General features: G+C 45.5%; 5 protein-coding genes and 1 long non-coding RNA gene across 15 annotated transcripts; 5 read left to right on the top strand and 1 right to left on the bottom strand.

Annotated features, from left to right (window-relative positions):
* The first annotated feature begins 3,299 nt into the window (after positions 1-3,299).
* On the top strand, positions 3,300-7,582 carry Tmem216 (transmembrane protein 216). The gene is made up of 5 exons (XM_034509463.2): positions 3,300-3,465; positions 4,024-4,125; positions 4,556-4,648; positions 6,270-6,471; positions 7,006-7,582. The coding sequence occupies exons 1-5, from the start codon at positions 3,453-3,455 to the stop codon at positions 7,019-7,021; spliced, it is 426 nt and encodes a 141-aa protein (XP_034365354.1). The 5' UTR covers positions 3,300-3,452; the 3' UTR covers positions 7,022-7,582.
* Positions 7,583-8,002: 420 nt separating this feature from the next.
* LOC143435310 (uncharacterized) lies at positions 8,003-11,475 on the top strand. Its single transcript, XR_013105495.1, has 2 exons — positions 8,003-8,338; positions 9,037-11,475. It is a non-coding gene; the product is annotated as an uncharacterized LOC143435310 (long non-coding RNA).
* Cpsf7 (cleavage and polyadenylation specific factor 7) lies at positions 10,551-33,142 on the bottom strand. 6 transcript variants are annotated; one of them, XM_076917174.1, is made up of 11 exons: positions 32,783-32,822; positions 32,320-32,428; positions 26,711-26,929; positions 26,376-26,452; positions 25,793-25,896; positions 25,094-25,266; positions 22,662-23,076; positions 21,248-21,366; positions 18,427-18,595; positions 17,414-17,581; positions 10,551-12,520 (listed from the first exon to the last, which is right to left on the bottom strand). In XM_076917174.1, exons 4-10 carry the CDS (start codon positions 26,439-26,441, stop codon positions 17,419-17,421), a joined length of 1,209 nt encoding a protein of 402 aa, XP_076773289.1. In that variant the 5' UTR covers positions 26,442-26,452; positions 26,711-26,929; positions 32,320-32,428; positions 32,783-32,822; the 3' UTR covers positions 10,551-12,520; positions 17,414-17,418. The 6 variants fall into 6 exon arrangements, with proteins under 6 accessions (XP_076773289.1, XP_034344817.1, XP_034344824.1 ...); XM_034488926.2 differs by lacking the exons at positions 26,376-26,452; positions 32,783-32,822 and adding an exon at positions 33,060-33,142; XM_034488933.2 differs by lacking the exons at positions 26,376-26,452; positions 32,783-32,822 and adding an exon at positions 33,060-33,142 and having other exon boundaries at positions 25,121-25,266.
* Positions 33,143-33,186: 44 nt separating this feature from the next.
* On the top strand, positions 33,187-52,707 carry Sdhaf2 (succinate dehydrogenase complex assembly factor 2). Of its 2 annotated transcripts, none has more exons than XM_034488979.2 (4): positions 33,187-33,327; positions 39,311-39,528; positions 39,610-39,719; positions 51,215-52,707. In XM_034488979.2, exons 1-4 carry the CDS (start codon positions 33,292-33,294, stop codon positions 51,343-51,345), a joined length of 495 nt encoding a protein of 164 aa, XP_034344870.1. In that variant the 5' UTR covers positions 33,187-33,291; the 3' UTR covers positions 51,346-52,707. The 2 variants fall into 2 exon arrangements, with proteins under 2 accessions (XP_034344870.1, XP_076773314.1); XM_076917199.1 differs by lacking the exon at positions 51,215-52,707 and adding an exon at positions 44,068-44,138.
* Positions 52,708-69,761: 17,054 nt separating this feature from the next.
* Saxo4 (stabilizer of axonemal microtubules 4) lies at positions 69,762-89,582 on the top strand. Of its 4 annotated transcripts, none has more exons than XM_076917193.1 (15): positions 69,762-69,915; positions 70,499-72,447; positions 73,806-73,941; positions 74,320-74,437; positions 74,706-74,859; positions 76,417-76,545; positions 77,301-77,364; positions 77,681-77,793; positions 78,222-78,281; positions 78,388-78,474; positions 78,692-78,805; positions 78,887-78,981; positions 80,936-81,100; positions 81,467-81,545; positions 81,707-81,794. In XM_076917193.1, the coding sequence occupies exons 3-14, from the start codon at positions 73,833-73,835 to the stop codon at positions 81,534-81,536; spliced, it is 1,278 nt and encodes a 425-aa protein (XP_076773308.1). In that variant the 5' UTR covers positions 69,762-69,915; positions 70,499-72,447; positions 73,806-73,832; the 3' UTR covers positions 81,537-81,545; positions 81,707-81,794. The 4 variants fall into 4 exon arrangements, 3 of the variants coding, with proteins under 3 accessions (XP_076773308.1, XP_034376435.1, XP_076773310.1); XR_013105492.1 differs by lacking the exons at positions 69,762-69,915; positions 70,499-72,447; positions 81,707-81,794 and adding exons at positions 72,522-73,317; positions 86,937-86,993; positions 88,038-89,582; XM_034520544.2 differs by lacking the exons at positions 69,762-69,915; positions 70,499-72,447 and adding an exon at positions 72,515-73,317.
* A 7,258-nt stretch (positions 89,583-96,840) lies between these two features.
* On the top strand, positions 96,841-98,928 carry Lrrc10b (leucine rich repeat containing 10B). Its single transcript, XM_034506371.2, has one exon. It carries the CDS (start codon positions 96,971-96,973, stop codon positions 97,847-97,849), a length of 879 nt encoding a protein of 292 aa, XP_034362262.1. The 5' UTR covers positions 96,841-96,970; the 3' UTR covers positions 97,850-98,928.
* The last annotated feature ends 2,034 nt before the right edge of the window (positions 98,929-100,962 follow it).

Raw genomic sequence — 100,962 nt, 5'->3', positions numbered from 1 at the left:
TAAACTGTGTTAAATACATGAAAATAAATAAAATACATTAAATACATAAAAAAATTTAGAGATGTTCACATGAAAAATTCCAGATCTGTCTTTATCAGTGAAATTTCACAAATACTTAAGACATGATACCTACCATGCTTAATCTCTTGCAGAGAATAGAAAAAGCATAACTTTTGCTCATTTTATTTATTTTAAAAAAGACTTATCTTTATTGCTATTCCCCCCACTCTTCCCTTCTCCCTCTCCAGCCCCATTCGCTCAGGCCCAAAGGTTTTTTTTTTTAAATTTATTTATTATATGTAAATATTATATGGGGTGTCTTCAGACATCCCATAAGAAGGCATCAGATTTCATTACAGATGGTTGTGAGCCACCATGTAAACGGTTGCTGGGATTTGAACTCATGATCTCCAGAAAACAGTCAGTGCTCTCAATCGCTGAGATTTCATCAGCCCTGCTATTTTTAATTAGGTGTCTGTGTCTGCATGTGGATGTGAGCTACTTGACTTCAGTCATCTGTAAGAGTAGCAAGGGTTTCTAACTGCCTAGTCATCTCTCCAGCCCTCTTCTTTGTTCATTTTGAAACAGTCAGATCATTGCACCTCATCCTCCTGTGTACTGATGTTACAGGCATGCACTATCCTGCTCAGCAATGCTTCTTCTTCCTTCTCCCTTGCCTCATGCCTTCTTTTTGGCTGAGGATCAAACCCAGGGCATCACATATGCCAAGTAATCACTGTGTCACTGAGCTGCATTCTCAAAGCCTTGCATCATTTTAGGAAGGTAATTTAAACTTGATACCCAAATTGATAATGTCCTTACAAGAAAGTAAAGTTATAGACCAATTTATTTCTTGAACATAATACCCAATAAAACATTTGGAATGAAATTCATCCATAGATACAGAAGAATGAATCAGGCTCACAATATTTAACTGCTCCTTTGGAGAACTTAGATTCCATTCCCAGCACCCGAATAGAAATTCAGAAATATCTGTAACTCCTATTCCAGTGTATCCAATAGTGGGATGTGAAACCATGCCAGGAAGGCTGGTAAAGTAGAGCAGGTAGAGACATGGAGACTCAGTGGGCTTAGGAGACTCCCAGCTCCCTGCCAGACTCCTGACTTATATTTAAATTTTGAAGTTGTTTTAAATCAAAGAAAAAAAGTGTCAGAAATAATCTTCCTCATGGGAGAGTATAACAGTTATTTAATACAAAATTGTCAGCCCTGAAAAGATACATACAAATAACATTATACAGAGTAGGTTATAATTAGAAATATATATGTATATGCATGTACATATATTCCTGTAAGGATAATTAATGAAAAAGAAGCCATGGTGGGACTGAGCCATGAGAGCACTGACTGCTCTTCCAGAGGTCCTAAATTTCAATTCCCAGCAACCACATGGTGGCTCACAACCATCTGTAATGATGTCTGGAGCCCTCTTCTGGCACACGGACACATATGTAGAGAAAACACTGTACATAATAAATAAAAAAAATTTTTTAAAAAGAAAAAAGCCATGAATTTGAAAGAGAGCAAGGAGGGGTGTATATTGGATGGCCTGGAGGGGGGAAAGGGAGAAATGATGTAATTATAGTATAATCTCAAAAAATAATAAAAAGGGGGGAAAAAGAAGTAGATCTTCCTACTAAAAATGATTTAATGAAGAAAAAAAAATCCAAGGCCTTTTGAGTTTTAGTCAATTACAGATGTGGTCAAGTTGACAACCAAGATTAGCCATCATAATGTGTTGGTTTAGCAAGGTCAATGGAGTGGAATAAATTTGCCTTGGGCCCTAAAAGTCCTTGTACTTCTAGCCAATGGTGCATGACCCTGAAAGACCTTGATATTGAATTCTTAGGCAATTAAATAGGTCAACTTACCACAGTGACATTCTGTTCCTCTGTCGAGGTAGGGGCTCAGTTTTATTGTGGCTTACTAAAAAAAAAAAAAAAAGTATATAAAAGTATGGGTATAGATGAAGCTCGGTGAGGAGTGTTTGCCCAGCAGTCCCAGGCTTTGGGTTAGAGCCCCAGAGGCCAGGAGATCAGGCTGCATATTCTGAGGTTCCTGAAGTTTACTGACTCAGGCTGTGTCCACTTTTGGTACCTATGCTGTTGTGGCATCCAGACATGAAACAGCATCATTTTCTTCACCAGCCAGGTGATGTTAAGGCTATAGACTATATAATCTCTGTTGACAATGGGTAAACTTTTCACTGTAGCATGAGAGCTATATGTGTACATAATATCTAAATGTGTAGGCAGGACGATTTAAGACCCATTATTTACAAAAGAAAGCAACTGGCCTACCTCCCTCTCCTCTGAGGCTCAGAGCAGGGGTATGTATAAAGGTAGCACAAATGGGGTGCAGGGACCAGGGTTCTTTCTATCACCTCACCTTGCCCTGGTCCTTGCTAGTAGGAACTTAAAATTCCATTTAAGACCTGCCAGAGCATTGTGACACCCACTTGAAACCCCAGTACTGGACGGGAAGTAGAGTCAGGAGAATTTGAGGCCTGTCTAGCCTACATAGGGAGACCTGTCTGGCTAAACTAAACCGGACCATAATAAGGCAGTGGAAGGCACAAGTAGAAGTGAAGGAGGCAGGAAAGCAGAGGTGGAGGTGGGAGGTATGGAGGAAAGCTTCTACTTAAATTATTCTCCCAGGGTGAGGAATTGCTTTAGGTCTTTGAGAAGCAACAATTACTGCCTTTAGCCACACTCCTACTAGGTAGGGAAATAGCACTTTCATTACAGGTTAGTCGTTCTCTCCATTTATTTGTTGTCTGACTGCTGAGTCTTACTCTTCCACTCTCCTGCCTGCAACAACACGCTCCTGCTTCGAATTACGGCCAGGGTTCATAGCTTAAGCTTGTTGGAAACATCTCTCAATTTCCACCTGGGCATACGTTGTCTCCAACACCCTTGCACTTTTTGGGTCGCAGGAGAATCACGTTATAGCACCAATGTTTTCACTCCTAGAAAGGACATTCTACCTCCAACGGTTTTGGTGTTTCTACAGGATTTCGTTGCGTCAATCGGCCCCAGGTAAACCTTGTTATGCCACCGCAGTGGCATGCGGTGCCTTTTTTTTTTTAAACACATGGCAGTAGAAAAGAGAATGGTGGGCTCAGGGCCGATCCTCCAATTATTCGACACCGGACCACTAAGGTCCAACACCATGACGCAGGGAATGGGGAGTTCAGTTGAGAGGTGCTCGGGTATCCTGGGCTCTCTCGGCCTTCGTATAAAACCTTATCCTCCCCCTAGACCACAGTAAACGGTTGACGGCGGGCGCTGTTCCGTGCACGGAACGGGTTGACCATAGAGTAGCACCAGCAGGCAGAGCGGCCACAAGATCCGGCGGCTCCTTGCCGCGCTTCCGGCAGCGCAGCATAGCTCCGGGCGCTGCAGCGTACGCAGTTTCCATGGGGACGGAACATGGCGCCGCGAGGTGAGACTGTAGAGGTGTGTGTCTCTGCCCTTTATCCCACTGGTACCTGGCAGCCCCTCCATCTCTCTGCTCTTCAGAGCTCGACCTAATCTTCCATTCCTAAAAGTTGGTGTCTTACTCTTCACTTGTCCGAATCGGGCTTGGGTTGCTCTGACCACCCCGAGTGCCTGCATGGATACTCGGATACTGTACCCTTAATAATCCGCGGCTGGCCCTGTTCTGGGATGGCTGAGTTACGAATCCTCCGGCCTTGGACAGAATTAAGCTAGTTTTTGTGCTCGAATTTTCCCTTCAGACGTGACAGGGTTGAATATTTGAAGTGCTTCTCAGCTGTGATTATAGCAGAATTGTCAGAGAAGTCGACCTCAAAGTGATTCCTGAGAAAGGTGGTTAAAGACAGTTCCCTCCACATCAACACTCACTTCATTAGCACACAGAAGTTTCTCCATCATTCACAATAACCTTGTGTTTTCTCCAAATTACACAGAACCATTACACAGAACGGAGTAGAGCTCCAGCTGCCCTGCCCATTCTTTGTGTTGCTTTTTTTTTTTTCAGATAAAAGATTGTCCTCAACCCCTCTGGAAGTCCTGTTCTTTCTGAATGGGTGGTACTATGCTACCTATTTCCTCCTGGAGCTCCTTATTTTCCTGTACAAAGGTAAGGCTTGGCCTAACTGCCTCTGCCCCAGCAGCCCTTTTCCACTTTAGCCTACTCCAAGAACCTTCTATCTTCTGGTCCCTGGAGCATCTCCACTGCAAGGCAGAAGTCTCTCCAACCAATGGCTTTAGAATGATCAAATTGGAAGTCTTTCAGCAAGTCCTGAGTTTGAGAAATGTGGGCTTTTCCATCCCAACTCTTCCCCATCTGTCTTCACTGAAATATTCAGATCTGTGTACCATTATAATTCAGTCATTTGGCAGAGTCAGGACTTGTAGACTTAAAGCCTGCAGCTGTAACAATCTATACCTTGCTAACTGATTCATGAAATGTTAAGACTAGTATCCTTTCCCCTGGGTGTGTGGCAGTCCTTGTGGGAATGTGGGGGCTGTTAGACGGTGTTTGCATACTCTGTCTTTTACACCTGTAGGTCTCCTGCTGCCATACCCAACAGCCAATCTAGTCCTGGATGTGGTGATGCTGCTCCTTTATCTTGGCATTGAAGTAATACGATTGTTTTTTGGTGAGTGTCGTTCAGAAAATATTTCCACTGTTTATGAGACATGCTGGAGCCTGTAACTTGATTAACAAGGCAGAGCATAACCTAGGCTCACTATCAGAGGTTGGATCTGGTAATATATACCATTGCTTCCTTCCTGAGGCTTCAAGCTGCTGCTTCGTATTTTAGGTCAAGATTTACCTGTGTGTTTCTGAGTCAGGCTAGAAGCTAGTTTTGAATTAGACTATTCCTTTCCAGTTGCCTGACTGCTACAAGAGTGCTTGCTTCTTCTCTTTGCTTTGAGAGAGTAAAGCAGTGCATTCCAAAAGAGCTCTAAGATTCCCTCCACTTCTCTAAACAAGGATTTCTCTAGAAGTTTTTAAACACCAGAGACACAGAGCACAATTGCTGATTACTTAGAAGGTATCACCCTAGTGTTAAAATACAAACCCAAGGGAGAAAAATGTTAAGGGACACTAACAATCACTTGAAATAAGTCATTATAGAGGGACAAAAAAACACGAGCATGGTGGCACATGCCTTTAATCCCAGTACTCACAGGCAGAGGCAAGGGGATGGCAGATGGCTATGCATTCAGTTAGACATAATGAGTTCCAGAGCAGACAAGGATGCATAATGAGATCCTAGCTTAAAAAAAAAAAAAAAAAAAAAAAAAAAAGACAAAACTTGCCAATGTGCTCAAACTTAAAAACAAAGCAAAGAAAAACAAGGTGACTTTTTTTTTTTTTTAACATATTGGCAATTGCAAGAAAGATTTATACAGTACAGTATCCATATTTGGCTTTTGGAATGCATATTTTTTAATTAAAATTATTATTTTATGTCTATGGATATTTTGCCTGTATGTGTGCCTGTATACCACATGTATATCTGGTGCCCATAGAAGTCAGAAGGTCTTGGGCTAGACATGGTTTTGGTTTAAAACGGCTTTTAAACCTCCTGCTTTTGCAGGAGGACCCCAGTTTAGTTCCCAGCATCTACATCAGGTAACTCACAACTGCCTGTAACTCCAGCTCCAGGGGATGTCTTCTGGCCTTTGTGGGCACACACAAACATACAAGTGAGAACTAAAAGTTGAAGGAGGAGAAGGAGGAGGGAAGAAACAGGAAGAAGAGGAGGAGGAGGGAGAAGAGGAGGAAGAGGAGGAGGAAGTGGCTGCTGGGAGTTAAACTCGGGACCTCTGGAAGAGCAGTCAGTGCTCTTACTGCTGAGCCAGCTCCCAGGACTTAAGTTTTAAAAATGATATTCCCTGCTAGAGAGATGGCTCAGTGGTTAAGAACAGTGGCTACTTTTCCAGAGAACCAGGGTTTAAGGCCTAGCATCACATGGTGGCTCACAACCCTTTGTATTTCCAGTTTCAGAGAATCTGATGTGTTCTGACCTCCAAAGTCACCAGGCCAGGTGCATATACACAGTGCACATTCATACACAGAAAATAAGGAATAAATTAATAAAATACTTAAATAGGACAAAAATTACTCAGGGTAATTTTTCTGTTCTGTCCATCTGTCACACCAGACACTTCCTGAGGTGATAAAAAATACAGGCTGAGGCCAGGAAAAGCAGCCACTATTTGGAGGTGACTGTGGGGACTCTTTTTTTTTTTTTTTTTTTTTTTAAATAGGTACAAAGGGAAACCTCTGCCAGCGAAAGATGCCCCTTGGCATTAGTGTGGCATTGACTTTCCCATCTGCCATGATGGCTTCCTATTACCTGCTGCTGCAGACCTACGTGCTCCGCCTAGAAGCTATCATGAACAGTATCTTGCTCTTCTTCTGTGGCTCAGAGCTGCTGCTTGAGATACTCACGCTGGCCACCTTCTCCAGGTATTACTGCTGAGGGGGGACTCCCCACCCAGATATGGATGCTTCGCTTTTTGAAGGCCTAGATGTAGAAAACTGGATTTAAGGGGATGTCCATGGGGATGCTTTACTTAGTTGCAGTAGATAGAAAGGTTCTGTGTATATATATGTGTTCTGCATCTGTATATTCACCGTTGTATATACACAAACGTTCAAGTATGTGTGTGCAGACCAGAGGCTGATGATGTTAAGTAAATTCATAACTTTCTACCTTATTATATTGGAGAGTCTTTCACTTGAACCCAGAGCTCTTCAATTTGGTTAGAGCAGCTAGTCAGCTTACCTCAGGAAACCCATTTCTCCTTTTATGGGTGCTGGTCCTGTCTGTATGCCTATGTGAGGGAGTCAGATCCACTGGAACTTGAGTTTCAAGCTGTCATATGATGCTGGGAATTGAACCCAGGTCCTTTGGAAGAGTAGCTAATGCCCTTAACTGCCCTGCCATCTATCCAGCCCTACTCACTGGTCTTTTAACAGTTTCTTTCTTTTTACCTTTAGTATGGACAGGATCTGAAGTACAAGAATTCCAGCTGGTAGTCCATCAGGGTGACAGCACATATTCATCTGGTACTTCAGCCACACTTGTGAACAGTGGTAGGTCGAGCTGACCTGGGAAAGGTTTGTGTGGTTTTTCCTCAGCACAGACGTTTGGGCATTGAGCACCTACCTGAGGCCAGTGGCACCATCTTTAAAGCAGGATCAGCAGCAGCAAATTCTTTCCTTTTGTTGTAAGGAGGGGCAAGGCTGTCCCCATCTTGGTGTTTCTAACAGCTTCCTAACGACCTCAAGTTCTCTTCTGTGGTCATCATGGCCAGAGTTCCCTGTGTGGACCATCTAGTTTTGTTGGGCTTCCAGCGGAACCTGAGCCACAGCACCACATAACACGCACATCTATCCTATATGACCATGGAAAACTGTAAAATGGTGGGCTCTTGGGCTGATTCCAATGTGTGTTCTCCACCCCCAGTCCTGCTCAAAGAGATGGTGATCCAGAACCCATTTAGTAGTTCATAGTAGTAGTTTTCTATTCTGATCATGAAGCAAACACACATTTTTAATAAAGTATTTTCTGGTACAGGGCTGGTTGTTTTTTCTCTGTGATGCCTCTTTAGGTTTTATCTCTTTAGTGTTTTCTGAGGCTGTGTTTAGTGGTAAGCTTTGACACAGACACTCATGGGGTGTCCCACTAATCCTTTGCTCTGATGCCCAAGTTGCAGCCTGCATCCCAAAGGCACTATCATTTTGTTGTCTTCAGTTCTTTGGTAAAAAACTGTAAATGCTCTGTCTCTGCAAGTCTCCTTGTGTCTAAATTCTTTCCAGCATAGTCTAGTGTAATTAGAAATCTACTTCAGGAAGCCCTGAGCTGAGGTCAGTCTCTCTGTCAGGAGGACCCTAGAATGTTTTCCTATGCTGCCTTTTTCTTTCCTTTCCTTTTTTTTTTTTTTTTTTTTTTTTTTTTTTTTTTTTTTTTAAAAGCTTTCTTAAAGCTGTATGGGTCCCACAGCCCAATACATTGTTTTTGTTTTCTTTGTGTCCTTACATCCTAGTTGTCATTGAGACTATGGTGGACAGAACAACCACAAAAAATAAAAGGGTCTAATAGGTACTTCCTTGGTGTTTCCACCTCCTATCTTATGAACACCAATTTTCTGCTTCTCACATTTGCTTTCTCTAGCTCTCCTCTGCTTGGTGGCACAGAATAGAGAGGAACCTACTCTCTGTGACTTCCTGACTTCATTTAGATGTTTATCAATTTCAACTTCTTTCTCAGAAGCACAAATGAACAGAAAGCACTGTGGTGACACACAGCTTTAATCCCAGCACTTGGGAGGTGAGTTCCAGGACAGCCAAGGCTACACTGAGAAACCCTGTCTCAAAAAAACGAAACAGTAACAACAAATGAATAGAAAGCTCAGCTAAGTGGAATTATACTTCCAATTTTTAAAATGCACAGGGGCTTTAGAAACTGTACTCCTCCATTATACAGGCTTAGAGGTGAGGAAGTAAAGGCACCTTTGGAAATATAAGCCTGTCTTACAAGTCAGTCTAAACAAAGTTAAAACCAGCCAGGGCATGGTGGTGTATATATACCCAGATTGCCATTGAGGATGAAGTTTAATGACTGAACTTGCTCATTAGGATAGGGTGACATTTCACCTCAGTTATATGGAGGTTTAGTCCACTGGCTCCCATGTTCTTTATGCTGCTGGAGCTACTTAGTCATACACAAGAGAAACCAAGGCAGTGGCTGGATGTGGTGGTATACCTTAGTCTCAAGCATTTGGAAGGAGAGGTGAGAGGGTTCATAGTTTTGAGACGAGCTTCGGGTCTCAAGACAGCCCCAGAAGCTTTAACACAGACCAAGCATTTTGTTGTCATCATGAAGCAAACATTTTATATAATACATACATGTTTTTATATTTAAGATAGGGATGTGCCTCATGTTTATGGTTAGTCTCAAGTGATCTTGTTTCAAACTCCCAATGGTATATTGTAGGTATACCACTGTATCTGTTTCATCTTTTTCAGTAAAATTATCTGACCTGGAAAGTAAGTGTGGCTACAAGCTATGGGTGTAAGAAGCAAGCTACTTTACCTGGAGGCACCAACATCCCGGGACAGTACATCTTTGGAGGCATAAAAAGTAGATGGCTGGAATGTTAAATAGATGGAGCAAACCCAGCACTTAGCAAACAGCAGGCAACTAAGATGCAAGTGACTACTGATTCCAACATGAAAACACACATCTCAGCAGTAAGGTACTAAACATTCTAGCCCCTCTAAAGGAAATTTTGAGTTTACCTGCTTTTCCTGATATCAATACACACTATCACCTGGACTGCACTTTTTGTCCTATAATTCTACCTTTCACTTAAAAAAAAAAAAAAAAGTTAAAGTGACTTAATTGGGCATGGTGGTATATGCCTATAATTCCAGCACTTTGGTAGGTGAAACAGGAGGCTCAGGAATTCACTGCCAGCCTGGGATATAAAAGACTGTCTTAAAAAACAAAAGGCTGGAAAACAAAACAAAACCAAACCCAACAACAAAGGGCTGGTGTGATGGCTCAGTATATTAAGGTGCCAAGCTTGACCAGAGTTTGATTACCCAGGAGCACAAGGTGGAAAGAGAACAAACTTTGCAAGCTATCCTCTGACCTCCAGACATATGCTTATGTACATGCATGGAGGCAAGCAGACATACAGGCACTAATAAGTACATGTAAAAATGACTATAACAACAACAAAACACCAGGTGATTGTTTTTATGGATGCATTTGGAACTTATGGATGCTGAATCTGATTCCTCCATTCAGGTTTAGACATAAAGGTGAGTTTTAGAGACCAGCTCAGTAACATCCTTGGGTAGTAGTGACATTTCAGTACTTGAATCCCTTGTCATATTTGTTCAAATGATAAATTGGTAAGATGCTACTACTTTGCCAGTGGGTCTTTATCTGTGCTGCTTTAAAAGGAAAGCTCTTCTGGAAATCTCTGAGTACTTCTAACCTTCCTAGTTTCTACTTCTCAAATTTAAATGTCAATTCTGTCCACAAAACATATCCTTAATATGAAGGCAGAACAGCAATTATTCTTATTTTTGATGACAGACTGAGGTCACATTGCTTGTCTATGGTAAAGAAATGGAGGACCTAAGTGTTCTTCCCAAATAGGACACTCCCAGAACTCCACAGGGTAGGAGACACAATCTGCAAGCAAGACTTGGGAACTGTGAGTGGTCAGGATGACTTAGAAGTGCTCCTTAACTCAGACAAAGGACAAACTGTGAGAGGTACAAGTAAAGGTTCACATTGGACTCCTCGGGGGCTCACTATGTCAGCTACAGCTGTGGAGAAACCACTGCCAATCACCAAGTTACACTTAAGAACCTGAGGTTTTCCTATATCACACAGGACCTGTATCAGTTCGTACCCATGCCCAACACCTCAACAAATCTATTCAATGCAGAATCCGTAAACAGCTCACACCCCATTTATTATTTAAAAATATTTTGTTACAAAAGGAAAAAAATACAATGCAGTATAAAAGATTGACATCGTCATCAAGTTTATTACACAATTTCCAACCTATCAGAAAGACAAACAAATCACTGACAACAGGGGGACGGGGCCTTGACCTTTTGAGGATTGAGATTTTTTTTTTCTCCTTTTGCTATGAGGAATAAAACTAAAAATTATGTCACTGAGTAAAAATAAAAGTGGGGAGAAAATAATTCTCTGGGTAAACAGCTTTTCTGATATTTTATATTTTGTTTTTCTGTAACTGTCACTTTACTTTTTTCCCCTACATTTTAAAAAGACACCCTGAGCTGCTTTCAAGAATAAGCGTATCACTTAACACTTGGCCAATTAGGCAGGGTGCCATGTTGGTGGAATAGGGATTGGTTTAGGGGACAGGAAAATAAGCCACAACTTTAGCCTCTGTCTAAAGGGAATGTGTCTCTCCAACCTTGGGAGCACTCCCTCAGTGACTGAAGGGGTCTATCATAAGTGTGCTGGGAAGAGAGAAGGCATCCAATTCAGTCTCCCCTCCCCTGAGTCTGAAGAGTCTCCAATGACCCTATGCCTCACACACCAAGTCCCATCTCACATGTTAAGTCTCTTTTCACATTAGCTCTCAGAGGCCCTGCAGATACATGCAGAAGGAACATCACCCTATGGTACTCTAGGACTGTGGCTACCTCTATCAGGAGCAACCTATCACAATTTGGATGCTTAAAAAAGCAATTCCATTTGCTTGTGCAGAAAATGGTCACCAGGGTGCTGGTCCTTACAACTCTGAGCTGAGTTCACTAAAGTCTGGCTCTAATTCTTCTCTGCTCTTTGTTAAAGGCTGGAAGCACCTCCAGGCAAAGTGACAGGGGAAGTATCAGAGTGAAAGGATTAGAAAAAAAAAAACCCAAAACCCAAAACAAAAAAATCACCCTCGTGACTTTACCTGCCTATTAGTGCTGAGTTATCCCACAGTTAAGTCAAAGTATGTACCTTAGGAATGCAAGCCTATGCTTACATCAAACCTGAAAAAGAGCCCATGTGAGTAGGCTACATACTGCTCAAATTGCTTTCTTCTCCACACTTCTGGTACTTTTATTAACTAGGGGGTTACTGAGGTCCTACGACATCCCTAAGTCCAAAAAGGCAGTCCCCTCCTCTAAAACAAGGAAGAAGCCTTCTTGGGGAAGGATTCCATGTTAAACGGAAAGCCTCAGGGAAAGTAAACACTAAAAGCTGGTCACTTCAACAGACAGACAAGCCTGAAGCAGCAAACGGTGGCATCTGGCTGGCCTAGGCTTCCAGCAAATAGCAACCTCATAGGTTCTGCTTCAGAGGGGCAAGTCTACTGAGGAGTCAGATAGCAAGGAGTCAAAAGGATTCAGCCCTCTAGGAGGCCAGGGAGAGAAACCATCAATATGTGAGGAGAAAACTGAGAACACTTGTCTTGTCACAAGGTAGTTTCTGTTCTCATGGTCCCTCCTCAATCAGCTAAGAAAGTAAAGGAGTTGAACAAAGTGGTATGTTAGCAGGGTTGGACCCTCTTGGCCCCATCAAATCTAGTACTGAGGGCAGAACCCTGGGCATTTTTGGCACACCCAGTCACTTTCCTAAGATCCCACAAAGAGGATTCATTTTCTCTGGGAAGGAAATTTTCTCTCAGTAACCTCACCACTGACTGCTCCTGGGCAATCAGAAACTCAGGTTTCCTTGGACAAAGCACCATTCTCTATGGAGACTATGGGCCAGACATGTTGCTGTCTTCCTGTCTGCCCTCATTCCCTACCCCAGCAAGTCTTTAGGTTCTTCCCCCTGGCAAACAGGAGGTGTGGGACTGGGAGGGCTGCCAAGCCATCTTCAATCCTGTAGGGCAGGGGTTTTGCCTGGAGGAAATTAGGGGTTTGGAAGAAGGGAAAGGGGTGGAGCGGCCTCCGTCCTTTAGTCCTGATCAAGGTGAGGAGATGCAAGTCCATTAAAAACAAATTGCTTCCACCCAGACTCCTGCAATGAAAGCACCAGAAGAGAACACTAGTTAGAGGCCACTCTCTCATCAGTGGGGGCTTATATGAAATAAACTGGCAATTCTTGAAATCACAACCTCAGTCAGAATGTAGGCAGAGAAAGCAAGCTTAGCAAAGTAGAATAATGTGGATTGTCTGGCACAAAGTAATGTGAGAGAGTGCCTATATGAAGCACAGTGAAGACATTAAAAAAACCCAAAATGGTGGCATATTATTTTTAGGTTAAGAGGAAAAAACAGACAATGGAATAAGGTTTCTGAAAGTACTTTGAGAATATTTTAGCTGGGAAAGGTCAGAAACTAATTATTTCAAGAAATGTTGCTTTAAGGAAACAGGTTCAGAAAATCTACTCTGAGGAAGTCATAGCTTACCTTAAGGGCAAGGAGAGAGAAAAAAAAAAAAAAGAAAAGAAAGCAAGAAATGGGAGGGACAATAGCAAAAAAAAAAAAAAAAAAAAAAAACCCAACAAAAAACAACAACAAAAAAACAAAACAAAACAAAAAAAACAACCAACAAAACCAACCAACCAAACAAAAACCAAGTTGTGTATTTAACCAAATCCATCAATCCCCTAGTACCTATGGTCCTAGCAAGAAGCATGCACTCCCACTGCAAACTCCACAATATCTTTTGTTTTCAAGTAGCCATGGTTAAAACAGACTACAAAACCAAAACCCAACTCCCCACCCCCACATACCCCAACCAAAACCCCAGAAATCAAACCAAAACACAGATTCCAAAACTTATTTATGTACACATAAGACACACAGCACAAGAGCTGTTCCAGGCTGTACTAAATAAAATGCAAATGATTAAGACTTTTCCCCATATAATAGTCGGTGGGTGAGGACTCAAAAATACAAGAACACTAAACCCGAATGACTTGGCCAAGAACTAAAAGCAGAGCATGGAAGAAGGAAACAGTAGTAGTTACCATCAAAAACATCTGACAGCCTTACCTAAGCTCTACTAGGTCTTTTGCCACATTGCTAATCTTAAGGTCCCTAGCAACCTGAAACATGTAGATGGCAGTATGTTTTATATCACTTAATGCTATAAAACAGAACCAAAGGTCAAAAGGAAAGAGGAGAATTAAATTCAGGTGTAGACAGTTTACTAAACTGAACCTGGAATTGCAGACATACACAAATGCTTAGCCTTTATAAAAATACCTTTGAAAAGAAGCTTTATAAGCCTGGCGGTGGTGGCACAAACCTTTAATCCCAGCACTTGGGAGACAGAGGCAGGCAGATCTTTGGGAGTTCAAGGCCAGCCTATTCTATAGAGCAAGTTCCAGGACCCAGGACTGTTACATATAGAAACCCTGTCTTGGGGAAGGGGTGGGGGGTGGGGAGAGGGAGAGAAAGAGCCATCCAAAAAGACACACACACATATGCTGTGTACAAGAGATCTGCATGCTGTCTCCTGAGCTGGCACTATTCTTTGCTGCTACTCAGAATCAGAATGATCTTTACCTTGCTGGCTTCTCCAAACATGTGCAAGTATTTGTCTCAGTTTCTATAAAGAGAAACTGAAGCTCTTAGTGCCTTGTTTCCTAACATACAGGCTTCTGTAGCTTAGGCTTGCTTTGAAATCAAGACCCAACCTCCCTACCTTAGTCTTCCAAGTGTTGGGATTACTGGTATGTACCATCACAATTGGCTGAATCTTTAAGCTCAATCACACTTGAACAGAAAGCTCAGTTTTCAATGGATGGGGAGAATATGGATGAAGTGAGGATGATTCTATTTCAAGTAAGAAACACCCTAAAATAATGGGACAATTACAGAGAGTTTAACACACAGACCACTTAGGTACACCCTCAAACTTCAAAGCATACACATGCATATCTTGAAGAAATGGCATTTGTGAAGCGTCCTTACAGAATGAGATGCACAGGACAACTGGTACATCAAGGGAACTGGTGTTGGCAGTAGTGTCTGAATGGATACAGAAGACAAAGATCCATCACTTCAGTTGGCCCTTCAGCCTCAAACCCCAGAGCTGGGGCCCTCTCCTGAGAAATAGAAGAGGATGCTGCTGTTCCATTGAGGCCTCTGCATAAAACATACCTTTCCTGATCAGGGAACACTTATTCACAGCACAGAAATACAATTGTTTTTAAGTGAAGATGCTGTCAATGCTGTTCAGATAGTATGGAGGATTAAGTTCTTTACACAGATCTGTATTATCACTTCCCCAACATGAAACCTTCTTACAACTTAGTAAATGAAGATAGAATTCAGACTACCATGAAAATTAAAGATGATTTTTTTTTCTTCTGTAGAGAGGGAAATCGCTTTAAAGTATCTGTCTGATTCACTTGTACTTGTTATGGGAGACCAGGAAAGAAGTAATAAACTTACCCAAGAGTAAGTTTTCCTTATTTTGCCATAGGCCTGTACCAGTCAAATAGATGTTTTCTGTAACTACCAATTAAGGATAGATGGATCAATGAATCTTGCTGGCAATTTCACTACCAAAAGGTTGTCAAAGGAGCAAAGCCACCAGGAATGGTGATAGTCAGTCATCTATGCTAGTAAAGTACACTGAATAAGGCTCTAGAGACTACAACTGCTGCTTTGTATAGACCAAGTAACAACTCCCCTTCTGGTCATTTTTTTAAAAATTATTATTATTATTCAAGATAGGGTTTTTCAGTGCAGTTGGGTATCCTGGAACTTGCTCTGTAGACCAGAGTAGCCTCTAACTCTGAGATATGCCTGCCTCTGCCTCCTGAGTCTTAGGATTAAAGGTGTCCACCAGCCCAGGCTCTCCCAGGTTACTCTTATCCCAACCAATTCCAAAAACCACATACTACATTATATGAGGTGATTTTTTCTTTTTTGCCGGGGTGGGGTGGGTGGTGGTCCTACTATGTAGTCCTGGCTGACCTTGAACTTGTAATTCTTTTGTCTAAGCCTCCTGAGTACTAGCATTACAAGTGTGATCACAACACCCAGTGCTGGCTGTTTTGGATTTTAAGTAATGCTTCAACTGTAATTTTAAGCAATGCTAACTCAACAGAGAAGTGATGGTGCTCCTTAATGAAGGGATAGATCAAGACACCCACCTTGCCCATCCCCAACAAGGAAGGCCAAAGCCACTTGAGGGTTCCATCTTCATTAGCCTACATTTCCACAAGCTATATATGTTAATGTGGACACCTTTCAAAATGCAATCCATTGCAAAAATCTAGAGACAAACACAGAACCCATTCAGAGCTTAACTGCTGGCTCTACGTGGGTTATCTTACATTTGAGAATTCTGTGAGATAAAAACAGAGAAAGCCTGTTTGTTTTTTTAAAGAGAGAGAGAAATAAGGCACGGAATTTGATGGGTGGGATGATCTGGGGGGAGACAATGGAGGGGAAACCATAATCAGAATACACTGTGTGAAAAATATTAAAAGACTTAAAAAAAATCATGAAGCTAAAAAAAAAAAAAAAAAAAAAGGAACAGAAAAAGGTGTAGATTGAAAGCATTAGTAACTTTTATCATTCCATTTACTTTCTGTAGAAGATGACAAAAACACCCTCAGCTATAAGTCTGTTCTAAATGCCGGGCTGCTTTTAATACCACTTCTTGAGAGGCAATGGCAGAGGATTTTTCTGAGTTCCAGGCCAGCCTGGTATACATAATGAGTTCAGGCCAGCCAGGACCACATAGAGACCCTGTCTCAAAAGACCCAGAGAAGTTGAGGCAGATAATGCTAACAACAATACAGAGGGCAAACACAAAAGTAATGCTTTCTTGTCTGTTAGGAGGCTGTCCCTATGCATAGTTTTACAGACTTTTAAAAAGGTTTGAGTTTACCAAGACCTATGAAAATGCGTAAGAAGTGAGGGTTCCCAGTCTTCCCCATCCAGTCAGCATCCATAGTTAAGAACTACAGAGCCAAAGCTGGAGAGATGGTTCAGTGTTTAAGTACACTGGCTGTTCTTCCAGAGGACCTGGGTTCAATTCTCAGCACTCACATGGTAGCTCACAACTGTCTGTGACTCTTGTTCTAGAGGATCTGATACCCTCACACAGACATACATACAGACAAAATACCAATGTATATAAAGTAAAAGTAAAAAAGAACTACAGAGCCTGCTCAAATATATTACTTTAGAACAATCAATCAGATAACAGACCAGGTAGATCCTTCTAGCCATATTCTGGTCTATTTTATACACCTCCATTCTTTCTTACACCTCAAACAATCCTTGTTAGCAGCTTTCAGTTGGGATTGCAAAATAGTGTGATAAAAACTCAACAGTCACAGGCTTATCCTCCAAGATAGAGATCTTTCTGTGAATGAAAACATAGAAAAGCAGAGCTGAGAGACAGGAAGCCCAAATCCTGCTGAGGCAGTCCCTGAGCCAGAAGAGCTGACCTACCTTTTTAATCATCCACACCAATTCCTCAAAACTCCCACTTTTAATAAAACTTACTAAAACCAAAAATATTTCAACATCTCTAAAGCCGTTAAAGATTTTTTAGAATGGTTTTCTACTCTAAAGTTTTTAATGGATATCAATTCTTGAAGTCAGTAATATTTTATCATGAAAACTAAGGTAACAATCTCTTCTGCCTTGATCAGTTTTCCCTTTTACTTGAAAACTGGGATTTAATTGTAATGATACATTATTATTGATAATGATAGTAACAATGGCTTTCATTTATTAAGAACTTGAGGGAGGAGGGCAGAACATTTCTATTACAAATCTTTTTGTTTTGAGACAGGGTCTTACTTTGTAGTCCAGGCTGCCCTTCAACTCATGGCAATCTTCCTGCATTGGTCTCCCAAGTGCTGGGATTACAGGCATGAGCCACCATACCCAGTTCACATACAATCCACTGGCCAGGAACAGGGCTTCTTTCCCACCTTTCTCAGTGGTGCCGGTCCCGTTCTCTATCCCGGTGTCGCTCATGCTCCCGGTTCCTCTCTTGGAAATAATCATCATGCCGGTCTTCATTATGAAGCAAGTCTCGGTGCCTCCTGCTACTTTCCCGGGACCGGCTGGGTGACCTCTCCCTGGACCGATGTCTTTTCCTGTCAGAAACATCCTTCAGCCTCAACCCCGATGGCCTACACCACATTCTTCCCACATGAGGTTTTGTATCTCTCAATGTTTGCCTAAAATATTCTCTATCATAGGGGCACTGTCAGAGAATTTTAGCCTCTTGAAGCTTCATCTTTTGGGGAGAAATGACTGACAGACCTTTCTAATGTACTGAACAGACTATTTAGAATTTTCCAATTATTATGATTTCACCTTTACAACAGGTCTGTAGCCAAGTACTAGGAATTTTCCCCTTAAGTTCTCAGAAAGTTGCTAACTTCCACTCAAGATGGCCACACAGATGGTTAGCACCAGAACTGAGGTTCAAACCTAAGCCAAATGGTTAAAAACCCCATGTGTCCACCTAGGCCCAGCCTTTCCACTCCCTGACCCATGGTGCTCAAGACTGAACCTAGGGCTTCATGTGCTAAGCAGGAAGTCTGATCACTGAGTTGTGTCCCCAGCTCTTGAAGCCTATGTTCTTTTTAAGAGTCTTTCTCCTAAATGAGACCACTGTCTCTACTGAACGCAGGTGCTAGACATTAGCAATACTTAATTAATGAAAATGTCTCATTAATTTTTTTCTCCTTAAAGATGTGAATGTAAGGGGCTGGAGAGATGGCTCAGCATTTAAGAGTACTGACTGTTCTTCCAGAGGTTCTGAATTCAATTCCCAGCTACCACATGGTGGCTCGCAACCATTTGCAATGGGATCTGATGCCCTCTTCTGGTGTGTCTCAAGACAGCGACAGTATATATGTATATGTATATGTATAATTAATAAATAATTCTTAAAAAAAAAAGATGTAAATCAAGCCTGAAGCAACCAACTCACCTAGAAGAGCTTCCACTGGCACCCACACTGTATGACTTGGCTTCTATGCCATGAAGACAGTCTTTAAGAGAGGAGATGAGGACCCGGCAACGCTCATCATTGGCGACTCGGGACTGTTTGATAACTGCAATGGCTGTGAGTAGTGTCTCAATGGCGTCACTGTAATCCCCTGATAGGATGGAGGGAGAGAAAGGCCAAGGATGAGCAGATGCAGCAACCAAACTGGACCAAAAGGAGAATGTAGGAGGACATAAATTGTCAATGACTAGTTGTTCTAAAGAGCCATAGTAAAATGGACAAAAGAGACATAGCAGGTATGAAACTGAGTAACAGGTATAGTCTAGTATGAAATCTGACATATACTAGTGGCCCTATAATTAGTGCATACTTGTCCAAGGGCCACTTGACAATACTGATGAAAATAAACTGTCCTGGAGCTGGAAAGATAGCTCAGCTGTTAAAATCACTTGTTGCTCTTGTAAAGGATCTGGGTTTGATTTCCAGCACCTACATGGCTCACAACCATTCATATCTCTAGTTTCAGGGAACCAAATGGGCCCCTTGAATCCCAAGAATGTATGTGGTATATATACATATACATAAGCAAAACACACATAAGTCTAAAGAATAAACTATTTAAGCCAACAATTCTAAAACTTTCTGTTCACAGAACTATGTATGTTTAACCATGTTTTAGTAATAGTGTTCATTGTTTTATCTTTGCTAGGCTACATAAACTAAGGAAGAACGGCTTCATAGATCATTAGTTATTAAAACCGATGAGGTAAATCTGTAAGCAAAAAAGGTCATCTATTAAAAGTGTTTAGCACAATGTCAGACACACAGTAGGCCTCAACAAATAACAGAAGTTAAGCTATATAATAAGATAGGTGTCTAAAATATAGAAAGCAAAAAGATAAATATTGCTTTTTTTTTTTCTTCTGTGTGGTACTGGGTGTTGAACTCAGAGCTTTGAGCATAGTCGGCAACTGATTTATCGCCAAGCTACACATCCAGCCCTGAAGTTGATTTTTGTAAGAAACAACCAAAATTATACATATGTTGTGATATGTGTACTCATCCCCAAAACTGGAGGAATACCCACCATTCAGAAGGTACTCTTGGTAGCCCTCACAGAAAATTCTTTTTTTTTTTTTTTCCTTAAACACAGTATTGAGTCTACATACTATTTTTTTCAAGACAGGGTCTTACTGAATAATACAGAGACTCACCTGCTTCTGCCTCCTAAGTGCTGGGATTAAAGGCATTGACACTATATCTGAATCTATACATTAAATTTATAATCAGATACACACATGTATATATAAAATATACATACTCTATTATATGTACTAATATACAGTTTTCAATGACAGGGTAACACATTGAGAAATTTGCTGTTGGGTAGTTTCATCATTGTTGAAACACCACAGAGTGTACTTAAATAAACTCAGGTTTTACTCGATGATATACACAACACACACAAACACATCATATATATATTTCTATGGGACCATTGTGGTATACAAACTGTCTAAAATATCATCTCTCACATACCTACACTTGTACATTAAAAAAAAAAAAAAATCATGCTGCCTTCAATAACTAAACCTTTCATTTCCCAAATGTGCACCTGACTCAACAAGTCCACATAGAGGTCTGCTGAAAATAGTAACTGGGTGGCTTCCTTTATGCAAAGTAGCAAGAACAGAATGGACAGAAACTATGAAGAAAACATGGCACTGTGAAGGACCAGGAACACTGGCATATCAGCTCCATACAGGCAAGGAAGTTCTGTTTTAGAGGCACAGAGAATACATATTATAGTTTCTATGATTGGAATAAGAAAAAGAGAGGGAGATAAAACTCAGGGTGATGGGACTGACACTGGAAAAGAAACAAAAATGCTTTTTTCTAAACTCCTCTGTGTATTATATAACAATGAACATGCATTAATTTTTTAATTTAAGAAGTCGTTATGTTTTTCTGGTCAGGGAAGAGCTGACAAGAACACATACTTTGTTTTTAAACTACTCTGTAGAATCAAATTGAAACCAGGTCAGAAATTATGGAAAACAGGTTAACAGTCAATTCGAACTTACTTCTTTGAGTACTAACAGTCTATATTACATTTAGATCCATGTGGGAAACCCACAGGAAGAAAGTGAGAATGACTTTGACTTGGACCAGAACTCCAAATCCTTCTGTTCTAGTATGCCAGGCCATTGCTCTACCCATTGAGCTACATCCATAAACTTTCTATTCTACATCCTCTTCTTCTATGTCCAGGGCTTGCAGAATCCTAGCTGCTGATTCTGCATGTACTGCTGAGAGTAGGGCAAGTTAGCCAGAAGGGTAATATGCCTTAAGATAACAGCAGACTTGCCTTCAGAGGACAGCCTATCCACAGGCCACCAGCTCTGCCCAGGCTTCTTAGTGTTACAGAGCACCATCTAGTTGAGGTACCACTTCTAAAATCCCAGGGCTTTTAATCCTACTTGGAGTTGGAACTATTGCATAAACACAAAGTCTAAAGATCACTTCTGAGATCAAGATCTCTCTGAGACAGTAATTACATTCTATAATAAATACAAACAGGAAATAGTATCTATTACAGTCAAGGCACTGAGTTATTTTCTACAAAGCAAGTCTCGACATTTGACTGGAGTTTTCCCAAAGCCAAGAAATCAAGTCACATACTGCTTTTGAAGTACACATCTTCTGACCAACAGCACTCCAACTCAACTTCTTAACGTTTTCCAGACGAATATGACAAAGGGGAAAAATTTAAGGCAAAGGCAGTAAAGTAAGACTTAATTACCCGCACTAGCTCCAGACACTGCTTTGGAAATGGCACTGCTGGAAATTGCTCTGTTTCGCTTCATTATCTCTTCAAATTCAGCTTCACTCACTGTAGAAGGTGGAGGGCCTGAATCTCGGCTGCAGAGAGACAATTACACAGCTGACTGCCCACAACCTTTATTACTTTCACCATATTCTATAGTACTATTATTCAATACTTCTCTGGGTATGTCTTAAATGTTCATTCTTTTCTTTAAGGACAGGATTTATATATCATATGTGTTCCTAATTTTGGTTTAACTCAACAGTAGTAATCATTGTAGCATTTGCAGCAGTCATTTATGGCACTGAGTTTAAACAAGCTGCTTAAAAGGAGCTATAAAAGATAAATTTTCGGTCAAGCAGATAAGATGAAAACAGAAAACACTAAATAAAAGACAATGACAGAGCTGGGGGAAATAACTTAGCTCATAAAGTGCTTGCTATGCAAGCATGAGGACCTGAGTTCAAATGCCCAGAATCCACATAAAAATATCAGACACCGTGGAGCATGCTTATAATCCCAGTGCTGGGGAAGTGGAGACAAGTAGATCCCTGGGGCTCACTGGCTAGTCTAGTTTATTTGGGTGAGCTCCAGGTCAATGAAAGACTGTCTCAAGCAAGGTGGACAGCATGTTTGAGAATGACACCAAAGGTTGTCCTTTGGCTTCCACATGCAAGAGTACAAAAGTGTCACAAATGTAGCTGCATACATGTGAGCATTTGCACATATAGGCATGCAAAACAAACCTCTGGGAGACACTAATCCATGTCCCAGGACTCAACATCATAGTGAGATTATAGAGGAAAACTACCAGCATTCAGTGCTCATTCATGGAAAACAAATGTCTAAAACATTCTCTGCTTTTTTGTTTGTTTCTTCTTTTTTGTAAGAAAATTTATTATTTTGCCTTGCATATATGTCTGTGTGAGGATGCCAGGCGCCCTGGAACTAGGAGTTACAGACAGTTGTGAGTGAACAATTGGGTGCTGGAAATTGAATCCCTGTCCTTGGGAAGAACAGTCACTACTCTTAACCACTGAGTCACCTCTCTATCCCTTGTTTTTTTCCGAGACAGGGTTTCCCTGTGTAGCTTTGGCTGTCCTGAAGTCACTCTGAAGACCGGGCTATCCTCAAACTCAAGAGGTTCACCCACTCTGCCTCTTGAGTACTGGAACTATGAACCATCACCACTACCGTCTGACAAAACACTGTCTACTATTGCTTGGTATGGTAGCACATTCCAGGACTTTAATACCTACATTCAGGAAGCAGAGGCAGGTAGATTGGTGAGTTTGAGGCCGGATGGTCTACCTTGGCTCAAAAACAAACAAACAAACAAATGTGTACTCTACTATCCTGGCTCAAAGCTGCAGGGAAAAACAGTTTTTACCTGCCATGGTGGTTATAGGGTGTAGAGGCCTTCATGTAAGTATCTGGTGGAGGCCCCACTGTAGCATTTGGTGGGGGGAAGAAGGCTGGATTGAGGTGAAGGGCTGGTGGGATGGCCCCAGGGGGAGGTACAGCCAGATGAGGAGGTAATCGAGGAGGAGGGGGCATAAGATGCTGGTAGTGAATACCAGGAGGAGGAGGAGGGACACCAAAGCTTGAGGAGAGAGGTGGTGGGGGTGGAATTGGGGGTGGGGGCAGACCCATTAGGGGAAGGGCTGAAGGAGGACGGTTAAAGTAGGGCAACACGCTGGGGGGCTTATCCACACGAGCAGATGAGGGTACAAGATTCTCAGAGGGGGTTGCCCGTCCGTCAGCAGAATCACTAGAATCTCTGGAATGGGCCCGTGGAGGTATTCCTGCAAAGCAAAACAGAGCTAATGTTACGGTCCAGGCAGGCTTTGGATTTAGCAATAGGACCAGCTCATCTCTCAGCAAGTCTGTTATCACATAAAAAGAATACAAGTGAAGCAGCTAAGAGAGAAGAAATGAATCACCTGGTGCCTTTCTGTTGGCCTCAAAAGAAAGATCAGAAGTATTTTAGTTAAGCCAACTCCAGAAAGCAACAGCTCTCTTAAGTCTTGTATGTCAATGAATGCTCTCATTTAGGATCCTCAAAGTGCTTCTGACATATTTAACTCTTGTTTCCTATTTTCAAATAAATATATACGATCCAAACCACCCATAAGAAAATGATGATGTTAAAGCATGCTCACTAATGTTCTGCTGGATTTTACTGCCTTGAAGCCTAAGTTCCCAAGAGTTCAGAGACTCAAGACCACTACGAGTTATACTTATTGTGCTGAAGTCTAGAAACATTCTCTTTGCCATAGAGCTCTAGTCAGGGAACTGAAGAAAGAACAGGAAAAGCAGGAGACAGAGTCATCCTCTATCTATATTTTATTCAAAGAACTAGCTCAGCCTAGTTAAAAGTAGACCCCAACAGATCATGACATTATGGCCTTTAGAAACTTTCAGACAGTAAGATTCTTAGCAAACACAGAGGAGCAGAGTGCTCCTTAAACTAGAACTTACATTTAGGGCCAATGCTCAAGGCAAGCTTATGCTGGGATTAACTAAAGGCATACCATCTTGACTTCTTCACTATCAGATATTGCCAGCCCAATACTGGTCCTGTTCTTTATGTTTCAAACACAACAACCTGTTCCTTTCTCAAGTTGTTATACACCAAACAGGTTTTAAAGCATGTGTAACAACAGTTAACAACTTTCTCAGGTACTGTTCCAATATTGATTTGTGTATTTGGTTACAAGTCCTAGGCTGTCAACACAAAGGACAGTTGTTTCCATTAAAGAGGCTCTATTTCCACAGGAAGGATATACCCCATCAACACAAGGAACTACTGTTTTAGAGCTAAGTACAAAGTAGTGACAGCAGGTATGTGATGAAATGCTTCTGCTACCACCCATTCCCTAGTAGTGAAAGAAAAGGAGGCTGATTGTTTCAGGTAGGCCCTTGCACGGTAGCTGTACCTTGAGAAGTCAGGATAAGTCAAGATTGGTCCTCAGGTTTAGAAATCTGATTTTAGTAATTCACCAGGGAATAATCAGACCCTAGGAGACTGAATTATGCCATCCAAACTGATACACAAACCAAAATAGTAATGTATTAGTTGATAATGACAAATATTTACTGCCAAGCAAACTGAATACCTGTCAGCTGATCAGTGCACCCTCTTCTCAGGAGGAGAGCCTTAGTAGGAGACCAAGGTAGTAAGAGATTGATGAACAGAGTGAGATTAGAGGGAGTCAGATGAACTTAAGGGAACAAGATAACAGAATACTGCAATTTAAAGAAAAACTAATGTGATATACTTGCCAGCCAACTAAGTATTCAATAACTGTAAGCATTTCCTTTTCTCAAGGACAATGGAGAAACAACGCTTAACTTTTATTACCTAATACTTCTCATGGTTGATTTTTGCAGAGTACACCGAATATATACTCATGATAGGATCATAGCCACCTTTGTATACCTTAATTACACTTTAGGATGTCTGCTTTTTGAGAACCACATCTTAGAAAGCAAGCCCATTCATGGTGTGCCCATTTATGGAAGAATACAGAATTGACCAATGATAGGAACTTTAATCATTTTTTTTTAATTCAGATGGGAAAGGGGCCCCAAGAAGTGAACTGAATTGTTCAAAAGGCCAAAAGAAAAAGAGTCAAAAGCAGAACCTACTGACAACCTAAACCTGACTCCCAGCACTGTCCTTTTTACACAAATCTAATTCTTAGGCCCACCCACTAATTGTGCCACCAAACCATAACCAACTTTGCTCCAAATCCTCCATATTAACAGCAACAAGCCCACAACCTTCCCCCACCCATCATACATATGGTCTCCACGTACCCCCTCTTGGGACTCGGACGCACTCACGTTTCCGAGCCTGAGCCTCAAACTGTGATAAGTTCTGCCGGGTGGCCGGCCTCACATCTACTTTTTCTCCATTAAGAACTTTTCCTGGTAAGAGTTCCAGCAATTTGTGGACAGAATTTTCAGAGGCTACCACCACTTCAGCATACCTTAAGGAACAAAGTAAAAAAGGAATAAAACATTTAGACACTGGACAAAGGAAAAAGTATTCTGCTAAATTATTTAAACACCCCTTCACCCCCACTCCCTATCAGTAACAAGAAGGTGCCACCCTATAGATTTCCTGTTTGTCCTTACTTTTTGGAATTTATTTATTTAGGTTTTTCGAGACAGGGTTTCTCTGTGTAGCCCTAGCTGTCCTGGAACTCACTCTGTAGACCAGGCTGGGCTCGAACTTAGAAATCCACCTGCCTCTGCCTCCCAAGTGCTGGGATTAAAGGTGTGCGCCACCACCGCCAGGCACTTTTTGGAATTTTAAAATTAACATTCTTTCCCTTCAACAGATGGATGTTCAATTTTATTCCAGCTAGGTCCCAAATCTTTGGCAGTTTGTCAAAACCAAGGTAGTAAGCTAGGCCAGGGTGGAAGGGGGTTAGAATCCAAGTTCAAATATATAATGGATCTGTCACCCTAATAGTTACAAACTCAAAGGGGCTCCCCAGCTCTAGATCTCACCCTTTAGACTGGCCATTTGCACGGTTCTCTGCAAATTTCAACTCCACCACATCATAGACTCCTATAGAGCGAATAACCTGGATCAGCTGCTGGTCTGTGGTCCACTGGGGCCGGCAAGATGGAAAAGGGAGAAATGTCAAGAGCTACATGCCTGCTACCCACCCACCCAGATGTTCCAACTCCTGTTCCCAAATCTAGGACTCCAGCCACAACCATGACCACCCACAGGAAACCCCAAAGCCCAGCAATATTTTCAATCAGTGCAGGCTTTTCTTGTAGTCCTAAACTCTAAACCCATCTAATCCCACAACCCCCTTTGGGGATTAAGACTAAAATTTATTTTAATTTTAACTGACATATGAGTTTGTTGATCATCATTTCAAACAGATTGCTAGCAACTTTAATTACAGATCTGACAGGCTACAGTTGACCATGCCAGGAATATTCCCATCAGTATATACATTTCCTGATTTGGCACCCCACCACCAGCCCCAAAACATCTCACACCGTAACTTTTACAGAACAGTCAGCACATATCCCAAATACACTACAGCTATCAAGGTCTTTGATCCCCATCACCCACCATTATCACAGGACCATCTAATGACCACCAAGAGTTCAAGGTGTTCACTCTGATATCTCGTCCCATAGATGACCCTGCTAGACATAAAGCCCCAGGGTCAGGGGCAGTAATAAGATGGCAGAAAAGGCAACTACCCACTTAATCAATGCTTTCTTCGGCACCAGTACGTCCTCAGGATAGTTCTCTTTCAGAGATCAATCCAACCTGATCCCAGGAAAAAGAAATCCAACCCCATCAGAGCACAAAACAGTGCAACAGTGGTTTCTGAAAATGCCATCACCTCCCAGTGCTCTCCCTCCAGCCCACCTTTAAGATTTTTGGTTATCCTTGCTCACCCAGGAGAAGCTGCCTACATAGACAGCCGCTCGCCGACTCCGCAGGCCACTGTATGTATACAGAATTGCAGGGGTCTTGTTGTTTGGTTTGGGAGCAGGCTCCTGTCGAACAGGAGGGGGTGGTTCTGTGCTACTGCTTCTGTCATCTGAAGGCTGTGAGGCAGCCGTCAACACATCATCATATAGGTCAATCTGATCTGTATTGTTGAACTCCGAGTCCTAAAAGAGGAGAGATTGATAATGGAATCTTTAAACTTTCAGTTTGTTTTTTTTCTGCTTCATTCTAGCTGATTTGGAACCCTATAGTTAAATGCTTTGTAAAGCAATGTACAAGACCTCCTTGTCCCACCCTAGGAAAAGGGTACAGAAGACTTTTGATTTGAAACTCTTAGTATTACTTAGGAAAATTTCAAGATTTTATGTGTAATGGGCAAGTTAGAGTTTAGCCTCCTGTGAGAAACAAAGAGATAGTAAATAAGTAAACAAACTAATATGAATAATGAGATACATCTCCTGAGATACATGAGATCAGTGATATTAGATCAAAGACCACATCTTAGATATATTAAAATGTGTTTTTAATATCAAGTTATATATTATTATTACATTTAATAAGAGCAGATTTATCTAGTAATATAAAGCAGAGGAAAGAATGCAAAAATGAGTAGGCAACAAAATGAAACAGACAAACAAAAAAAAATAAGACTTGGAGAAATGTCCAAGCTCATAGAATACAACCTCAGCTTTCTTTTTTTTCTTCCCCCTTCCCTTCTCCCTCCCACTCCACCCCAAAGGTTGGTTGGTTATTTATTTATTCATTCATTCATTCATTTATTCATTCATTCATTCATTATATGTAAGTACACTGTAGCTGTCTTAAGACACACCATAAGAGGGCATCATATCTCATTACGAACGGTTGTGAGCCACCATGTGGTTGCTGGGATTTGAATTCATGACCCCTGGAAGAGCAGTCAGTGCTCTTAACCGCTGAGCCATCTCACTAGTCCCAACCTCAGCTTTCTAATAGCTTCAAGTTTCAAGAAACATGAAAAGACAGTAGAGGGCTGGGAATAAAGCTCTGTTGTAGTAGAGTGCTTGCTTTGCACACGCAAGGCTCTGGGTTCAAGCTCCAGTATTTATGTGGTCAGGTATAGTGATTTGCCCTTGTGGTCTGAGAGACAAAAAAGGACTTGAAACTGGGCATAGTGGCACATGTGCCTGTAATCCCAGCATTTGGGAGGTAGAGGAAGGAGATCAGCAGCTGACAGCTAGCTTCATACTGAGTTTGAGACCAGCATGGGTTGTACCAGACTATCTTATAAAAAAACAAAACAAACAACAGAAAGCCAGTGAGATGACTCACTGAAAGTAAGTAGATACTTAGAGAAAGTAAGTAGATAAATACACTTGCTATCAAGCCTGGTGACCTGAGTTCAATCACCAGGACTCACATGGTGGAAGAAAAGTTTTGTCCTGACCTCAACACACATGCCATTTATAAAACAAATAGAAAAATAAATATCAACCATCAAAATTCCGAACAAACACCCCACCTCCCAAAAGACTTGATGACTCTATCCTGTTCAATACTCTAAACCTCAGAAGCCATTCTTAGCTCTCCATATCTATCAGTTTCCCATCCAAACTCAACCAGCTGAAAACTGGTTCAAAATTTTCTTTCAGATGGGAGCAGGAGAGATAGCTCAGTGGCTAAAAACAATGGCTACTTTTCCAGAGGATCTGGGTTTGATTCCAAGAACCACTGGCAGCTTACAAGTAACTGTAACTCCAGTCCCAGGTGATCTGATACCCTCCTCTGGCCTCTGAAGGGAATGCACACACATGATATAGACATACATACAAGCAAAACACCCATAACACATAAAATTAAAAATACAGGGATAGAGATTTTGCCTAGCAAAAGGCAAACCCCAGATTTTGCTGTTAGCAAAGCCTAAACAATCACTGTCATTATCTAGATATTTTTTTAAGTATGTAAAAGGAATGCATGAGAATTTTGCATGCGAATACCTTCTCCAAAGGGTACTGCCTAGTATATGAACATGCTAGAAAAGGTCTCTCTTCATCACTGAGGTATAGTTTTGGTTTTTACTTTTTAAATTTTGAGATAGGGTCTGGCTAAGTTAGCAAGTTATCAAGACTGGCCTTGAACTTGTGATAACTTTTACCTCAGTCTCCTTAGTAGCTGGGGTACAGGATTATACCATCAGGCCCATTAACATTTAAAAAAAAATAGACTTAATCACCTATAGATTTTGTTACAGAGAAAGATCCTGAGACAAACCCCTTAAGGATATTAAGGACAACTAGACTTTATACCTCTCACCAAGGCTTTTTAAATAGAGAAAAAAAGATTTTTCAAATGAAACTTAAAGGTAATAAGGAAATAATAGTATTTTATATACTCAAAGTTGGCAAACTAAGATTCCTTTTATGTAAGATAATCCTTTTCTGTGATTCAAAGATTTATCTAAGAGTTATAAGGCAAAAGTCATCACTGAGATCTGGTTAGTTAAAAAAAAAAAGGTCAGTGAACCAGTATGAAGACTTCAACTTGGGGAGCAAACACATCAGTGGGAACCTTTTCATACCGTTGGTCTAAAGGCAATCAATGGGCTCTTTGAAAAACTTCTGAAAGAACAAAAAAGGATCAATCCTATAGGACCTTGTTTGTGTAGAGTACACTTCAGAAAGAAAACCCAATGCATTTGAATGTTCTACGTTTCAATGGTCTATCCAAGCCATGGAACCTAAAAAACCTAGCAGTAGCCAGACTTGGTGGCATATGTCCTCAATCCCAGTACTTCGGAGGCAAAGGCAGGCAGATTTCTGAGTTTGAGGCCTGTCTCTACAGTGAGTTCCAAGATAACCAGGGCTACAGAGAGAAAGAAACCTTGTCTTACCTGACTGGATTGTAAGAAAGATTAAAGAATAAACAACAACAAACCAAAAACTCTAAACAAGCAAAAACCAAAAACCCATCTATCCCACAAAAGAAGCAAAAATCAAAAACACACCCATATTTTATAGGTGGCAATGCTAAAATTTTTGTTAAGTTTAAATTGAAAATATGTATTCAATATTGAATAAATATTTCAGTAATTTTGTTGTCAAGGATACACACAAAAAGCTATGTTATATCATAAAACTTCCTAGTAGGAGTGATTTTTGCCCTCCAATATGTTTAATCTTCCTACCTTCTAGCTCCTTTTCAGAATCTGACCCAATGAAGTAACTAACTTGGGCATAGTTTTCTCAGTAAAACCATTTTGGTTATTGATTACGTTTTATTTGATTTTTAGAAGGCCGCATCAATTCTGAGCCTCATAACCACATTTCCAGTTCTCAACACCTTTCCCCCATCACTGTTGCCCATTATTCTGTACTGTTACTGTCCATTGTTGTTGTTTTATGTGTGTGTTTTGATATTGTAACCAAGCTGGCCTCCAATTTGTAGCAATCCTGCCTTAGTCTTCAGAGCACTGGGAATGGATGTATATTACCATACCTAGCTAATATCATTTTTACTTTTAGCTACTACAAATGGCACCTATTTTCCAGCACAGGGATTCACTCTATCCCAACACCCCACTAGCTCTGGCAGTAGTAAATCCTACAGGAGTAGTTGAAATCCTTCCTGACATAGAACCAGGCATACTTATAAGGCCTATCTTAGCATGAGAAGGAACAAACAGAAAACTCAAGAGAGTAGCAGTTCTCAGTCACCTTTTTAGTTTGACCCTGTCTAATTGAGCAGTATGAATCCCAGGGCTCCCAATATAACAGCAATAAAGTACTCTGCAAAAGGTTTTTGCAGCACATGCTGCCAGAGTTCAGAAGCAAATACCACAGGGTTCCACATAGTAAATGTGCTAATATTCCTCGGGGACCAAAGTGCTCCTGAGGGAGTTGTATGCAGGGCTAGCTTGGGACAAATCAGTAACTGTCCTCTAAGACATTCAAAAACCCAATTCATATAGGTTAACTTCTATCTAAGCCAACTTTTTAACAACTCTACCCAGACTTTTAAATAATTTAGCAGCTTCCAGATTACACTAAAACCAACTTTGCCAAAAATTAACTTACAGGGATGGGAAACCCCTTTCTCAACTTTTAGAACATAAAACATTCAAAGTCTATACTTGTTTCAATTTTCCCCATATCAAACATTGTCTGCTTGGTATAAATGTCCACAAACTAATTTTTGCTTTAGACCAGAAGGTCCTTTTTTAAAAAAGTTAATTAATAAACAAATTTACTGAGGGCAATAAGGTGTACCTTGACAAAGCCATGTCCACTGGATAAGAATTGTGTCTTATCTATGACCCCCAAGTTATAAACCATTTATTACTTTTTTTCATTTTAGATCAAATATGGCCCATGGTCAGTGACTGTCTATTCTCTGAAGTCAATTAGTTGCAGTGCCAGTCAACAACCCAGATTTAGAACTGGGGGTATCTTTCAGTAATACAGAACTAAGAGAGTCTTGTTAATGAAAAAGCCATAAATTTCAAATGACAAAAGTCTGACCCAAACAAACACATAAAACTCAGGAAAGCAAGACTGGTAGTTAAGAATACTTTCTGCTTGTCTAGAGAAGTCTGGTTACTAGAATTCACACTAGGTGGTTCATAACCAACTGTAACACCAGCTACATTGGACCCCACACTACTAGGCTCCCTGGGCACCTGCAAACCACTCACACGCACAAAATTTAAAATAAAATAATGGGATATACGAGCCTCTTTTGTTGTCTATCAAAGTCAGGCTACAACCTAGGCATTCTAGTCCATTCTTTTCAGGTCCTTACGTGTACCCACTGGAATACACCAATAACAAGAACCAGCTAACTTAAGGATAACTAGAAAGAACCTGGAAGATAAAAGTTTTAAATAGAAACTTTCTGTTGAGCTTCGACCCCAAGATCAAAGATCTCAGCCTCACAGATTACTATTTTAAGGAACATTTAAAATGTAAAAACACAAATTCAAAACTAGGACGGCTGTCTTTTACTTGCCTTTAAACTAGTTTATTCAATGGTTTTTACCTTCCTTCCATTCACACTAAAATGCCCACAGACTTCTCAAGAGGACAGTCAAGCTATTTAAAGTGGAGTGGAGCTGGAACTCCATCTTTAAAGCACTTGGTAGAGTATGTCTTTCAAAGTTATCTCTTATACTGTCTACACTGATGGGAGGGGACCAACAGGGGGAGGGACTAACATTCTGGGGCGGCAAGCCGAGAGAATAGCAAAGTCACAAGTATCAAAATTATCCCTGCAATACTGCAACAAGTGTAATTTTCATTTTTAATTATGGTTAGTCACTTAACTTTGGAATGACCTGGGGAAACAATTCCACAGGCTGATTCATCATTCTATTACACTTGAGTTTTTATTTGCTCTTAAAGCAAACCCTTTAAAATTGAAGCCTGGAGGTTCAAATTAACATAAAGAGGAATGGTCAGTCGTCTCCAAAGCCTCCGCTAGGGGGAAACGCTTCGATACTAAGGGGAATTATTTTGAGCTGAGAAACTACTGCCAGTAGACTGATGGAAGAAAATCCAAAACTGCTAATTCCTCTTACCTGATTGAACTCTTCATCAGCGTATATATCAATCAAATCCACTCCTTCTGACATGGCTCCGGAAATACGCTCTCGAGCCCGGAGAACGGGCAAAGAAAGAAAGATGCCACTACGATATTCAGAAAAGGGTAAAAAATTTTAAGGCACAAGGGTCCCAGGCTGGGAGGAGGGCAAGGGTCAACAACCTCTTGTCTCCTGAGAGGCAGCATCCCGCCAGCCCGGAGCCTGGCCCCACCCGCTCCGCCCCGCCCCCAGCCTCGCGCCGCCCCCAGCTCTCCCAGGCCGCTCGGGCTCGCGGGGCTCGCTGCCCATCACCCGCGGGCCCGACCCGAGATGCGCCGACTCGGCGCCCGTAGCTGCCTATGGCGCCACCGCCAAGTCCAGGCCTCGACTTTTGAGAGGGCCCTCAGGCCGCGCTGTGAAGAACCACCGCGGCAAACGCCGCAAGCTCAGCCCGTCGCACCTGCTAGGCCCAGGGGGCGTCCCAAGCCGGAGCCCCCCGCGGGCCCGGAAGCTCCCGCCGCCTCCACTCCAACGGGGCCCGGTCCTCGCCCTCGGCTAGGCCTGCCCTGCTCCCTCCCACAGCTCCAGGACCTCAGCCCCTCCCTCAGAGGCCCGCGCTTCCCTCCACCCGCCGTCTTCCGCTGCCGCCGCCACCCCAACCGACCCCCTCCCCTCCGCGGCGCCAATCCCGGCCCTCCTTCCGGCCCCGCAGGCCCCCGGCCGCGCGCCCCCGTTACCGGGAATATGGCGGCGGCCGCGGAGAGTCCCGACTAGGCCCGAAGCGCGCGAACCGCTCTCCGCCCCAGGTCCCGCCCCCCCACCGGCGGCGTCACACGCACCGCTACTTCCGCCATACGCTAGGAAGCGTCTTCCGGCTTGGGGTCCAACTCCACTGGTGAAGTCCTCAGCTCGACCGCCCGGAATTCCCGGAAGTGGCCCGGTTGCCAGCTTCCTGTGCTATAGGGAGAAATGGCGGTGGTCACCTTGATCCCGACGCTGGCGCGGGTGAGAGAGCCGAAGTTTTAGGGTTCGGGGCGGGCGGCAGCTAGGACTGTTTCGTCCTCCTCTGTGCCGTGGAGACTGTAGGGAGAGTTCACCTACCCCACAGACCAGGGAAGGTCCCCTCAAGGCGAGGCGCATACCAGCGCTGAACATGCAAGTCATTTTCTGTTCTTTACTGAGCCCACAGTGTGCTCGAGTGAGAATACTGGGTAACATGTGGTTAAGTGGCCAGTCACCGTGCGAGACTCAACGCATATCTCACTTATGTCCCCAGGAACAGTTACCGAACCTCCATTCGAAAGCCTTCTAGCTTTTCTTGAGTGCGGTCTCCCGTCTCCCTTTTTTTAAAAAGCCGGTTTTAATTTGTTACTCAGGCTGGCCTCAAACTCACAATTCTTCTGTCTCATTTTTGTTTTTAAATGTCTGCATGTTTGAGAATTTTCCGGTTTTATTCCAGTAGTGTTGAAAGCTAGTTGGTGTGGTTTATCTTAAACTTATCAAGACATGTTTTGTGCCAACTTGTAATCTCCTGGGCATATTCATCTTGTATGATCTCTTGTGTGAATGGCTGTATATCTCAGATATACTTAAATTAGTATCGTTCTGGTTGTCTAGTATTGATTCCCCCATCTGGATGTTCTTTAAAGTGTGGCATTAAAATCTGTTGTTTTCTCCCCCTTCAGTTCTGTCAGTGTCTCTTTCATATATTTGAGTGCTCTATTAGATCCACATGTATTTATGATTATTATACTTTACTGCTAAGTCCTTAATACTATATAATATTCTTTATCTCAATATCTCATGTGACAATTTTGTTGTTTGTGCTAAGCGCCAAACCCAGAGTCTTGCATGTTCCGCAACCTCATTTTTGTTTCTTCTTTTTTTTTAGATTAAAAATATGTACATATGTTTATGTGCCTTTGTAAGTTTATGCATACTATGTGTGTGGGTGCCCATGAAGGCCAGAGGAGGGTGGAGTGTGTGTGTGTTTGTACAGATACCCACTGAAGTTATATTCGGGAAGGGAGTGACCTTGTATAGCTGGTTCGTTTTAGAGACTTTCCAAAGCCTTTGAGTTGTTTGCTTCCTGAGCTTAAGGAGCATCCCTGTAGGGTGTATTTATTACCTTTCTTTAGAGCATCCTGTGTATTGGATGGGCATGGTAGCATAAGGCAGAAGCAGGAGGGTCTCTGAGTTCAAGACCAACCTGATCTAGATGTCAAGTTTCAGGCCAGCTAGAGCTACATAAGAAGAAGAAGGAGAAAAGGGAAGGAGGAGGCAGAGGAGGAAGAGGATTTTATCTTGGAGGAAATTGCTACATGACACCTGTCATGCATGGAAACCCTGGGTTTGATCTTTGGCGTCACACACAACAGAGTATGGCATTCGTGCCTATACTTCTAGCACTCTGAAGTTGGTGGCAGGAGGATGAGAAGTGTAAGGTCATCCTTGGTTCTTTAGCTGGTTCAGGACCAGCCCATATGCTGCTATGAAGAGATGGGACTTGAGACAAGAGAATCCCTGGAAGTTCACAGGCCAGTTAGACTGGCACACACTGCGAGAACAACAGAGACTGTCTCAAAAAAACATGGAGGGCAAGAACTGACACCTGAGGTGTGCCTCTGACCTCTACACATGCACCCATCTTGCACACATATAGATGTTTTAAAAGTGAATTTTCAAGTGCTTTTTCTTAGAGATGCTGGGCCAGAATGCTTAGGCTGTGTGTGGCTTAGGAGACTGAATTTTCACAGCATGCTGTATTCATTTATTGGAGCTGCCTTACAATAGAAATTTATATTCTCAAAGCTCTGGAGGCCAGGATTCCAGGATGAAGATGGTAGCACAGATGTTTTCTCTAGTGGTCTCACTCTATGACTTGCAGATAGCCACTCTTCCATTGTGCCCTCATGTGGTCTTTCTTTATACCTGCACATTTCTGACTTACTAGACAATTTATGCCTTAGTCTGGACTTCTTAGGTTTGTGATACTTGAGATCTTTTGGGCTTCTTGAATCTGAATGTCCATTTCTTTTCCCAAATTTTGGATGTTTCAGTCATTATTTCTTTTGTTTTTTAAAAAGTTGGTGTGTGTGTGTGTGTGTCTGTCTGTCTGTCTGTCTGTCTGTGTCTCTGTCAATCTGTGTTCTGGGGATAGAACTCAGGTCCCCAGGCTTGGCAGCAAGCACCATTACCCTCCTCTATCAGTTCATAATAAGTAACTCTCCCTAGTGTCACTGTTTCTACAATGCTATAGTTTCTTTGTAAACACTCCTAAGTTGTTCAGTATTTCCTCCCTCCTTCCTTCCCTGTTTTTCAGGTACTGTAGCCCCTCAGCTTTGTACTAGTCCTGCTCTAGCCTCTCAAGTGCTTGGATTACAGGCATGAGGCACTATGCCCAGCTGGTTACTCTGCTTTTTTATTCTCAGTGGCTACTGGACTTGTTAGAGTATGCCGGCTGTGTTAGTGTTGCAAATTGTTTAAAACAAAAACCAGCCAGTCCCTTAGGCAGTGCCAACCCCCATGTTCCAGAACATTAACCATACATTCGACTTTTGCTTGAGCCATGGGGAAGAGGCTCCTAAACAATACTAGATTTTATCTTGCTTTATCTGCTGTGGTCCTCTGCACCAAAACTAAGTAGCTCTCCTGGTCTCCATGGTCCCTAAGCATCTGGAACGGGCTGTGTCCTGTTGTTGCTCTGAGACAAGAGAGACAATACCCAGCTCCACAGGCAGCCTCTAGAAGCAGGAGCTTTAGCTGGATACCCCAGTTCTGTATCCCCAAGGAAAAGCTGGGAGTTGTGGGGGTTTTTGTTTTTTCATTCTGCAGTCAGGCAGGATGGGGACCATGGCAAGTGGATGCTGCTGGTACAAACCATCACCTCTGCCTGCTGCAGCTACAGAAAAGTGCCCTTCCCTGTAGCACTTAGATTCAGCCAAAGCAGAAGCTGTCTGGATGATATTCCAGGAGTCTTACCTTTCCCTCTTGGGTAGAAGCCTGGTACTGAGACATTCTCCCCACCATCTTGTGCGCCGAGGATTTGGGGGAAGATAGGGCTGTGGCATGTGCAATCCACAGCCTTTCCTCTTGGCTTCAGTGCAGCTGGTTTTGCACTAATCTGGAAAGCAGGAGCCACTTTTCCAGACTTCTCACAGAGGGAATGGCTCTGTGAATTGTTGAGTCAGTATCTTCATTTGTTTGTGCTTTCTAAAGCACTTACTAAAGTTGCTGTTGCTGAAGTTACAGATACTTATACTCTCTGTACTCCAACTTGACACAAGCTGGAGTTATCACAGAGAAAGGAGCCTCCCTCAAGGAAATGCCTCCTTGTGACCCAGCTGTAAGCCATTTTCTCAATTAGTGATCAAGGGTAGGCCCATTGTGGGTGGTGCCATCCCTGGCCTGGTAGGTAGTCTTGGGTTCTATAAGAAAGCAAGCTGAGCAAGTCAGGGGGAAGCAAGCCAGTAAGTAACATCCCTCCATAGCCTCTGCATCAGCTCCTGCCTCCAAGTTCCTACCCTGTATGAGTTCCTGTCCTGACTTCCTTTGGTGATGAACAGCAGCGTGGAAGTGTAAGCTGAATAAACCCTTTCCTCCCCAACTTGCTTCTTGGTCATGGTGTTTGTGCAGGAATAGAAACCTTGACTAAGACATCCTCCCTCACACTTTTCTTGTTCTAAGCCTAACTATAAGGTTAATTCTAACTCTAATGTGCATTACTATTGTATTTCTCACATGCTGTGCTTTCTTGGAAGGATTTGGTGGCAAGGAGGATGTGGATCTTCCTATTCTGTCATCTTGCTGACATTACCACCTTATTGTGTGTGTGTGTGTGTGTGTGTGTGTGTGTGTGTGTGTGAGAGAGAGAGAGAGAGAGAGAGAGAGAGAGAGAGAGAGAGAGAGATGCATGTGTGTGAGAGAGAGGGAAGGGAAGGTTGGGAAGTGCTTGCCTATTTTTATATGTGGAAGCCAAAAGTCAGTATCAAGTGTCTTCCTTTATTTTCACTTTATTTCTTGAGGCAGACAGAGTCTCTGTTTTGGCTAGATCTGCTGACCAACAAGCCTCTGGGATCCACCTGTGCTGGGGTTATATATGCATGATGTCATTCCCAGCCATGGGTTTTATGTGGTTCTGGGGACCTGAACTCCAGTCCTCATGCTTGCACAGCAAGCACTTTACCTACTAAGTTATCACCCAGTCCTTTTCTATATATCTTAGAGTTTATATAACCTTCTTAGGTTTGGAGTCTGAAGCTGTCTTTTGCTACTTTGTGGGTTTGTTTTGTTTGTTTGTTTGTTTTTATCTTTCTCTTCCCCTCTTCTACCCGTTCAACCCCCTGACACGAGAAAGGAGAGAAAAAAGGATAAAAAAACAAGTAGATAGATTCCCATGTGAAATCATGGCCTCTTTAAAATGTGTTAGATATATCATTTCTATAGGATGCCATCCTGTCTTGTCATAACCTTGTTCCACTCAGTTAGCAGGCATATGGTGTACTACTGAGAAAACTGATGGTAACGACCTTGTAACCTAGGGTCATCTCTCCTTTAACTCTCATGACACAGTTAGCTCAAGATTAACCCTTTCTTGAAACAGGTTGTTTCATCTTTTCTTTGACCCTGTTGCCCTGCATAGCCTTCTCCCCCTGGCTACCCACCCAGCTTTTTGACCTGCCTAGGGCTTTGGAAAAACCAAAAGTACGTTGCCAGGCAGGGCCTGGATCTGCCTTCCAGCAGTTTCCCTCTTTCCTCCCAGGGGAACATCCCGCTCTCATGCTCAGTCATGCTCTGAGGTCATGCTCTGAGTCTTTTTGTTCTCCCTTTTCTGGTGCTCCTCCGCCTCCCAAGAGCTTCTGCCTCTACCTCCAGTTTTTCCAGTTGTATAGCATTCTCCCATTTTTTTTTTTTTTTTTTTTTTTTTTTTTTGAAACGGAATATATAGGAAGAAGAAAAACCAGAAAATAATCCCCTCTGGGAGCAAAGTGGGTGATATCCCAGTGAAAGAAGCTACAGTAATTTTTTTGGCTGGTGTATTGAAAAGAAATATTCATTCCTTTGTCCCCTGCCATTTTCTCTATGCCATTTGAAATCAAATTTCCCATTCTCCCTAGCCCGTGGTTGGCACCACTCGCAGCCAAGCTTTTGGCTACTTTGTGGGTTCTTTTTTCTTCTACCTTTCTCCATCCCTTTTCTTCCACCCTTTCAACCCCCAACACTAGCTGGGAGAGAAAAGGATAGAGGGGAAGGGGAAAACATTGCTAGGCTACTTCCTGTCAATTAGGGGCATTGAGTTTCTTGGGGCAAGTTTGATCTTTGAAGTCAGAGTACCTAATTTCTTCTTGTTGTTTATTTTTTTCACACAGACTACTTAACAAACAGCAACCAACCCTGCTTCTCAGGGTTCTAGCCTTTATATACCCTCTGAAAAGTCCCCAGAATTCGAAGCATCATACACTTGGAGAAATCATAACTGTTGCAGACAATCTAAAGCAGCCCTGTATCCTACATCTGGGATTAAAGTGAAAACATGTTCCCATATATTTCTGTGTTTTTTCAAAGAAACAAAATTCTCACTACAAGAGTCTTTATGAGATGTAGGTCTTCTCTGGATTTCACAGGCGAGTGGCTAGAATACAACTGCTGGACAGTTTTAAAGGAGTGCAAAAGGAAACAGTGTTTCTGCTGTGATAGTTTCTGGAAAGACTGGTTAACACACATCTGGAATACTTATTCTGTTTTCTGTCTAGAGGGAGGTGTTTCCTAATTTAGGAGCATGTATCTGTGGTGTTTTGATGACTATCCTCTTTAAGCCTTAGATTTATTGGTTTTCGTTTTTTTTTTTTTTTTTTTTTTTTTTTCTGTAAAGGAACCAAAACCAGCAGGACTTAGTGAGATCTAATGCATTTAGCACCTTATGTGTTGATTAAATAACAGTAATAGTAATCATTGTCTTATAAAGATGTTTGTGATTTGTTTGTTTCAGGTACTGTCAAAGCACAGTTTGCTGTCTCCTTTGCTTAGTGTGACATCATTCAGACGCTTCTACAGAGGTGACAGCCCAACAGATTCTCAAAAAGACATGATTGAAATCCCTTTGCCTCCGTGGCAGGAGAGAACTGATGAATCCATAGAAACCAAAAGAGCCCGCTTGCTCTATGAGAGCAGGAAGAGGGGGATGCTGGAGAACTGCATCCTGCTCAGGTAGGAGGGAGGAAGGCTCTGGCTGTCACTATTTCTCTTTGACAAGGCAGTCTTGTCAACCTCATTTTCCTTCTAATTTAGCCTCTTTGCTAAAGAATATCTGCACAACATGACAGAGAAGCAGCTGAACCTCTACGATCGCCTGATTAATGAGCCTAGCAATGACTGGGATATTTACTACTGGGCCACAGGTATGTCACATGAAGAGCTGCATCTTGGGATAGTAGGATAACAAGTCTATTGAGTCTAAAGTAGCATCTTAGCAAGTGTATTCTTCTTTTAAACTGGGACTTTCTGTATAACCCTGGCTGTCCTGGGACTCTATGTAGACCAGGCTACCCCTGAAATCACAAGAATCTGCCTGCCTCTGCCTCCTGAGTATCGGAATTAAAGACCTGTACCACTAAGTTAGGCCCTGTTTTCATCCTTTTTATTCATATAATAGACACCAAACCCAAACACTTCAAATTTTTCCAGAATGTGCAAAATTTGTTTAATCAGTTGTTTATTTTAAATTTTTTTTAAATTAATTTCTTTATTTTGTATTCGTGTCTAAGTGAGCATACATGTGCATGAGTTTTGAGGACAGAGAACAACTTAGAGGGGTTGTTTTTCTCCTTTTCAGTGTGTGGGTCCCAGGGATTGAATGGAGGACATCAGGCCTTGCACCAAAGCCTTTTCTGCTCCGAGTTAAGGTTTTTATGAAGAACTGGAGTCCAGTGTAACTTAGGTGAAAGGAAATGTAGTAGGAAAGCATGTGAAGTCCCAGGGTCAAAGGGAAGGTTGAGGAATAGGTTGGAAACCCAGTTAAGTGTGCTGGGTACACTTGTCCTGCAGGACAAGCCAGTTGAGTTGAGAGACAAGGTGTCAAAGTAAAGATTGGGTTGTTTAGTCTTTTGAGACAGAATCTTACCCTAAAGCCCAAGCTGGCCTTGAATTCACAGGGATCTGCCTGCTTCTGTCTCCCAAGCGCGCCCCCCCCCCCCCCCCCAAAAATGCTGGGATGAGTGGCTAGGCACTTGGTTTGTTTTGAGACAGTGACTCACTGTTTGGGTCAGGCTGGTTTTGAACTCATGATCCTTTTATTCCAGCCTCCTCAGGGCTGGGTTTACAGAGTGTTGGACATACAGAATGTGTTACCATGCTTAGCTAGGATAATCATTTTTTATTCTAAAAGTCAGCTTAATGAAAAGATGGAGGGTTCATCCAAATTTTACCTTGATACTGGGGGCCAGTGAGGGGCCCTTAAAGGGAAAGTTTAAGGAAGTAGGAACAGGAGTCTGCAGATAAATCAAGTGTTTTTGAATTGGAGCCCACAGGCATTATGAAGATTAGCTCTTCAGCTTCCTGAGTTCTCTGTGATTTAAACAGTTTCATGTTAGTGTAGTGTCCATCTTAAGCTGTGTATTAAGACTGCCTTCTCATAACTGGCTGTAACTCCAGCTTCAGAGAAGCCAAAGCCTCTGGCCTTTTATGGACTTGTACACTCATATGCAGAGACACACAGTCAATTTAAAGATAAAGTAAATCTTTTCTTAGAATATAGGAGTCTAGATGCTTATTTGGTTATTTGAAAACCCAGAAAATCTTAAGTATTTACTCTTTGGCCCTTTGTAGAACAAGTTTAATTCTGGCTTTAGTATAAGACATTTGAGATTGACCTTTATTGCTTTTGTCAATACTTTGTTCTTGAGTATTGTTGAATAATATTCCAGTGTGTGGATTATACAATTTATCCATTGACCAGTAAAGGGATTTTAGGGTTTCCAGTTGTAGACAGTTATGACTAAAGCCTCTGTAAACATTTGTGTACCAATTTTGTAAACAGATTTCAGGTCTTCTTTGAATAAATACCCAGAAGAATCATCAGATTCTTGAGTATGTTCACTTTTATGCCACAGTTTATCCATATGGGCCAGACAGTAAATATTTTTGCTACTGCAGGCCATATATATGGTCTCTCATAACTCTATAACTTCATCTGTAGCATGCAATCGACCACAGATAGCGGGTCTACAAAGGACTGTGCCTATATTCCAATAGATGTCGCTCATGGACACTAGATTTGAACTTCATATACTTTCCAATCATGAAGTACTATTCTTTTGACTTTTCCCCCTCAACCATTTAAAGATCATTCTTGCTGGGCATGGTGGCATATACCTTTAATTCCAGTGCTTGGGAAGCAGAGGTAGGCTGATCTCTGAGTTTGAGGCCAGTCTGCTCTACATAGGGAATTCTAGGCCAACTAAGAGACCCTGTCTCAAAATAAAAAATAAAATTCAATTTTCACTTTTAAACCACTACAAAAACAGGCAGCTGGCCATAATTTCTACTTTTTTTAAAATTATTTTTATTTTATGTACAGTGGTGTTTTGTTTGCATATATGTCTATGTGAAGGTGTCAAATCTCCTGGAACTGTAGTTGCAGACGTTAGTGAGCTGCCATGTGGGTCCTCTGGAAGAGCAGCTAGTGTTCTTAACTACTGAGCCTAGCCCCTAGTTTTCACTTATTATACTAAGACTCAGGGAGCACCTCCTGTGTGCTCCTATTTCTATAATATTTTGGGAAAGACAAAACAACAGGGACAATAGATACCAGTGATTGCCAGGGACAAGGTATGAAGGGACACATTGTCATGTCAATGTGACAGTCTTGCTGGTGAGACTTCAAGGGTGTACTATCTGACATTGCTAGAAGATATAATCTAATAGCAAACTTCTTGGTCCTCTGACTGTTAAAACTATTCTGTCCCTTCTTCCTCAGTGATCCCTGAATCTGAGGTGTAGGAGTTGTGTTATAGCTGAATTAGTTGGGACTGGGCTCCACAACTGCATTTTAATCAATTGTGGTTTTCTAATGGTCTCTGTTGCAAAGAGAAATTTTCCCTGGTGAGGGTGAGAACTACTCTTTCTGCGGTATAAGGATGAATATTTAGAATGTAGTTAGGGATTATGCTTGTTTAGTGCAGTGGCGGTTGTAGGTTTTTTCCCAAGATCTCTGGTTTCACTTCCCCTGAGTAGTTGGCTAGGTTTTTAGCACCAAGCATGGTTTCCCTCTTGCTGAGCAGCTCTTCAGTCCAGTTAGAGGACGGTTGGTCATTGCTGAGTTCTGCATGCCATTATTGCACTCTCACAGTTACCTGCCATGTTGGTTGTGGTTCAGAGATGCCATAGATGAGTAGGGGTGTTGATTGCCTCCACCCTTGGGAAGTTTGAATGCTACCTTCTTCACTCCTTGTCTTTGGTGAAGGGACTCTCCAACCCACATTTATTAATATAAGTTATTTGACTTTCAAATCCTGTACTAGCTTTCTATCCCAAAATGAAACTGGAGAGTTTTGATTTGTTAACAATTCAAGAACTTTTTGTCTCCCTGTGTATTGGTATATAATATTTCATAAGTTGTCATTTGGTTTTGATCACATAGGTTGTGAAGTGCTCTTTCCTCATCCATTTTCTGGAAAAATATATGCAGAATTGATGTCATTTCTTCTATAAATATGTGGTACGATTTGCTAATAATGTTATCTGGACTACTGGTTTTCTCTCCTGGATATTTTAAACTATGAAACCAGTATTTTTTTAGTAGATACTGAATGATTATGAGTATTTCCTTTGGGGTGGGATTCAGTCATTTGTCTTTCAGAATATTTGTCATTTCATCTAAGTTGTCAGGTATGTAGATACGGTTTTATTTGCAATGGCTCCTTTCCTGGACCTGTAGTATGCCTCAATCAGTGGCCTGGTGACCTGTCCTCTGGCCTCCACATGCATGCTGTGGCATTTGTGTTCCTTCCCATTATGTACCCACATACTTACTAAGAATAAATAATAAGCCAGGTATATAGGTATAGGTACACATCTCTAACCACAATACTTGGGAGGCAAGGCAGGTAGATCTCTGTGAGTTCGAGGCCAGCTTGGTCTACATAGTAAGTTCTTGAACAGTCAGAACTACATAGTGAGACTCTGTCTCACCATCCTCCCCAAATAAATAGTAAAGTATATCTTTTATATCTATTATTGGTAATTTGTATTTTTTCCTCCCTCATTTTTTTCTTGATCAGTATACCCAGAAGTTGCCATCAATTTCATTTTCTCTTTCAGAGGGCTTGCCTTTTATTTTATTGGTATTTTGTGTTGCTTTCAGTTTTCAGTTCCAGTGGTTTCTGTTTTTCCTCATGTTCTTTGTGTCTCAAGTGTGATTGGCGTTTCCTAGTTGTTTAAAGTAAGAGCTAAAGTTTCATCAGAAACCTTCTTTCCCACCGTAACCATTTGGTCTCTCTAAGCCAATGGTTCTCAATCTTCTTAATGCTGTGACCCTTTAATACAGTTGCTCATGTTGTGGTGACCCTGACCATATAATTACTTAATTGCTACTTCATAACTGTAATTTTGCTACTGTTATGAGTTGTAATATAAATATCTGATGTGACCTACAAGTTGAAATCTCTTCTGTAAGCACTGTTTTAATTTCCTGTTACATATTTTTACATTTTCATTTATGTTTCATTGTCATGACATTTTGCATTTCAGATTATTTTATAATTTTTCTCATGACTCTGTTCAGCCCATGTTTAACTATTTGGTAAGTTGCCAGAATTTAAGTTTGCTTTCGGGCCTGAAGTACAAGTACCTTGGCAGATATTCCATGTAAGACACAGAAAGTGTGTCTTCTGTTCTTCTGGGCAGAGCATTCTGTAAGCGTTGGCTAGGACAAGGTGGTTGATGGTGTTGAGATTTTCATGGTTTTCATTTTCTGAGGGCTTGTTCTGTCAGTTACCGGAAGAGGAACATTGGAATCTGCTATAATTGTGGATTGCCTGAGAATTCAGTAATCCTCTTCCCTTCCCTCGACCTTTGCTTTATATTTTCAAGGGTCAGGTGTTAGGTGCAAAAATGTCTGGGATTTTTATATTTATTATTTATTTACCTATTTATTAATTATTTATTTTTGTGTTTGCAAAGGAGGAGCACCTGCATTCCACAGTGTACATGTGGAAGTCAGAAGATAACTTATGGGAGTTGATTCTTTGCTTTCACCTTGTAGGTTCCAGGGATTGAATTCAGGGTCTAGGGTTTGAGGGCAAGCTCTGTGATTAACTAAGCCAGCTTGCTGGGTCTTCAGTTTTCTTTTAATTAGTTATTGCCTAGTGTGTACCTTTCTGTTCAGATTGTTTTCCTCTTGCTTTGTAAAAAAATTACCAAGTTTTTAAGTTTACTAAACTTGCAGCTACATCAGTTTCTTGGCTCAAAGTTGTGTGGGTCAGAAGCTCCGCCCAGCTCTCACATTCTGATGTCAGTGAGTCAGGTGTTCTGTGTTTCCATCTGGAGACTCAGGGAAGCATCTACTTCTAAGATCGTTGACATATTCTTCTGAGAATTTGTTTTCTTGACATTGGGGGGCTGACTTCCCTAACTGACCTGCCAGCAGTGTCTTTCAGCTTTTGAGGGCCTTGCTCCATAGCTCTCTGCCTCGGGAGCGGCTGTCTTTCCTCGTACTTTACATCTGTCTGACTTCCTCTTCCATTACCAGCTAGAGTACTTATGTTATAAAATCACAAACTGCTTTTGTCTTTATATCTACATTGAGTTTTTCTGTAGACAGAATACATGCTCTTTCATTTTACCCAATCTGACAGTCTCTGTTTTTCACTAATGTGTTTAGATCTTTCACATTTACTGATTCTCAATGTGTTTGCACTCTCCCATTTTTGACTGTTTCTTCCATCTGTTCTTTGTCTCTTTCTCCCTTGTTTGTGTGCATATGTGTGTGTGTGGGGGGGAGGGTATTGCCACTCCTGGCTTATTTATGTCCTTAAAGGTTTTTAATGATTGCCCATGGGTTCACAGTATGTATGGTTATAATTAATCAGAGTCTGCCTGCAGGACACATGAACCTCATGTATAATGTGAGGCCTGGATAACAGGGTGTACCACCCCTGCCCTGCCCTGCCCTGCCCTGCCCTGCCCTGCCCTGCCCTGCCCTGCCCTGCCCTGCCCTGCCCTGCCCTGCCCTGCCCTGCCCTGCCCTGCCCTGCCCTGCCCTGCCCTGCCCTGCCCTGCCCTGCCCTGCCCTCAGCTCTTATACTGCTGCCATTCTTTTTACTTTAAGCCTAAAAAACATTTCTCCTGTTTTACTGTGGGCAGTAAAGGGGGAAAAAATCAACTCTCATTAATTTTGGCCCTTTCTGGAGATGGTTGTTTCTTTATCTAAATCTCTGTTCCTATTCCACCATAATGCCTCTGCAGAACTTTCCTTACTATTAAGTAACTTTCCTTACTATTACTTGTAGCACAAATTGGCTGCTTTGAATTCTCTGCCTTAGGCAGAAAACTGAAAGCTCATCAGTTGGTTTGTTTGTTTTCCAGCGGCTTATGAATGTGTTCTTCTTTGCCAGGCTATCAGCATGTAATTCCAGTTCAGGGACTTCTGGCGTCTACTTGTAGGCTCATGTGGTATACGTACACACACAAGCAAAATACTCACACCGTAAAATAAATAAACAAATCCAAAATTAAAAAGCTATTTTAAAACTTTAAGCGATGAGATTATACTGTGCTGCCCAGGCTGACCCCAAACTCCTAAGCCTCCATCAAGCCTCCTGTCTCAGCCTCCTGAGTAGCTGGAATTACAGACACAGGCCATCATGCCAGTTTAGAAAAGGGTAGTTTGGCTCACAGTTTTGGGGAGTTCAGTCACTAGGTGACAGGCTTCAGTACTGGTAAAGCTGAGGTATGTAGGTGAGGCAGTGCGTGATGCAGCAAGCCCATGATGAGCAATGTTGATTCCAAGGCCAGGAAGCATGTGTCAGGTGTGTTGAGGGGTAGGAAAGGGAGGGACTGGATACTGTTACTTCCTTTAAGAACATATCTCCAATAACTGGAAGACTTTCTCTGTCCCCAAAATTTCCACTACCTTCCAATAGCACCACGCTGGGTATACATTGGGGACATTGTCCTTGCAGGAACAGTCCCCATCCTAACAGTAGCAGTATGCCTAGGCCTTAGTTTTGGTATTTATCCTGTTTGGGGTTCTTAAGATTTTTATGGCTTTGATTATTACTGGAAGATTCTTCAGCCTTCTTCATGTTCCCTTTTCCTTTTGTAATTCGGATTGCACTTTGAACAACTTGTGTCCACAGTTCCTGTCATCTGTTCTCTGTGGTTTTCTCTTTGTAAATCATTTTGGGTCCTTTGTATTTGGCAACATCTCTTGGCCTGTCTTTCATGGATTCTTGAATTGTGTCAGATGTCACAATGAGCCCCTTGAAGTCATTTTGCATTGCTGCTGCTGTGATTTTATTTTTAGCATTTTTATGACATTTAGACTTTCTAGCTCCCTGCTGGAATTCATCTGTTCTTATATTTTGCCTGCTTTTTCCACCAGAGCTTTTGATATTAGTCATAATTACTTTGGGTTCTTACTGGGAGTCCTAACACAAGTTATCCCTGAGTCTGTTTATTTTTTGCTTTCTTGTTGTAATTTCCCTCCTTCTAGGTTTATTTTATTTATCATCATCGTGTGTGTGTGTGTGTGTGTGTGTGTGTGTGTGTGTGTATGCTACATGTGGGTACAGGTGTCAGTGGAGGCCAAAGGCTTGGGACCCCCTGGAGTCCTGGAGGAGTACACGTGGTTGTGAGCCATCTGATACAGGTGCTGGGATCAAACTTGGGTCCTGCGGAACAGCAGTGTATGCTTTTAGCTGCAGAGCCATCTCTCTAGGCCCAACATCACATTTTTTGTTTGTTTGCTTTAAAAAAATTGGAGTATGTGCATGTGTGTGTGTGTGTGTGTGTGAGAGAGAGAGAGAGAGAGAGAGAGAGAGAGAGAGAGAGAGAGAGAGAGAGACAGGCAGGCAGGCAGGCAGGCAGTGTGTGTATCCTATGCAGTGCACCTGTGGAGGTCTGAGTATGAAGTTCTCTTTTACCTTAACATGAGTTTTGGGGATGGAATTCAAACAGCAAACAGCTGTGCGGAGTTTGCTAGGTGCTTCCAGGCATTCTCTTGTCTTGGTGGAGGAACAGGAGCACTGGGATTGCATATGTGTACTTGCATGCCTTCCTATATGTGAGTTCTGGACATTCTCATGCAGGCCTTCATGCTTGCATGTCTAGTGCTTTACTTACTGGGACATTTCCTGAGCCCTTTGTTAGCTTTTTGAGTTGAGTTTTCTTTGTGTATCCTAGGCTGGCTTCAAATGTTTCTCTCTCCCCCTCCCCCTTTTCCCCTTCCATTCCCCTTCCCCCCTCCTTTCTGCCTTTCACCCCATTCCTTTTGAGACAGGGTCTGTTTAGCCCTGGATGTCCTGGAACTCACAAAGATTTGCCTACCTCTACTCCAGAGTTCTGGGATTATAGGCAAGCTCCTCTTGACCTGACGTTGGTTTTAAAGTCTCGATCCTTCTGCCTCAGTTTTGCCAGTGCTGTGATTAATAGGTATGTGCTAACACTCAAGTAAAGAGCTCATACAATGGAATGTGATTTTTTTTTTTTTTTTTTTTTTTTTTTGGCGAGACAGGGTCTCATGCTGCTATGGCTGGCCTGGCATTCACTATGTGGCTAGGGTGGCCTTGAGCCCACAGAGATCTACTTACTTTTATACTAGAATTATAGGCCTACAATCCAAGTGGTACATATCTGTAATGCTGGCACTATTATAGCAAATACTCTGGAAGCTGATAGGCCAACCAGCTTAGAACATCCAGCACAGAAACACTATGGGAAGAGAGACCTAACTCCACAGCCATATTACAGCGTGCCCGGGCTCTCTCTCATACACACACACACACACACACACACACACACACACACATACACACATACACGTACAGTTTTAAAAAGTAAAATAGGGGCTCTTCTTGAAGAAAACCCAAAGCACTCACATGGTTGCTCACAAACAACTCAAATTTCAGTTACTGGAGATCTGATGCTTCCTTTTGGTCTTCACTGGCACCAGTCATGTACATGGTACACATAAATACCTGCAGGCAAAACACTCATACACAAAAATAAATACTAAGAAAAGAATTGTTTTATAGATTTACTTATTCATTTAATGTATATGAGTACATTGTTGTTGTCTTCAGTCACACCAGAAGAGGGCATCAGATCTCATTGCAGATGGTTGTGAGCCACCCTGTGGTTGCTGGGAATTGAGCTCAGGACCTCTGGAAGAGCAGTCAGTGCTCTTAACCACTGAGCCATCTCTCCAGCCCAAGGAAAAAAAAAATTTAAATCCCCCAAATCACAAAACACCCAGAACACTCACTGGGTACTGGGCTCTGGGCAGACAGAATCTGTCAAAGTTCGAAGGGATTCTTTTTAGCATTTTTTAGTCCTCTGGAGACTGTCACCTATATTTTGCTGGTGGGAGGCTTTGCTTGTAATTGGCATCTTGGATAACTATCTCTAGGGTAGAAAGAGAGGTTGAAAGTGATGATCACTGCTGAACTCCTACCACGAGACAAGAGTGGCGTTCTTGCTTTTGTCTTGTAGCCCTGTTGCCTGTCTACTAACATCTCATTCTGCAAATTATGTTCATTCTTTGGGCCTCTCATTTCTTCCCAGAAATTCCCATTGGCTTAAGTTTACAGTAGTTAGTTTTTATCATTTGCAACCGAGGATTTCTAACTGATGAAGAGAAGAAGCGGAGCTTTTGTTTCAGAGAGTTTCTAGCTTAGAATGGGAGGGCTGGAAATGGAGCCCTCAAAACATGAAAGAATAAAAGGAAACGCATTACTGTAGTCTCCCTTTATTTGCAGGGACTTTATTCCAGAATCCTCAGTGGATTCCTAAAACTAGATGATACTGAGCCCATGTAGTCCGTGCTTTTCCCATGTATGTACTCTGCAGTGTTACCTGCTACACAGCACCAGAGTCAACCTGTCTGTCATATCTGTGCCCCAGCATCTTCTTTGCACTCTTCTGCTTTGGGTCTGTTATTGATTAAAAAGAGTATGGTTATCCACCTTTAATCTCAGCACTCAGAAGGCAGAGGCAGGTGGATCTCTGTGAGTTTGAGGCTAGCCTGGTCTACCTAGTGGATTCCAGGATCACCAGAGCTACTTAGTGAGACCCTGTCTCAAAAAATAACTAACCAGTCAGTGATGGCTCACACCTTTAATCTCAGCACTCAGGAGGCAGAGGCAAGCAGATCTCTGAGTTCCAGGACAGCCAGGGTTGCACAGAGAAACTTTGTCTCAAAAACAATCAGCAAACAAAAATGAAAACTGTGGTTACTTAAACATAAGCTTGCAATACTTATACATTCACTGTATTCCCCAAACAGAGGTGTCTAAGTGAGTCATACACGAGTAGCATACACGGTGTGCGTACATGGATAAGGATGAGTCATACGCACGACAGAAAGAGCAAGATGTCTAACATTTTATCAAGCTTTGACAAATTGTTTAAATAAAACTCACTATTTCTGGAATTTTGTATTTTGTTAAACTGTAGAGGACCCAAGGTAAATGATATTGTGGATGGTAAAATCACAGATAAGGGGGAAACTCCTCAGTGTACCCAAAAGACAACTGAGGCCAAATGCAAAACCAAACAGGACAGCCAGGATTGTACAAGTCAAGGGTCATCAGATTTGTTCCTTATGGACCAGATAGTAAATATTTTAATCTTAAGGCCACATGAGCTCTGTTATGATCCCTCAGTTCTGCCATTATAATGCAAAGTAGCCTGGATCTTAATGCAAGCAAATGAGAGCAGCCGTACTAACAAAGCTATTTACAAATATAGACCAATATAGTTTGCCAACCCTGGTATATAGCCTAGAGTATTTGGAGGAAGAACAGAGATGGTCCATGGTCTATTTATCCATTTGTGGTTCTTGGTCATTGTCAAAATTTCAGCTTGCTTTTTGTTTTTGCTTGCTTTTATATTTAAAAAAAGATTTACTTTTTCTTTCTTTTTTTCTTTTGGTTTTTGAGACAGGGTTTCTCTGTGTAGCCCTAGCTGTCCTGGAACTCACTTTGTAAACCAGGCTGGCCTCGAACTCAGAAATCTGCCTGCCTCTGCCTCCCAAGTGCTGGGATTGAAGGCGTGCGCCACCACTGCCCCGCTGATTTACTTTTTCTTTAAAATACTATTTTTATATTGTACCAGTGTGTGTGTGTGTGTGTGTGTGTGTGTGTGTGTGTGTGTGTTCAGAGGATTTCTTGTGGGTTTCTACCATGTGGATTCAGGGATTGAACTCAGGTTATCAGGCATGGTGGCAAGGGTCTATCCATTGAGCCTTTGAACTGGCCCTGAAGGCTTACTTTTTATTTTTATTGATATATATGTAGGTGGCCAGAAGAGGGCATGGGATCTCCTGGAATTGGAGTTAAAGGTAATTGTAAGCAGTCCTATGTAGGTGTTAGGAAGAGATCTCTGATCCTCTTCAAGAGCAACAAGTCATAATAGCTGAGCCATCTGTCCAGACCCAGTTTTTTGTTTGTTTGTTTGTTTGTTTTTTGTTTTTTTGAGATAGGGTTTGACTCTTGCCCAGGCTAGCCTGGAACTCACTCAGGCCCAGACTGGTCTTGAACTTGCAGTAATCTTCCTGCCTTAGCCTCATAGAAGTGCTGAGACTATAGGCAGAGCCCTGTATGCAGCTTCGTAGCTCCATATCTTTTACTTGAACATTGACTGTGCACAATTCTTTTTGTCCACCCTTCTGTTGCAGAAGCAAAACCAGCCCCAGAAATATTTGAAAATGAAGTGATGGAACTACTGAGAGAATTCGCCAAAAACAAAAACAAGGAGCAGAGACTGCGTGCCCCAGATCTGGAATATCTCTTTGAAAAGCCTCATTAAACTGGATGCGACTGCCTGTCACGGTGGTCAGTATATGGATAGAAACTGCTTCTGGCACTGACCTTGGCCTCCTGCTTCTCTTTAGACACTTGAACTTCTCCCAGGACAGACATGTAATGTGTTAGATGACTCATTCTAACCTGTGCTTGTCTGTACAGCAGCACTGTTCAGACCCCTTACCTGGCTGCTATGTGCTGTGCTGCAGGTGTGCCACAAGAGGGCACTATAGGGAAGCCATTCCGCTGCCTCAGCCCCAACAGTACAAAAGACACTGCTGCTGAAGGAAGAGCTGACCCCATCCTCCTCCACTCTGGGCTTTGTTAAGATAAAACTGCCCTCTTCTAACCTAATAGATAGTTCTTTTACCAAAGACTGTCGATCCAAGCTCCTGAAGTGAGCCCATCAAAGGCACAGCAAGCTGAATGAGGGCACCAAAGCAGGAATATTGTGGGCATACTGCTTAAGTCAACATCTTCATCAAATTTTCGCAACATACACGTTTTAAACTGAAAGATAGCTGAATACTGAAGACTATCAAGAGAAGAAAATTGACAGTTCTCCAACCCTCACCATGATCTTCATTTTTGTCTGTTTCTGTGCAACCTATAGTCGTGCTTGTAATGGGGTTTTACAAGCTTATGGTCATAAGTTTTCTGACTTTGTGGCATTGTGGCAAACTTTCCCCTCATTCTGACATCCCTTCAAATTATTTTAGTTGATCAAATAATAATGACACATAAGAAGTAACATATTAACTGTGTGTTACAGGTCATGCTTGTAATCCTAGCTCTTGGAGGACTGAGGTAGGAACAACACTAAGAATTGAGGCCAGCATGGACCACACTGTTAGAATGAAGTAGCTAGGAGGGCTGTGCATTCCTGAAGGTATTCTTTCTGCAGGAGCTCTGTCCTTAGCTGAGAAGAGGCAGTCACTCTGGCTGGTATGTGAAAATGTTGGCTAGAGAGAGCAGGCCAGAACTGAGAGGCTTGGATGGTTAACTACAAGAGCTATAGGAAAACAGGAAAGTTCCTGGCCAGAGAGGGAAGAGGAGAACCAGCCTTCAGTAAACAGACACATAGCATTGGGCCTGTTGATGGACAAGAGATTGCCTTGGAAGGAGTCAATAATATATCCATGATGGAAAAGCCAGGATTTGGGGCTGGAGAGATGGCTCAGCAGTTAAGAGCACTGGCTGGCTGTTCTTCTAGAGGACTTAGGTTCAATTCTGAGCACCCACAAAGCAGCTCACACCTGTCTGTAATTCCAGTTTCAGAGGATCTGACACAGACAGAGATGCAGGCAAAACACCAATGAACATAAAAAAAATCATAAAAAAGTAAATAAAAAGATGAAAGCTGGAATATATTATTATTTGATCTACATCCAAAGCTCATGAACTTTCTGCTAGACAGCATGGCTTCTCTGTTAGCATGTAGTAGCAACCATCACTTCTGGACAATTGAAGGCAAGAATGACAGTTCTAAGACCACTCTGTATTGCTCTATGGTGGGTAGGAGGCCACCAGCTACTTCCCAAAGTGAGGAGATTCCACCCAGAAACACCAGGCCCCCATTGTAGCTCTGGTAAGAAGAACCAATATAGCATGGCAGTTATAAGTTCAAGTGTTTGCTTTATTGCTTAGCTGCTAGATAAACTTATTGGCGTTGGTTTCTAACTAAGGAGGATAATCACTTAAGTCTCAAGATTGCTAAAAGCTGTAATAGGGAACACTGGAGGTCATCTAGCACCTGCGATAGCATAGGAAGACAGGAGCCTTTGTTCAAAGCCTCACCCTGAGACTTGAGCCTGTCTTCTAACAGATTGCCTATCATCAGCTGCACATATACATGCAGGGCAGTCTCATCTGAAAGGCAGAAGGCTGAGCCTATTAAAATAACCACAGAGTGCCTTACTAGAATGCAAAGTGGAAGGAAAAAAAACCTACCCTGGTGACAAGTCCTTTGATGGAAAAGTTTAGCACTCACTTAAGCAAGGGATAGGAATGAGACCTATGGAGTAAAAGCAGGAGCTTACAGAGATGCTAGAACTTTGGGCTTCTGATGTCCTAGGGGTGGTGGGGGTGCTAATCAGACATGGTTTATATATAGAAGCATCTGGACTGTAAGGAGTGCACAGGAATTGCGTAGTACCTTTCCCATTTATCCTAGGCATGTTATACAACAAACCCCAGAAGCCAAGTATGCACCTCAGTTCTGATCCCTTCTTACCCTCATTTCATCTTATTTCACATAGTGTTCAGCTTGCACCTGGGAATGGCATGCTTCTAAAGGAATTGTTTTCCTTCCAGGCTGCTGGCTTGTGTCATCTTTGAAAGTGAAGGATTTTGCTAACTTCAGCTGCTCAGTGTCAAGCCCAAGGGTGCTATGTAAACAGTTTTTTCTTTTATTAGACATTAAGTAAAACTAGGCCGGCCACAATGCATTTCCAAAAAAATTAATAAACATATCGCCAAGGCCAGCAGCTTCCCAGGACCCACGAGAAGCAGCAACTAGACTCATTGTTCTTGGTTTGACATGTTGCTGCTCAGTGACCTCATTCAGAGCCTGTGCTGGGCACATGAGCGTCTGACCTACCCTGTGAGTCCCCTCATACAGGCTCCTCCAGACACATCAAACCAGGTCAAGGCTGCTTCCTTCCCCTCAGTTCTTCATTGTTGAGGTTGCACCTAGGCTTCTCATGACAACTGAGTGTCTCTTGTGGCTGCCATTAGAGAGGTACCTCTTAATGGCTCGGAGCACATCCAGCCAGTTTATTCAGCTTCAGCTAAGGTGACGGTGGCATAACCTGGCTTACATTTTTAAGCATCAGTGGGGAAGGAGTCTCCTGAGATAGTTGAGCTTCACATTTATCTTTCTATGCTTCTGTCACTTTGAGGCTAGACAGGGAGAGGAAAGCTTTGCAATAAGTAAGCCCAAAGCCAGGTATGGTGGCACCTGCCTGTAAGTCTAGCACTCAGGAGACTGAGATAGCTACAAGTTCAAGGTTAGCCTGAGGGTTCATAGTTAATACCAGCCTAACTAAAGTTATGGAGTAAAACCCTGTCAAAAAATGAGGTGAAGAAAAACTGAAAAAAGACACTAGATGTCAACATCTGGCCTGCACATTCATGAATGCATACCCATTCACATGGACAAAAACACATGTGCATGTACACTGAGCACACCAGTTCGTACACAGAACTAAGCCAAGCAGCCTTATGTGATAAGCAGCTCAGTGAAACTGGGAAGATGTAAGTCCCGTTAGTGCAGCCCATCATTTGTAAGATACTGAACTTTTTGCCCTTCAACTGGACACTTGGTGAGTCTGTTCAGATGCCAGCCAAGCACCTGGTGACACCTGAGTTCTCTAGCAAGCTCTCTGGGGATGAACTGTGTCAGCATTTTTCCTGTCTAGTAAAGCAGTGTGGGTTGAGCACTCTGGTTTTGAGAAACAAACATCTAGTTATGCCTGGTGGATGGACCTGTCTTCCTTTCTACTCAGACTGAGGGAAGAGAATTGCTGGAGTGTAAGTGGGGAAGGGGGGCGGGGAGGGTCATAGGCCAGCCTGGGCAACACAGATCCTGTTTCAAAAGAGGAACTTTTAAAAAGCCATCCATTGATAGAAATGTAGATATCTAAGCTGTGAAAGACAGTATCAGTCTTGAAGAGTGGAGATGTGCAGAGAAGACTTCTGACCCACAATAATGAGACATTAAAGCTAGGTCCTGGGCTGCACTTGAGTTTAGAGTGAAATGTGAGCTAGCCACATCATTTTATGTAACTAGCCAGCACAGCATGTGATTCTTTGTTTTTGTTGGTGGTATTTATTTATTTAAAATGTGGTCTCATGTAGCCCAGGCTGGCCTTGAGCTTGCTATAACCTAACACTGCCCCCCCCCCCCCATCCTCCTTCCTTTACCTCTCACAGGTTGAAACTACAAGTGTGTACTACAAAGCTAGTGTGATGGCTCGGCTGGGAAGGGTGCTTTCTACCAAGCTGTAGACCCTGAGGTCAATCTCTGGGATCCACAGGTAGAAGGAGAGAACTGACTCCTCTAGGTCGTCCTCTGACCTCAATGTGCATACTATAGCACTCACAAAATACAAGGGTGTGCTACACACCCAGCTTGTCAGTGTTTAATAAGGATATTCACCTATGGAGTTGGAGAGAGAGCTCAGTGCCTACTGCTCTTGTGTTTGGTTTCCAGCACCTGTGTTGGGCAGATCATAACTTCCTATAACTCAGCTCCAGAGGAATCCAACCTCTGGCTTCTGTGCGCATCTGCACTCACACACACATATCCCACACAGACCCATAATTAAATGGAATAAAAATCAAGATCAAGAAGAATGGCTCAGTAGTTAAGAGCAATTGCAGAGGTCCTAAAGTCAGCTTCCGGTACTCATCAGGCAGCTCATAACCACCTGTAACTAGCTCCAGGGCATCTGACTTCCTCATCTGATGTAAGAGAGTACCTGCACAAGTGTGCACTCGAGCACACATGCACACACACACACACACACACACACCAAGATTTGGTTTTAAACCAAAAACAAAACAAAAAAACCCAAAAGGAGCCTATTGTACCCAGGAACACACAGGGAAAAGAACAAAGCTGTTAAGAGCAGAAATTGGGGGAGGGGGAGAGAAGGGTGTGGCTCAGTGGTTGAGCACTTGCCTTAGTGTGCATGGAATCTTGGGTTCAATCCCCAGCCCTGCAACAAATCTATAAAGCTGAGAGCAGTTCTTCGGAAGCTCATGCTCAGAGTCCTAGAATGGCCACTGATCAGTCAGGTGACCCTGGCCACATTTCTTCTCGAGCTTCTCCTTGTCTGTGGCTGTGAAGCTGAACCTACCCTTGTGCAAGGGTAAGGACTAAAGGAAGGAATGCATAGGAAGTGCTCACCATAGCACTTGGTACCCCAGTGACACAATGGTAGCCACGGTAAACGATTAAATCTGATCATGTGCCAGATTGCTAAGGGTTTTATGTGGATTTCGTATTTAATCCTTGTTTACCATTTCCCCCTATTGGTAGGAAATAAAGGTTTGTAGGATGGGTTGCTTGCTCAGAGTCATAGGCAGGAAGTGACAGGACTAGGATCCGAAAGGGAGCGATGGCCCCGAGCTACCATGCGCCACACTGCAGCAGGGCATAAGCTCCTTTCTCCTTTTTATCTCACCTCTTCATGGCACTTGCTGCAGTCTCTGGGAAGGCTGATGACTCAGCCGTAGCTGCCGCGTTATGGAACCGCGTTAGTCACTTGTAAAGGAATGCCTGGCACTTTTGTTTGTTTGTTTTTTGTTTGTTTGTTTTTTGTTTTTTCAAGACAGGGTTTCTCTGTGTAGCCCTGGCTGGCTGTCCTGGAACTCAATCTGTAGACCAGGCTGGCCTCGAACTCAGAAATCCGCCTGCCTCTGCCTCCCAAGTGCTGGGATTAAAGGCGTGCGCCACCACTGCCCAGCTTCCTGGCACTATTAAAAGGAGGCAAGATTTTTTTTTGAGGGGGGGAGGCTATTGTTTTTTAAAGGTACAGTCCACAGCTGGCTGACTCTTGCTTCCGGGCTGTGGAAGCAGAGCACCAGAGCAGAAGGATATGGAGGGCCAATACCTCATCTCACAGTGATCAGGCAGTAGAGAGAAACAGGAAAGAACAAGATGCATCCTGGGTATGTCCCCAGGACCTATTTCCTCTTACTAGGCCCCACCTCTTTTCACTACAAATGCCACCATAAGGAATGGGGTCAGAATCCTCAGGAGCCAGTTACTGCCCCAAACCCATCAGCTGGCAATGCTGTCCCCCAAGTGTATGAGCCTGTGAGGGACATTTTATATTCAAACTGTAATGAGTATCCTGGAGAGTTGATTTTCACAGAGAGATGGCCACAGCTTTAGCCACTACAGACTTAGTTTCTTAAACCCTCCAAGTAAGACACACGCAGCCAAGCTCTCCCTGACAGTTTGAGCTCAGACTTCCTTTGGGCTTAGGGAGAGGGGAGCAGGAGGGAAGGATTAGTATTCCCCTTGCTTTGAATGTTTCCTCCTCTCCTGAGTAACAGAGACTAAGTCTGGATCTTACAGGGTTGTCCTGTCACTGGCTGGCTGTTTCCTCAGAGTAGGGAAGGGGGTTGGATGAGTGTTGTCAGAAGCATGTAGGGACCTCATCCTAGGGTCCCCAGATTGGCTTTCACCCCATCACAGCTCCTGCTCCAAGGCTGTTGCTGAAAAGCCAGCACTGGTCCTAAGGCTGGAGAGCCTAAGGCTAGCCCTCTTTTGAGCCAGACCCATTGTCCTGACCCTTGCTGCCCCAGGCTACCATCTCTCAGCAGTCATGCTGTGGGATGGTTTAGTGGGTAGTGAATTAGATTCCGTGTCTCCTGTCTAAGTAGAAACAGCATGAGGGAGGCTCAGGAACGTAATTGGAAGGATATACTGTAATGGTTTTCACTAGACACTGGGGGTGGAGGAGAATGTGCTTACTCTTTCCTTGAGGCACTCACTGTTTTCCTCTCTGCTTTATTTCATTGATTGCCAAGCAGTGTGCTAGACTCAGTACCAGACATACAGAAAAATCAATGAATGAATTACAGCTCACACCGCAGGGACCACTGAAGGACAGCTGAGTAAAAGGCATGCAAGGCCTCATCTGTGTGTCTCGACCACTGACCCGCAAAGGCAGTGGCAAGACAGAAGCTAGCCTTGGGTGGAGGTCTGCCTTTGCAGTAGCTATGCAGGCCACAGGACAGTTAAGGTTATACATAGAATTTCCTTGTTCTGAATTCTACTCACCAACTGGGATTGCCAGACAGACTCTGACCCCTGGCAGCCTTCTCCTTTGCTGTGCAGCTGTGATGACATCAGCCGTAGGCCTGAGATTGGCCCCTGGGTTGTCAGTGGTCACTCTAGTTTGCATGATTCTGCTGACATCCGTCAACCTGCCCAGACTACATGTGTGGAGAGTGATGTACTTATGTCTAAGCCATCCCCAGTGTCAATGTGAGTCTAGTAAAGACAAGAAGAATTAGGCTGAGCAGCTAAGCACAGTCACGGCTCTTGAAGAGGATATGAGTTGGGTTCCCAGCACCCACATGGCAACTCACAGCTGTCTGTAACTCCAGTTCCAGGGGATCCAATATCTTCCTCTCCCCTCCGCAGGAACCGTACACACACGGTACATAGACATACATGCAGGCAAGACACTCATGCACATAAAAATAAGGAAATCTTAAAAAAAAAAACCACACAACAGAATTAGCCACATCCATCATTGCTATTCATAGACTCTGGTTTATTAGTTTATCCCACCAAATTTTGGGGTAATTTGTTATGTACCATTCTAGCCACCGTTGCTAATTGATATAGATGGTAAGTTGGGCTCCCCATGTAGCTTTGCTTACAGGGAGAAAAGTCATTCGCCAGTGTGAATGAGAATATTGCCTGTTGAAATAGAGAACTTCCCACTTCAATTTTTTTGGTTTTTTGGTTTTTTTGGTTTTTTTTTTTTAAGGATTTATTTTATTATTTTATGTATGTGAGTACACTGTAGCTGTCTTCAGAACAGGGCATGGGATCCCATCACAGATGGTTATGAGCCACCATGTGGTTGCTGGGAATTGAACTCAGGACCTCTGGAAGAGCAGTCAGTGCTCTTAACCACTGAGCCATCTCTCCAGCCACCTCAATTTTTGTTAAACTTATAAAGTGTGTGTGGGGGGGGGCAGGTAAGTTAGTTCTTTCTCTTCACCATCTTTCTCTCCACCATGAGGATTCTGGGCATTGAACTCTGAAGGCTCAAGATATTGTTGGAGCAAGTACCTTTCTCCACTGAGCTATTTTGGCAGCCCTCAATTTTTTTTTTTTAAAAAGTACTTAGTACCTACAACTCTAGTAACTTAGTACATCAGTCTTGCCTGAACACATACAATTTCTCCTTTGTTGTTCAAACAGCAACTAATACTATTGAATATTTACTCCAACCAGACATTGAGCTAGCAGTGGGGACAGTATGCTGCTCCTAGGGACAGCTTGCTCTGCCACCCTACTTCCTTATAGCCAAGGACTAGTATGGCAAAGGAAGACACCCCACCCACCTATCCAGAGAGGCAAGCTGGGCCAATAGGAAGAGAGAGGGAGTCCAGGAGCCCAGCAGTGGCTGTTCCCACCCCTACCTCCCACCCCCAAGCAGATGGCCAAGTCTTTGGTGGTTGAGTGGCTGGACAAAGAGAAGGCATACAGCATGAGATGAGACTACTGCGTATCACCAGACCCTATGTTCAGCTCAAAGTCCAACATAGGGGTTGGAGCAAAGGGTCCCCCCTCCTATGGCTTAAAAGGGGCTACACAGAGCAGACAGGCAGCCTATATTCTTTCAAACTGTGAGTGTGAAAGAAACACCTTTCCTGAGATAACCTGGCAATTTGGCTCAATAGTCACTTCCTTGTCATTGTTTGCTGCAGTCTGACTGACACATCCTAGGACAGTTGGCTCATGGTGTGTCACCAGCCCAGCTTAGTTGGACAGACTCATCGTGTGTCACCAGTGCAACTAGGGACAGTGGACTCATGGTGTGTCACTAGCTTTCTACCTCATTACTCTAGGATAGCATCTCTTCCCAAACATCTCTTTTCAAGTGCACAGTGACCTCTACACACTTAAACCGAGTGGACCTCAGGCATCTGTTACCATTGCTTCTGTCCAGGAGGAGAAAGCTCTGTCCTTAGCTTTATGATCTGTCATTTTCTTGGGATTCCTGCTGCTTCTCCAGTCACACCTTTGCCTCTATGAATCACATCCAGATCATGGAACAGGATGCTCCTCATGATGCTAATCCCCTTTCTCAGGATGCTCCTCATGATGCTAATCCCCTTTCTCAGGATGCTCCTCATGATGCTAATCCCCTTTCTCAGGATGCTGTCAGTAATGACCTCATTCGCGCCAGGGTTTCCTGACCACCTACATGGGAGTGATTCTCCTTCAAACTGTACTTATGAGTTCTAGCCTGCTACTGTGGCACCTCTACCATGCCTGGAAGGCCTTAAAGGCTCAACTGAAGGGAGGAGTGAGAGTGAAGGAAAGGAAAAAAGAAGGAAGAGATGGGAGGGGAAACCCTTAAGATGACCTCCAAGAGTTCCTTACAGTTGGGATGGTTTGGATGATTATTCCCCAAAGCCCACAAGCTAAAGTGATGTTAGTATCTGATACTGACTAAGTTACTGGGAAGAGTTGCAATCAGTGGAAGGTAGAGCCTTGGAGGAGGTAGGACATTAGGTCACTGGGATACTATACCTCAGCCCTGTTCTCCCTTTTGCTTCCTGGCTCCTGTGAGGTGTGTGTCACCACATGCTGTCCACCTTGAACCTTGCTACGTATCCAGGAGCAATAGGGCCAAATGACCATGGACTGAACCCTATAATATCATTAGCCAAATAAACCTTTCCTTCTTCTAGGTTGTATATCGCAGGCATTGCAACAAGATAGAAAACTGAGTAAGACAGAAGTTGTATGTCCTATCTCTTCTTTAAGCCTTGCTAGGTTCAAGCTGGCTTTAGCTCTATAGCTCAGGCAGGCCTTGAATTTGCAATCCACATGCTTCCACTTCTGGAATAGTTGATATTGCAGACCCATGTCACTGGCTTGCTGTATATCTCCATCTTAAACCAATCCCTCTCAGCTTCTGTGCTTCAGCTTCTAAGTTGCACCCAAAACCTCAGTGCTTCTTACCACAGGGCCTTTGCACAGGCTCTTTCCTCTCTTCCCTGCTTCATCCCTTTCCTCCTTCAGTTCAGAGTTCAGGTGCCAGTTCTTCGAAAACACCTTCCTTATCTCTCAGGTTTAAATCTATCTAATGATTCTCTATCAGAAGCCTGTGTCCCCATTTGGATTTTAAACATCACAAGACAAGGGCTAGATCTGTTTTGTTGTGTTGTTGTTTGGTTTTGTTTCCTTTCATTATACAGAGCCAGGTTCATCACCTGGCACACAAAGGTATTCTAAGTTATTTAAGAAATCCCCAGTTGAGTGAGTGAAATGACTCAGCAGGCAAGGCTGCATGCTGCCAAGCCTGACTGGAGCTCTATTCCCAGGTCCCACATGGTAGGAGAGAGCTGATTTCCACAAAGTATCATCTGACTTCTATACATGTAAGGTGGCACATGCACCTACATACATACACGAATGTTAATTCATTGGTTGGTTACAATTAAATGACTAGGGGCTGGAGGACTGGCTAAGAGCACTCGTTCTTGCAGGGGTGCCCAGTTTGATTCCTGGCACCCACATGGCAGCTTACCATCACCTGTAACTCATTCTATGGGGATGTGACACCCTTTTCTGGACTCCGTGGGCAAGAGGCTTCCACTTGATGTGTCAGTACACGTGCATGCAATATGCTCACAGTTTTAAAAGACAAAAGAATGAACTGCTAGAGGGCTGTAGCTCAGGTCATAGAGTGTGTTCCTGGTGTACCAGAGGTCATAGGCTTTGCCTCCAATACTGCATAAATAGGGCATGCTGGCACATGCGTATCATCCCAGGGCTAGGGACCTGAGTCAGGCAGGTTTCTAGCTGGAGGCCAGCCTGGGCTACAGAATGAGACTATTGTCTAAAACAAACAAACAAACAAAAGTCTACAGATAGGGGAGTCTGATTTGAACCCCAAAGTAAATTTCACAGCAGTGAGAGTCAAGAGTCTCTCTGATGTTGTTGGGATGAGGAACCTGACCCTTCTCTAGTTACAGGGGTTCAGTGTGGGCAGTAGCTCACTGCCTTCCACTTCCATAGGGAGAAGGGCTTTAATGAGACCTGTCTCTCTCGCCAAGTGAAGAGCTACATACTTGACTGTCTCCCTGGCCTCTGAAGATCCGTGATGCTAAAAGAAGAGTTCCAGGTGTGCTTCAGGAAACAGATGCTACCCCATAAGGCCTGGGAGCCACTAGGCTCTGCAGCTGACCCTGCTTAGGGTGGGCAGGATGCTTCTCAGGTGGACAGAAATGGCTGGCTAGCCTAATCACAGGAACACACACACACGTGTACTCCCAGCCTCAACTGGATGCTTCTCCAGCTTTCCAAGAAGACATGCCCTTGGTCTGTCTCCAGAAGGAAGGGGCTGAGTACTGAGGCCTCCCATCTGTACTGTCCCTGTACTGTCCCTGGGTTGTCTTAGTAAAATCACCAGCCAGGGCCCTATGTACAGAGAAGGTTCAAAAGATTTCAGTTGTTTGCTCTCACACAAGTATCAGTTTGCCACCAAAGGGAATAAAATGGTGGTCAGTGTCCAGAATTTTTTGTTTCAGTGACATGTGTGCAGGAATAGTTTCCAGAAAACCAGAGAGCCCCTTCCCTATAACAGGCCCCTGTGCAGCTTTTCGGGAGGCTCTGGAGATGGGATCCTGAGTCACATGACCTACTGCCTGGTCAGTGTCAGGAGGACAGCAGAGCAGTGCCTCCTCCCCTAGTTTGGTTAGTCAACACCTCAGCCTGAGTCTGAGACCATAAAGCTGAGAAGTGCTTGCCATGTGTGAAGTGTGCCGCTAATAAATCTCACTCATATCTCATACAGAAATGCAGGAGCACTTATCATCCCCACTTAAGCTGAGGAGCAGAGGCAATGAGATGTCGTGCAGCTTGCCCACAGTGTCTCTCTGGTTTGTCTACATCGCTCCTAAAACAGCAGGGAGCCGTCTCCCATTGGGTGCACCATACTGCTGTTTGGGGCCTGCTGCCTGCCTCCTGCCAACTCTCTTTTCTGAGGCTACTGCTCAGACCTCAGCCTCTACTGGGTGCTGCAGCTCCCAGGCGAGGTCCCATTGGACCCCGACACTCTCTCCTTGATCCTTCTGGTAGCTGGTAGTACACAAGATCCCACTTCTTAAATATGGTCTTCATTTCTCCAAAAAAAAAAAAAAAAAAACCCAAAACAAAACCCCCACAAATACAGCTGGAGAGTGACCTGTTGTGACTGCCAGGAACCATTGGGGAGCTCTGTGCAAGGAGAGACTGTGCCTCTTGGAAGGGGTGCCCCAGACAGGAGAGGGATTGCAAGTGCAGGCGTTTGCACAGGCAAAGGCAAGTACTTGGAAGGTTCAGCGTGTGTTTGGAGAGGGCTGCGGTGTTTATGGTGGGGAGAGAACAGAGGGCGTCTGGTGCGTAAGCAATAGGTTGGGGCTTCAAGGGAGAATGGCAGATTATATATGGCATGCTAAAACTGCACTCAATTCTAAAGTGAAACAGTGCTTTTAGGTTCTCATTATTAGGATGAAACAGCTGAGATTATTAACTTATAAATACAAGGAAGCTGTTTGGGTCACGATTTCAGAGGTTCTGGTTTAGGTAAATCCACTGCTTTGGTCTCTGATGGGGATGTCAGCCAGCTAAGGCAGGAAATGTGTGGCAGAGAACTGCTCACTTGGTGGCCAGGAAGCAAAAGTCCCCTCCAAGAACATGCTTCCAATGACCTAAGGACCTCTGGTGAGGCTCCACCTCTTAAAGGGCCTTGGCACCTCCTAATAGCACCACTGTGGAGAGAGACCAATGCTTTAATACACTAGCGTTTGAGAGACATTTAACATGCAAAGTATACCAATACAGTGTTTAAAAGTTATGATGCTTAATCACAGACTGATAATTCAGTGGTAGAGTGCTAGCCTAGCATGCCCGTAAGGCTCTGGGCTCCATCCCTAGCACCATAAAATAAAAGCAAGTAAGTTAAAATTATGGTGTTTGGGCCAGGATATGTCATAATGGGTAAAAATGCTTATTGGGAAAGCTTGATAACTTGAATTCAAGTCCTCAGAGCCTGTGTGAAACTGGGTTCGGTGAGGGTATATCTGAAGCCTCAGAATGCCTATAGCAAAATGGGAGGTGGAGACAGGAAAGTCCCCTAGAAACTCTCCAGCCAGGAGCCTGGAGTGTGAAGTACTCATGCACAGTGAGAAAGACTCTGCCTCAAACAAGGCCAGTGTGAAGGGCTGACACCTGAAGCTGTCATCTGAGGGGTTTGATCTCTATACACATGCTGTGGCCCACAGGCATCCTCACATACAAACATACACATGGTGACACCGCAATCACTCAGTCAGCCAATCAATATTGAAGATAACAATGCATAAAAGTCAGGCTGGGCTGAGTTGTGTACAGTGACACCTGAACTTGGCGGCCCCTAGCAGCACATATCTGCTTCTTGCTTGTGTCACGTGTCATTGAGGGCTGATTGTGGGTTTGGAAGACATCTTAATTACCCTCACCCTGGTCTTCCCCCAGACAGAGCACTGCATGTGCTCATGTGGGAACACTGCAGGTGACAGATGGGGATGTTCTAGTGGGTTCAGGCTGTGTTTTAGTCCGTGATAGTCTGCCGCTATCACAGAGTACCACAGACTAAAGTCAGTTAGAAACAGAAGTTTATTTAGTTTACATTTCTGAAGACTGGGAAGCCCAGAGTAGGGCGCAACATCTGGTGATGACCTTTAAACTCGTCATCCAGTGAGAGAGGGACAAGTCAAATACCTGCTAGATAGAAAGGGCTTCTGCTCAGGGATCCCTACCTCTTCATGTAAAGCCACCAATGCTGACTCTCATTGGTCCAACCTCCCTGACATCATCGAACTCCATCTCATTTGCTCCTATCTGCTAGGTCCCACATTTATTCTCCACCCTTGAGGGGACCCTTGTGCACTTCACCAGGAGTGGCAGACTGTAGCTCCTACTATAGCACCAGCCAATCAACTACAAGACAGTCTGGGAATGTACTGCTCATCTTATTTCCTGCGTCCTGTCAGTGTGGTCCGCTTGTGCTCAGTGTTTGAACACTGCTTTTTCTGGACCCTCCACGCCACTCTGAACCATTTCTCCATGATTCCACCATGAAGTCAAGGAAATGGGCTTAGGGAGGGGAGGCCTGGATGAGTCCAGATCAGATCCCTGGACTCCACCAGACCCTCCTCCCTCCAACCCCTTCCCTGAGTGTCTGTCTTGCTGGTGGCTGTGGAGAATCTCCCTTGCTGAGGGAGGTTAAGACTGGTTCCTGCTTGCTCTTCCATCTTGTTGCATCTTCTGAGGGAGTCATAAATTTTTAAGTCTTGTGCAGGATCAACCTGGAGGAGACAATGAGAGAACAGAACAGGCAGAGCTAGAACAGCCATCAAATCAGTGCCGAATCATCCTTCTAGGAAATGTTCATGGAAGCTGAAGAGGGAAGCAGAGTTAAGATGGGAGTGCAAATGAGGAGAGAGCCACTACCCATCCTGGGAGTCAGTGTCTTTAAGAAGAAGGGAGCTGGGGAGAGATTGCATTTAACCTAGAAGTCTCATGCCAATTCAGTTCCCAGTGATGTCACTTCGTTCGTGTGTGTGTGTGTGTGTGTGTGTGTGTGTGTACACATCTGCAGTTGCGAGTGGAATTCAGAGGACAGCCGTAACTGTCATTGCTTAGACACTGTCCATCATGTTCATTTTAAATTGTTTTTATGTGTGTGTGTGTATGTGTGTTGTGTGTGCCTGTGTGTGAAGGCCAGGGGTCAATGCCAGGTTTCTTCCTCAGTCACTATCCACTTGTGTTTTTTAGATGGAGTTTCTCTCACTGAACTTGAAACTCACAGATCAGCTAGACTGAGTGGCCTGTGAGCCACAGGGATCCATCCTCTTCTTTTCTCCTTCAAGGCTGGGATTATAGGCATGGGCTGCTGTCCCCAGTCTTCGTGTGTCTTCTGGGAGACAAGCTCAGGTCGTCCTGCTTGCATGGTGAGCACTTTACTGACTGAACTGTTTGCATAGTCAGCCTTGTGATTTGAGACAGAGTGTCTCACTCCCTTGAAATTTGCCTAGTAGACTGGGCTAGCTGACTAGCAAGCTCCCAGCATCCTCTTATCTCTGCCTTACAAGTAGTTTTCAGGCACATGTCACTACACTTGGCTTTTTTCTAAATATGTATCTATCATGTGAGAGAGAAGGGGAAGGAGAGAGAGAGAAAGAGAAAGAAAGAGGGGGAGAGAGGGAGAGAGATAGAGAGAGAGGTTACTTCTTATGTAACAGATTCTTCTGAGATTGAAGCATACCATCCTGCAGGGAAGATCCCTCATCAGGATGATTAAAGGACTCAAAATAGCTTTAGGAAGTCCCCAAAACTGACCCGATTCACTAGGCCTCTCTCTCTCTGACAGCTATAAAAGCTGAGAGTTCCTCTCAGACAAGCCAAGCTGCAAAGAAGACTCTCAGATGAGCCGAGTTGCCAACAGGACTCAGAGCAGACCAAGTTCCTGGAAGAAGCAGAAAGTAGCCAAGCTGCCTGGAAGAGGTTAGACCAATGGAGGCACTTGGAAAGGACACCCTTCAACTTGTTGAGCTGCCTGCCTACAGCCTGCATACTGGGCTCCAGGTTCCCAGCTTTTATGAGCTGTCACTCATGCTGGGGTGGGCCTTAGTGATTGCAACTGTCTTTGAGTCATTTCTGCTCCTCCAAACAAGCCCTCACTCACACGCCTGTAAGTAACCCCAGTAAAGCTCATTGGCTCACCAAGCTGAACTTGGGTGGTAGATGCCTATCTGGTACTTTGGTCTGCCATGGGCTACCTCTCCAGGGCGTGTCCACACCTCCCCCACCAGAAAAAGTTTGGTTCCACACTACTACATGTCTGTGGTGCCCATGGAGGTCAGATGGTATCAGATCTTCCTGAAGTGGAATAGAGACGGTTGTGAACCATCATGTGAGTACTGGGTCCTCTGCAAGAGCAACAGGCACTGAGCCATCTCTTCAGTCCTCCCCTCCTTTTAAAAAATGTGGGTTCTGGGAATAGACCTGGGGTTCTTCATGCTTGCCTGGCAAACATGCTACTGATTGTCCTGTCACCTCAGGCTCGCTCAGCACTTTTGAAAGGTTGGTCCTGTTCTGGCATTCCTGCCTCACTGAGGCTTACTGGTCCTAGTGCAGAGAAACTAAAGATGGAGCCCTGTCTGCTGGCATCTCTGGAAATGACCAGTCTATTCAAACAGTCACATCGTCTGACACTCCCTGGAGTCCATCATGAGGGCACTATTCAGACTTTACTTCACTCTCTGGCTCTATCATCTCTCTTTTCTCCAGACCAGGAAGCGGACACCTCCCACTGTCCTGATTAGGACAAGTCTCCTTGGCTAGTCTGTGACAGATGCAAAAACGTGTCCCTGAGCCTCCAAAGCTAGGGCTCTTAGAATCTATATTTATTTTCCTTTTGAGTTAAGGTTTCATGTAGCCTACTTGAACTATGTAGCAGAGAATGACCTTGAACTTCTAAGATCCTCCTGCCTCAACCTCCTGGGTGCTATGATCACAGGTGTGTGCCGCTGTGTACTGGCATCACCAGTTTTATACAGTGCTGGGGATCGAACTCAGGGCCCCATGAATGCTAAGCAAGCACTTTAGCAACTGAGCTACGTCCATATCCCCCTGCTTCCCACGTTCGATGGTTTTCTTTTGTGAATTGTTTTCCCAGGGCATTTGAAGGTCTGAGAGACAGGAAATGAATTTAGGCCAGTTATAATGGCACACACTTTTTAAAAATTGCTTATTTTTATTTTATGTACATTAACATTTTGCCTGCATGTACTTCTACATGAGAATGTCAGATCTCCTGGAACAGGAGACACAGACAGTTGTGAGCTTCCTCGTAGGTGCTGGGAATGAAACCTGGGCCCTCTGGAAGATCAGCCAGTGATTTCAACTGCCAAGCCCTCTCTCCAGCTCCTTGCATGCACTTTTAATTCCAGACTCGGGAGGCAGAGGCAAGTGAATCTCTGAGTTCCAGGACAGCCTGGTCTACAAAATCAAGTTCCAGAATAGCCAGGACTACACAGAGAAACTGTCTTAAAAAACTACTTGAAATCCAACCAAACAACCAGCCCTACAAGCAAACAAAAGGACTGAAAAAGCATGTCATCAAAAGTAAGATTTTTAAGAGTTTGGAGAACTCCTGACACAGTCCACAAGGTGCTTTTAAAGTGGTTAGCAGCATGGCCTTAGGGGCAGTCGTACTTGCTTCTGACAGTGGCTGCTTCCTTTACAAGCTGTGTGACCCCGGATAAATCAGGCAGTCTCTCTGTGCCTCAGTTTTTTCATGCATGAAATGGAGGCTCTGATCCTTCCCACTTGCATGTAGTAAGGTGTAGATGTACTAACATGTAGGAAATGATGAGGATGGTGTCTGGTACCGAGCAAATCCCGAGTCAGTCAGCCTGTGAGGCTCTTGCTTGAATACCCCTGTTGGATGGTACCCTTCCATTAGGCCGGGATCTACTGGCCCGTCTCTTCTTGAGAGCTATGCACTCTGAGACCAGCCATAAAAATGCACCAACCAAGGTCAAACCACACATGCTTGATGGTGTGACATCTTACATGCTCCATTTAACCCTCTTAGGGGGACCTGCAGCTGAGAGCATAAATATCTGAACCGAGTCAGAGCTGGAAAAAGGAAGGATGTTGCCCTCCTGCCTGAGGCAGCCATTACTTTGCAAAGCCATTAAGTTGAACCAAGTGGTGTCAGAGTTCACCGCTGCAGCCCCAGCACTCTGCAGGGAAGGGAATGGATTCCCCGTTAAAGCTGCATTCTGATCCAAGTCCCACCTCTTCCTGCCTGTGAGACTCCAGTTGGCCTCTCCATTTGTAAAATGAGCTTATTAGCAATGATTTCTAATTGCTGGTAAGGCCAGAGTAAAAATTGATGAGATGCAGCAGGGAGAGAACTGAAAGTGTGACTCAGTTGACAAAGTACTTGCCTAGCATACATACACAAAGTCCTGGGTTCAAATCCCCAGCACTGTATAAACCGAGTACTATAGCCCATGCCTGTGATCTCAGCACTTGGAAGGTGGAGACCGCAGAGTCACAAATTCAAGGCCATCAGAGGCTATGTTGCAAAATAAACTTGAAGCCCTGTCTCAAAAGTAAAAACAAGGAGATGATCCCTAGGTTTGTGCCCAGCATGGTGGTAGCAGTTAATGAATAGCAGCAATTATGGGAAGAAAGTGGGATGATGTAGGTCCTGGATTTTCAACCTCGATTGAAAGGATTGGTTGTTAGCATCTCTGTAGACGTGGAGACACTTGGTGAGAGGGCCAAGTTACACAATTTGCTACAAGGAACTTTATCCATGTAGGCATCCCTTAGGCTTCAGCCCCTCATGGGATCCAGGCCTGTCCAGTTTGTTCAGAAGAGTGGCTGTGTAGAGGTACATAGACGAAACAGGCACTAGCCATCGTCCACTCTGCCGACTCATCCAAAGAATCCCAGTTCTAGGAACATCTTCACTTGCAGTTCTGCATTACAGCCATTAGATGTCGCCACACAACAAAAAAACAAGGTCTGCAGCAACCTGGGGCTGCCAGCCCTAAGCGGTGGCCACTTTTGTCAGCTCCAGCAGTCCAAGATTCTCTAAAAGGCCATCTAGAACTTCCCTCCCATATCGCTTCCCCGTACAGGATTCAGCCACACAGAATCGGTTCCAGAACCTAGGCTGAAGACCGCTCACCAGTTGCTGTTCCTTTCCGGGTGGGGCATCCTCTTCCCCTTCTGCCTGTGCAGATCGCCAGACATGGCCATCAGGTATTTCACTTCACCAAAGACCTTGATCCTGTGAGTCAGATATGTCATCTCAGCTTGCAGACACAGAAAGAGGCTCAGAGAAGTCCTACAGAAGGGATTTTGAGCTCAGTCTAGAAGAGAACTCTCTTTCAGCCCATCATCAGACCTTGTCTGAGATCCCGTGGAATTCCTGTCTTTAACTGTTTGGCCCAACCCTTTGCCTAGTGAGCTGGGAGATGGCTCAGTAGGTAAAGCCCTTACCTCACAAGCAGGGAGGCCTGAGTTTGGATACTTAGAACAACACATATAAAGCTATGTGTGAAGGAATGGACTTTTAATTCCAGCCATGGCAGGATGGGAGACAGAGCCAGGCAGATTCCTAGAAGCTCAGGGACCAGATAGCATGACTTATGTGGCAAAGTTTTAGGCCAATGAGAGACTGGGTCTCAAAAATATGTGGAAAGAGCCTACAACAGTTAATGTTCATTGTTAACTTGACAGGACATAGAATTTACTGGAAGATGGGCTACAGGATATGCTTATGGGAGGATTATTTTGTTTCGTTTTGTTTTTTGATACAAGCTTCCCCCACCTCTCTCTGCAGGCCTGGCTGTCCTGGAAATAGATATATAGATAGGGCTTCAAACTTACAGAAGTCTCCCTCCCTCTCTGCCCCTGGATCAACTGATGTGGGAAGATCTATTAAAATTAAGGACGGAACTATTCCCTGACCAGGGAGGGTAACTTGGACCGTATAAAATGGAGAAAGTTACCTGAACAGTAGAATGTATTCACTTGCTGTCTTAGAGGGCATAGGATTTCCTGGAGCTGGAATTACAGATGACTGTGAGTCACCTGAAATGACATTTTCTTCAAGAGCGGAAAGTGCCTTTAACCACTAAGCCACCTTTCCGGGCTCCGCCGTCTGCTTTCTGCTTTCTGGTCTCATTTATGCAATGAGACCAGCTACTTCAGGCTTCTATTACTTTGACTTCTCTGCCATGCTGGACTATACCCTTGGACTGTTAGCTTGAATAAGCCTTTTGTCCCTTAAGTTGCTTTTTTTCAGAGTATTTTTTTCACAGCAACAGGAAAAGAAACTGAGACAGTGCCTTAGTTCATACACTAAGGCTGCTCTCTGACATTCACATGCATACACACACACACACACACACACACACACACACACACACACACATCACCAGTGATGGTTTGAATATGCTTAGCCTAGGGAATGGTACTATTAGGAGGTGTGGCCTTGAAGGAGTAGGTGTGTCACGGTGTGTGTGGGCTTTAAGACCCTCATCCTAGCTGCCTGGAATCCAGCCTTCTCCTATCAGCCTTCAGATGAAGATGTAGAACTCTCAGCTCTGCCTGCACCATGCCTGCCTGGACACTGCCATGCTCCTGCCTTGATGATAATGGACTGAACTTCTGTACCTGTAAGCCAGCCCCAGTTAAGTATTGTCCTTATAAGACTTGCCTTGGTCATGGTGTCTGTTCACAGCAGTAAAACCCTAACTAAGACCCCCATCTCTTTCCAGAGTTTTCTCCTAACTTAGTACATGGCCTTTAATTACTGGTGCTTGGCTAAGCGGTTCATGGCAGCCGTCATTGTCTTCATTTTCCAGGAGGGGCTGTTAAGAGACACATGCCCTGTACCAAGTCTCCTATGTACTCAGAGGCAGAGCTCAGGCTGTGACCTCTACTCCAGAAGGCCTAGAAGAACACAGCTCTCTGCCTTTGCGCTTTGCCCTGAGTGGGCCCCACCAGTCTCAATCTTTTCGTGCTTCATGTATGGAGTACCCATAAGCCTCTTTGTTGGCAAGCTGGAGGCAAGGCTGAGTGCATTCAGCCCTCTGGCCTGGTAGCCCCTGACCTCTGAACAGAGTCATGACTTAGGAGGGGAAGAACCCAGTGGGTCTCAGTTTGTCATGAAGCCCTCCTAGACCATGATAACTTCTGAATCTGGAGTATAATGTGCTCATGATCCCTGGTGCTAGTATGGTTAGTGTGGGATATAGTAGGATTTATTTTATGTGCCTGGCTTATATATGTGCATATGTCCTAGGTAGCACAGCCCCTTTCCCTCAGTGTTCTTTTTCTTATAGGCCACTTGTCCCAGAAGAGAAACTCACATACTTGTGATAGCTAAAGGCTAGAAGTCTACAGGCTGACTGTTAAACCCTGTTGTGTTAAAAATTAAATTATTTAGCTGGGTGGTAGTGGTATTTAGTCCCAAAAACTTGGGAGGCAGAGGCAAGTGACTTTGAGGCCAGCCTGGTCTATAGAGCAAGTTATACAGCTAGGGCCACACAGAGCAATCCTGTTTCAAAAAACCAAACCAAAACATTATTTAAGGTTCTCATTTGGGACACTGTATTTGTGAGTAACCATAATGGTGGAACTGGCAGGTACTGAGCAGAGTTCCTCTCCACCCCTGGAGATCCAACTGTCACAATGTTTACAACACTGAAAACCAACCTGAGGCTTTCACGCTGTTACTGAAGTCTCTGTAGAGCTGGCCAGGAACATTTAGATCACAGCTTGCAAGTAAGTACCAATGTTACCAGTGCTGCCCATTCCTTTCAGCAGGTGTTGAATCTGTACTTTCTGTCAGAAGTCACACACTTAAGACGAGAAGTGATGGGGTAACAAGGAAAGACAGCTCATCAGAGTCAGCAGGCCTGCTTGGAGGCTCGATTTTAACCACTGCCGTGGTTATTGGCCATTTACCAAGAGCCCCCCAAGCTCATGGGGGAGTCTGGGACATTATAAGAGATAATGTGTGTGAAAGGGCTTAGCACAGATTTAGCTGGAGCCGAGCATAGTAAACATTAATTTACCAAGAGGCATAAGAGTAGGATCAGGATCCACCCACCTGGAATCTCAACTGTTTTGTTTCTTTTGGGGGAGGGCAGTGTTTTGTTTCCTTTTTGTGTTTTTTTGAGTTCTCTGGCCAGTCCAGCTCCTTTGCCTATCTAAGCTTCTTGGTCCCCAGCAAAGAGAGGATAATAATAGCTACCTGGAAGAGCCACCAGGAGGATGGGGATAAACGATGTAAAGTATCCACAGTGAGAAGTGGATACTTTGTAAATGGGAGAGATGACAGGATAATCTTTTATTTCACATCAGTTAGACAAGCAACTCTTTGTGGTCTTGTGCAGGCAGCGTGGGCCAGAGCCATGGAGGCAGGGGCAAATTTGTGCTATGCCTGGCCTTCCCTTCCTGGACAGGTCAGCCCCTCAGTGGGCCATGGCTTGAGAAGGACTTCAGAGGCTTGGGACGCTGTTGCTAGGTGCTGGTTGCTAAGCAACACTCTGTTTCTTCTAGTTTGGCCGTCTCCACCTCAGGAGGGCCAGCTTCTCTTGAGCAGCTCCAGCCTCTTGTGGCCTCTGCCGACCTCAGAGCTAGCTGCAGAGGGTAGGTGAGGGTGGGGCCTGCTGTCTAGGGCCACAGGAGAGCACAGTCAACTTCCAGAGGGAGGTGGGTGGGGAAAGAACTGAGTAAGAGATAGGGTTGGGGTGGGGCATGTCTCGCAGGAGAGAAATCTCAGGCAGGCGGTCATCTGGTCATGTACTCTCTAAGAAGCACATATAGGAGGTCAGACCAGAGGACTAGGAGTCAGATACCCCAAGTCTGAATGTCCACTCTGTCCCTTGTTAAGAGCTTCAGTTAATTTCTTGGCATCAAAGTTTCTTGGCTCTAAAATGCAGGCATTGGAGAGCTGGTAAGAGACATGCCAGTGTGAGAATTGAAGATGGTTTTTTGTTTGGCTTGGGATGCAGTCTCCAGAAATGGGAACAGGGGCCTAAGAGGATGACTCGGGTCTATGAGGGGAGACTGACTGTCACTGCTGGGGTTGAAGTCTCGGATCAGGATTCTTAAGGATCTCCTGGGTTTCTTCTCAGGCCCGTGGGGCCCTGCCTCACAGCATCATGATGGGGAAACTCCCTCTTGGGGTTGTCTCTCCTTATGTGAAGATGAGTTCGGGAGGATGTTCTGACCCTCTGAAGTTTTATGCCACCAGCTACTGCACAGCCTATGGTGAGGACTCCTCTATGTGGGTGCTCTCTTCAGGACCCTGGATGGGAAGAGGGACCAGGAGAGGCACACCCTCTAGGTCAATCCTAGCAGAGTGGCTCTATTTTCTGATCCCAAGGGTTCACACTATCAAGCTGGCCTTGTCTGGCAGTGTGTCCTGTCACAGCAGTGTGTCTACCACATGGTTTCTGCGACCCCATGCCATTGGCTCTGTTTTCTGGCATCCTAGTCCTCCAAGGGCCAGGCCTACACAGCTCCATCACCTAGGTTGTTAGGTGTTCCCCTGGCTTAGTGGCCCTGGTGGGTGCTGGCTCTTTTTGGGAAGCTACCCCTCACCCTTCTGATGATCTTTGGTCCTATTTCCTTCTTGCTGCTTGTCAGGTCGAGAGGAGTTCAAGCCCCGCATGGGGAACCATGTAGGCACGGGCTACAAATCCAACTACCGGCCTCTGGTCTCCTACCAACCACACCTGGACACCCTGGACAATCCTGCCATGGGGTACTTTTTCCATTACTCTGTGCCTCCCTCCTCTGCCCTGCTGGATCTTAAATACTAGAGATGTCATTGCCCCAGGCTCCAAAGCAAGGCTGAATGGCTCTGGGTATGCTGCCTAGTTTGGGCCCCAGGGCCAAGAAAGACTCTTGAAACATTTGGGAGAGGGATGGGAGAGATGGAAGCTTCTGGGAATAAGTAATGCAGCCCTCAGCCCCAGAACAAAGAAGGTGGCCTCTGGAGGTCCCATCTCTTTGTTCCTCTCACTCCTTAGGGAACAAATCCGTGACACTTCCAAGTCTGTGACCAGTCAGAGCTACTCTCCCCTAGAAGTGCCTGATGGCAAGCAACCCCTGCCCTGGAACCTGCACCAGACAAACTCCGGCTATGGGCGAGAGAAGCTCAACACTGGACCACTTTCCAAGGAGGTCAGTGCTGGGCCCATGCTAGAAAGGAGTGAGCCCCAGGATGTGTGCAGGAAGACAGGATGGGTTCCTTCTAGCAAGCGGGAATAGCATCCCCACCCATTGCACAGAGATGAGAAGACGTAGCATGGGAGAGCCAAAGTGTAGAGTGAGGGGCCAGTCCCCACTGTGGTCCTATCTTCATCCCCGCTATTCTGTCATGCCCCTCTTCCTGTCTCCACCCTCACCCCTACTCCATCCTCACAGATACCAGGATCCTAGTCATACAATCAAACCCTTTGCCACCACCTTCACTGCCTTGAGGTCACTGTCACAGTCACCCTGACCTCTTCGTTTCTGTCATCATTATTACCACCATTCAAATCACCACCATGGTCATGAGGACGGTAGCTGTTCATCCAAGCAATCTACTCTGAATATGTTTTTAAATCTGGAGGGAGTGTGCTCAGTGGGTAACATGCTGGCTGAACATTCCTGAGGCTCTGAGTTCCATCCCCCAGTGCTTCACGAATCAGGCATAGTGGTCTATGTGTAATCCCAGCACTGGGGAGAGGGAAGCAGCAAGATAAAAAGTTCAAAGTTATCCTTAGCTACACGTCGAGTTTAAGGCCAGCCTGGGCCACATGAGATCCAATCTCAATTTAAATAATGACAATGATGATAGCAGGAGATGTGGTTCAAAGGTTAAGAGTGTTTGCTGCTCTTCCAGAGGATGTGAGTTCAGTCCCTGGAACTCCAGATCCTGGGCATCTGATGCCCTCATCTGGTCTTTGTAAGCACCTATCTACACATAGCATAGGCAAGCTCAGATACTTAAGATACTAACATCTTTTTTCTGCATTTTTGGTTTCTTTCTTTCTTCCTTCCTTTCTTTCTCTCTCTCTTTCTTTATCTCTCTCTCTCTCTCTCTCTCTTTCTTTCTTTTTGAGACAGGGTTTCTCTGTGTCGTCCTGTCTGTCCATGAAGTAGCTATACAGCTATGTAGACTAGGCTGGCCTTGAACTCACAGAGGTCTGCCTGCTTCTGTCTCTCAAGTGCTGGGACTAAAGGTGTGTGCCAGCACAGCCTGGCTAATAATTCTTTTTAAATAAAAAATAAAATTTAAAAATGTGGAAGGGCTGAGAGCAGAGGGAAAGAAAGTATGAGAGAAGGAGGGATGGAGCAGAAGCCCAAAGGCTGGAAAAGAAGTTAACATAAAAACACTGGGCAGGGTTCAAGACACTACCATTCCTCTAGCCACAGCTACCTAAGGGATGTGTGTTCCAAGCAGTGTCAGCTATGAGTTCAAAGGCCCTGGGGCAGGAGTTTCTGATTGAGGGGCCCAGCAAGGGGTTAAGTGCCTGCAGCACTGAGGACCCAAAGTCCCCAAGGACTGCTGTCAGGGTATGAGAGTCCCTGTGAGCAAGGTGTTGCAAACTGTGATACAGGAGGGGCCCCGCTAATGTCACTGTAACAGCCACACGGACTGCTGCGAAGGTCCGCTGTAGGTGTGGAGGATGGAATGTGACTGGCCCTCGCTTGCTCTCCTGCCAGGATGGTTACATGTTTTCTCTCCTCCAGGTCAGGAAGGTCCACTTCGACACCCAGGACCACGGGCCTCAGACAATCACCGGACTGGAACCCAAGGAGGTTCCCCTGATCCACCAGCAGCAGGGCAAGGGCTCTACGGAGTGGGAGAACTCTCACTATGTAAGTGAATTATCTGCTAGGGCTGAGGAGGGGGCACACCCACCACCTCCTCCTGCAGAGGTTGGTGATTGCTCTCTCAGGGGCTACTGCATACGGACTCAGACCCTGAAACAATGCAGAGAGCAAGGCATTTTCTTTTTTCTTTTCTCTTTCTTTCTTTTTTTCTTTCTTCCCTTCTTCCTTCCTTCTTTTCTTCCTTCCTTCCTTCCTTCCTTCTAAAGATTTTATTTTATTATTTATATGAGTACACTGTTGCTGTCTTCAGACACTCCAAAAGAGGACATCGGATCGATCCTATTACAGATGGTTGTGAGCCACCATGTGGTTGCTGGGAATTGAACTCGGGACTTCTGGAAGAGCAGTCAGTGCTCTTAACCGCTGAGCTATCTCTCCGAGCAAGGCATTTCCAATTTGATAGTTCTCAAACTGCATCAAAGTGGCCGCCACACTATGCCCTGTCCCATGACCAAGCTGATATGTTTTTTTTCTATTAATTTACCTTCTTCATTGTGAACCCCTCACTTTTGTCTGGGTTCCTCAGGGTCATTTCCAGGAACTCAGTGTGCTGTGTGATTTGGAATTATCATGAAGGCATTTGGAGAGACTGCCATGCCTCATCAGGCATCTTGGATGCCTGTTGGGGTGCTCTGATAGTCTCCTCCTAGCACACATCCAAAGGGCTACCACCACCACACAGAATGCCTACGCTCCACCCCGGCCCACTGCATTCTATTGTTCTGCCTTATATGTTCCAGGGCCCACGTTTCATGACTTCTGAGTACAATTCCAAGTATATCAAGGAGTCTCCGAACCACCCAGGTAGGCCCTCCCAATTTCACCTCCCTTCTCCAGCCCCTAGGAGACTCCAGGGCTGGAGCTGGTGCAGTTCTCAGAAGCTACCATGGGAAGAAAGGAGGATTTACAACTGGGTGGCTTGAGGGAGTTGTGTCCCTGGGCTGATTTCAGTGCTCTGTCCTGCTGTTGTAGCAGGGTCACTTGGGTCTGAGTGCAGATACTTCTGCCTGTCAGTCCCTATCCTTCCTTCTGCTTTCCTTGCCTGGCCCCTGGAGTCCATTCCTCTCCTGTGGGACACTGAAGTGGTCCCACGAAGCACAGAGGGCTGTGGCTTTTGCAGATCTCTTGCTTAAGAAGACAATTGGTTCCAAAGAAGAGACTGGCTTCACAGAAGAGTCTACCAAGAATCCCATTGTCTTCCAGCCACCCTCACAGGCATTTCCTGGGGACCCTGTAAGTGTGGGCTCAGGACCATCAACATTCTCAAGACTAGGGAGAGAGGGGTGGGGTTCTGTAGTTACTTTTAAAGCTTTGGACACAAAGCCTTCCAGTCAAGTATGGAATGAAAGGGCAAGAGAACACCACTGCTGTGCTTAAGAGTCCCACTTTATAGATGACAATATTGAGGTCCAAGTAGGTGAAGGGCCAAGGCCAAGGATGCTCAAGGCTCAGATGGGAAACTTCCCTATTGGCTCCCATTCTGGACCAGGGGTTTGTCATTCCACCCAAACTCTACCTATTCCTCCGTTACCCCAGTCACATCTGTCAGTATAGAACCCTTCTGCACACTTAACACAGTGGAGACTGGATTAAGTGGGTGTGGAAGCCACTGAGGGGAAAGGGAGGCTAGGCTGATTTTTCCACTGTGCATCCCTCTCCAGGTCCTCCATCCAGGACGGAGCATCACCAAGTCAGACTACCTCCCTATAAGTCACCCTCAGGTAAGCTGTGTGCTGCTGGGGGCAGGCCAGGGCCACCTATGGGAACAGTTGTACATGGTTTGGAATTGTGAAGGAGTGGTACCCACAACTTCTTTGCTCCCTCCAGGGAAGTGACTTCCTCCCTGTGCTGGCCAGAGGCTCTGATCGGGACACTGGATACAGCCGAGTGAATGAAAGGCCCTTGAACCCCAGAGTGAGTGGCAGAGGCCCAGCAGGGAAGAAGGAGAAGAGGCAGAGATAGATGAAGGGTGTTGCAGATGGAGCATAAAGCTGGGGCCTGGGATGAAGCTCTGCGCTTTGAAGCAAGGGATAATTTGGCCAGGGGTGGGAGGGCCTCTCTCTGTCCTTTCTCCATCATATGACCTCAGCCAGCCTCACAGCCTCTCGACCTGCAACTCTGCTCCTTACAGATGCCTACTCCAAGCGCACAGCCTGCCAGCATGAGCCACAGGGCCTACCAGCCTCCCCAGCGGATGCAACAGACAAATGTTGCCCTGCTTGGCAGGGAGTCTGTGGGGAACAAGGTAAGGCTGCTGCATCCGTCCCAGTCCCTAACTATGCTCCTGAGTCCTGACCTTTCATCCCCCTGTCCTCATCTTGTGCAGGAGCCCACAGGGTTCACTCTTAACAACCCCAGCTACGTTCGGAGTTCCTATGAACAGGACAGAGATCAACGGTACCTGACCACCTACAACCAAGGGTGAGGCTCCCTTCCTGGCTGAAAGCTGAGACCCATTTGACTGACTGAAAACTGAGACAGAGCAAGTAATGAGGATACAAGCTCTGGGAGGAAAACCTCCCAGTGAATTCTTCCAGACACAGACTGTCAGCTGAGTATCATGTGCTGCCCCTTCACTGGGAGAACAGACTTCAGGGGGCATGTGGAAGTTGCATGGAAGGGAAAGCAGACGGTGATGGGGTGTTATGAGGCCAGCTGTCCTGTGGCAGACACGCTAGACAACAGTGTAAGGCACACAGCTCTGATCTGAGTCAGCCTGAGGGTCACACCCCAGGCCCATTAGTCACTGGTTAAAAAGCTGTTCCCAAGGTGACATAAAGGTTCATGGAGGCTCCTTGCTCAGGAGTAACAGATTCTGGCAGCTCAAGGGGAGCTCTCACAAGACAGGCAGAGCGGGGCCAGGCTGGTGAGCTTGGGAAGGGTAGATGAATGTGGAGTTCTGCAGCAGCAAAACCATCAGTTTTTAAGGTACTGCATCCATCACATGCCAGGTGGGCTCAGTGCTCCCTCAGCAGGTAAGCTATGGGCCATATCTGAGGCCTGGAGGAGGGCTTCTGGCAGGAGGTAGCCCAAGAGCCACAGAGACAGCTTCTGAAACCAGGGCTGGGTGGGAAGGGCATGTAGGAGCAGCAGAGAGGATGTGTAATACCTTTGTTTTTTGTTTTTTTTTTGTTTTTTGTTTTTTTTAATTTATTTTGAGACAGTCTTGCTGGCCTGGAACTTTCTCTGTAGATTAGACTGGCCTAGAGCTTGTGGCAAAAGCTCCTTTCGTTTCTGCCTCCCAAGTGCTGAGATTACATGTGAATTAGCCCACTCCAACAGGAAGTGGATTTGGGGTGAGGGGGACAGAATCCTAGAGCTGGAAAGCCAGGCTCCCTCCCAGCATACTTCTGATCTGTCCACACACACACACACCACCTCCAATCCTGAGTATTCCACCTTCCTCTGGCTTGTCAGTCTTCCCTCCTCCTACCCAGTTCTAAGGCATTCCTGCTTTTCACTGAATCCTGCCTGACTGAGGGCAGACACTGACTTAGGCCCTGGAGGACAAGTCTTGGGTTCACATCAGGTGTGGAGAGAGGGAGAGGAGGAGCAGGAGAGCTGGGACCAGGGTGTTGATGTAAGAAGATGGCATTGGAGTCAAGACTTCAGAGTGTGTGGCTGAGGACCAGCCAGCCATAGACGGTGGCTTCTGGGCCACACTCTTAGGGCTTAGCTGGGGAACTCAGTAACTGCTCTCTTTCCACAAGGGTAATAGAGGAGCATCCTGGGTGTTGGCAGACAAAATCTCTCTCTCTTTAAGTGACTGCTCCCCTTTTGAGGTCCCAGTAGACCCTCCTCAAACCATAGGCTTTCTGCAGGTCCTTACCCTGCTCACACACCCTGCCTCCATTACCTGTGAGACATTTCTGCAGTTCTCAGACACCCTGCTTCTTGCTGGAGATCCTGAAACCCCCAGGGGTTGTAATCACTGATTTCCAAATGAACCTATAGGCATCCTGTTGTTCTGTCTTCATAAGCCAGAATGGCTTATTTTGTGTCTCAGAACCCGGCCTAAGGCTCAGTTCTTTAAGTGGATGGAAGGGAAATCAGAGGCTTAGAGGAGACTGATAGAGCAGGGCTCTTATCTGGGTGCTGGCAGGGCCACAGGTGGGAACACCACAGACCCTGTCTTTTGCTCGCCATACCATCTCAGCTTTGGAGTTGGGTAGAGGCACTCAGCTCCAGGAACAGGGACAGGCTTCCTGAGTGAGTGTCCTAGGTGGACAGGGGCTCAGGTGTGACAGACAGAGGAGACACATGGGCAGAGGTGAGGAGACTGAAGAGCTCCGAGGCCCAAGATTATTGGTAGCCAAGGGAGGGATGAGCCTCAGAAAGGGATGAGCTGTAGCTAAGGGCCTTTGTACCATACTAGGTACTTTGAGAACATCCCCAAGGGACTGGATCGAGAAGGCTGGACTCGAGGTGGCATCCAGCCCCAGAAAGCAGGAGCCTATGCCCTCAGTGAACCGGTTACTCACATGGACTCCACCCCAAATCCCGCGGAGACCCTGAGGCACCTGCATCCCCATGTGGGAAGGTAGCATGCCCCCTCAGCTCTGCCCCTGCCACTCCTCCCTCACTTTATAGCCCTCCTACCTGGCCAGATTCATTCCCTCAGCCTTATCCTTTCACTGCATGCCTTACCTCCACCATGGTGACAGGGACTGTGGGGAATGGATTTAAAGATGAATGAGCTGTGGGCCCATCCTTCTTGCGACTCCTGCTCAGTTCTTCAAAACCTCCACTTGGACAGTAAAGGCTCCAGTTGGCAGACAGAGAATGTCTGTGGCTTGGCTGTCCTTGTGTGGGCCTGGCTAGCTCTTGAGATCTGGGGGAGGGAGGTAGAGGAAAGAGGCCCAGGCCTGGTCACCCCTCCTTCTATCAGTTTTCTTTCTTCCTGCAGAACCTTGACTTCAGTTGACCCCTTCTATCGAGACACGCCTCATAGCAGCCGCTACCCAGCTTCCAGCTGAGTCTGAGGGGTAAGAGGCCAGGACGACCTCCTGCACCCATTCCCTTCCCAAGCCCTGGGTTAAGTAAGGCTTGAGGGATGGGAGTCAGGAGGCCTTTTGTTTCCGCTGAAGAGTGTTCAGAGCTACCCCAGGGCTCTCCCTCAGATCTTATCTTTGTCCCTTCCTCCCAGGTTTGCCATGATGGGACAAGGTCCTTCCCTTACGCTCCCCAAGATTCCCTCGGTTACTTTACTAAGGAAATAAAGAACACTGAACCAGCACAGTATTCAGTCCATGTTGGGCAGGGTGGTGCTGGGGAAGGGTTGGGCTAGAGTGTGTCTAGGTAGAGGGTTCAGGGCCAGAACTCAGAGCATCTGTATCACAGCAGCTCAGCCGACAAGGTCCGTCACACTGTTTCCTGCCCTGTTGAGATATGCCCCTCAGCTTGTGCTGTCTGGGATAGTAATCAGTTAGGTCAGGCTGGAGGTTTCATACAAATGGGAGCGTGGATTAAAGCAAGACTTTTGGGTCCCACTGATAGCCTCAAAAGAGCGAGATCTATAGGGATAGGCCAGGGAGAATGCCAGAGACTTGGGGGAGCGGGATCTGTGAGAGATGGGCAGGCTAGACACCAGCACAGGATAGAGGCCTGATGACAAGGCTGGCTTTCCCTCCACCCAAGCAGCCAGAGGAAGACAACATCTTTTGTGAGAATGCGAACAAGTTGTCGGTTAGAGGGATGCCTCACTGAGCACAGTGCCCAGCGAGCAACTGTGTGGGAAGATGGGGTAGCTGGGCACTGCTGCTTCTCATCTGCAAGGCAAAATGTAGCCTGGCTCTCCTCACCTGCTGTCACTCAGCTAGGTATTTGTTCTGTGCACAACTGTGCAGCTGTATATGTGGCTCTATTAGCAACAGCCCCTTATTTTATACCTCAGGAGCCTACTTCCTAATGAAGCATGTGAACTGCTAGGGCTCCCAGAGGGCAGCCAGATGGCAGAGCTGACCTTGGGGATGTACCCTCAAAGTTGAGCCTGGTGATGAAGTTATAACAAGACACTGTTTGGACCCAGGCTTGTCTGTGGGTTACTGACTCACATCTAATGCTTGAGGCCATAGACCAGCATGTCCTCACACACAACTATCTACTACCCCTGTGTCCATTTGTACTTCTCAGTTGGTGTCCATGTTGCAGTTTTGCTGGCCCTGGAATGCAGTTGTACGTGGTAAAGTCCTGTGTAGTAGGCCTGGGGGCTGTCCACAGCCTGGCAGGGGCTCCATGTGGGCTGTGGGAGGCTCCAGCTGGTCCCAGGGTTGGAGGAGGGGAGTCAGGGACACAGAGTCTCTAGGCTCTAAACCCAATCAGATGCAAGGCCCAGTGACAGCCTCACAGGCTGTGCGTGGGGACCTGCTGGTCCATGGCCTCCAACATTAGGGATGAGTCACCAAACCAGAAACCGACCTGGATCCCAAAAATGTCATGTTATAACTTCGTAGTGGGCTGAGGGCATCCACACAGTTACTAGTCCTTCCCTGCTAACACACACACACACACACACACACACACACACGGGGGAGGAGAGAGATAGCACAAAACAATATCACATGAAGGCAGTTAAAAAGGACACAGAGCCCTGAAGACACCCATACACAAACACAGGGCACATTTGTGCTAACAAAATATAACCTTAGTTACATACTTGGGCACAATAGCACATATTTGGGGAGCACTAGAAAAGCAGAAAAAGGAGGATCAGGAACTTAAAAACCATCCTCAGCTACATGGGCCAGCCTGGACTACATGAGACTTTGTTTCAAGAAAACTAGAAAGCAAGAAAGCAAGAAGGAAGGAAGGAAGGAAGGAAGGAAGGAAGGAACAAAGAAACAAAGAAGGAAGGAAGCAATAACATGAACACACCTGGAACACAAGAAGAACATGTACACAATACATGGATGTTCACATGAGCATCTAAGATACTCATACATGTAGATACATGCACATGTAGACATGGGGATGAACAAAGACACAGATACACAGACACATGAAAATAGTTGTATAAGGGTGTATAAGGATCAGGGGAGATGGCTCAGCCTGTAAAGTGTGTGTTGAAAGTAAGCATGAAAACTTGAGTTTGGATCGCCAATACCCATGGACAAAAGCTGGGCATGGTAGTACGTGTCTTTGATCTTAGTTCTGGGAAAGGAGAGACAGGAGATCTCAGGAGCTCCTGGAGATAGTCTGGCTGAATTCATGAGCTTCTAAGTCACTAAACAATGACTCTACCTTAAAAAATAAGTTGGAAAACAATTGAAGACTTTCAAGGTAAAACTCTAGTACACGCACACCACGTATACACACACACACACACACACACATACCATGCAGCACATCACATACATATACACAGACATACACACAAATGGATGTGTATATAACAACTTGTATAGCAAGCACACACACACACACCACACATATGTGCACACACACCACACATCACACACACACATACACACAAATGGATGTGTATATAACAACTTGCATAGTAAACACACACACACCCACAGGGACACATACACGCACATGTGCACACGTCCACATACATGCACACACCCACATACATTCACCACCCCGAGCCCCATTTCATTTCTTGAGTGTTTTCCCATGAGACTCACTTCACAGCTCACATTTCTCACCTGTCCAGTCTCTCTACCTGGCCCCAACAGGGGACCTGGTGTCTGTGTCACAGACACTGGAGTCTGATAACACCCTTTTTCCATTGTGTCTCCTTACTCTGTTCCCTGCACACCAGTTTTCAGAACATGTGTGGGGGGTTGCCCAGTGATTCTTGATCAGGGGCTGTGGACTCTGTCGCTGAGGAGGGGGGAGGAAGTTCTGTTTGCTCCTTGGATTTCTGTTCCTACCTACAGTGGGGGCTACGCCTGCCTCCAGGTAGATGATCCATGGGTCCTAGTTTGGGTCCTCTGCCCCAGCCCAAGGAATAGTGTGAGGACAAGATAGCTCAGGACCCTGGGGGCAGGAAGAGTGCCTAGAAAGGTCAAGGCTGAGCCATGGTGATGGTTGGAGGGTCTCTGCTTGGTAGACCCGAGAAGTCTCAGGTCACACAGCCATAAGAGATGTGAGTTAAGCCTGTTGGTAAGGGGTAGAGTTGGGACCCTTCAATGGCAGCTATGGCCCAGAGGGAAGACTCAACCCCAAGCCAAGCTTGCTTCCTTGGAGACCTTTGCAGTGGGCCTAAAGGGAGCCGAAGTATAGGAGGATAGTGGGGGATGGGTTGAGCCTGGGCCATGGCTATGGAGAAAGGGCCTTCTATAGGTATGCCCTGCAGAAGACAGGCTGCTCAGATCTGAAGACTGTGCTCATGGGCCCTCTATATTCACCTCCTGGCTGACAAGCCTCAACAAGGGCACACACAGCATCTCTCTTGTTCACAGTTGGTCCACCAGAGCCCAGCACAGTACTGTCCAGAATGTCTAGAAGAACATGATAAATATAGGTAGATGGATAGATGGGTGGGTGGGTGGATGGACAGGTAAATGAATGGGTGGGATAATACTGTGTGCCTAGGGAAGTACCTGACGTGGGTTTCTGGGTGTCCCCTGCCCTAACAACAAACATGGTGTTGGTCAGCAGGCATCTTGCATCTGTGTAGCAGACAGCTGAGGCTCTGTGGTGCAGCCTCCTGCCTCGCCACCTTGTGTGGCCCTCAGGACAGCTGCTGTGTTCTTTTTAGTTGCACTACCCCTTCAACCTCCTCTTACCTTCAGCCAACCTCTGACCCTAGTAGCTTTCCTATTGGGGTGAAGGGACCCTAGATTCCAACTTGGTGGGTGAGCATTCAGTCTGTACAGCCTGGCAGGGAGGCTGCCCCTCAGCAGGTCTGGGGCCCTCACTGGTTCCCAGGGTCACACTCTGCCAGACCTTTGTGGCAGCTGACTACCAGAATGCTTCCTTCCTCAAGCTGCAGATATCTTAGAAAAGGTTCTAGGAGTGCCATTGCTCCTGATTAACCTTTATTAAGCTCCCACAGCTTGCCAGGTGTGGAGAATATTCTGGGGGCTTTCCCCTCTGCAGCTAGAGCACAGAGCGTCTCCCTGTGGGGGCATGTTGAGGACACATGTAGGCAGGATGGTGACGGCATTGGGGTGGGGGTGCAGTGCAGGGCAGAGAGGGAGTGAAGTTGGGTCAGGCTGAACCTTTGACGCACAGGGACATGTGTGAGGCTGCTGCTTGTCTTAGCAGTATGGCAGCTGATGTTGACAGGTACCATCTGGCCTGGAGCACGTGATGACACAGAACCAACAGCTCATGGGCTTGACAGCTGGCCAGCTGGGAAAACAAGGCTCTCAGGAGAGTGATGGGGTGGAGGGTGTTGTTTAAAGGCATCTGTCTGTGAGAACTGGAGGCCCTGGGTGGGTTGGGGGCTGAGGATGGTGGGCATGATACACACAGGCAGATGGAGTACATAAAACTTCTCTGATTTCTTCTCTGGCCATCTGGAGAGCCACCCATTCACCAGGAACTGTTCCCCAAACAACCACACAAGCAGAAGGGAGGAATGCGATCAGGGGCCACCCACTGGGGGGTTTCTTTTAAAGGGTCAGGGTACTCCTGGCTTCCTGCAGGTGCTGCTCCAAACAGATCTGCCAAGAGAAGTCTTTAAAGGACACATGTTCTTCGCCAACTTCCCAAAGACCTTTGGGATAACCAAGTCAACTTGAGCCAGAGAGAAGAAACCACCTGCTCAAAGTCATGTCGCTTAGTGAACACATACTCTCTCTGGCCCTTGTTATCAGATTACTTAATTAGGTGGGGACCTGTGATGGGTAGGAGCATAGAGGCTTCTCATTTGCAACTAGTGACAGTAAGGAGATTTATTTTCTGCTAAAGGGAGTGGATGTGAGTGTGTTTGAGTGAGTGAGGTGTTTGTGTGTGTTTGGGTGAGGTCCTAGGGAAACAGCCAAGTCAGAGAGGCATCTGCCCATTCAACCTAAGCTTGAATGATGCCCAGCTGTTTTCAAGGAAGACACTGGGAGCTCCAGTCAATGTCCAGTGAGAGTGTGTAGACCCTAGGCATGCAGTCTTACTACAGAGTCCTTTCCCAATGGGTCCTGGCATGGTAGGCAGGAGACTCATACCAACAACCCAGGGCAAATCCTGGGACCCCAGAAGCAGGAGCTGGTAGTCCAGGGCTCCTTGACTCACAGAGGAAGGTAGAAGTAGGGGGAGGAATGGGTGGGGGCGGCTCATGTGTAAGAGCAACCTGACTCTCAAAGTTCCTTGAAAGATACAGAAACTGATTTGATGACATTTTATTTTTCATTTTAAAATTATACTTTATTCATTTATTTTGTGTGTGGGGGTAGGAGGAGGTGAGTATGAATGTGCCATAGCTCTCCTAGGTCAGAGGACAACTTGAAGGAGTTGATTCTTCTTTCTACCATTTGGATCCAATACAGGTAGGTCATCAAGCTTGGCTGCAGGTACACTTACTCTCTGAACCATCCTGCAGGTTTGAATAGTCTATTTTATTATTATTTCTGAGGGGGCAGAGTCCTACTGTTTAGTCCAGGATGTGTCAAACCTATGACAGTCTATCAAGTGCTTCTATCAAGTGCTGGGATTACAGACAGCCATGACACTTCAAATGCAGAACACTCTGAATGTGCAAACCCCTTTCTTCCCACCACAGAAACAAATAAACATAACTAAAACATTTTAGTGGTTTGGACTCTCACATAATCCTCAGGTGCACACCAGGACCAGGCTTAGCAGCACACAGTCATCACCTGTGGTGATGATGTGCATCCTCTCTTCTGCATACAGCCATGGTGGGTACTCCCATCCATCAGCCAGGATTCTGTTTGTCTACTCTCACCTCAGATTCAAAATCCACGTGGTACTTACTGGGGGAGACTCTGGGACACACAGGTCACATGCCTGTGTTCAGTTTTCAAAGTATGCTGTGTGTCCTGGATGTCTATTGCTGTGATAAAACTCTAGGACCAAAATCAACTTGGGAGGAAAGGTTTTTCTTTGTCCTCTCCTCTTCCTTTTCTTCTCTTCTTCCTCTCTTCTTCCTCCTCATTCCTCTTCCTCTTCTCCCTCCTCTTTCTACTTCTCTTCTTCCTTCTCTTCCTCCTCTCCTTCCTCCTCCTTCCAGCTTGTAGTTCATCATCCAGTGAAGTCAGGGAAGGATCTTAAGGCAGAGACCTGGAGGAGGTGGAAATTGGAGCAGGGGCCACGGAGGAATGCTCATTGTTGGCTTGTTCCTCATGGCTTGCTAAACCTTCTTTCTTATGACAATCAGCACTCACAGCGAGCTGGGTTCTCCTACATCATCAATCAAGAAAATTCACCTCAGTCTTTCTCACAGGCCATTCTGGTGGGGGCATTTTCTCACTAGAGGTTACCTCTTTTAAAAGTAGCTGTAGCTTGTGTCAAGTTGACATAAACTAGCCAATACACTGAGAAACTGAGTTTCAAGTGTTTTCGACTTCTAGAGTCCGGATGGGGATGAAGTGATTGCAAGGCCAGTGGGATTCTTCAATATAAGAAGAGACCTCAGAAGCAGTGAGGCCCTGAAGAATTCAAGGACCACTTACATATGGGCTGCCATCACTAACAAAGGGATGGACATTTGTGATGCCTTCTATGGGCCTGGAACAGCACCCAGCAGCTGGTGTGGGACTGGAAAGATCTGGGAGACACAGAAAGACATACACATAGTGTCTCACCTGACTATAGGCTCTTACACAGACAGGCATAAGGTGGGTACAATTTCAAAGGATCCTCAGGCTAAAAGCTGTATCCTTCGCTGGGCTCAATGGTGTATGTATCTACAGATAACATAGTAAGACCCTATTTGTTGTTTAATTAAACCTGGCATGGTGGTACATATCTGTAATCCCAGCATTTGAAAAGAGTGAGGAGAATCAGGAGTTCAAGGCTAGCCTGAGCTACAAGAGACCTTGTTTCAGAACAAAGCAAAACAAACAAAAATGTATCTTGGGGACCAGAAGATATATAGCTCAGTGGTAGGACATGTTCATGCATCAGGCACTATGTTTAACCTCCAACATCAAAAGAAAAAAGAATGCATCACCATGCCGCCAGCTTACCTGGAACTTGAGGAGGCCAGAGAGGGCATGTACCTCCTTGGAACTGGAGTTACAGATGGTTGTTGGCTGCCTTGTGGGTGCTGAGAGCCCAGTCTGGGGCTTCTGCAATTCAGAGTCTCACTGTGTAACTGAGGGTGTAGCTCAGTTGATAAAGCACTTGCCTAATTTGCAGAAAGCCATGCGTTTGATTCCCAGCACTACTAAATTGGCACTGGTGACACATGCCTGTAACCCCAGCACCTGGAAGATAGCCACAGGAGTGTCAGAAGTTCAAGGCCATCCATATAATGAGTTCAAAGCCAGCCTGGAATATAGTACATGAACACCCCCCCCCCCCAATTGTGTGTGTGTGTGGGAGGGACAAGAAGAGGAGAGGGAGAGAGAGACTTGATTTCTCAGTGGCTAGACTTAGCAAAGATTATCAGTCTAGTTATTTCCAGTCAATTTCCAGTGAATGAATCTATCCTTAAGGTCTAAAATCCAGTAAGGTCAGGATTTCTGTCTTCATGGCATTTCCTTCTCCCTAGGGAGTAGACTGCCTTCCACACAGCTTGTGAGTGGAGAGACATTCCTTTTCACATGTTTTTATTTTGGCTTTTAAAAACCTTTTATAAAAATGGCATGGTGGTACATGCCTTTAATCTCAGGACTTGGGATGCAGAGGTAGGTAGATGTGTATGATTTTGAGACCAGTCTTGTCTACATAGCAAGTTCCAGGCCAGTCTGGGCTACATAGTGAGATTCTGTCTCAAAGAACGAAAATAAATAAATAAAATAAAAGTTATTATTGGGGCTGAATTGCAGATGACACAGACTGTGTTTTCAGCATCCACAAGGCAGCTCACAACTATCTGTAACGCCAGTTCCAGTGGATCTGATGCCTGATCGCTGGTGTCCTCCAGTACCAGGTAAGCTGGTAGTGTACATAGCATACATGCATACATACAGGCAAAACACTCCTACATATAAAATAAACATAAATCTTTATAAAAATGATTAGTGAATTATATGCATCTGCATGGTGTGTGTGTGTGTGTGTGTGTTTGTGTGTGGTGTATCACAGCATGTGGAGGTCAGAGAACAGTATTGTAGAGTCAATTGTTCTTTTTTTAAAAAACCTGTTGAGCCATTTTCTTGGCCCAGTATGGGCTTTCTTGAGACAGAGTTTCATGTATATCGATCAGGCTAGCCTCAAACTTGTTATGTAACTGAGGCTGGCCTTAACTCCTGATCCTTCTGCCTCCTCCTCTCAAATGATGGGATGGCAGGCGAGTGCCACAGCATCTGGCTGAGTGTTGTCTCTCTGTTCTTCATCATGATCCACCCTCCTCTAACTGCCCCCATGACCTGACCCGTGGTTTCTAGGGCCACAGAAACACTCCTGCAGCTGGCTTACGACCTCAACTGTTTAGCCTGCCATCTGTGCCTTGGCACACCCATACCCATGGCATCTGTGAGACCCAGGCTTCTTTCCTTCTCTCTCATTTGCAGGTCTAGCCTGGATATTCTTTTGGGTAGAATCTTGGCTTCCGTAATGCTGCATGCTGTCTCTCTCCAGGGCTTATGGGCATCAGCTGTCTGCTTTTCAAGTTCAAAGACAGGCTTTTGGACCTACAAAAATTCTTTTTCTCTTTCCAACCCTGGCTGTTGTAAGACTCTGTAGTCTAGGCTCTGGATTTCAAAGCCCTTTTTGCAACTCTGAGCTGAGGATTTGCCTCTTTGTTCTGTTGCTCTGGAGAGCAGTAGGCTGGGAGGCTAGTTCAGCTTGTGAGAGGAGGGGAATGGATGAGGGAAGTGTCTTCTGAGGAACAGCTGATCCTGAGTTAATGCCTCTCTTGACCAGCCACCCAGCCCTGAGCTTTGTGTAGATCCCCAGGGCAGTGTGGCTCTGCCCATTGTAGACTTGACACTGGAGGCTAGAAAAAGGACAGCACACTTTAGAAAGTGCCAGAGATCGGGTTGGTAGATAGCTAAGCAGGTAAGAGCTTGCTGATCAAGCATGAGGTTCTGAGTTCAAACCCTAGAATTAGGGGCTGGGCAGATAGTCCAGTGGTTAGAGCACTTGCCTTGAAAACATCAGAACTGGAGAGTTTGGATTTCCAGAATTTAGATAATTGCTGAGTGGGGCTAGTAGTTACTCCCTGTAATTCTAGCCTCAGAAGGCAGAGACACAGGATCCCTAGAAGAAGCTCTGGGCTTGTGTGAGAGAGACCTTGCCTCATTGAATAAAGAGCAAGGATGATTCCCAACATCAGCTGTGGGCCTCTGCATGCATGCACATCCACATGAACAAACACCTACCCACAGGTGTGTCTTTATACACATAAATACACAGACACATGCATACACACACACACACACACACACACACACACACACAGAGAGAGAGAGAGAGAGAGAGAGATAGAGAGAGAGAGAGAGAGAGAGAGAGAGAGAGAGAGAGAGCTCCAGAATCTACATAAATAACTGAGCATGGATCTACACACCTGAAACTCCAGAGCCTCTGTGCATATATGTATGCACCTAACATACACATTGCAGGAAAATGTTATTTACTATTTACAGACAGGGCTTTTAGCCCTCACCCTCACTGTTTATATTTGGTGTGGTTTTGGAGGTCAAAGGACAACTTGAACATTGTTCCTCAGAGGCCATCTGGCTTGGTTTTCCTTTGGACAGGGTCTCTCACTTGCTTGGAACTTGCCAGTTTGGCCTGCATGGCCCATTAGCCCCAGGGATCCATCTGCCTCTGCCTCCCCAGTGCTGAGGTTTCAAGTATATACCACCACCACACAGCTTCTTACATGAGCTCTGGGGATCAGATTCCGATCCCCATGCTTTTGAGACAAGTCTCTTACCAACGAATATCCTTTCGGTTTTGAGGCCACCCCCGACCCCCGACTTAGTTCCGGCTCATTCTCCGGGTGTAAGAATTGGGGTTCAGAGGGGGTGAGGAGCTCAGATGGACAGGGGATCCTAAGAGAAAGTGAAAGAGGGAGGCTCCCTACTCTCCCTACTCTAAGAAATTCACATCCTTGATCTTCAGTCGGACAAGCCATGGCAGGGTCACCTGATCAGGAACTCATTTTGCAACATGGCGGCCCGCTAGGATCCACAGTGAGAGTCTGGAGTACCAAGTCAGCCACTCCATTGACCTCTGTTACTACAGCTCAGTTGTCTGAGGGGGTGGGGCCGGGTGGAAGATGGATTGGGAAGGAACAAACTCATCTTCCAACATAGTAGGCAAGTGACTGAGCACTAGGGTTCCACGGAACTTGATCTGAAAGCCACACCTGGGCTCACATTTCGTCGGGCTGGAGGAGGTGGGTGGCAGAGACTGACCCAGCCCTGTGGGAGCCTTTCCACCATCCTTGCACCTCGGGGCTCTGGGATAACAGTAGGCTACAGACTGCCCGTAATTTGGTACCAGGAAATCCTGAACCTGGGTCTCCTGGACTAGAGGGGGCCTCTTCGTTATTTTGAAACTGCTTTGGGATTCTGAGGCCTGTCCTCTCAGTTATAGGGTCGCTCCAGTTAGGCAAATATTCTGAGCCCTCATGCTGTGATAGAGAGTGGGGGTGTGTCTGTTTCTCCACCACTCTTGTCCTCTCCAGCAACAGCAAAATCTTCAAGTGGGGCGCTCCTGGAATTCTTAGAGTTTCAGGCTGAGGGCAAGCATTTGGGCATGCTGAGCAATTTTTTTTTTTTTTTTTTTTTTTTTTTTTTTTTTTTTTTTTTCTCTTAGCCAAGTGAGTCAATGATCCAAGGTTTGAAAAGCTTTGTCTTCTTGCTAAGATGGATCTGCATCTCAGCTCTGACTCTTCCCAGCTGTGTGACCTTGCTTAAGCTTCGTACTTTCTCTGAATCTGTTTCCTCATCTGTAGAGTGGGAGGATGGTGGGGGATACAGTACCTGCCTGGTGGATCGGCAGTGAAGGGTAAATTAGCCCGTAGGTGCTCAGTAAATGACAACGCTCATTAGCGTGTGGGAGAGAGCCAAGATGAGAGGGGGGTATACCATGCAGGCTTCTTTCTGCAGCTGTTGTTCAAATGCATGATCTCTGCTCCAAGTCTGGCAGTGACCTCAGATCCAAAGTCAATACTAAAACCAGGTGCCTCTTCCTCATCTTCCCTCCCAGCCTCACCTGCAGTCACAATCATGGTAGCTCCAAAGCCCCCAGAAAGCTGCTGGGCTGATCTGCAAAGCCCAGACTCAGTTGCAACCCCCTGACCACCTTCAGGGATGCACTCCTGTGCACATCTTCACTCTCACCTCCTCTGGTCCTGGTTCATTGCTCTTCTCTCACAGAGGGATCTTTTCTTCCCCCATCCCTCACTCCTCCACAACCTGACCATCACTCGGCTTCTTTTTAGTTGACTGTCTCCACTGGCAGAATACCCACAGAGGTACAGACTTTTGCCTTGGTGTGCATATTCATAGCAACCCCCAGTGCCCAAGCCTAGCAGTAGGCATTTGATTTTTTTTTAAATGAATACCTTAAAGACCACAGGGAGTTACATTCTGGCTGGTACAGGTAAGAGGACAACCCTGTGGCATGAAGAATACCATGATTCCCTTTCCCAAGTGAGATAATTAGACTAGATCTCCAGGAGACCATGAACAGATCAGTGGATGAGTCCCTTCTGAAGGGCTTCTGGAAGCCAGGGTCTCCAGCTTCTTGCAGACATAGAGAGCATACCCTCTCAGAGGTGATGAGCCCCCTCCCTGCCCTGACATTTCCTTACTGGTTCTAATAAGCTGGAGTCTTTGTTTTCCAACAATCTCCAATAATGTGACATTCTGTGACTATTTAAGTCTCAGCAAGCAGCCAGTGTGGTCCTGGTTCAGGGCAGGGAGGAGAACTCAGGAGCCTCGACAGGGTCAGCAGGGGAGAGGTGCTTCAGGGACACAGGAGGGGATACAAAAGCCTCATTCTGTACGTTTGTCTTTTTTTTTTTTCTTTTATTTAAAAGAAAACAGATTAGAACAAGCATAAGAAAACGTGAACAATCATGGATGCTGGTGACTGGGTACAGAGGCATTACCATAGAGAGCCCTGAGTTGTTTTTGTGTTTAAAAACGCCTTCATATAGATTTGAGGGTGGGCAATATTGTTATAGCTTGTGGTTGGCAATAGAGAGACCATTCTGAAGGCCTGGGGACCTGTCTTTTAGGTATTTTTTGCAGTGGGGGGGGGGGGGAAGAGGGCATGGCTAGTTGTCAGAGAGCCCTGGTTCCTTGCAGGTCTCAGTTTCCTGCTTTCCTGGGTGTAGGGAAAGATTGGAGGGCCCCATGCTGGGGGTGAATCTAATTCATTAGCGACAACTCAACAGGGACCAGGCACTCACAGCGTCAGCATGACTCATTGAGATGATTGCTTCACTGCTGATCTGCGTGGGCCCTGAGCCCAGCACATTTTACCTTTACCCACTGAGAAGGGCCTGGTGGGAGGTAAAGGTACAGCATCTACCCAGAACATGAAAGAGACCCAGAGGAAGCTGAGGGCTGGCCTCTATGCCCCCAGCCCCAGAAGCAATGCCTGGCTGGTATCAGAGGCTCTCCTAGGGGTACTGGGATGCCTACCGAGTCCAGGAGGGGTGCCTGGTGCTGCAGCGCCAGCCTGAGCATGTGGTGAGGGTGGGGTGATTGCATTCCCTCCTCCACATCGAATGTCCCTTGGTAAAAATGGGGAAGGGATGTTGGGGGGCTGGGGGATACTCATGCCTGACTGGGTTTGCCCTGGATTCCTAGTTTCTGAATGCCCACCTTCTCTGCAAGATCCTCTCATGTGAGAAGAGAGCATTGGGTTGGAACTTAGCAAGGTCTTCGTACTGAAAGAACGTGAACCCTGTCTAGCTGGAACTGAGAGTCCATCCATTTGAGATCTGATGTTTGGATTTGACTTTTTCCGGACATGGATCCCTTACCTTGGCTGGGGTCCCCATATCATTTTATTAGTTTCCTCCAGGATGAAGATCCATGGCTATTTCTTAGTAACAGCCCCCCTCTGTCTGTGTCTACCATTATCTGCTCACCCCAAGAATACCCTTGCCTGAAGACCACTGCTGTTGTCTGCCCTTCTGTTTCTTTAGCTAACAAATATCTATTAAGGATCAGAAATTCAAGAGCAAGCAAAGTTGACTCCTGATGATAGAGGTCATGATGAAAGCGGCCTCTGGGAGGGGGAAGAGGTGTGAAGGAACTTCTGGGTCATAGAAATGGAACATGAGGGCTGGGGGGTGTAGCTTGGTTATTACAGTGCTTGCCTGTATAGTGTAGCATGTGCTGGGTTTGATCACCAACACCATATAACCGGAGCACAGTGGTGCACACCCATAATCCCAGCACTAAGGAGGTGGGAAGACCAGAAATTTGGCCATCTGTTGAGTTGAAGGACAGTCTGAGTTATATAGAATTCCATAACTAACAAAGGTACAAAAGCTTAAACAAAAGAAAGGGGATAAAAGCCCAACTGTGACATAGCAAAGGCACATATATTTGTAAAAATACACTCAATTGCACAAACATTCCCAGACCTTCCTTCTTTCTGTATATTTATCATTATTTTTTTTTTATTTTTCAGATAGGTTACTATGCTGCCCAGTCTGGCTAACATAGCTGGTATGATAGGTGTGAGTCACTCTGCCTCCCTTTTATTGCCCACCCCCCCCATTCTGAGACAAGGTCTTGTTATATATCTCACTAGCCTTAAGCCAATATATAGCTTAGGATGTCTTTGAACTTGCAGTAATCCTCTTGTTTCTGCCGGGAAAGACCTGGAATTACAGGCTCGAGCCACACTCTTAGGTTTCTGCTGTATTGTTTCTACAGGCTGGCTGACCAGCTGGGATTATAGAGATGAACTAATGTGTCCTCCTGCTATTGTAATTTCAAATTTTCATGGTAATACGGATGGGTTGGAGGACACTAAGGTCTGTCCCAACAGCTAGGTCCTAGAGAAGGTGTGGATTGGGGTAGGGAGGAGAAAGTGGTCTGCTGACTGAACACTCACGGTACCACCTCTTGTCACTCACACAACTCTCAAGCAGGTCTGCCTAATCCTCAGAGGCTGCTTTCCTCCTCATTTCTATGGGATTAATAATTCCTTTCTTAGGTTTTGCATTGTGAGTCAGAGGCTCTGTTGAGGAAAAACTCACTGGAGGAGTGGGTGGAATGATGTGTTTTCTTTTACTGGGAAGGTGTATGCTTAGGAGTTGGGGCTTTTGAGTTGCACTGCCTGGCTTTAAACTCCAGCTCTTCTGGTCAACCAAACCTTAATCTCTTTGAGCCTTGCTCAATGCCTCTTTCTTTAAAGTATGGGAAGTAGCTTTTGGCAAAGTGACAGACACGTGGAGCTCTGGCAGAGAGAAAGGGGAGGCGGCTGATGAGAGCAGCCGAGTCACAGAACCAAGGTGATTATCGTCGGTGGCACTCAAAGGTGGTCACTTGTCCCAGTCCTCTACCCACTATGGCCACATATAGACCTTTGGTATCCTAGGAGGGGCTTGGGTAGGAGCGAGTGCTAGAGCACCAGCAATGGGTGGAACCCGGCGAGGGCGGAGCCAAGCATAGTCTCACAAATCCTCAGATCAGAAAAAGGCCAGAACATAACATTGTTCCAAGTTACTATCCTGAAGTGACCCCGGTTGGGAGACTGGTCGCACTCCCGCTGGACGTGGGGAAAAAAAAAAAAGCAAGTGACCTCGTTTCAGGTACTCCTCCAGTATCCCTCCCTCCCTTTCTTTAGTCCCAGGTTTCTTCCTTCTGGGCCCGCCTTCCCTGAAGCACACACAGCTACACCATGGCTCTCTGCGGCAAGTGTAGACAGCGTCGGACGTCGGGGCTCAGCGCTAGCTAGTCCTGTGCCGGGTTTGCGCTCAGCGGCCGCCTAGACTCAGGCTAGCTCACTGATAGGCTAGGCTAGCTATCCGGGGACTGGCTCCAGCTTCAGGACCCTTCTCACGGTCCTCCTTGGCCCCGCCCCACCCCGCCCTCCCTCTGCCTATTGGCAGCCGCACTCGCGTCGGGGGTTGCCAGGGCGACGGGTCGCTAAGCTGCAAGTCTGCTCGAACTCCAGCTAGTCGGCCTCCGGCGGAGGCAGCGGGGGAGGCCGAAGGGCGGGCGGCCGAACGCGGCGCGGGGCGGTGGGGCCCAGGCGGCCGCCTCCTCCCGGCCCGGCACGGCCCCCCTCCCGGCACACAGGCAGGCCGGGGCGGGGGGCCCCGGAGGCCGGAGCGGCCGGGGCCCCGTCGGGGCGGCCAGGGAGTGGCGATGCCGGGTGGTAGCAGCGGCGTCCCGGGCTGGGGCCCGTGACCATGGGCATCGCAGAGTCCACGCCGGACGAGCTGCCGTCGGACGCCGAGGAGCAGCTGCGTAGCGGCGAGCAGCAGCTGGAGCTGAGCGGGCGGCGGTTGCGGCGGCTGCCCAGTGCCGTGTGCGCATTGAGCCGCTTGCAGAAGCTGTATGTGAGCGGCACCGGGCTGCGCGAGCTTCCCGAGGAGATCGAGGAGCTGCGTGAGCTGCGCATCCTGGCGCTCGACTTCAACAAGCTGGAGCGCCTGCCCGACGGCTTGTGTCGCCTGCCGCGCCTCACGCGCCTCTACCTGGGCGGCAACCGTCTGCTGGCGCTGCCATCCGACTTTGCGCAACTGCAGAGCCTGCGCTGCCTCTGGATCGAAGGCAACTTCCTGCGGCGTTTTCCGCGGCCGCTGCTGCGCCTAGTGGCGCTGCAATCGCTGCAGATGGGCGACAACCGGCTGCGCGCGCTGCCCGCCGAGCTGCCGCGCATGACGGGCTTGCGTGGCCTCTGGCTCTACGGCAATCGCTTCGAAGAGTTCCCTCCTGCGTTGCTGCGCATGGGCCGGCTGCACATCCTCGACCTCGACCGCAACCGCCTGGGCGGCTTCCCCGACTTGCACCCGTTGCGCGCTCTCCGAGTTTTCTCCTACGACCACAATCCAGTCACTGGACCCCCGCGGGTGGCAGACACAGTTTTCCTAGTGGGCGAGGGCGCCGTCGAGCGCATGGCTGAGCGCGACGAACCCATTCCGCGGCCACCAGCCCGGCGTCCAGCCCGGGCCTTTGAGGATGAGGAGGAAGAAGACCTGCTCATAGGAGGCGCAGGACCCAGGGCCCTGGGGCCCGCCAGGGACAGCCTCCGAGCCTTGGAAGCCCCTCCAGGATTGGGCACATGAGCCTCTTCCCTGAGTGATGGACTTGGCTACTCTGGAAGAAGGGGCTCTGCGAGGCTGTGGCTGTCTGGATATACGGTGCCGCTGGGTCTCTTACTTGGGGCAGTGAAGGCGCGTCGCTGAGTGAGCTGCCTGGCACAGGCAGGCCTGAGGCCATTTTCAGACACTCCTAGGTAGTAAGAGAGAGTCCCTGGGCTGACCTCTGGGCAGTTTTCAGACCAAGAAGTCTGGGATAGAGCCACTGATGGTACAACAGATGAGCCGGTCTCGCCTGGAACCAGGGTCACCACTTATCTACAGAATCATCCCTACTCTGACTCTGGCCTAGGCCTACCCTACCTGTTGCTGGAGTCATCTTTGGGGCAGACTGCATAGGGGCAACACTGCCTCTGTGTGTGTGTGTGTGTGTGTGTGTGTGTGTGTGTGTGTGTGTGTGTGTGTGTGTGTTGGGGGAGGAGGGAGTAGTTCTGGCAAGAGGCATGGCATAGGGACTCTGTCCAAGACAGAAGCAGAGATAGACTGGGGCCCAACACCTCAGCTTCCCTCAGTTCTCCACTAGGTCTCCCCCTATAGCTGTATGGTACACAGAAACGAGGGTCTCCACCCTATCTTTCCTCCTGATCCCTTCTCTCAGCACGGGCTGAAATATTGCTGTGCAAAGAGAGATCTTCCCTCTCCTGCAGCCTGTGCCCCCAGTTATCAAGTTTGAGAAGATGCCACTGTGCCTCTAGGGCCTCCTGCCCCAAGAGAGAGGGGCTCTGCACTCTAGGAGGCTGCTCAGAGCCTCTGTACTGCCTGCACTCTCCATTTCCTTACATGGGCACAGCCAGGGTGGCTGGCACGGCATGGGGCACTGGACAGGCACCATGTGCCTCTACTCCGTCACCAGGGACAGCCTCCGAAGGGCTGAGGAGACAGGCTCTGCAATTCCCAGGGCCAGATCCAAGCAATAATAGGAGGAGAGGGCCAGAGGACACTCAGGGACACTGTCAGGGGCTGGAGCCCCAGAAGGTAGTGTTTTCTTTAGGAAGAAGAAGAAAAAAAACCCTTGTAAACATAAATTATATTTCTTGGAGAAAGAATGTGTGTTTCCCACATGTCTAGTTATTTATAAGCCCGGGAGCACCAAGTTCCACTGCTGTGGGTGCACCACCCCCCATGTGCCCCAACTCTGTGTCAGGATGACCCTGGCCAGCTGTTGTGTCCTTCTTGTCTGGGGAACAAGTGTCCATTGCAGAAGGAAATAGCATTGCTCCCTGAAGTGGTCTCCTGGCATCTTTGGGTGTCCTCATGTTCTGGCTCCCCCTACCCTTGGTTGTGCTGTGGGGGTCATCTGCAGCTTGGTTCTTGGGTTCTAATTCTTGGATCTCCCACCAGCTAGGCTGGCCTTTCTCTATTTGCTCACCAGTAGTGGCCCCTCCCACTCACTCTGTGACTGCACTTGCTCTATTCTCCTTTGCCTTTCTCAGCCTCAGTTCCTTCAGTTTTGGCACCCTTCATCACCATGGCAACAAGAGCTGATGTCATATGAAGCCAAAAGGTCAGGCTCAACCCAGTAGCTGGGCTAGTACATTGGGCTGGGCTCTGGGTAAGGAGGAAGCCAGACATAGATCTAGAGTGAGATAAGACTAGACAGACAGACAGAGTGAAAGCTTATGGGTAAGACTAATGTGAGACCCAACTGTAAGCTTTGATTTTGTTGAGGTTCCATCTGGGGCTCTCTGGAGTCTGGTAATGTGGGGGGTAAGGATTTGAGAGGTGAGGTTATCAGGTGGGTTAAGTGGAAGCAGCAGCCCACCAGGGTCTGACCTGTGGTTCTAGAACTTGTCAGGCACAGGGGAAACTACCATGGACCAGGTCTGTCCTTGCTCCTGGCTCTGCTGTTGGCTGAATAGCCCTGATGAAGTCTTGGATCCCTGGGCCTTAGTTTCCCCATCTGTAGCTGAGAAGTTGGGTTTTTAAGTCTGCTGCTCCAGCCCAAGACTCCACCTGTTTTATCCACCACTCGTTCCTGTGTAGCTACGGCTCAAGTTTCCTTTCTGATGCTTCTTCTCCCCTGCCCTGGCTCACCCAAGGCCAGATGGTCTGGGCAGTGCTCTGCAGTGGACTCTCCTGCATTATCCTGAGGTGTTCATATGCAGGTCCCTTGTGCCCCCCTCTACCCTCCCCCCCCCCCCGTTTTCTTTATCCAGCTCGTCACCCTTATCTATGGCTATCTACCATCCAAGGAGGAGCTACCGAGGCTGTCAGAAGCAGATCCAGTGTCGGAAAGTTAGTTTGATTAGAGTTCAAGCTGATGCCTGATGCACGGGAATAGATCTCTCTGAAGAAATGAGGGCACTTGGGAAAAGGGCGCGTCTATTGCCAGTTCCCCGACCCAGCTCCCCTTGGTGGTGAAGAAAGCACTTTGTGGGGGTCCCATTATCGCCACCACCCTGTAAGTTCCCGGCTAGGCCCTGCAGAGAAGGAAGAGATGTGTGACACTTGTCACCATGGCCTCATCTGTGATCCCCCCACCCCACCCCAGTCTCAGGGGCTGTCAGACACAGGGTGAGTAGGACAGGAAAGCTCTAGGGAGGTGGGTGTGTGGCAGCAGGGGCAGAGGCCAAGGGAGCTGGCATTCAGAGCGGGAGAAAAAGCCAAGGGAACATGAGTGGCCAAGGGAAGAGGAGGTGGTAGGACAAGAAACAGGTTGAGGAGAGTCTGGGGCCTGCCTATTGGTCTATTTGTGGACTCCTAACCCAGTGCTCAGTTTTCACTATGGAAGAGCTACTCCATCCTTGGCTGGCTGGCAAGTTGGCAAGTGAGATGGATGAGAATCATAGCCTGTCTCCTCCCCTCTGATTCTCAAGTCTCTAGACTGATTCCCAAGCCTCCAGACCAGCTGCCTTTTTTAAACTGGCAGGCAGGGCATCCGAGTCTGGGATGTTAGCAAGATCCTTTCCTAGCTTTATAATTGCCCACCACAAGGGTTTGATAAAGAGGGAAATGGGGTGATTGGGAACAGGAGATTCTCCCCCAGAAACCCCTCCCCTCCTTCCACATAGCCACACAGGCTTTCTTTTCTCTCCCAAAGCTTCCTCAAGACATCAGGGCACTGTGATTCTGTAGATGGA

This window comes from Arvicanthis niloticus, chromosome 1 (genome assembly GCF_011762505.2).
Source record: "Arvicanthis niloticus isolate mArvNil1 chromosome 1, mArvNil1.pat.X, whole genome shotgun sequence".
NCBI lineage: Eukaryota > Metazoa > Chordata > Mammalia > Rodentia > Muridae > Arvicanthis > Arvicanthis niloticus.
The sequence above is the reverse complement of the archived record's forward strand: the minus strand, read 5'-3'. Positions and strand labels throughout refer to the sequence as shown.

What these genes read in the sequence shown, in the direction of transcription:
- Tmem216 (XM_034509463.2), top strand. An exon ending in CCTTATTTTCCTGTACAAAG is followed by an intron (nt 4,126 to 4,555) that starts GTAAGGCTTGGC and finishes TTACACCTGTAG; the next exon opens with GTCTCCTGCTGCCATACCCA. An exon ending in AGTAATACGATTGTTTTTTG is followed by an intron (nt 4,649 to 6,269) that starts GTGAGTGTCGTT and finishes TTTTTTAAATAG; the next exon opens with GTACAAAGGGAAACCTCTGC.
- Cpsf7 (XM_034488926.2), bottom strand. Translation starts at nt 32,373, where the DNA reads ATGTCAGAAGGAGTGGATTTGATTGATATATACGCTGATGAAGAGTTC. An exon ending in GCAAATGGCCAGTCTAAAGG is followed by an intron (nt 25,267 to 25,792) that starts GTGAGATCTAGA and finishes TTGTTCCTTAAG; the next exon opens with GTATGCTGAAGTGGTGGTAG. An exon ending in CCCTATAACCACCATGGCAG is followed by an intron (nt 21,367 to 22,661) that starts GTAAAAACTGTT and finishes GTCTCTCTGCAG; the next exon opens with CCGAGATTCAGGCCCTCCAC.
- Sdhaf2 (XM_034488979.2), top strand. Translation starts at nt 33,292, where the DNA reads ATGGCGGTGGTCACCTTGATCCCGACGCTGGCGCGG. An exon ending in TGATCCCGACGCTGGCGCGG is followed by an intron (nt 33,328 to 39,310) that starts GTGAGAGAGCCG and finishes TGTTTGTTTCAG; the next exon opens with GTACTGTCAAAGCACAGTTT. An exon ending in GAGAACTGCATCCTGCTCAG is followed by an intron (nt 39,529 to 39,609) that starts GTAGGAGGGAGG and finishes CTTCTAATTTAG; the next exon opens with CCTCTTTGCTAAAGAATATC.
- Saxo4 (XM_076917193.1), top strand. Translation starts at nt 73,833, where the DNA reads ATGATGGGGAAACTCCCTCTTGGGGTTGTCTCTCCTTATGTGAAGATG. An exon ending in CAGCTACTGCACAGCCTATG is followed by an intron (nt 73,942 to 74,319) that starts GTGAGGACTCCT and finishes GCTGCTTGTCAG; the next exon opens with GTCGAGAGGAGTTCAAGCCC. An exon ending in TCCCTATAAGTCACCCTCAG is followed by an intron (nt 78,282 to 78,387) that starts GTAAGCTGTGTG and finishes TGCTCCCTCCAG; the next exon opens with GGAAGTGACTTCCTCCCTGT.
- Lrrc10b (XM_034506371.2), top strand. Translation starts at nt 96,971, where the DNA reads ATGGGCATCGCAGAGTCCACGCCGGACGAGCTGCCGTCGGACGCCGAG.